The following is a 144,179-nucleotide window of genomic DNA, read 5'->3' on the forward strand; positions in this document are numbered from 1 at the left end:
CAGGCATGACTACTCGCTACACCCCAACGGCTCCCGCCTGCATTACAATGCACTGTCAGCAAATGCCTGGGAAGGAAGAAGCCAGCTTGTCCCCACACCCATCACCTGCAGCACAGCAGTAGTCACTGCCACGTGCCCCAGAAGTGTCACCCAGTACAGGCAGGCCGGGTGCCTGCCAGGTGACACATTGTGCTTCCTGTTGGGAGGGCTTCCTGTTTTCTCCCTGCATGGACAATTTTCTTCCTCTTTTAACAAAATAGCACAATTTATCTTTCTAACTTAGGGAGATAAAAGAATACTGGCTGTTCAATGAAAAGACATCAGGGAAGAAATGTGAAGGAAAAAGGGCCAGGCAGACAAAAGTAGTCCTGGGATTTAAAGTTTAGTGAAAGACAAACTGTATGCTTACCTTTTGGCTCTGCTGAAGTTAGAATGGGAAAAACAAAGCGAGAAGTCCTTAAGACTAACAGACAGATGCTAATCAACTGCACAACCTCTAGCAGGTAGATTCATTGCTTTTTGGCTTTTTCCTCTCCCATCCTTCAGCTGCATGTTTATTAGTGCAGATTAAAAGATCGGGGAGAAGAGGGATTCCCCTGCTTTTGGATTTACAGAGTACCTAGTAAATGGGACTATGAAGTTTCTTGGATGCATGTAGATACTGCAACTGAAATTACATTCCACAATGATTCCTAACAGGTTTCCAGTGACCACAAGTGTGCTTCTTAAATGCTCTGTTACTCTGAGAGGGATGTGAGGGGTGGGAACCAGAACTATGGCGCCACATCTAAAAATGCATGCTGATGTTTCTAGGTATCTACTTCCAGTATCACTTTATTGAGAAAAGCTATCAGGTTGCACTGAGAAGTAGCTTTGGGGTCTCCTGGAGAAGGTGAGAACCATAGATGAATAAAACAAAGAAGCTGCGTATTAGAAATAAGCCAGTGTGGTTTTTATATAAATGTCTGTCATCTTGGTTTCCTTGGACCTTGACTCACTAAAATTAATAGCAACTCTTCAACAGGCATGTGTGTGGTAAAAATAAGTAGTACTGCAGAAATCAATTTTCAAGATCACTGGGAAACGAATATTTATCCAAATTAGCATGACAAGAAAAGAAATAAAGCACAGTCAAGTTCCCTGCAAACACAAGTGAAGATTCATCTTCTGAGGCCCCTAAAATAACAAAATTAACCCATCCATGGATCTTTAGCAAATGGACAAACCTCATCCTCCTCAAAGTTCACAGTCTGTATGCAGAGAAACCTTACCAAACATCACCAAGGTTCATTTTTCTGAATGGGATTTTTCTGGAAGGAATATTGTGTCTGATCGTATCCTTCCTTCCACGTGCTCTAGGTATCCCTGCACTCACCTGAAATGTCAATAATGATTTCAAGATTCAGCAGTGTGGAATGAAAGCTATTATTTTGTCATGGCAGTCCTTAAATACATTCTGAAATTTTCTTTCCTGCATAGTTTTCGTAGGAGGATAGTAGGGTTATTTAACAGCACTGTAAATATTCAGAAACTGATTAAACATCTGCAGTGAAGAAAACCAACACACATTAAAGTAAATAAAGTTCAGTTTTGTTTAACATTCACAGATAGGATAAGAAAATGACTACTGTTTCAGAGAAAAGGAATACATTCTTTCACAATGGTGAAATCAATTTCTCATTGAAATTCAAATGACCGCTTCGTGTACAAAAGGAATAATTTCATTTCATGGCTTTCCTTGCCTTACAAATACTTCTGTTTAGAATCCTATAACCATCCACAAAGAAAGCTTTCCACAAAGAAATCCATTCACCAGACAAACTGGAGACATTTTTATTTTGAGACCTCTGGGACAAACCTGATCAAAGAAGCACCAGCACGCAGAAACCCAGTGCAAAATCTGTTTTCTTCCCAAATTTAATTAAAACAGTTCATTTTCATGATGAAGATGAAGGCAAGCAATGATGGCAGTTTAATCATTGTACAGAACATCTATCATGCATGTAGCATAGTACTCAAATCATGTATTTAGACATGCATGATATAAGACTCCATTAGCAGCACCAGTAGCTCCAGTGCAGACAGGACCTAAACAGGATAGTCCAGTCAGGACATTTTAATGGTAAGGAGTGCACTAGGATCTTTTAAAGTAATACACTTTGTGGAAAAATGCAACTCTGGTTATCAACAGAAGTATTAATCCAAAGAAAGTCTTCAAAAATTTTGGAAGCAAATATGTAGGAACATAGACATCAAGAGCTTTAATAGCCCATAACTTTTCTGGACATACCTCAGGAGCTTTGTGTGTGCATACGTAACATGCCCGCTTTGCCTTTAGAAAGGAAAAACTCTATAGAGATACACCACTTTCCCCAACAGCAAACTTTGTAATAATACTTCTACAGTAAACAATACAATTCTTCAGAAAATAAGGCAAACACAGTGGAATCAGGAAAACAGATTTGAAACAATTCTTGAAGTGCAACAGGTTTAAATTTCTACCACTGGGCTTACATGCAACTGACACAAATTTTATCGTTTACAGTATTGTGTAAAGAAATGTAGGCTGAGGCTTTTACTTAAGATGTCTGTGTAAATACCCAGTTATCTGCATGACTTATTTTACCCTGTCAGCTTCATGATAATTCCATTCAAACTGGAGGATGTTCAGCCAGAAGTAAGCAAGGTTTAGTGCATACAAATAGCTGGCTTATCATGTTTTTATTTTTATTTTTTAAGCCATAGGCTGATGCCTCTTTTGTGAACTACATTACCATTTATGCATATACGGCTTCAGAAAGTTATCTCCTCTTCCTTTCCTTTCTGTACATAAACAATATCTTGTTTTCCCAGCAGCTTTTAGTAACCTTGGCTCTTACAGTCAAATACCTTTCATCTTCTTTGGCAGCTGAAGTACTAGCAGGCTTTGTGTTGAGCTCACACTGCACTTGATATTCTATCTTATCTGAAGAAAGGCAGAAAATTAGTAATACCTTATGTCCAGCACTGAAGTGTTGAGAGAGACAGGTTTTTGTCCACTCCCAGTTCTAGGGATGCAAGAATGAAAATCAGCTAATGCATATGGAGCTTAGGAAGTCAGTTTCCTGGCATCCTGAATATAGACCACTGATAATTGACATTTTCTTCCAAGCGTAAACCTTATGGGTACCACCATTTGCTCTCCTTCCCCTTTGTTTCCTACGTAACTTCCACCAAGCAGTGTGGATGCTCTCCATAACAGGTTTAACAAGTCCACATAATAGCTCAATCCCAAACAGCGCTTCTGGGCTGTAGCTTATTAAGTAGCCACTGAGGGAGGCTCTTCCATTAGAAAAAAAATGTTTGCAAGGACATTCAGGTTGAAAGAATTCATCTGTAAATAGCACATGGACACACAGCTGAAGAGCAATGAAGTTTTAGTTATTCTGTATTTCTGAATTCAGCTTTTCTTGTCCCTCCCCTCCAAGAAATGCTTAGGAACTGCTACCTTAAAACTTCCTCGACAATAAGGAAATTCTGCTTCCACAACTTTAAGTGTCCCCTTGTTTATAAGCAGGAGAAGCTAACTAGGGTCTAATTAGTTTTTACAGGAAGCATCCATTCCCCCCAGCCCCCTCCTTATTTCCCTAACTAGAGCTGTGGCAGAAAGGAACAAGCTTTCTCACTGAATGTTTGCTTTGGATCTTCTTGTTTTACCCTCTTCTTGTTTTTCACAATCACAAGGAAACCAAGGCTCTGAAATAAGCTCATATGAGGTAGTATGAGGAAAGACTGGGGTTAGAAACATGGTATTCTGGATAAGAAATAAACAGGCTGAACACAGCATAAAAATACTTAGTCTTTGTTATAAAGTATTAAGAGCCATAATATTGCCCCTGGGTCACAGGGCAACAACAACATTTCATAATGATATTCCAGATTACCAAAGAATTCAAAGAATGAGCATCTACTTCAGTCACTTCTGCTTTTTCCAGTGAAGGCATTTTTCTTCCTTCCATTAATACTCCAGTTTATAAAAGCTGTTCCTCATCCTCAAGCACAGCTACATTTATGTAATTGATAAGACAGATTTTCATTAGCAGTACTATGCCGGATGCCTAAATGATGAGCTCCAAGTGGAAAGAGAGACCAAAAGCCAGTCATCTTACACACTAAATTAAGTGTTTATTTAAAAAGTAAACCTTTGAGCACATTTCTATTTTTTTTTTAAAGGAAAAAAAAATACATAGGAGAACCTATTAGATTAAGCAGCTAAAAGCCAGCAATATTACAAGCTGTTTACATACCAACATTCACATTAAATTAAAATAAGTGGCATGTCACCAACATGTAAAACAGAGTTCAAGAGATTTAAAAAAAAAATAAAAATCAAGTTGACTTTTGAAGAATACAGGTCTACCAGCTGTGTGAACGTGTTTGGTCATTCAGTTTATTATCCCCTTTTGCGCTGAAATGTTCAGTCTCCAAATTATACAAGTGGATAACTAGCAGCTGTTGCTATTCCACAGTGGTTCTTCCTGTCTTTGGCCATGTAGATATATCCTTTGTCACCCCACTTTTCACCCCAGCTGCAATCAGAAATAAAAGGTTTATTTTCATATTCCAGTAGGTTTCTTCACTATTCCTCCATGAAGCGTTTAAACTGAGAACTACCTTCCATATTCACAGGAAATTGTAAACAGATGTATGTAACAGAAGGACAAAAAAAACAAAACAACTAGTGCAGCTGTACACGGAGGTACACAAGAGGACAATTTTGGACTACTGGTACTGGAGCTCAGACAATGCTCCCAGCCAGTTTTAAGGGAGGACCCAAGACTGCAGGGAGCAAGAGGGTGGTGTCCTGCTAATGTTGATAGCAGGAGACTAACTCATGTGATATGCCCTTTGGCATTAAATTGCTTTGTTGTTCTTTTTGTTTGTTTGTTTTTCCCCCTTCCAGCCCAGGAGGGTAACTACATCCTGAAAATTCAAATGTTACCCTCTTTTACACAAGTGAGTAGCCCCACTACTTCTGAAAATTCATGGTCCCCTACTGCCATAACCTGTTCTTCCTCCTGCTCTCCTATGCATTACCACTTCAGTGCATCTACTCCCTGCATGGGCTAATCTTTCACCAAGCTCCCTTGATCCCTTAAATTAGCTGAAAATGCAGAGGAATGCAGTTGCTGCTAACAGCCTATTTACTAGCAAGTCAGCAGCCAAAGCTGGCTTTTAACTTTCATCATGCAATACCCCAAGAACAGACTCCAGATTTTCCATATGTAGATTTCTTTTGCCTCCTCATACCCCCTAGGCCAAAAGGCAAATCACCCTCCTTCCTCCCACAGAGTACAATGCACATAGAAAAAAGTCTTACCTGTTCTTAACAATCCAGTATTTCTTTCCATCTACATCTTCACCTTCAAAACCATAACCTACAACCAGTACACCATGGTCTAAGTCTTCGCTACTGCAGTCTGGTTCATAGTAGATACCTGAGGAAACAGAAGATCACATATGAACAAACTCCCTTGTGTTCAAAATTGTGTTGATTAGCTCAAGCCGTGCTGAGAGGGGAGCACTAAGTGAAATGTATCATTGGGAGAAAGTAAGCAGCAAGCATAAGCATATACAAGAGAAGCACAGAGTGTGGAAACCTGGGCTAGGATTAAAAGGACTCATATGTCTTACTTCATAAACTCAGATTTTTTTGCACTTATTAAACTGAAGAGCAAGTGATTACTGAGTACTCAAGTTCTCTTCATGCAAGTTACTAACAAATCCCCACCTGACTGATAAAACTGGAATGAAGAGTGGCCTGCATCAATAGCAACAGACACTGGACCCACAGCTGCTACTGCTTTCATGAGAGCTCTTTCATGTCCTTGAGGGATGTCAACAAAGCCAGTATCATTAGCAGCATTGTACTCTGCCTTGTAGCGACAGTCTTCATCATCCTGAATTAAAATAAATTAAGAAAAAACAACTAGTTACTACATAGTTCTCTACTTTACACACAGGTGAGCATAAGAACTACCAGACATACCACAAGTTCACTGCACTGAAAGCAAGAATTAGAAGGACCTAGTTAGTTGCTTCTGGTCTTCTTTCAAAGTGTTCCCAACAAAGGAAACTGCTTTAGAGTTATTCAGATATGCAGAAAAAGGAGGAAAAAAACAAAACGCATAGAGCTGAAAAGCCTAAAATGAAAGGCTTACTGGGATGCAGAAGACCTTCACATCTAGGAAAACTGCTTTCTCTAATAAGGAAGACAAATTTCTTTTCTAAGAAAACAATGTCTGGAATGCATTAATAGGCAAAGAAAGAGAGCCAAGTATTCATTAATTTCAAAGCAGTCCAGAAGCTGCTAACTGAGCAATCACTTAAATCCACAGTCTGTCAGTCTTAAAAACCAATAAGAATGACTTGGAAATCACTCATTTTTAATGTATGTGCTTACAGTATTCCTGTATTTTTGTGCTTCTTTACTTTTTTCTTCACACGCCCGAACTGTGCAGGCATTTATTTCAGGAAAGGGGTCAAGTCAGGGCATCTGGCAATTTGATATTAAAAAAAAAATCAAGTGTGCATGTTCCTGCTTCATCTGTGTGATGAAACTAGAACATAAGTTGGCCCATGTTCTTCTATTTGGAAGACATGTGCCTCAGTTGCTTACTTCTCACACTCAGCAAGTTAGCACTTCCTATAAACAACCAGAATTGCTGAAAGAGCCAAGTTTAAAAAAGAACAACAACAACAACAAAAAGCAGGATACAGGCAGATAAGAATCCAAATCCTCCAGTGTTATTCACAGTGAATGCCACTGTTACTGCACATCCAGTCAACAGAAGACAAACTGCAAGGAAAGTCCCTAGTGAGCAGCAGAACTCAAAGTAGTCAAAACCCAAACATTACAACTTACGCGACACCATTATTTATCACTGTCTTTTTGTCCTCCCATGCCTGCTAAGCTTTTGGTAAATCATTAAAGGTATTTTAGAAATCTGCTCATTACCTGAATTTATGCAGTTTTAGTTCAAAGGCAGAATATAAGACATAGTCAAATCTGAGAAAATCCACACCTGCTGCAAGAATTACTTGGTCCATAGGAAACAGCTTAGTTATGAGAAGCAGAATTGAATCCCTAGGACTAAGCGGTTTTGACAAGAACCAAGTCTTAGTTTGGGGTGTCATCAAAGATAAGGCATCTGACAGGAGGGAAGCGATAACAAGATTTGTTCTAGTTTTTCCAACTGGTCTGGTAAGATTTGATGATCTTTAAGGTCTTTTCTAACCTGAGCAATTCTGATTCTACAATTTTGACTCCCAAAGATCAGTGCAGTATGTGACTGCCACAGAACCTGGGGCAAACAGCCATCTTAGATTTCTTTAGAAGGATGCAAGAGGAAAAGCAGATGTACTGATGGCTATTTAGCCTTTATCCTTCCCAGTTACGAGTTTCCTAACACTTATAGTTCACACAAAAGATGCTGTATCTGCAGTACGTTCAGCTACAACATTTACCTTTGCAGTGTATGGGTAGGATTCCTCTGAATCAATTCCCCCGTTATCTTGTACATACTGGAAAGCCTGGTCCATGAGACCACCGTTGCAGCCTTGATTTCCTTCTGGGCGGGAGCAGTCCACCAGATTCTGTTCACTCAGTGAAACAAGTTTTCCAGTTTTTCTGAAGTGCTGGCCTTCAAGAGCTCCTGTTGTGCTGAAAGCCCAGCAAGAGCCACATTGACCCTGAAGGAAAGATGCAAAATCACAAGTCGCTATGTTGGATATATTATGCAATTACAGTTCCCATGCCATTTATCTAAGCATTAGAAAAGCTAAAGCCTGAAGACCAACTTCAGTTTCATGATTCTACTATGCTCAAGTAGAGACACTGTTTTAGTTTTATGAGATTTAGCACAGAATGACTCCTTAATAGCTCTAATGAGGTACAGAATTTTACTAAAATGGAACTTCATTCAGCACGCTTGCACTCAGGTTCATCAAACAACAGCATCTCTCCTCTATGAACATGGAGGCAGCATTCAGGAAAACTAGACAAAAGTCCACCACCATAGAATACCTGGTCTTTAACTGGAGTTACATATCCCTTCTCTCTCCAGTCTACAGATCGCGGTGCTTCAAGGAAGCTGGGCTCAAGAAACTGGGATCCTCTGTACTTCCTTTCTGACTTCTTGTGTATATAGCCATTCATCAGCTGTCTGAACTCCTCTGTTGTCTACAGAAAATTCAAGACATGAAGTCATCACCTACTATACTATACACTTCTGTTTAGAACTGCATGTTTCATGCTTATGTACATACCATGTCACCAAACTGATTCATCCCCAACTTATAACTATGTTTTCCTAATGAGTGATCCAGGTTATGGAGTTCAATCATTTTCAGATTCTTCTCCCACACCACTCTCCTCCAGCTTTCCTCTCTCTGAGAAGCCAGAAAAAAAAATTTCGATGAGAAAGTTCAAAATTTCACTCAAGTGATAGCATGCTTTGTCACAGCTTGTATACTCAGGCAAACAAACTCCTCTAGAGAGCTAGAACACTTCCAGAAACAGATGCTTTGCCACGCTCATATGAAAAGCAGTACAGCACAACTGAGCTGTTATACAAACAAAGCAAAAGGACCTAGGAAGAGAGACTTAATTCCACAAATGCAAATCACGACCAGCATTAAAACAAAGCAGCCGTGACTCAGCTGATGGGGCCCAGCCGAGAGCGCTCTGCATTTGCTGAGCTGAACACACGTCTCAGGGGCCACCCAACAGGCACTCACCTCATGATAATCTTTACTGTGCCAGGACTTCCACAGCTGCCAGTGGCTGTCCAAATCGGGATCTAGTCTCGGTGCAGCAAAGGCCAGCCCCAAGCACAGGGACAGGATGGTCAGACACACGTACATGTTGACAGATCTGCCGGAAATTGAGCAACGCCCATCGGACAAAACAATATGCACACAAGTCCTGTTGCCTCACAGCCTCTAAAGCTGAAATACCCGGCTTGAAACAAATCCGTTCAAAGCAGAAGACTCGGTCTCCCCTCTTACTTTGCAAGAAGAAATTAACAAGATGGACGTAGATCTCGAAGAGAGCTCTCTTTGGACAGGAGAAGAAAGCACACCGCTCCTCCCCCAACCCCCTACTCCAGCTCTGGAACCCGACCCTCACCACCCCGGCCCCCCCCGGGCCGGGCGGGCTGCCAGGCTGAAGACTCCGTGGCGCACCCCTAGGGTCGGTCCTCGAGGCCATCTTGCACCTCCGTACCACCTCGCTGGGCCTCGGAGCCCTCCGCAGCGGCCGTAAACAAGGTCGGGCGGAGCGGCCCAAAACCAGGGCCGGCGGCGGGGCAGCTCAGCGGGAGCCTCCCTAGGAATGGCGGCCTCATTCCTACGTGCCCGCGCCTGCAGAGGCCGGGAGGGCCCGCCGGGACCCACCATCGAGGGCGCCTGCAACCTCTCCGCCTAGCTCACCTTGATAGACGCCGGAACAAACACCTCACGCCCAGCACAGCAACGCTTACCCGCCGGTAGTACCACCGACCCCTTCTTTTATAGCCACCGCAGCCGTGCCCGCCCCACCGCGCCGATTGGCGGCAGCGCCGGCACTCGCCCCGCCCGGCCGTTCGGAACGGGGCCGCGGCCGAGGTCGATGTTCGCGTTGGGGGCCCTCTGAGCGCCGTCGTCGGCTGCGGTCAGGCAGGGTCGGGCCGCGGGGCTGTGCGCGGAGCTAGTTGAAGCGGCCTGTCCGCCGCCCCGAGCAGTGAAGCGAGGCTGCCTGTCTCTGTGGGAGCTGCCCGCCCTGGGGGTCCCCGAATGCACCGGCTGTTGCTTTAGGCAGCTGTGGAGATGCTGTCCAGTAAGAGAGAGCGGTGGAGTATTAAGCTGTTAGGAGTTCAGAGTAAAACTCGTAACTGGCAGAGCATAAGGCAACAAATCTGGAAGGAAAGGAAGAAAGGCCTGTTGTTTGAAACCGCAGAAACACAAGTGCAGCCCCACTGATCCCTCCTGACTACATCAAGCCGATGAGCATCCCGGGAGCCGTGCATGTTGTCCCTTTGAAGTTTGTGCCTGCCGGGGCACAAACTAGGGCGTATGACTTCACTGGCTTTTCCCTTCTGCTTTGTTTTTCTCCGGACAGGTGCCTGCCTTGCTGTGGCCAGTTCCAGACTGGGAACACTGCTGCTGCTTGCTGGAGGTTTCTGTATTGCTACAGTGCACGGTTTTGTTCCTGAAAGTCGTTCCCCCCACCCAATTTAATTTGTGAAAACTGTTTTTTTTCTTGCCTCTGGTCCTGACGTAGTAAGAATCAGGTATTTCACCTTATCGTTGTAGAGAAAGCACCTAGTAGTGTCTCCTGAAAAGGGGTTTGTGACACTGAGAGTTGTGGCACAAGTGAAATATTAAACCATTTGTGTGTGGACTCAGTGTGGGAGCAGACAGGCTTTGTTTTTTAACAGGGTGTTTGCCTCAATATATAGAATAACTGTAGGAGCTATGCGAGGCTCTTCTGTAAATTCTTGTAAAGACAGCACTTCTGATTGCTTTCCCTTACAAACATGGAGTAAAATGCAGGGCTGTGAACTGTTGCACAACAGAGAAAAGGCAGAAATCACATGATAGGTATTTCTCCCTTCTTTGATGTCTTAAGACACAAAATGTGTCACAACATGCAGGGACAAACAAAACATGTTTCCTTGACCAGATTATCATGGGGACAGTGTTTGGCCCTGGGAGGCCCCTCAGAGCCAAATACACGTTTAGAAGCTGAAGAGGTTGTCAAAGCAGCCATTACACACAGAGAGAGAGAGAGAAAGGGAGGGAGAGAGTCGTGAAGTGTAAATACACCAACAATAATGAACTTACCTTGCAAAACCTGTGAGAAAACAAGACATTTAAAAACGGAGCTGCTTACTTAAGTCAAAGGCTGCATACAAACACTCAGGGCTGACAGGATGGTTGTATGCAGGCAGATATATCGCTTTGAGTAGGAAAACATGAGGTCTTTGTAGAAGAAACTTTGAAAGGATTTCCTCAGAGTTGGAATGCAGCAAAAGCATACTGGAGGCATCATGATTTTTTAGTAATTACTTGCTCATCATTTTTAATAGTTGCTTTGCAAAGATGTGTTATCAAATTTCAAGAGGTCTCTATGACTAAGGGTTCTGAAAGTTTATGTTTGGCTCTAAATTTCTGTGGTTTGTTACTGCTAGTAGCAAGCCGACCATATAGCCACCATATAAACAATATTTTTGAAGGAAGAAAAATATATGACATAATCTGCAACAGTGTGCATCTGGACAAGATCTGTGTACGAACATTTGAAAACCTTAATATCCATGTGCTTTCTATTCAGCTAAATATTTAAAATCTGTATTTTTAATTGCCAAACAATGGTTGTTATTGCTATCAAAGTCTGGCCTTTCCTAAGGAAAATGTTCTATTCCTTGTTTGTAAGGAGAATTTAAAAGATACGCGCTGAATAAGAATATACATTTGTACTTTTCCAACTTGAAACTTTGCTCCATAACTAACTTACATGCAAATGATTCATGATAGTGAGATGACTTCATAGTTTGTGTAACTAACGGTGTTTTGTGGGGTCTGGGGGATGGGAGGATGTTTCTACTTCGCAGCTCTTGGCTGATATGCCCTGAGCAGAGAGAAATTTTCAGTCCTGTGTTTTTGTCTCTGCAACTGTATCAGACACCAACTGAGCACTGAAAGGCTACATTTAAGTTTCCAGTGAACTGTGGACAAGGGCTGCTTTTTTTAGAAGGGCAGGATGTTTAGCTGGCACGACAGGAGGTAAGTCAGCATTACAGTCTTGCGCCATGAATCACGTGTGTGCTGTGATGCACGCTGGGATACACCAAGGCAAACCAAAGCTTATCCAGATAACACTGTGTCCTGCCTCAGGGAGGTTACCATGTCACCAGCCAGTATGGGATCACACAGAGTGTATCTACTGTGCTGCCTCTTTCTGCGAGTCCTCTTATGAAGCTCAGCTCACATTACAGGTTTCTTTAACTGCCTTATAGAGCAAATAACACCAGAGAATTTCTGGAAATTCTTGAAGCACATTAAATTTCAGCTTGCTCTGAATTATTACTGCTATGTGGACATATCAGTTTACCAGGTATTTCCATAGGTTGTTCAACTACTTTCTCCATTTTTTCCCCCTTCAAAAGCTAGATTCCTTTCTGCTCCTTCCAACTCTGCCCTTAATTACATTGCTGCACATATTTCCTCCACATATCCCCTCACCATTTGCTATTTAAATTATTTGAAGTCAGAATTTCTAAAATTTGTTTTTCTCTTTGACATCCACTTTTGTCTTCATTACCTTGGTGCAAATGGTAAGGAATGGGCTTACCTGTATTTGCTGGAAAAAGACCCAGAAATCAAAAAAGCAGAGCTCTTCTGCAAAGGTAGCTGACCTGCAAAGCTGCAGCAGGTTGACAGTGTATCAGAAACATCCGTTCAATGTGAACAAAATAAGCTGTGTCATACTCATCTGTGGCAAGGATATGCACTAAAGAAAATCCATGGACCAGCTATCTCAAGGTAAGTTGTGTGCCAGCCTCCTTACTGAAGTGAAGATGAGTGGTATGTCTGAATACCATTTCTTCCAACAGGATAGAAAGGGCCCCTCTTTTACCCAAACACAGATTTATTTATTTTATTTTATTTTAATTTTTTTATTTTGTGTGTGTTAATATATAGACCAAGTTTAGCACTGTACTAATTTTAGATGACAGTGCCTTGCTTTAGTGTAAAATATGCCAGAGACGCATTTGTCCATAGGAAAAGAGAACATTAAAAACATGGGTAAAGTTTCCTTTCAGCAATGTAACCAAACTGTACTTATATTTTACAGTAATGATTCTTACAGAAAACAAGTGCAGTAAGTTTTCAAAGTGGCTGTATCAGAGAGTTAGGAGGATGTGAAAAAACTGTCATGGAACAGATGTATCTATGTTACCTTAAGAAATACTGCTTACTTTAATACATATTTTTAAAGCTAGCTTCCGTAATGTTTTAGAAACTGTAGGTATTTTTTAATATCTCTTAATTTGAACATGACAAATAAAGAACACCAAAAAGCCTAAATAGTTTTCATTCTTGCAGCTCCATAAAAAATTCCTTTCTCCCTAAGACAGGGCATTCCTCACCGAAGACCTCAGGTGACTTTGGAGTTTATAATGATCCTTCAACACTAAAAACATTTGTAAGTACCCACTTAATCTCTGCTTAGGTTTCTCCTTATTATGAAATCAGATTCAAAGGGTGCTTCATCTGGAGTACCCATAGTGAAGTCAGTTGCATTGTTAGTAGGTTAGAAAAGAAGCAGAATCTGCTTCAAGGGAACATAGACAGGGTTCTGCTGGCTGTCTGACCACCTTGGAGATGGCGGGGGAACAGCAACACAGCCCTTCTGAAGCAACTTTTTGTTTTTAGTGGTCTTGTGATCTCGGAAGAGATGAAAAGCAACAGATAAAACTGCATTCCAGTTTCCCTGATGGCCCACAAGGCAAAGGTGGCTTCAATTTACATCTCAATATCTCACCTGGACACAGGAACTGGGGAATGATGAAAGGGACTGCTTGCTTTGCAGGAAGGAAGGAGGGGGGAGATTTGTTATGACTGGAGTGTTGATTAGCTAGATTCCTTAGTCTTCGCTCAGTGTCTCTTGATTTCTAGTGGATAGTCATTTCTGAGCTCTGGAAAGTCTGCGATTCTAAAAGTTAACTTGGGGAAAAAGGAGGAGGAGATGGGGAAGTATCATATTAACTTGATAATATTGAAGTTTGCAGATGTAGAAACATTTTCACAGTGCACTGATATTTCTCTAATACTTACAGAACTTTGATGACTTTTCTCCCTTGCGTTAGAAATGTTTCTCTGCAAGTTTCACACACAAGAAGTTACTGTTTCCTTGCTTTCTTAAAGTTTTTATTCTAACAGGCTGGAAATTGCAAATCCTGTCTGTGTTGTAAAGTTCCTCTCACTAAGACTGATATTTTACTATGCATCCTTACTCCAGAGGTTACAGTGAAGGCATTCTAAGAGAATTCCAAGAGGGCCTGGGGGAGTACTTCATATCCATTTGAATTTAAAGAAATAAAGGCCAAAGTTTCTGTTTTGAAAAGGAAGTAGTAATAAAGTTCAGAGAGGTATAAACCTTTAAGTCCCTGAGTGCAATGTTTGTGCTTCAGCAAGAAGCTGCAAACAGTTGCAGAGGATGAAAGAAAATCTGTTTGTCTGTCTCCTGCTGTTCTCAGAGCAGGGCTGTCTAAAGGGCAAGTTGTCGTGCTGGAAAGCATTTCCCATGATAAGGTTAGAGACTGTGAGTGATGTGAGGAATTATTTTTAAACTTAAAAGTTACGGGCTGGACTTCATTAATAGATCATATGAGGGAAGGTTAAATAAAAGCTACTTACAGAAAAGGGGAGAGGCAAATGAAACAATCAAATACTGATTTAAACTTCATTTTCCTTACAGGAAAAAAAATAAAAAATAGTTCACATGCTTTTTGGGTAAGAGCAAAGGTGATTCACAATTGCTTCTATTCCCCCTTGTCAACAGGGGAGATTGAGGGGGAAAACAAAGTAGTGTTGCTGGCAGTGAAGTAATATGAATGACCCACAGATTTTTCACTCAAGGCTCTTCACAGAGGCATGGGAAATAATAACGTGTTCCTTTTTCTCACTCTTAGACTAATAAAAACGCATGCAAATTTTAGCTCATTTTGGGTTTGCAGACAGATGCAGTATAAATGAGTGCAATATGCACTACCATGCCTGTTTCTGAGGTCCTGCTGAAGCAAGCTCAGTGCGTTGTACACCAGGATGCTGGTAATTGCTGCCAAATTGATGTAATTGTTTCAAGTATTTTAATCACCATTTTTATAATCATTCTTTAATGTGCCCCCAACACACTACACTGTGTCTTTTGCAGGACCTTTATGGTCACCAAAGATCTGCTTGACTGGAATCTCCTCAATATCTGTGGAGTAGAATCTCCTCTGTCCTCTACATCTTTGATGCACCCTCTGCCAGTGGTGCACACTAAATGTACACCCTGAAAATACAGGACAGCACAGCTGTAGGAAAGGGAAGTCTATACTGGTTCCTACAGAGGCTCTGGAAGTGAGTGTGTGTGAAGGGACATTCATCTGGAAGTGGGATGAAGCTGAAAATGTTGTAAAATATTAATAAATTTAAAATACTAAATTAGTTAGTGAACAGCATTAAACATGTAATGTCCTGATGACTCCATAACAAGGCAATGGCACAGCCTTCACAGCGCAGAGAACTGAGTTGCTGTTCCTCCAGCTTGTCTCATGAGCAGCTATTAGTTAGTGCAGTTTCCTTTTGCTCTTTATGGAAACAAACACAGGGAGTTTTCTAGACACTACCCCTAGGCTTGCAGAGAACAGTGAGTAGCTGACACAGTATTCATACAGTCAAATCTCATGCCCACCAGCAGTCTTCCTTTTGTCTTAAAGAAAGCAATCTCCTGATGCTTAGTGGTTCAGGGCTAGGAGAGGGGGATAGCATAGGGTTAATGCTGTGGTACCCATGGTTCCACACAGCTGTGCTGGACTGTTGCCCAGCTGTCTAAAATTTGAGCTTGCTCAAACATGCATTTCACCATTCATGTGCCAGTGTCTTTTAGTAGTAAATCTCCCCCTCCCCAGGCAGCACTTCTGGAAGCCATGGCCTCAAGTATCAGCCAAGTAGGTTGCTTTACACGCTGACTTGCAATAGATTACGTACAATAGCCTTGATTTGATGCAGAAATCCAATCTTTGCCCATCACTGGTAAAAGGATTTTCCCAATACCATGTGCCTGAGGTGGCTCCTGCCCCCCTGACAGAGCCCCAAACACTTCCTATTAGCATGCCGGGCAGACAGCTGAGCACACAGTGTAATCCAAACACAGTGCTGGCCCCTCCCTCTTTAGCTTTTGTTAAGGATTTTGGATTTGATTCAACAGACAACTGTTCAAAACATGAGAGTGTTTGTGAGTGTGAGTGAAACCAGCCTGGGCTACTCCAATTGACAAAGCCATGCTGTGGGGTCCCAGAAGTGGAGTGGGGAAGTGTGGCCTCTCAGAACCACAGATATCAATTTGCCTGGCTACTCCAGACACGACCTCCCTGCTCAGGGGCTTCCTCAGGGGTTTCCTCTGCTGCAGGCACTGGCACTTAGCCCTGGCACTCAGATCTGTGTGCATGCGCAGCCTGACTACAAAAGGTTAGTCCTCAAGCTCTTAGATGAGAGAGTCAGGAAGGAAAGAGCTAACAAACAATCAAACAAGATAGAAATCCAGTTGAGAAATCCAGAGGCTGTGGAAGACATTGAGTCCATGCCCTCACACAGAACAGCAAAGATACATTCATACAAACCCATGTGCAGTGTGCTGTATTGTTTTGTTTTGTTTTGTTTTTTCCTGATAAGACTGCAGATAGACAGACTTGGTTGGATCTTAATAGGTGAGACTTTTTTTACCTGGTAAGGTTTTTCCCTCAAGTCCCTGGACAACCTTCTCCTCATCCTCAGTTTTGTACTTGCAATTGTTTTCACACGTATCTTGTTTGCCTGTTCTTTGCTGATTTCTGTGCTTTAATTGCTCATCCCTCTCTCTGGTTCTGGGAACAGCCAGTGTTACCTCACCTTACCCAAAGAGTTTTGAAGTAACTAGCACAAGTGTTTTTCTCACTGAGTTGAAGGAGTGTGTACCACAAAGCAAGGACTTTTTTTTATGAATGAAAAATACAAGCAGAAATTCAGCACAGCTAGCTTTTTCCATTTTCCTGTTTTGGAAGGACAGGAAAATACTCAGTTTCACGTGAATCACAGCAAAACACACAGCTTTTTGCATCCCTATATAAGCTTGATATAGGCTGGTTTGTTTAGCAATAGGGATCAGTATATTATTTTAAAGGCCAATATATTAGTGTAACAAAAGGAATAAATGAGTGTTAGTTCTAAAACTTTCCACTTCAGCTTTGCTTGGTTTATGAACAGCCTCATGTTTTCTCAATGATTCTGCCTCACAAGAAGCACTGTAGTCATAATAGATTACTTTTATATTTTGCCTCCACATGTGCAAGGACGTTTTCCCTGGATTTCACATATACTGCTTTGGAAATTGCTCATTGTGGCCTAATAAGCAATGGAAGCTTGCCAAATTGGGGAAGAACAGCTATAATTCAGCCAAAAGTCTCTGTGATAAAGCTGATAATGGAAAAATGGGAAGAAAGGAAGTGGTCACAGGACCACCTTAGATGCAACTATGCATGCCCAGAGGGACACTACCATATACTAATGCAATGTTGGAAATAATGAATATACATGCCAGTGTGCTGCTTGTGCATGTCTTAACTATTTAAATGTAGAACTTGAATTCTGAGAGCAAACTGCTTGTTTTGTCAAGTTGCCCAGTACCTATCATGAGGAATAAAGGAATGCCACTTCCTAACACTGCATTGGAGTTAGAGTTTTCTTCCTGGATTTTGGATGACAGACTGAGCTCAAAGAGCATCAGCATGAGTTTGATAGGTAGCCAGTGCAAAATAAGTGGTGAGGTTCATGCTTGCCTTGCTTATGCTCCCTTTAATCAGATCACCAACACTGTTTGTTGTTCTTAATCTTGTTCTCCTAAGAATAAGATACCTAGCAGCTGACATCATCTGTGTGCCTATGTCCCTCCTCCTGCTGTTGAGCAGATTGGCCAGGGGAAGAGATCTCCAGCTTGCCCTGAAGGTGAGAATAAACCAAGAGAGAGTCTTCTCTGAGTGGAAGCCAGACAGACACAAAACAACAATGCAATGCATTGTTGCAGATGCAATAACTCACCATCCCAGCATGTACAACATGTCGCAGCTCCCAGTTGTCCAGTGTGGATGGGAAGACTTATAGGAAACAAAGGATTATGATATCCTAGGGAGAAACAGAGACAAAAGAGAGGTCCAAAGATAACGAGAACTTCTCAGATCTGCCCTGCCATCTCTCATTATACAAAATTGTGTTCTTCCTTCATCCATGTTGTCCAGCAGTCTCCATAGCTGGCTTTCTCAATTACTTGAACAAGATTCTGTCTATGGCTACATTTTACCACTACTGCAGACAGGTTTTTGAAACAATGTAGCTAGGAAGAACAAGAAACACAAACTGCTGCTGGAACATCTTTTATAAGGAAACTGGACTGTGTTGGCTAAGAAGAACAATCCTTACCCGTGCAAGCGGGCAGTCTGTGGGGAGGCAAAAGCAGCCTAAGTTATGCTTTTGTGTTTGTCTGGTTTTGACTATTTGAAGTCTTCTGGGGCATGTGAAATCACTGTAAAGACTGAGAATCCTGTGACTGCCAGGTATGACGCAACAATTACTTCCCATCAGTAGCAGAAACCTATCAAGATAATGATATCAGTTGCTTAAAAGAAATCAAACACCTTAGAGAAGTAGTTAGGCTGAAATGATCAACACAAAAGTGCAACATACTGGATGAGTAATCCCTTATTTAATATAGGTTTTAAAAAGAGGGCACTTTCTGTAGATGCCACTTCTAAAACATTTGACAAGAACTACCAGCCATTCCAGCTCTGTAGGCAGCGAGAAACCATGACCTGTAGGGTTATCCACAGAGGTAGTTTCCTGTAATTCTGCAAACTCACTCAAATCAATAAACCATATGTATATATATATTTAAATGTTTGCAAGGTCAAGAACCTTACACCTAACATACCTGCTTCAGAGGGGTCACAGAGCTAGTCCTTTTTGTTTAGGAAATAGCTGATAAAGCTAAGTCTTTTATCCACTCTTAATATGGTATCTCAAATTTTTTCAACTTTTCAGCTCTGTAACACTAAATTTTTTGAAGACTACAAAATGAAACATGTTCGGTTATGGGCATGTGCCTGTAGTCTTACTGGAGAAATTATGTTTTGAACAGTGTAAGACAGTATTTTCCAGAGGACTAAATGGAGGGTAACTTGACATTTCTGTTATGCATGCCCTGAACTTGAGACATTAGCAATTTTATAAGGTTTTGTAAGCAACATTGTATGCTCTGGAGGCCCAATGAGACTGCTGAGAAGAACTGCTCCTTTTGCCCCAGTGCTGCCATTAAGCCCATGCAGCAGTTTTTGCAGGTGATATGCTTTCTGCAGAGTGTAAGGATCATTATGTTTTGTACTGACCTGCACAGGTGTTGCAGCAATATTTCATAGTTTTGTGCAACCACTGTCCAAAAGGTCCAAATTGAGGGCTTAGGTGGTGCTGCTGCTCATGCAGCATGGCACAAGACTCCATACACTTTCTAAATTGTCATTGAGCCTTTCCTTATGTACTTTCTTCTACAGCATCTCTGGAGTTTTCTGTTGTCACCTGAAGAACTTCATTTTTTTCACAGCTTCCTGAGACTGGAATAAAGAGCTTTTTTCCCCCCTTCATTGATTAAATAAAGCATTCCCAGTGGTAAGTGTTGGCAACATTCCTGAAAATTCTTGCTGCTCTTCTCAAGTTGATTCTCCTGTCAAAAATGCTCAGCTATCTGTCTGTATGGAGAAGGTAACTCAAAGGACAGTACAAGCCACAGAACAGTGGGATTGAATAGAAGTGGATGAATTCACACCTACTGGCATGGATAGTTGCAGGAGTCAGAGTTCTCCTTGAAAGACGAAGAGCTTTTAGACACATTCCTGTTAAGCCAAGCATTTACAGAGATGTGCAGGCATGTTGAGTAGGGGCCTTGTGAGTGTGGTAGCACATGACATATTTGGCTTGCAGCTAAGGTGATTAAACAAACTTTGCCAGTTAATGGGTTCCTATTAAGTAGTTCACAGCATGGTTTTTTGATTTGTACTTCTGTTTACCAGATTCTTACTCTGGTTGACAGATAACCTGAAGGCACAAAGGGGCTGTGAAGAGATATAGGACCCTCCTGCTGAGGCACAGAGTTTGTGCTGCAGTGCCCTCCATGCTGCAACATAAGGGGAGGGAGAGGGGCTGAGGCATGCTGCACTCTGCATTTCAGCAGCTGCAGAAACATGTTCCAGGGCAGAGGCAGCAGCCCATGTAGCAGTGCATTTGCTGCCTCTGGCCTTCTCCCCCTGTGCCACCAGGGCACACCATGCACCAGCCATGCAGGAAACAGGATGTGATAGGTATGTGGTTGTGTTGCAAAGTCTCACCTTGTGAAATCACTACATTTGTTTGTCCTATGAAATGGCCAGATGAGAGGTCCCTCTCTTCTTTCCATAGGTGAAATGAACAGACTGTGCCTCCAGGGTGGCAGGTACAAACCCAGACAGTCCCTCTTTCCTTCCAGAGTCAAATGCACTCAATGTAGTCGAGGAAGGGCTGGCTGTAGAGCAGCCAAAGAACGAGTGTTGCAAGAGGCATTTTGAAATAAACCTGTTTGTGACAAGCAGTGACTGTGGTGATATTTATGTGCTGATTCATACTAAAGTGCAGCACCTGCAGTTTTAGCCTGGATGGCTCTTAGGACAGAAGCTGTAGCAAATACTCTTCTAACAATCGGGAATGAGAAAACAAGCATTGGTGGCTCTAGGACTGCTATGAACTTAGTGTGGGAGGCGGCAGAAGCACCCTTGCCCACAGGGCACAGCTGCTCATGACTGATGGAGAAGGGTCCACACTGCTTCTATACCTCTCACTATCTCATCTTCTTGCAGCATCTCCTCTCTTTTATGTGGCAATGGCAATTAAAAGAACTTCTGACTGGTATGCATTGCACCACACGAAGGCTACTGGATGCCCTCAGAAAACCCCTTGCAGCATCTCCTGCTTCTCCTGGGTGACCAACAGGGCTGGACATTCTTATCTGTGTCTACTGGGCTACGGGTTATAGCGTCTGCCACTGCCTGTGAGCTGTGGGTGTCCATCAGCAGCCTCTCCACATCAACAAATGCTGGAAAGCACATGTTGTTTCCCCCCACACTGCTGATAAGCAAACTGATGCAGCTGAGAGAGGACAGGGCTGCTGCCAGGTCAGTGCTGCCTGGGGAGAGCTTGGGTGTCTGCTCCCAGGGGGACATCAGCCTCTGGTGGGCAGCCAGGGGGGCTGAGAGTGGAAAACCTCTGGGGCAGACAGAACACTGCAGACATCTCTGCAGTATCTTTGCAGAGGTTTACAGAAACACAGCCTGGAGCCCTCAGGCCAGAGGAGCTGCAGAGCTGCAGCGTCCCTCACTCCCCATCCTGCACTAAGGCCACCACTGAATATCTTAGTGGTGAAAATGTCTGGTGAAAATGAGATCGAGATAGGAAGCATCTACAGACTACTTCCTCCAGGAAGAAAAAATATTAACATAAGCATTTCTGCATTCAGTCTTCAAGAGAATTAAGGTTTTTTCCTACAAGTGTTTAAAACCCTTCAAAGTACAGTGAGAAATCTTCACACACCCTTGTTGAGTGACTCCTCAGCTTAGCCCTACATGTGCTCTTTTGTTGTTTTTTTCCTGCACTTGGCCACAGGCGCTAGTTTTAGAACAGTTTAAACAAAACACCTTTAAACACTTAATTGAAAAAAAAAAAGAAGAGAGAAAAAACATAGTTTGATCACACAGAGAATTGCCTGTCCAAACATTTGAGAACTGTTTGCTGAGGGAAACCTACTTGCCAGCATTTTTCCCTTCTCACCTGAAATTCCTCTTGTAGAAATTGTTGTTTCTTTTTCATTTCCATATCGGATAAGGAAGATGACCTTCTGTCTTCCAACACAAAATGTCTCAGATTCAGCCAGTGGTTTGTTACTCTTTTTTTTTTTTTTTTTTTTTTTTTTTTTTAACCACTGGAAATGTAAAGATTGTACCTCAACACTTTAGAAATGGGTGTGAAAGTCTGTGTTATACACACTGACACAATAAAATTTCCCATATCTGTACCAAACTCAAGGACTTTTCATAGAATCATAGATGATAAAGATTGGAAAACATCTCTAAGACCATCTTGTCCAACTGCTGAACCATCAGGACCATGCCTGCTAACCATGTCTGTCCATGTCACATCCACACATTTCTTGGACAACTCCAGGGACGGTTACTCCACAGCCTCCCTGGGCAGCCTATTCCAATGCCTCGCCACACTTTCTGTGAAGGAATTTTTCCTAACATCCAATCTGAACCTCCTCTAGCACAATTTGAGGCCATTCTCTCTCGTTCCATTGCTGTTATCTGGGAGAAGAAGCTGACTCTCACCTCATTACAACTTCCTTTCTGGGAGTTGTAGAAAGCAATAAGGTCTCCCCTGAGCTTTCTGTTTTTCAGAGTGGACAGTTCTAGTTCTTTCAGCCACTCCCCACTAAGATTTGTGCTTCAGACCCCTCACAGCTTTGCTGTCCTTCTCTGGACACACTCCAGGGCCTTGATATCTTTCTTGTAGTGAGGGGCATAATAGTAAAGGTGTGGCCTCACCAGCGCTTAGTACAGGGAGATGGTCACCTCCCTAATCCTGCTGAGTACATTATTTCTGATACAAGCTTGGCTGCCATTGGCCTTCTTGGCCACCTGGGCACAGTGCTGGCTTATGTTCAGTCAGCTGTCAACTAATACTCTCAGATCTTTTTCCTCTGTGCAGCTTTCCAGCCACTCTATTCCAAGCTTGTAGTGTTGCACAGGGTTGTTGTGACTGAAGTGAAGGATCTGACACTCAGTCTTCTTAAAATTCATACTATTAGCCACAGCCCATAAATCCAGCCTATCTGGATCCCTCCGAAGAGCCTTTCCGTCTTCAGGAAGTTCAACAATTACTCCAACTTGGTCTCATCTGCAAACTTACTGGTGGTGCACTCAATCCTCTCATCCAAATCATCAAGAGACATTAAACAGGACTGGTCCCAGTACTGACCCGTAAGGAATACCACTAGTGATCAGTTGCCAGCTGGACTGAACACTCTGGGCCTGGCCATCCAGCAAAGAGTATACACCTGTCCAAGCCACAGACTACAACTTGTTGGGAGAACACTGTGGGAGACAGCTTTATGAAAGTCTAGGTAGACTGTGTCCATAACCTTTCCTTCATCCATAGAAAGGTCTGCCATCATTAAAGAAGATTAGGTCAGTCAAGCAGGACCTGCTTTTCATGAGCCCACACCGATTAGGCCTGGTCCCACAGTTGTGATGCACATGCTGTGTGATCACACTCAATATGATCTGCTCCATGACCTTCCCCAAAACTGAGTTCAGGCTGATAGGTAAGGAGATCCTCCTGACTCCAGATTCTCTTGACACTTCTTGTAGACGGGCATACACTGACAATTCTTCAGTTGGCTGACAAATGGTGGAAAGCAGGTCAGGAATCACTTTTGCCAGCACCCTTGGTATTAAGAGAATCCTATCTGGCTTCATGGACTTATGACAGCCCGGGTGGAATAGAAGGTTACTAACCGTTTTCTCCTGAAATGTGAGGCGTTGATTCTGCTCCCCATCACTGCCTTCCAGTTCAGGGGGTTGAGTACCCAACATTTTCTTCATCCCACAACACAGCCCAGTGCTTCTCATTTATTTATTTTGATGTTATATTTGCTTTAGAAGGGAAGAGGAATGTATTTTGCTAATACAGACTCCAAAAGCTATACTATGGCAATATACCAAAAGCTATACTGTTTTGTTTTCCATACAGCAAAGCAAATAAAAGATAAAACCTATGGATGAATAGAACTGTAGTCATTTCTGTGTACTCCTCGTTAATATACATACTGATTATCTAGAGACAAAGAGACACCAGAAGTGGTACTCCAGAAGTAGTACTCCAGAAGTAGTATGTCACCTCTCCTCCACATACAGCGTGACTGCCTCAGTATGAAGAGTACAACCAGTGCCTCTTCAGAGAGTGTCATGCCTCAAACCTATTGCTGTCAGCAAAAGGAAAGGTACTGCAACCTCCTCAGGGAGTCAATGTCGGCCACTCAGAGAGAAGCTCTCCCTTGCCTGTGGTACTCTGACACTGTCTGGAATTCCATAAGCAGCTAGAAGATGGGGAAAAACCCACCCTGACTCGTGTTACAAAGTACGTAGCACTGAGCACCAAGGTATCTTTTGCTCTGGCTCTTTGGGTTGCTCTTCTGGAGAAGGAAAATGCTGGGACAGCCTGTGCTGTCTATCAGTCACTGTAGGGCAGTCTGGACATCCTCTGTAAAGAACAGGGACTTTAAATGAACACCTGACCTCAAAAGCAGGAACAGAGAGCATCCTTTAAATTCACTGGTGTTTATCAAAATACTGGACAAATAGCTTTCTAATTCACATACATGTTTTTATTTAAAATTAATGCAGTTCCAGAGTAATCTAGACTTAGGTGAGAAACCTAGTGGTGATATTTGGTAAGAAAAGGAAAACTGAGGCTCACTGTCTAGAAATACTTTGATTTTTAATCAAGTTTGCTCATCATGTGTGTTTAATAAGCAGTGTTTGAATGGCTGCTGCATATCAAATCATTTATTTTTCTTCTTTTCTTACTGAAAGGAAAGCAACTAATCCAGATGAGAACAGACTAAATATGGATGCTGGGTATAACAAAAGAGACAGAGGTCAGGTGATTTGCAGACTAGTTCTATACAGAAATGTCTGTGAGAAAGTAGCATCATATTTCTTCTTTGCCTTATCTGTCTCCAGTTGTGCCACCAGTTATCCCCCTCCTCATACCTGTGATACAGCATTTGAAGTCCAGCCTTTTGAGCAAGGATATTTTTATACCATGCCTATATGGCCATAATATTGCTGTAGGACTGAAGTGTGCCCTGAGATGATCCTACAAGGAAGCAGAAAATTGCTCTGGGTGATGGTGAGGTTTCTTATGCACCTTCTCTGCCAAGGGCCACTGACATCTGACCTCATGGCCTGTGAAAATCATCCTACCTAAAACAAATATTGAAGACTAATCCTTATGGGTCTTGTTCCAGTTTTGACGATGATGTGGATAAAATTTTAGTTTGAGGCAAAATGGAAACTGCTTATGGGTGTTTTCACACAGAGCTCAGGTTAATTTGGGCCAGCATTACTGCTGAAAAGAGGCCACTTGGCCCTGTCCTTGCTAGCAGCCCCTTGGCTTCTAGCCACAGCAGTGAGCAAACCAGACCACAGGCCAGGCCTGAAGGGCCAGCAGTGGGCTGGGATGCCTGGACACATGGAGCCTGGTGCAAGCTTAATGGATGGGGCTGCAGTGGATGATGTATTGGACAGGACCTCACCCTCCGCACAAAGCAGCTTTTGCCTTGCTTAGGGGACTCGGGCAAAATCACTCAGAAACCTTACAGTGCTGAGATGGGAACGCTGGCCTGAGCTATGCAAGAACTTGGTCAACATCTCCTCCATGCCAGACCATGCAGGAGTTCAGACAGCCTGTCTGTAATTTCACTTATTTGCATACACACTTTGTTTATGTCTCCCCATTGCTGCAAAAGTATCCAGAATGAGAATAAAAGTAAAAAGAATTAAAAACAAATTGGAAACAAAGGTGTTCCTGCAATAGGACACATAACCCCCATTGGCTGTCCTTAGTATGGTTACTAACACAAACACACACACATGTGCATAAACTGTCCAGCAAACATGAGGCACTGGCCTTGGACAAACTGCTGGTCGGTTGCCAGCAGTCTCCTGACTGGAAAGCATGGATTGTGGATTGAAACTGTGGCAGTGACCCAGCAGAGCACCTGCTCTTTTCTCTCTGCCCCAAACACATGCTGCAGAAACACTTGGTGTTGTTTACTGCTTTCCACCAACCTCTGCAGTGTGTCTACAGGAAAGCTCAGGTGACGTGGAGCAGGATGCCTAGAAGGCCAGCAGAACAGGATGACCCATGCAGTTGGCATAGCTGGCTCTGCCAGCACGGGATGTACGGGGCTGTCCAGGAACTTGCACAAGCCCTGTTGTACTTAGAGAGGCTGCCCTACCATACTTCTGTGGTCCTGTCATGGTTTTGCAATGTTGTAATTTTGCTATCAGTATTCCACATCATAACATCATGTTAAGCATAGATAATTTTGACGAATGTGCTGCTCACAGAAGAAGACTGAATGTCCCAGAGAACATCACGGTCAGTCATATGACCAGGACTATATAATCTCACTTCAGTGCTGGACTCGCTCTCTTGGATCCTGCCAGCCAGGGGGGAGCTGTGTGGGAGCGTTCCAGCCGTTTCGCCTAGAGTTACAGTAGGCCTCTCGGTTTCGGGACTCACTCTCTCCTATTTTACTTGATTCATTAACCTTAATTCCAATTATATTGTATCATATTGTGTTATTCTGTATTCCGATATAGTGTTTAGTAAATAAGTGTGCCTCCTTAGATTGTTGCCGCTGTATTTATTTTTCTTTTCCCTTTTTTCCCTATTCTTTCTGGGCCAGCGGCCTGCAGGCCGACTGCCCCTGTCATGGGTGCAGGTAGATTTTAGGTTAACCCATGACAGGTTCATACAGTGTTTGTTGGGTGCTTGGCCACTCTGAGCCCCACCTATGTCACAGTCTCAAGGTGGGTAACCACAGACTCAAAGAGTCCTTAGAGTTGGAAGGGACCTCTGAGGGCCATGTCGTCCAGCTCCCTTGGAATGGGCAGGGACTCCACAGGTAGCTCAGGTTGCCCAGGACCTTACTCAGCCTCACCCTGAAAGTCTCCAGGGACAGGAAATGAACGACAACACTAGGTAACTTGTTCCAGAGCCTCACCACCCTCACTGTAAAAGATTTTTCCTTATATCTTACCTAAATATACCCTACCTGAGCGTGAAGACATTTCCCCTTGTTCTATCATCACAGACCCTGCTAAAGAGCCTGTCCCCTTCTTTCCTGTAACTGAAAGAGTACAATCTGGTCACCTTGCAGCCTTCTCCCAGCTGAACAGCCCCAGCTCGATCAGCCTGTCCTCTTAGGAGTGGTGTTCCATTCTGTGGATCATTTTCATGGCCCACCTCTGGATGCACTCCAACAGGTCTACATCTCTTGGTCTCTTGTACTGAGGACCCCACATCTGGATGCAGTACTCCAGGTGAGGCAGAACAGAGGGGCAGGAACTCTCAACCTGCTGGTCACACTTCTTTTGATGCAGCCCAGGATATGCTTGGCTTTCAGGATTGCGAGTGCACATTGCTGGCTCATGTCCAGCTTATGTCCACCACCAGTACCCCTAGGTCTTTTTTTGGCCAAAAAATAATGCAGAATGGGAAGAAGAGCAGTTTGTCTCTGCTTCCCAGTGACACCTAAAACTACCTCTCCTCCGTACAGAAGGCAGTATAAATGTCTCACAAAGGTGAGCTCCATCAGCATGCTTTCTAGTCTGGCTATTTCAACACTTAACTATTATTGCATTCCTGCTGTCCAGCAGGTTATATTTGCTTGTCTCCAGTCATCACAGAGAAGCCTCAGGCAGCAGAGGTTAGGAGGAGCATTATCTGGCTTCTTGAATCTGACATAGTTCCTGAAGTTTGGTGCCCTGATGGACTAAGCTGGAAGGAAAGACTGCAGGTATTTGTGACACAGGTAAAGCCTGTGAAATCTGTTCTTCTTTCAAGAACACCGACCTTTTTGTGGCCTTAGCCTCTAATTTCAGTCCTTAGCATCTGAACACTGCACCTTTGATCAAAAATTTCAAGCACTTTACCATCTGGAAGATGGAGAAGCCACTAATTTTGCATATTTCCTATATTTTTTTTTTTAACTTCCTATTCTACTTCCATCACTACTCCTCTTTCAAATAAGAGAAATAACCTGGGTGACAGGGTGCTCCTTTGCAGGTAGCTTACACCACAGCTCTTGCATCTCCACAGTATGTTCAGGACAGTCCCGTGGCCAGGCAGGGGTGAGAGGAAGCTGCTGCAGGCTACTGCTGAGGAGTGGAAGGAGTGGACTTGTCCAGCCCAAGCCTGGCTCCACTCCACTGTGGCTTCAAGCCATTTTCACTGCCCAATCTTTAAAGTCATTTTTTGTTGTATAATCCCACCTGTAAATTTTCTAGGCCTTGTTACATTCCTTAGGTCTGAAGAGGCAAATGACTTGACCCTGCAGGTTTTTTGAAACTGAAATTTGCAGAAAGAGAATGAAAACACCTTGTTGTTGAAAATGAAGGACCTCACCTGCAACCAGTCTCACCGCTTTTCAGAACTGTCATCAGTACTGTTTGTATTCTTCACTCTTAGAAGCTTGGCTCAGCTGGATTAACACATGGAGTTACAGTCAGATAAAAGGTAGGCTACATAGAGTAATGTAAACTCTTAGATAGGACAGACATTGGGCCTGTGGATCAGTTCTCCTAAGCTAGAAATTGAAATCTTTAAGCAAGCAGCAGCTTTTGGCCTGGTGGATTCTAGCAGCAGGGCTGAAATGGTATAGGCACCCTTTGCTGGCCTGCTCAGGTGTAGGAATAACCTCTTGCTTCAATTAAACTGAGCACATGCAGGTTGATAGGTCTCGCAGTGCCTCCTAGGGCAGGTAGTCTTCATCCATTTCTACCCCTAACAGTGGCACACAGGAGCTGTAGCTGCTGTGCAGTTCCTATTACAAAGATGCATTGCAAGGACTAGTGACTCCAGATTGATGGTGGATTAAAGGAGGTACTTATATCAGGTTATGAAAAAAACAATTTGCATATTACCTCACTTACCACTCAAAGTGTTGGCTGGAGGCAGTCTCTGTGAGTAGTTTCTATGAGTAGAAAACTCTTTTCTGCAACTGGTGAGGTCTGTCTTGAGGGCTGAGGCCCACAGCACTCACTGTGCCGGGCAGCTAGTGGTGTCAGCAGCACCACTCTGTCCACCTCATGCTGCGGGATGAATGTCTCAGCATCCATGCAGCATCACTCCATATCTTCAAGCAGTGTCCAGTAGGGCAGCTATGAAATCACCACACTTGCACAAATATATGAAGACTGGCATTTTAAGTAACTGGATATCCCTAGTGCAGCTCGATGCATTAAAATAAATAAATAAATAAATAAATAAATAAATAAATAAAAGAACAACAGAATTTCTTATTGTCACTTATGCCTTTCTTTAGTGGCTACAGGAGCTTCTGCAGCCACCATTGTCAGAAACAAGATAATCTAAGCTGCATACCACAGAATCATGACTGGGCAAGTGGTTTTTGTTCTAGCCCTCCTTGACTTTCCGCTCTTCTTGAAAAGTTGCTCTGCTGTTAAGAACAAAAGAACACTGATAACTGGTGAGCAAATGGAGTGGTAACTCTGTGTCTTTCTGTGGCTAAGCATGGTACATACACCTGCCCCATACATCCAAACCACAGCCAGTACGGTCATCTTCCTGTTTTCTCTCTCAGGCAAAAACCATTGCCTTAGCTAGGTTGTACAGCCTGGGATAAGAAGGTTGTATTCTGCATCTAGAAAGCCATCTCACCCCAGCAGCACTTCTAAGCTCTGGGTCTTGATCTGTTCTTGGAGCATGCACTAAAACTGCATTAATCCATGAATTTAAGTGCCCACATGGCTCCCTTCAGAACCTCTGTAAGCAGCCTGCTGCTGCATGTCCCTGCCTCAAGCTTCCTCTGTAATCCTTACTGCTACTTGACTCCCAGGTCTAAAAGCTGCAAGCAGCACTTCCTTCTGCCTGTGAGCATCCAAGGAAATTAATCCCATCCTAATACAGGGCTAATTTGGTTGCAGTGACTCATCCTCTTCCACGATTTCCAGCCTAATTGTTACACCACTCTCCAACTACCAAGAGTCCCCAGAATTCTGTAGAAATGTTTGACTCAAAACACTTTAGTGCTAGAGGGTGGGGGTTTACCTCAATAATCAAATAATCTAGTCCTAGCTATCAAATGGGTAGAAATGCCTTAAGCAACCTCTTTCTTGCATACTCTGAAGATATGCACCTTAGCGATAATGAAATCATCCACACAATAGGCTTAGAAAAGAAGCAGCTAGTTCTGGAGCTCACCTGGGTTTGTCTCCAGCTTTCATGTGCACAGACACTGCCTTTACCACAGCATTCAAGACCTACTGACCTCTGTTTTCCAGAGGAATGAAAGCTTTAGCTTCAGCAGTAGCTGACAGTGCTCAGTACTTCACAGAGTAACTATTCTGTGCATTTAAATCAATAAAATGTCAGAATTAAAAAACAGAGATATAGATGCCAATGCTATACAGCTGTAGGACTTTGCAGGCAAACATAGGATTTACAGGATTTATTGATATCCCTTACTTCCCAGCAAGTGATCTTTCTCCTTGCACTCACTTTACTTATCTGATCCACTCTGCTACAGACACATGGACACGTAATCTGACCTGCAGAGGGAATGCCCCTGTGAGACTCATTTATCTTTAGGAGACAACAGACTACAACAATGAAAGTATTCTTTGTGGCTGTGCTAAACCAGCAGATTTTGCAATGGAAGGGGCAGCTGAAAAGTGAGACACATGGTGACTCAGAGTCACTCACAATCCTCTAACAGCATCAGTATGGGCTGACACCCTGACATGAAGCCTGCCCTTCTTTCCCATGCTTTCTTCAGCAGTTTTAAGAGTAAGTGCAACTTCTTGCTCCCTGCTGCATACCACATGCTGGTGTCTCATGTCAGCTCTTACTCATTCATGCAAGTAGCACTGAAATGCAGTAAGAGCACCTCCGCTCTCCTCCAGCACAGACATCCTGAGCTGTCTGGGCTGGCAAGGCCCAGCTGTGGCAGTGTGCAGGGAAGGCACCTCTCAGCTTTGCTGTGCGAGACCCATGCTGAAAGGATTGAGCACATATTCCTGAGCCCAGACGTAGAGTTGCCATAAGTGCCCCAGCACTTACAAGAAATGTCACAGTTCTGTGGGAGAAGACAGCATGGCTCTGGCTGCCAACCTCTCTGCCAGCAAGCTGCAGAAGACTAGGCATTTTTTCTTATTCAGCACCCTTTGCCAGCCCCAAAGGACTGCCTTCAGTCTTCTTTTCTGCATAGAGATGTGAATGTGTTTGATGCATGGTGTCCTGAGATGGTGAGAGCAGGACTCAAGAGAGCAGGCAGGGCATCCTCAGTGCAGGGTGTCTGTTTTCTAGGTATACCCAGCTGTATCAGCAACATGGCTGCATTTTCAAGAATGATCACTGAATAGGCATAGTTTGGATTTGAACCTCACCTCAGGGCAATCTGGGTGCTTCAGAAATGCTGTCCATTTGGTTATTGCAAACCAGGGCACAGGGACACTCTTTCAGCTTGGAGGCAGCATTGCCCACTGGCCTGTTGTTTCAGTGAAGCTCGTTAGGGCGAACTGCTGCTATGCATCCTTCTGTCTACATCTCCCCTCCCTGCTGGAGACCCAGTGTCACAAAGGTGAAGTTTGTGCAGCTTTAGAAAACTCACGCGTTTTTTTGGCCTTCTACCTTGCCTTCCAAGTCAGAGAAAGACTGAGAATACGAAGAAATGAACCTGTGGTTTCATGTACTGATTTTGTGTATTATAACAAGCTAGTTAAAGCAGAAACATTTTAATTCTGTTCATAGTACATTCAGGCCACCTTCAAAGGTGCTGCACTGCTCTGTCTGCTGAAAACCTAGAGAGGTCTCAGCTCACAGCACACTTCATTTACTGCCTTTGGAGTTACAATTTGTGCATCCCTCATCAATTTCATTTGCAAAACTGAAACAGTGACATGGTTCAAATCAAGGAATCTTTTTTAAACAACGCTGCAACACAGCCTCTTTGGAAAACAAAAGATGTAATATACCAACAAATAACTTTGGCTAGGGTTGGGGAATGCAGCCAGTGCAAGAGAAGTTTCACCAGTGCTTTAGAAAGATATGAATGCTTAGAAAGCAAGTGTCTGGCTCCCTTTTGAGCCTCCTGTCTCTTAATCCCTTACGCTTTAAGGTTGCTAAATCCCTGTAGTTTCATAACTCTTTCTCAATCATTTGAATCATGAGATTCTTGAAACCTGTGGCTGTCTCTGGTTTACATTCTCTTAAGGTGAAAACAGTAATTTATACCCATCTCCACCCCCAGTCACCTCTAGATGCCCTTCTTTGCCCCACCCTCAGAAATTTGCATAGAGCTGCTGATCTTACATCTTTCCAGTCTCACCAGCTGGGTCTACAGCAAAACTCCCATGAGAAACAAAATCAGCCCCTAATACAGCAACACAAAGTGCTCCCCTATCCCATGCATAGCGCTGCACATCTAGGAGAAGATACTCTGTGTGGAAAAATGATTTTTCAGAATTTAAGTTCAGACTTCAGTAACAAATTTATGAACTGCAGGACCATCTATCATGTGTCTTGGTCTTCAGCACTGCATCTTTGAGTTTGTCTGTCTTACTGATGGACACCGGGACTAACCTCTATATCATCAAATCATGCATCTGCGAAGAGGAGTCTTCTAATGGACAGTATCCGACTTTACTTGTTTCAGTATCGGGAGCTGAGTTTATGTAGTCTGTTCATGGCACAAACAAGTAAAATTTACAGCCAAACTTTTATATCTTCTTAAGATGCCACCACCCACGTTTCTAGAGTGAGTCAGGGCCTTTCCAACACATCCATAAAAAACGAGGAATGAAGCTCAGCTTTTTGTTGCATTAAGACAAAATAGCAAATCAGTAAAATTGAAACCACTGAAGAGAGCTAAGAATGGTCACTTGTATCACTTTTTCTGTTGGAATCATAATTTACAACAACTGTGATTTTTTTCCTGAAATCTCAGTAATATGGCACATGACTTACAGGAATGCAATCCAAAGCAACCCTATGACAGTGATTCACTTTCCTGAACCTGTCACCATAAAAACTGGAAATGATGCAATAAGCATTTTCTGCCATTCAAAGATCTATCACAGCATTCACTACTCCCAGGGCTACGTTTTACAGTAGAATTGACAAGAATATACTGTTGGGAAGGGTGGAAAACCATAATAATAATAATAAAATCATAACAGCCCCAGGTTTTTAAGTTAAACATAGATCTTCAATATCCTTGAAGCATTTGGGGAGGTAAGCATGTGAAGAGCTACCTGCTATCTCCAGTCTCTCCTATCCACTACAGCAGACACTACTGGCAGACCTGAACACCAAAGGCACCACACAGCGTCCTGCACTCTCGCACAGTTTATTTAGCCAGTCCCAGTCCTTTGCAGACATACAGTTTCAGCAAAGCTAACTCAGAGGTTGGACTCACCTTCAGGTCTGAGGCTGAACAAACGAGCTACAAAACCTGGAGGTATTACAAAACAAGCAAGACCCATCTGCATATCAGAACGTGACAGAACTGTTCCAGCTGTACACAGGTAGGAGGCAGAGTGTGGTGGTGGTTAAGCAGTAATGCAGGCAAAGCTGCCTGAAGTGGCCTACAGAAAACAGGACTCTTCAGTGAGCAACTCACAGCAGAGGTGGGGGGAGGAAGAACCTGAGCTCACTTTGTCTGTGGCAGAAATGCACAGAGGTACCTGAAGGTTGGACTGCTCATTAAGTATGGTTCTTAGTGCAGACTGGGCATTTCAAAAAAATAAAAAATAAAAATTAAAAAATTAACAAAGGAGCTCAGTGATGTCAGGGGAAGGATGTAATATAGACAGGATAAAGTACATACAAAAAGCAGTGGGAAACAGCAATTACCTTTTTAAGGAAACTCAGTGTAAGATGCAGTGCAGTGCTGCAGTATACACAGAGAGGTGGCATCGTGCACAGCTGTGTGCATGGAGTGCAGCCAGTGGCCATGCAGCTGTCAGTGTATGAAGACGAGAATTCATGTAACAGCAAAACCAACCCTTACAATGATGAGCAGATTGTTATTCTAAGAGCCACCACCATGCATAGGCTCTGACACAGTAAGAACGACACTTACAACACACATTGCTTCCCAATGACAGACTTGCATCCGGTGTTATGGTTTTCACTGTTGAATTAAAGAAAAAGTGATGAGTGAACTGTTCTGGCTTGCTGTTTGTCAAAATGTAACCATAGCTACTCCACAGCAGAGGGGCCACCTGATAAAATACAAATACTTCCACAGTGTACTGAGAAAGCAAAATACAAATACTTCCACAGTGTACTGATGTGACACAGGAGGTGGTCACAACTTCAGAAGTCAGGCACTGCCTCTGCAGGACTGTGGTTGTAAGGAAAAGAGGAGGTTTGGTCCACTTGAGGTACAGAATGCAAATAAAAGCGATGCAACAAGCAACAATTTATTTGTAGAAAAATCCTTTAAAATTTTACTACATGGTAAGATTAAGGAAAAAAATAGTATTAATATATATACATACAATATATACACACAAACACATTGCACCATTAAAATTACATGCTTTTTAGAACAGAATGCGCCATATCCCCTCATATCATTTTTAAAGTCCTCACTGCAAGAAATCTTGTGTCCTTTTGTTTTTATCCCCATTAAAATCTTCAAGTACAAGAAGTAACTTAGGATCTAATAGTAAAAAACCATTTGGTATACACAAATGACAACTGACAGCTATACAGCATTATTCTGCAGTATCTAACACACGTACATCCTTTTTGAACTCCATAATGAAACAAACTTTTACCTGAGGTAAATGGAAATAAAGAAGCGTGGTAATTGGCAAGGTTAAGAGGTTTTCACATTATGATTTGACTATAATTGAAGTTGATTAGGTATCACACATCCATACCCACAGTATTGGCACATGAATGCTCTAAATGAGTCATTTTCAATGTCTTAGAAATAAGGGAAAAATTAAAAGGCAAGCACCACTTGCAGTGATAAGCATGCAGACAGTTTCAGTGAAACAGAGGTAGCATGTTCTTGTAACTCCAGCAGGGTCATTCAAACCAATGGAACCTCCCTCTTCTGCAAAAGGCACTCGCTTTTTCAGCTAAAAACAATGTGGTCTTATATTCAGGCAGACTGATTACAAGCGTAGGTGGATTTCCCTCCTTACAAATACATTAAAAAAATGCTAAACAGAGGACAGCATTTAAATAATAATAATAAAAAAGGATGTAAGAAATACATGTTTCATGTAATATGTGCTATTCTTCTCCCCTTTCCTTTTACAGGGAGAATTACTTTATAAAACAGTTGTGGTACACCCAGCATTGAAAGACTTCCAGTTAAAACATCAGTACTAAGCAGCACGTTATGTATCTGTAATAACTTTTAACACATTAGAAGTACACCAGCCTTTAAGAGATCAAATAAAAAGCAACAATTCAGCCAGAAGTAGAAAGTTTAAGCATAAAAAGGTGGTGCTGAAGAAGGATAAAGACCCTTTGATGTAAAACCTCATAATAGAGAAGGTACAGAAACTCTTGTACTTTCACGTTTTCAAATTGCAAAAAGGATATCTATGCAAAACACCTGTTTCTTACCGTGACACTACAGAGCTAATTGAATTATAAGATGTGCCACTGTTGCAACTTGAAGCATAAGCCTCTTGACCATTGGCATCTAAATTTATTTTGAATACAGAAGATGCCTTGAGTAAAAAGTCTGCTGCATCTCTGCGACCTAATTCCCTCAGCTTAGACATTAGGATTCCTACAGTGCTCTCAGGAGCATTACTCCACTCCCGCAGCAGGGCATGGACTGGGCTTGACAGAAAGTCACTCTGTGTTCCATTATTTGTATTGTACTTCGCAACAAGATCAGGGAGGCCCAGGTTCATGGCAAGAAGGCACCAATCTTTGCCCATGGGATCAGGTGGATCCAGAAGTCGGCTTAGTTTTCTCCTGGTAAGCAGATTCAGATCTGAAACATGAATATCCATTCCTAGGCTTCCTTGGGAGTAGACATCAAGACACCCAAAGCACAGTATGCTACTAAAGCTCTCTTTGTATCCCCCCATGGTGTTAGTTAGTGACGTCTCCTTTTGACTCTGTGCACGGAAGAAGTCTCGAGGCTGATAGACCATTACTGGTTCATGACGCTCCCTCAGCTGCTGAGGACTAAGGTAGTATTTTACCGTCAAAAGGCCTGGTAAGGTTGTGGCTATTAAGTTATCAATAATGCTACATACAGAATCCAAAAGTAAGCAGCACTTGATCTTCTCTGTTTCCAGTCCTCTAACTTGAACCTCTATACCCTGACCATGGTTGACAAGCAGAACTAAAAGCTCGGCGCCACGATTCATAATCTTTGATCCATTTACCCACAGACGTATATCAGCATCTCCCTCGGTGCTTTGTTGATGAATCCACCTGCAGAGATTCACCTGAACTTTATGAAAAATTCCACAAGGAAATGGGGTAAGATGTTCCACAGGAACAATTCTAACACCACCGTAAATCAGCACCTCATCCTCCTCCTCTGTCCAAGACCTGTGGAGATTGTCAGTCTTGATGAGAGCAGGAATATCCACCATTGCCCCACTGCTAAGGTCTCTTGCACAAATATCCATGGCATCCAAAATCTGTATCAGCTCTTCCACATCACTATCTGTTACCAGACGCTGTATGTCCTCTATAGTGTATCGACCTCTATAGTGATGGAGAGCTTTCGGGTTCTCTACTGACAGGATTTTCCCAAGGACATTTGAACAGAGCCAGCGAGGATCCAGAAGTACAACGTCTTGAACTGTTTCACTCTGCATAATGTTAATCTGTTTATAAACAGGAAAGCTATTATTGGTATTTTATGAAGAACAAGAAGATGGTCCATACTCTGTCCTTCATAACCTATTGACCAAATCATTTAAATAACACAGCTGACAGAACCCAAACTGCATTCTGATTTCTTGCAAATACTCAGAACTAAGAACTTGTTCTTGTCTTCCATTAATAAAGCCACCAGAGCCCAACAGCACTAAAGCCTAGCCAATGCTCTGAAAGCTATTTATGCAAAGGTGTTTTCCTACAATTCAATTTCTAACAGACAAACAAATTTCTCACCTCAAGTGAACATGCTAAGCACTACCCATTTCAAGATACCAGTAGTAGCATATCCTATGTATTTCATGTTGCTACAATTACAGCAATGAACTGCAGTTCTGTCTCACAGAAATAATGTTGAATAGAGCACATACCCCAAAACAATAATGATAACAAGGAGCACTATTAACAAGTCACTAGTACAATGTCTTAAAAGGAAGAGTGGAAGGAATTAAATACGGGTATTTACTTACACTCCATTAAAAAATAGTCGGCCAGAAAGTACCTTGATAACAAGAATGCATAGTTTAGATAAAAAGCACTTACTTCTCCTATGCTATGCAACTGCTGTGCAATATGCCGTAGGTCATCTTCATTTGCTAGGGGATTAAGCTGTTCCTGTACATCATATACAAACTGCTGCAAGGACATCAGCTGGTTGGGTCCATTCATTTTTCTCCACGAAGGCAGCACAGAGATTATTTTTTCACACAGAAGAGTCATAGGTGGGCAAGTCTTACAAAAAGCACAGAAAACAGCTTGTGACTGTACTCTGCTAACTCTGAGGTCTAGTACATACATGATCTATATACATGTCTAAAAAGTCCCCTTAAGGTGGACTGTTACTCTTCTACCTGGTATGAACTTGTGAGATCATCTACTTTTTCTTAATGAAATACATTCTAGAAACAGCTAGGCATTTAACTGAAGTCTGTGCTCATCACTTTCTGTTCAGGACTAATTTATTTCAATAAGCGACACTGCAGAATATCAGGGAATATGTACAGACAGCATATTCATCTATTGACTGTTTTAGTCACTACTGATGACTATTTCTTGCAATCTCCAGCCACAGCACCCAATCTGCATGCAACAAAGTCCCCTCAAATTTCATCTAATGGAAACTGCTACAAGAAAAAAAAAAAAAACAGAAAAAAAACCAAAAAACCAACAAAATCAAGTTCTGTCAAAGAAAAAAAAAATTAATCAGGCTACATTGTATCCCATTAAAATACCTTCCTTGAATCCACAGAGTGAACTCAGCAACCCATTAACTGTTATTTCATTATTCCTTTCATACCTAACAGAAGCAGCTGCAGAACGTTTTATTGGCATGTCATCAGTTAAGAAGGTCTTTAATATGAAGAATTTAAATGACAGACTATGAAATGACTTGGTCACCCTCAGTACTGAAGTTTGTGTAGATTCATGGCAATTACATGCAGTTAAGGGCAACTTTACCCTTAGTTTCATACGTATATATACATACACAACTATGAAAAATCCAACTGCATAGCTTTTCAGTACAATAATCTACATATTATCTATCTATATGGGCAGTGTTCAACCCAAGCCCTTTTTAGTGAAAAACATTTGCATCAAATACATTCAGTTTTTCTATAAGACGGTATAAAACAAACAAGCGCACAAGGACTGGAGTCCAATCTGTCTACTCAAAATACAAGAACATAGCTTTAAACTGATAATCACAATAATTTCTTTTAAAGAGAGTCTATTGTTGGCACCTGCACAATATGCCAGCAATTTTGGAACCGCTGACAGAATCTTTCATGTCAATAATTTGTTGCTTCATTTCTAATTTCTGAAATTAAATAATTTTACAGAAAAAAATTTCTCATCCTAAGTTTTCACATTTTGGCTGGCACAAACTAGACCATTAATATTACTTACAGAAATTATCTGGCTTCTTATTTCTTGTAAGTGATTTCTGAGAAGCTTCATATCTTTCGATCCAGATGCTCCAGCATCCAACACAAATAACTTCTCTGAAATCTGAAGATCATTTCCAAATCTTAAAGAGAAAGAGGGACAGCACTGTTTATTCAATCCCTTATCTATTTTCTTAATTCAGTGGCATTTCAGCTTTAAATTGCACAATACTCGATTTCCTTTGAAGAATAATGTATAAGTGCAGTACTAATCATGGTAGGATATTTTATAAGGAAAGACAGAATAGTTGCTCTCCAATCTTTTTGATTGTAAGCAGATATATGGGCAGTAAATTATTATCTTTCCAATGGAAGAAGGCTGAAGAGTCCTAAATGAAGTATAACTGCATCCCAGCACTTACCCAGCACTTGTAATAACAAACATATTTTACTAGATAGTGGGTAGCAGGTATTACTATTATTTTTTTTTAAGGTCTTGAAATTTGTTGTTTAGTTTCTACTCAAAATAGCTTAGTTTTCATCAACACAAACACTAGCTCTATTTCTTACTTTTGTTTAACTTTTCAATCACACATACTTGTTTTCTTAGCTCTGGAATGATCTGCATTTAAAAGGGTGTAAGCTTTGGTGCTGTCGGACAGATATGTTGTGGTAGTTCATCTCGACTGATTGAGATACCACATTACCTATTTTGCGGGTAATGCAAATATGTGAATACCTTATATAATACTTCTTAGTTTGTGAAAGTTCTCCGTTGCATGTCACTGATAATCAGCGTGCTCTCCAGACATGTGCTCAAGAAGCTCAGAAGCTTTTCTGACTACTAAATACCTTTTGGCTAATCTTCATGTATGTGACTCCGCCATGTCCAGTTCCTCAGAAACTGTGTATAAGTAGTACCTCCAGATTTTGCTTAGTTGTTTTCCTACCAGTCCTACCTAACTCAATTCACATTAAAAGGTGGCTGCCCTGTGAAGCTTCCTCTTTTGCTCCTGCAGGTTGCAGCTCAGAACTGCCCACTTTTCTGAGACTGTTGACACGAGGCCATCAGACAGACTGTTGACACTGGCCATTGGATCTAACCCAAATTCAGGGTGAGAATTCTGAGCCTCAGTCATGTTATGCACTACTTGCTCAGGTACGCTCACTTAGGCCAGCTCACTCGTTGATAATGCAGTAATTGGCAACTGTTCCTTCCCCACACAGAGTAAGCTTCCTGAATACTTCCCATTAAAAAAAAAAAAAAAATCCTCAAAATAAGACACATCCTTTTCTGTAAACATCACATTGCTACAGCCAAATAAAAACTTTTTACATATTCTTATGCATTATAGCATACTTTCTTTGAAATTCACACATGCACCAGTACTGACATCCTCTCCTTACCTGTTCCTGATCTCTTTCAAGAATGACATATCCTTATCATACCAAAACTCTCCTCCAGCAGGCCGAGGAAGATTGACTATATCAGCATGTGTGGCAACCAGAACAACATGCAGTGGAGTTTTCAGCTTTCCGCCAAATGCTAAAAATGGAAGCAAGAACATTTCCTTACTACAAGACATGTCCAGGAAGATGGTTTCCTCAGTCAGCCAGGGAAGGAGAAGTACATTATTTTGTTCTTGATAGCAATTACTTCTGCAATCACTTCTGCAGTGGATTCATGAACTTTTAAGCACAGCTACATCTGTTTCTACATAATGAAACTATTGCTTTTCAGGCTGTTAGCCACCTATAAAATTAACTACATAATATCCAATTTTAATAGCTCTAATCCTTGGATAGTATCAGAAATACTGGCATTATGTGCCCTTACTGCTTTAACAAAAACATTAATTAAGAACACTACCCATATATCTATTAACTACAGTCTACAACAATGTAAGGAAAAATAATTAAGAAAAGTAAAAGCTTATTGAAAGGGTTTCTCATTACTTCAACACTACAGGTAAAGCCTGGGGAAATGTAGGTAGAACACAAAATGTCTACAACATTTATACGTTGGTATGAATGCTATTTTACAGTACTTACACAAACAGTGACCTCTCACTTAAGAGAGAGTTAAGTAGGAAAGCCTGGCAGATACCATGAAAAAGAATGAAAAAGAAAGAAAGATACAAATGGCATGAATGAGGTGACAGCATGGAACACAGAATTTTCAATCTCTTCTCAGACTGATCTTCCACAAACGAGGAGACATAATTAGACAATTATTTCAGAAGAATGATGGTACATCCAATTCTGCAGTTTTTGTCTGACAAAAACATTACAAGTCAGAAACACATTTTCATCAATTAAGCTACAGAACTTGTATTCATTCTTAAAAATAGTCACATTTCCCATCTTTGTAGCATTTTGAGTTAGGTTTTCTCCAGATGTAGATTTTTTGTTGTTGTTGTTGTTGGTTTTTTTCAGCTCAATAATTTAGGAGCTGAAAGTAAAACCAAAAGTTATCCAACTAATGTCAAATACTACAAAAATACTCCAAATGGAGCTTATCAGTATAAATACTGATTTAAGCAAAGAGCCTAAGTAATGGTATTAGCTCAGTCAAACTAAGTTTCCTTACTAGACTAAGACACAAAAAGCTTTCAAACAGTGCAAATTAATTGCATTTTTAGCTTTAATATGTTTCTGCACATTTCTGAGCTTTTAATTCCAGAATCACAAGTCAATGATATCCAAATGGTTATACTTATAATGTTGTATCGTGACCTAAAATGGAATATGAAAGACAGGCAGGTGTCTGAGGTGAAAACTGAAGGTCAGACCTTTAGCTCATCATTATCGCTGGTCATGCTGAGACCATACATACAGAACAGAGCAGTAAACAAAATGAGAGGGGCAATACTCTGCACTATGTAAGCATTCAGTATTCTTGTCTGGTGAGTCCCTAGCAATTTTTATAAACATCCATCAGTGATGAGTTAGATCCTTTGGCAGGGATAACATTTTGATCAGTCAAACCAGTTCTTCCATAAAACTATAGACCAGTGCTTAGCTAAAAACATGACCGAACATTATAGTATCTATATCTAGACCTACAGACCTTTTAAAGAAAAGAATCCAAGTAATTTAATCAGTTTGCCTGTCATATAATTAAACTGGTTAGAGCGGCATGTGCTGAAAGGTAACGCCAGTCTGCAACAACATTCTTGTTGGAGCAGGTACAGAGAAGGGTCATGAAGATGATCAGAGGGCTGAAGCACCACCTCTGCATAGACAGGCTGAGGAGAGGTAGGGCTGTTCAGCCTAGAGGAGGAGAAGACCTTCTAGCAGCTTTCCAGTACCTGAAGGAGCCCTACATGAAAATCGGGGAGGGATTTTTAATAAGCACAGGTAGCAACAGGACAGGGCAAAATGGTTTTAAAATGGAAGAGGCCAGATTTACACTAGATATTATGAAGAAATTCTTTACTGTGAGGGTAGTAAGACACTGGAACAGCTTCCTCAGTGAGGCTGTGAATGCCCTTTCCCTGGAAGCATTCAAGGCCAGGCTGGATGGGGCTTCATGCAATGTAGTCTAGAGGGAGGTGTCCCTGCCTATAGCAGAGGACTGAAACTAGATGGTCCCTTCCCTAACCATTCTATGATGCTGCCCTGTTCACATTTGCAAAACTAATTTAACCAGCAAAAACATTTAAATGGAGTTAGATTTAACTCTATTTTAATCCGCATGTCCTGTACTTGCCTTAAATGGTTTCAACATTCCTAAACATGTTTTCAGAACGCTTATCTGACATAAAACTTCATTTGCCACAAGAGCTTTGTGCTGTACCTCGTGACCTTTCTCAATTGGCTAACTAGTGCATGAAATTCTTCAGGCTTGTCCGACAAATAAAACTGTCTACTACTGAGAAACAATGATTCAGTTTTGCTTAAATAAAAGAGGATGAAAATGTTTAACAGCAGCCAACAGAGAGGATTTACAGAGTTGCAGGAAAACACTTATATTCCTACGATATTTCATTAACAAGCAAAATAACATACCTATTGGCTCTTCAACAGGGACTAATGATTTCAGGAAACTAAGCCAGAAGGTCACTTGGTTTATCTGGATTTCATAAGGCTCCTCAAGACTAAAAAGCACTATGTGAATTGTGGTGGGATCATTTGCAGCAAAATAATCATAACAGCAAAAATACACAGGATTCCCAGAGAATTCCCAGATGCTGAAATCACCAACTCCTAAAAAACAGACAAACACACGTAAGTAAGCGTGAAGACCTACTCATCATGGAAAGACAAACAGAAGGCAAAACTGTAAATGCAATCATGAACAAAAGGAATGGTGAAGTCTCAGACCGTCTCGGAATTGGAGAAGTTGGGTCCTCACAATTTGTTCTTCTCTCACATTCACTTCTCTAAGTCATACAGCTGGATGTCATAAGGAAACACCTGCATTTTACATGCAATGCAGCCTTGCACATTAAACTGGCTTTTGTCTTGCATAGGAGAGATTCCTTGCAAAATATAACTTTTTTTTTTTTTTTTTTTTTTTTTTTTGCTAATTCCAAAAAGCATTTTAATTCTATTTATTTATGTTTAAGTGTGATTGCTGGTATTAAAAGCAACCCAAGGATATTCTCAAATAACCCACTTTGCTTCACAGAATTATGTTACTCAAATCATGTTTGTAAGACAGGACTGAAGAATCACTATATTAGGGACTGAAGCAGCACACCGCTTCTTTCTGTGATCTGCTTTACTTAGCTTTAGGTGAGGAAACTATTAGCATGTTGTTCTACACAGCACTTCCCAGACTCACTACCAGGTTAGTGTGAAATCAGATACAACTATACTACCTTTACTTAAATAAATGCTGATTGAGATGCACCTCAAACTTCTGGGAGAAAAAAAAATGCCAGATACCTAAAATTTACTGTTATGAATACAGCTATTCAGAGTTCACTAACGTACACACTTTCCTTCAATATCAAGGTAGTATAGAGAAAGAAAAAAATTGGACAGTTTGTGGCACAACTCTGTTTCACTGCAGAATTTGACCTGATTTCAAATTACACTGAAAGAAGAAATCTGCCCATACAAAGAACAAGCTTTAGTTACACACCAAACTCTTCAGCATCTAGGACAAATGTTTTGTCACAGAATGTGTCAGTGTACATATGCTGAATTTCTAAGTAGGTTTCTCTCTCCAAATTAAAAACTTAAACTCAGCATCAGAACTGTAATCTGCTAAAGCATGCAAAACATGCTACTGGATGAAGAGAAAGGACTACATTAGTCTTTTGCTTGAACAGCTCACTGTTGTTTTAACACATCTTCTAAGACTGTCCCCTCTTCCTGCTAACTGGTTCCAATTGCAGGACAGTTAACTTGCTTTCCAAGAAAAACTAAACTTAAAGTTCCACTCCAGTGCTCACCAGATGTGTTCCAGCCCCCTTGTGGGGTGAGAATGGTTAGATCCTTCAAGCAGATGGGAAGAACACTTGGGCCTACAGGACTGTATTAAATCTGACAGAATCTCTAATCCACATGTAGGTACCTTTACACTAGTAGATAGTGTCCTAACCTATTCCTATTACAACAAACTCCTTCCTCCCACCCCACTAACTCATCTCAAAAGTACTTCTTTGTAATGCTATAAATTCAGCATGTGCACATGGACACAAATGATTACTACATGTCTCACAAGTAATGAATTCCACACAGATAATTTCTTCTTTAACACCCTTCACCCCCCAGTGTTGAATTCTAAACCACAGTCACTACCATACCAAGTCATATATTTTATTTTTTACTTCTAAAAACAAACTACAAGGCATTACTTTTTCCACAGAAGTGAGGCATGCCAGCTCAGAACTCAACTTACCATTCAGGTAGGCATTCTGAATGTCAATGGCCTTCGTGGACTGATCATCAGCAGAGAAATGAGAGTGATGAGCAGGTGAAACGAAAGCTTCTAATACCCCTTTCGTCAGGCCTGGCTCAAACATCATACTTCGGCTTCTCACACTGACATTCTCACAACCAGGATAAAGATTTGTAATGCTTACTGAAACTAAGTCAGAGAAAAAGAAAATAAGATTAGAAATCATAAGAAAATTACAATCATATCACTTAAAAATAAGTATGCTAGACAAAAAGAAAAAGCTGATTAAAAAAACCCCAAATTTTCTTCAAAGAAAGATGAATAGCAAGCTGCGAGTACGCACAGCTGCATCTTTAATCTGAATGCTGGAAAGGAAAATACTAGAATGATCTCATTTGGTCCTTAGTGCACTACAGTATGTATACTGCTGGGAAGAAAGATCAGAAAAGAATAATTTGGAAGTAAAAGACTTCAAGAGTTAAAGCTCTTCTATCACAAAGATATACTGTTTTATATAAATAAGGGTTGTAGTTTCATAGCATGAACTATTTTTATTGGCATAGAAATGCTACACATTTGAACAGTTAAATTCTGTAAATAAGGATAAAAATACCACAGAATCACCAAGCTTGGAAAAGACCTACAAGATCATCCAGTACAACCATCCATTTATCACCAACAGTTCTCACTAAGCCATGTCCCTCAACATAATATCTAAGCACTCCTTGAACACCCCCAGGGAGGGTGACTCCACCACCTCCCTGGACAGCCCATTCCAGCTCTTGACCACACTTACAGAAAAGTGGCCCAGCCTGAATCTTCCCTGGTGCAACTTGAGACCAGTTCCTCTACTCCTATCACTAGTTACATGAGGGAAGAGGCCAACACCCAGATCACTACAACCTCCTTTCAGGCAGCTAAAGAGACCAGTAAGGTCTCCCCTGAGCACATCTCTCCTTTCCCCCACCTCTTCTTCAAACTGAAGAATTCCCAGCTCCCCCAGCTGCTCCTCATAAGGTCTATGCTCCAGACCTCTCATCAGCTTAGTTGCCCTTCTCCAAACATGCTCCAGGACCTCAATGTCTCTTTTGTAGTAAGGGGCCCTAAACTGAACACAGCACTTAAGAAGTGGCCTCACCAGTGCTGAGTACGGAGGGATGATCACTTTCCTGCTCCTACTGACAATGTCACGAATTTATGAGTTTTGGTTACTGGTACTCCACGTCATAACATTACGTAGTGCACTGGGAGTTGAAAGTGTTAATGTTGACACAACACCATTTCTGATACAAGCCAGCATGCCACTGGCTGCCTTGGCCACCTGGGCACACTGCTGTCTCATGTTCAGCCAAGCACTGACCAAAATCTCCTGGTCTGTTTCTTCTACACAGTGTTTCAGACACACTGTATAATAACTCTTTCTGAGGAGGTGTGGGAGAAAAGCAGGCCCTTAAGTGAAATTATTTTACTTGTAAGCAATTTAGTTTGTGCTCACTGCAGATTCTGTAAAGGAGAAAGGGCTTTTCAGTTCACTTCCACCATCTAGTGGAGAAAGTAAATATTCATTTCCTCTATTAGAAGCTGAATTCTAAGAAACTATGTATCAGTAGTACAATAAAAACTTTAATGTTTGATCTTTTGGTAGATCGTTTAAATCTTTAGGCTCACATGAACTAAATACAGTGAATTCACACTTACAAATTTTCAAAAACATAAACATGTTGTCAAGTATCCTCCAAACTGGACTGCTTTAAATATCTCAGATTCTAACGCTCCATTCAGAACATTATCCATGAGTTACATAGTGATCTCCATCCAAAATGACCAGCTATCGAAACAAAGTGATGTTGCATAGCAGATTCACTTGAACAGCACTGCTCAATTTTCAAGTGTAATGTTCTACATAAACTATTTTCAAATGAATGCTCCTTTTATGGTGATTTTTCAAGCAGGATGACTGACAGTTTAAGTGACTTTCAATTTATGATGGTATGACAGCATTAGATTACTCTCTGGTTCTGGCACCAAGTGATATTAGAAGTGTCTTCAGTCAAAACCTTCACTGAATCTTTGAATGGATTGGTTTGGAAGGAACCTCAAAGGTCATCCAGTTCTAATGCCTATGCTGCAGGCAGGGTTGTCAACCACAAAATCAAGCACAAGATCAGATTGCCAAGGGCTCCATCCAGCCTGGCCTCAAACACCCCCAGGGATGGGACAGCCACAGGGCAGACCGTTCCAGTGTCTAGGCACCCCTTTCTTCTGTCATACTAACTGCACCACTCAGCTTAGTGTCAACTTCTAGCACTGCCTCCATGAACTGATATTTGTTGTGTAGTTAGCCTCCCCTTGTACAGCACAGTGAATTATGTTAAATAATGCAAGAACGTCTGCTTGATTTATTTAATTCATTTATATATTCTGTCACCACCACAGATATTAATGCCTTCTGATAAAAGAACAGCAAACATAGTAACAATCTATGTTGGATATCTTGATAAGTCGTAATAATTACCTTAGAGTTTCCAAAGATAACAGGAAAGGAAGTGGAGAAGAAATCTATTGCAAGCACTTGCTCTAACATTATTTAGAATAATGCTAAAACTGCAAGCAATACCCAAAGGTTTCTAAAGAAAAAGACAACACCGACCCAATCTGAAACTTAGATAATAAGATTATTTCTGAACAGCAATATAAATTCAAGCCCTTCAAATTGCTTGATTAGCTTGTAGACCTTGCACAGCATTTCAGTGTTACAACAAACAGTCCTCTCTTTCTGGTTTGCTACCACAACTATGGGCTCTTCCAGAATGAGGTACATGTTGATGTATAAATCTGAATAGTTTCTCCACATCCTGCAGCTCTTTTCACATTACACAGGTCAACATGCACTTCATGAGCAAGGTGTCCTTACCATTTGTGTACTTCATTTTAGAATAGCTTCTTTTTCATTTTGATTAGAGACAATTTTAGAAACCACTTGGCTGATCTAAGTGCCTTATGAAAATCCTTCTCTATGTATCCATGGTTATATTTAATGATCATCTAAGGATGCAGCAACTGTTAGTTCTACACTGAATTTGCACTTAAACAAAAAATGGCGATTAAACTTAAGTCCAAAACCATGATGGCAGAATCCCATTATGAAACTGATATTTGCAGCTTAAGACTTCTTTGTAAAAAAGAGTCCTCTGCTTAAGCTCACGTACACACCACAATAGTACAGAGAAGCTGAACCACTCTTCATTCTGCACAACCACTGCTCCTCTTATCTCTTATTTTTGGCATGAGTTTGCATGCAGAGAAGTCAATACCATCTGTGCTTTGCTTTAATTCCTTACACAGATAGGCTGTTCTGTCTTTTACAGCACTGTTAACAAATGTTTGTTTGGACTTCTGTAGATGAAAAATGAGTTACTATTTAAATGGTATAATGTTAAAGTCATACCTGAAGGTTTAGAAGACAAAGGAGATGGGGGGAATCTGGTTGAATTTGTGGAAGAGAGTCTAGGCCTACGCCTTCGGAAAAAGCTTCGTATTAGGCCACATTTGAGTGACTCCACAAGAGTTGTTTTCCCAGAGCCAGAGTGTCCAAACAACTTCAGTTTAATCCGAGGCTGTGGGTTCTGTGTGTGCCGCAGTTGCTGGATAAAAAGCGCCCTGTGCGTATCCTAAAAATGAGTATAAAGAAGAAATCAGAGCGTGCAGCAGGAAACTTCTGCCTCCCAGCAAATGCAAAACCTAGGATTTAAGTAAAACTTTTAGGCCATGCTAGTGTTCATCTGGATCAGTTCTCCCATCTGCTCCATCATGCAAGTGATCAATCACTGCCAGAGGAGGAGGGATACTTAACCAAAACACAGCTTAAATGCTGCTGTCCAGAATGATCTTTAATTGTCATGAAAATCATGCATAGTTTCAGAATCAACATCAGTGAATGGGATCATTCTGAAACATGATAGAGGACAAATGAGAAAAGAATAGTTTCTTTCAGTTCCCTGTTTCCTTACCTGTGATTCTCAGTAGCATAAATCAGTATGTTTAAGCTTATATAGCATATACGCAGGCCTGAATTATTTTGCAATGACAGCAATCATCTGAGCAATCTGAAAACTCGTCATGCATCTTCCCTTTTTCTTTGTTATCTTCTCCTATAATTCTCATATTTAGGAGAATTATCTTATTCTCTCCACCAAAAGCCTGTTTATTTTCACTTCACTTTTTTTTGCAACCAAAATACTACCTTACCCAGATCAATCTTACATGTCAATTCCCACAGAGTTTTTTCCCATTAAAGACCTCTTCCAACCTTCTAAATTTCTACCCCCCCTACTGCAAGCTCAAATCCTCTAGACTTGTTTTCCTTTTAACTCCCAGGCCTCAATAAATCTTCTTCCCTACTTAATTGTAGTTTCACTGCTTGCCCTCTTGATGCTTTCATTAGCTCTTCCAAAGCTGCAGTCTCCTCCGCATATTCAGGTGTTTTCTCCAAATCTAAAGTTGAAGAGCTTTTCACTTTAAGCTTACCCATCACCACTGTTTTGCAACAAGAATAACCACACAGAACAAACAAATCTCATCTTGCTCTCTTCCACCAGCAAGAAGCAATTAGACATAGATACTCTACTCATGGGAGCTGAGTAATGAGGTTTTTAGAGTAACTTTTGTGAATGATCTTATGATTTCCCATATTCAAACTGCTTCTACTATCTTAAAAACATGAAGAGCTCTGTTAAAATTTACACATTCCCAACCTTTTTAAGTCTTGCAAGCAGACTAGCTACATGTTCATGCTGCTCTGCTCTGGCAAGATCTTCTGCTGTTTTCCCATCCTGTTGAAAGATAAATCATTAGCTGCAGTTTCTTCCTCTCTTACCCACAATAAAAAGCTATGTGCAACACAGATCAACTCTGGTTAAGGCAACAATAGAATAATTACTGTCAGACAGAGATGAGTCAGGGAGAAGAGGTAGAAAAATAATAAATGAAGCTGTACTGACTACACCGTCGATACCCACTGGAATTCCTGTTTCCTTAAGTGGTGCAAAGATACACGCAGTGAAACCCACCACAGTATTTCTTTTACAGATTAGCATCTGGATGGTACTGTATCAAGATACTTCGAATTCAGATTCTTACAGCAATGCCAGTACCCTCTCTCTGTATCCCTTCTTTTCTCACCAATTATTAGATTATAGTAATTTCTAGATACTATATTCTAAATAGGTTTCAAAGTTAAGACAGTTCACAAATACACATTAGTGTATTCACTTGAATGAATAGCAGGTGAATTTTCCTTGCTAGTGGATAAAGAATGATGATAGCATATAAGTCAGTGGAGGTTTAGAAAAAGCATGAAAATTATAAGGATGTGGTTTAAACTGCATCAGCGAATTCAAAAAGAGAAGCTACCTTCAGCATCCTACTCTTGACATTTAATTACCCAGCAGCATAAAACAATGCAATTCTTCTAAAAATAAATCATGATGGGTGGGCAGGTAAAGGTGCATCCAATGCCTTGGATGCATGGAAAGCATATAAAGTGTTTTGGAAGAAAGATATTTAGTAGATATGCCAGTAAGAACATTGCTGCTAAGACAGAAAAACATCTTGAGTGTTGTGAATTGCAAGTAATAATACTGACATAGTAATAGTCATATAGTAATAATAGTATAAAGTAATAATACTGACATTTGTTTCTACGAAGATACCTGCACTGTAGTTCAACTCTTCCATGCATCCACACATTTATGATATGAAAACAAAGCTTTTAAACTTCTCCAAAAAACCCCAAAACCCAACAGGATACATATTGAACATCTGTACTGCCACTGTGCATGGAATGAGATTACGTATCTTAACAACAGTGGCCTATTATAGTATTATGTTATCTGTATACCTAACTAATTTTTAAATCAATAAACTCCACAGATGAAGTGGTAGCTTCACTGTACCTAGTTTCAAATTCAGCTGTAAAAAGGGAACAAGTAGTCAACAATTATTTTCAAGTTGTAGATGTACTACTCCCTACTATTATTTCAAAATGTAATTGTATTTAATCACTGCTCTCCCTTGAGATTAACTTATTTCCTACCACTGTATACAAAACATGCATGAAATATCGTCTTAATACTTACTGAGGTTAAAGCTTCCACATTGGCACCAGTAAGACAAAGGAACCTGACAACTTCAAGAATGCCATTGTTTGCAGCAAGATGTAAAGGTGTTCTTCCATACTATAATGGAGAAAATAAAGGATCATATTAGACAAACAATACCATTCCAATGTTTATGATTAATAATCATATTACATGTTTTATTATTAAGTACTGATACACTGCAAAGGTAGTGTGAAAATTTTAAGAAAAAGTCTCTAGTCTTTAAAGCTCTGGATTCAGTTTATTTCAAACCAAGCATTACTGAAGATAACATGTCCGTAGTGTTCTCCTAGCAAGGAATAATACATGAACATAAGGAGTGTGCATGAAGGGATCTATGATTATAGTGACAAAAGGAAAGTGATGAAAGTATTTGGGGAAAAAAAGCAAAAAAAGGGTTAGGAATATTTCTGCTGACAACAGATATGAAAATATTAATCACTTCTGGTCTTTTACATTCATAGCTAACATCATAAATAACTCCACTGTATACTGTAAATCCTTGCATTACTTGAAAATCCTCTCATCATCTCCTTTTATTACTTCATATTTTCAATACAGTTCTCCCTGTTTGAACCCTACATTCCAAACCAAATTCATTTGCTTACTTCAAAAAAAGTATCTGAAAGCAAAGCTAAGTTTATGCCAGCTACAAACTGAAAAGATGCTTACTCCTCAAGCTCAAATAAATGTTTATGATGTTCTACTGCACATGGACTTTGAAAGAAACAAGCAGCGCCCTCAACTGGTATTGGATATGCACAAGACAATGCCAGATTTGAGGACCAAGGACAGATGGTCCTTAGTTTATTTACTCATATCACGGGTCTCACTGCTGAAAAAGCACAAGTAGAAATAAATGTTTTTATTTCATAAGACCTTTACTCATTTTTTCAAATAAAGCGTGTTCTTAAAAACCACTCCAGTATACTTGACTCCTAAAAGACTAGCAGAACATAATTGCAGTTCCTGTGCCATGATCCCATATCTACTGACCACTTGAAGGCTGTTTATTTCCCTATGGTATGCCTGGGGACAGGCTACTGAAACCAGCTGAGTATTCTCAGTTACGAAAAGAAGTACTAATCCAGCCTTTTGCTGAATTATCTCACTTTCCCAAAATGTGTTCTCGGCAATTAAATTCAGATTCTCTGCTTAGTCGATCACATTTAAGCTCAGAGGGAAGATCAGAGAGCTCATTACTGTAAGTTTCTTGACTTTGCAGCTGATTATTTTAATTATTAAAGCCAAGAGATTTCACTGGACAACCTTCAAGCGAGAAGACCTACAACTTTAATTTGCAGGCTTACTTAGAGAATGTCAGTTTTCATAATAAGTGGAAGTATTTGTAGAATGTTCTGTTGGAATATGCATATTTTCAGAAAAAGTGAATTACAATATCAAACAATTAACAGATATAAATTAAAAAAAAAAAAAAAGCACTTTTAAATTTCAGAGCACAAAAGAAGAAAAAGCAGAGAAGACTTCAAAACTAAATATCAATACAGCATGTCAGCAGTCGATTGGCAGACTTTAAACTTATTCAAACCATCTTAAGGAAAAATTTCTCAAACAGCTTACTTATTTTTCACCTAAAGATACATAGGAGGAAAGCAAGAATGTTAAACCTGCATAGCACCTCATTTAGTTATCCCATACCCTGCAGCAATAGCACAAGAAAAGAAGCCAAGAAAGCAATAGCACTATCTCCAAATTTAGAGATAGGCAATTACACTTTCTCTTTGCAAAGTGCCCATTACTACAGTCAGTTGGCATTTCACATATTTACCTGGCAGTAATCCATCAAGAGGATGGATCACATTCAACATCTTTTAAGGTTTATTACTTCCATAATTGTCACTCGTAAGTGAAAGAATAACCAATAGGACAATTTCCCAAAAGCTCCTCCCTCGGTCATCTAACTACAATTTTTGAAAATGGTTTTACTTTTAACATTTTAATTCTGAGAATTCAAGTACAATTGTTTTGTCATTATTTATTTTAATATTTTAATAAATGAACTAAAGAAAAACATAAACCAGCAAATATAACATGCATTTTTATAACCAGCAGTAGAATCCACACTTTATTTCCATCATTTGTTCAGATGACAGTGCAGACCTGTACTGAATTTAAAGATTTTTAATAAAAATGTATCAGTCTCTTAATTTTGCAAGCAATTTGATGCTATTAAAGTACATCAAACAGATGTCCATTCAGGCTAGGGAAGATGGCTGGCACAGATTTCAGTGCTAGAGCTGAGTAGCAGAGTACACTGCGGTAATTAATTCACTTGGGCTCCTACTTCATGGATCTTTAATCCCTGAACTAAACTGAAAAAGATAAGTTTGCAGCATGAGTCATTTAATGCTTTGCATTTGGCCACTTTAAAATATAAAAATGAAAGAAAAATAATTTTCTGACTAGCAAAGTAGAGAAGATCATCTAATGCAATACGTGACCTCTTAAAGCAGTTCAGTGCAATATGCCATTTACCTTATTAGCAACATCCAAGTTACAACCTGCTTCACAAAGTGCCATTACAATAGGGACATTTCCATCTTTGCAGGCCACATGCAGGGGAGTGTTGCCATGTCTGTCTTGGAAATCTACAAAACATCCTTGATTGATGAGGGTTTTAACTACTTCAATCTGACATCTTCTTACAGCAAGGTGCAGGGCTATATGACCATCCTGAAAACACAATAGAGCCAAGATGTGAGGGAAAAATAAAAAGTATTTTTCAAAGTCACAATCATTTTCCAGTAATTTTATGCATTTCCTTGCCTCCAGAATTAAAAAAATATATATTTTGGGGGGGGGGTGGGGGGTGGGCAAATGGGAAGGGCAGGGCTGGAAGCAGGGTGATGCACAATATCTGTCAGAACAGATCAACAAGCAGAAAGCAAATTTTTATTAAGCCAGCAGGCTTTGCAGTGGAATGAATGAAATGTAAATACACATTCTCTAGTGAAGACTTCCCCGAAAAGCGGGAGCGTGACTAACTGAAAAAACAAGCTCAGCACTGTAAATCACACTAGTATCTACTAACAGAGGTTAGGGATGAAAAAGTCAAGCAATCTGTTTAGTGATCTGTAACTTTAGAGACAGAGCTTTCTTGTTCAGTGGAATAACTTACAGGCAACCTCGCTGAAAAACAATAATAATAAAAAAAAAATCGGTTTACTTGTTTACTTCTTTTTGGGGAAAAAACAAAAATATTGCATTGAACACGCTTCAGTAACAAGTTTGTAACTACCACCAATAAAGCTAGTTATGAGGACAAGCATAGCAGAAATATAAGCTAAGAAATTGAAAGTTTACTTTTTTGGATCACATTGTGAGAGACAAAACACAATTTTGGATCAAATGGAGCTGAATTTTTAAATAGTTTGATTTTAGTGTATTGGGAACAAATGTGATTTATTCAACACACAGGAATCACAGGGAAACATTGAATTCATCGTTTTTCTTTAAGTAAATGGCCTATTAACAATTACAGTGCTTCCATGTTCCTCAATAGTATTAAGAAGGCAATGACTGATAAAGGTGATAATGCATATTCAAAATAATAATAATTAAAGTAACAGTAATCAGCTAGCAACTTTCAAGACTAGTATAGCCGTCCGTATTCTCTGTAGAAACTGCTCAGAAATCCTAAATCACAAAAACAATGCTAGCGTGCAGCATTCAAAAAGGTCAATTCAGAGGTGTGGCTCTGTGACACCTGTGAACTCTCGAAACAATTCCTGCTAAAAGCAAATCACTCACCCATAACTTACCTTATCTGTTGCATCAAGGTCAGCTCCATGTTCTGACAAGCATTCCACAATATCATGGTACCCCCTAGCAGATGCTGTCAAGAGTGGAGTTTCTCCTTCTCTGTTCTTGATGTTCACATTACAGCCTGCTTCACAAAGTGCTTTGGCAACAGAGTAGTAACCATGCCAAGAAGCACAATGCAATGGGGTTTCTTCTTCCTAGCAACACAGAATAAAAACAACCCACAATGAAAAAAACAGAAACAAATGCTACAAGAAGCAATTCACCTCCTTAACTTAGAGGGAAAGCAAGATGGCAAAGACAAAATAAATAAATAAATAAATAAATACAGTCTACTATATAAGCCAAATAGGGGATAATTTCAAATGCTGATGTTCTCAAGTAGTTCCTGCTGACATACTAAGGGATTACAATGAAGCACTAGATCTGCATCATCACCTAGATTCTGGAAATCCATATTTCTCGCTATAAGGTCATCTGTTGACAACACTCTGTGAGTAATACTAGTCTGGACATTTCCATGACGTTCTGGCTGTCATGGTCCTCCTATCTGAAAAGTGGTTTTCATTCATGAACACCTTCTACATCCATACCTTGCATGCCAAGGGGCTAAAACAGATAAATCTCACAAGACTTTCAGCTTGAGGTTTTTTGTTTGTCTGAACCAAGGAAGACTCAAAACTTCATTTCCACCGTCTCTGTATTTTATAACAATTAAGTGGAATATCATTAAGAAATTCAAATGTTTTATAAAAATATGTTACTGAAACTGGTTGGTTTTTTTTCATCCCACTACAAAACAAGAATTGTAGCAAAGAGATTAAAAAAATGCTAAGAAAAGGCGTATCCTTTCCGTATTTGATTAATAACAATGGACAATTAGTGCTGATAGCAGAAGACCTGGGCTGTATTCAAGGTTTCTGTAAAAATTTAAGGAAGTAAAAGTTGATTCTGCTTAAACAATAGAAATATAGACCCTACAAGATGCCAGATTTTAGTTCCACAAGTCAACAACCATGAACAACAGAATTTCAGTGAATTTTGGGTTGGATGTATGTTTTTTTTTTTTCCCCTCACTTAAGACTTTTATTTCCTGACTTTTTACAAGACTTGACAGTTCAGAGCTAACAGGAAAAAAAAAAAAAAAAAAAAAAGGATCTTTAAAGGATCACTTTTGAACTCTCCTGTTTTCAAATATGAGTGTTTGACACTTCTGAAATCTCTCATGCCTCATAAAAAAAAATGCTGAAATCCAAGCAACAAGTAATAAAAAGTGTTGGCTGAATTCATAGGGCACGCACCACTAGCTGGATCTTCATGATATGAAGTTTCTTCATCTTTCAACTTCCACTTCTAAGCTAATTTATGCTTTCTGAGTACAGCAGTTTTTGAGTACCTATTTATTAAGACTTCCATAGTTTGAATTTTTTGTCTTTTCCAAATTCAAAGAATCATGGAACAATGCAGAACCTTTAAAGACTATCTAGTCCAACTCCACTGTGACAAACAGGGATACCTACAGCTATATCAGGGCGCTCAGAGCCAGGTCCTGAACATCTCCCGTGACAGGAGATCCATCACCACTCTGGGCAGCCTGTTCTAGTGCCTCACCACTCACTGTAAAAAAAAAAACTTCTTCCTTATACCCAATCTAAACCTCCCATCTTTTAGTTTGAAACCCCTCATGCTGTCACAACAGACCCTGCTGAAGAGTCTGTCCCCTTTCTTCTTACAGCCCTCCTTAAGACACTGAAAGGAAATTCAAAAGTATCAGAGGCTGCAAGGAAAGGCTTAGAGGTTTGACCGCATCCACTAAAGCTGTGTTTCTGTAGGAAAAGCAGAAAGTACTTCACCTTATCTTGGAAGTTTGGATTGGATCCAACACTACAGAGAAACTGAACCACATCCACATGCCCATATCGAGCTGCAACATGAAGAGCTGTTTCCCCAGACTGCAATTACAAAAGAACATAACAGTGTAATTTCGTATGTTGTCCCAAATTTACACCACTATGTACAGCTTGATTGTCTATACTCCTTGGGACACTCCTTTCTTCCTGTACTCTAATAGCTACAGCTGCAGTTAGCTGAGGTCTCCAGTTTTGCAAACTGCAGTTGTATGTGACAATTACAATACCACCAGACAAAAGGTATTTCCACCCCACTAGTCATGGAACTGGGCAGGACCAGCCTGTAAACTGTTGACATAAAGGCATTCCTTTTCCAGAACTTACTTTCATATTTAATTTGCTGAAGATCACAGCCATAATGGAATTTCTGAGTAATGTGAGGGGACTGATGTGTTCATAACTGTCTCCAAAACCAGGTATTTCTACCCCTCCCAACTTTACACCCATACATGTAAGGAGTTGGCCTAACATTTCATTATATCCTTTTGTACGTATATTTTGGTTATTGCATGAAATAATTTGCAAACTTTTGTCATAATTACAATACATAGAGACAGTACTTCTACTAACAGTGTAACTCCTCTTACAGTATTTCTATCAGGAATGGAATACTGATTTTACTAGCATGCCTTTCCTTTTGCTAGTTCCACGATCAAAGCACATTTCACAGAATTGAAAACTGCCTCTGTATTGGAGCTTTGGCTAGTGTGGAAACATTGCTGTGGTATAAGCCTCTAACAGCAAATAGTTTCTCAGGGAAACGTTGCTGAAGTAACTGCAAGATACAGGCTAATAGCTCATCAACTCTAAGTTCTTAACCTTCTTTATATTCAACTTCATAAAGTCAAATCTATTCGTCAGACTAAAGTGATTTTCAATCAAAAGGAACAGAAAACAGAATCACGATTTTACCCTGAGTTCCAACATGAAATCCAGTGTTCATGTGAAAATTAATTTAGGTTTGTTCTTTTCCACCTACCTACCATGTACTCACCACATTTATATGCATGCTTGGTTAACATCCATCAGAAGAATAATCAGTACATTCAGCTATTTAAAAGCCATGTTATTACAGCCCTATATGTCAGCTTGTAAAACCAAACTAAAAAATTTAGTCACTCTGTAATATTATAATGTGATGGAAAACATGGCAGTGACAGCAGGATAGCAGAGTCCCAGGCTGCAGCAAGTGAGGAAAAGCCCCAGTGCAGCAGCCAATAATGCAGAAACAAAAGAAAAAATCCGCTTACCTCAGGTAGGCAGGAATCTCATGCAGGATACACTTGCCGCCACTGCCAACCCTTAAATGAGTTCTGGGAGGGGGTGAGCTCTGGCTCCAACCATTATGGTCACTCAGGTGCATTGCATGCACCTGAGCTCCTTTGAGTTGGCTCAACCAGCTGTTTCAGGCTGTGACTTAGCATTTTCGCTACACACATTCCTTAGATTACAGCACAGCTCAAAATCATTTCAATTCAAAGACCTCTCTCTTTGCGAAGATAAAGCATTATGAAAACAAAAAAAAAAACAAAAACAAGCAAACTTCCATGAAATACAGAAGATATTTTGTTCTTACCTTATCCTTAACATCCAGAGGACATTTATTCTCATTCAGAAATTTCAGTGTTTCTATATGACCATGTCGAGAAGCCCAATAGATCGCATTAGATCCAGCCTGCCCAAAATGTTTGATTATAGGTGTCAGCAGTCACTTTAGAATTTTGATTTTAAACACTTACTAAGGTAAAAATGCACATATGTGTTTACTGATACTCTCAGCAAATCAGACTCATCACAGTAAAATTGAGCTCATCACTTATATCAGTGTTTTTATACATATACTCTTTTTTTTCTTCAAGTTGGTTTAACAACTGAACATATCAATAAAAAAAAGCCACCACACTCTGTACAAGGATAATTAATAGGATGACTAACACTATGCAAGGGATAATCCTCTTCACCCTTGCAAAGGAGATTATGGAGAAGTCATAGGATAAAAACTTCTGCTGTGCTTATTATTCAGTTTATTAGGTAGCAGGCAGTGCTTCAAGTTCACTTTAAATGAGACCCAGATCATTCAAAGATATTTTGAAGAAACACTATTTGCAAAGAGTACCTGAATCTAAGTTGTGACATTCCCCATTGCTGAAATGTGTGCTTATCATTTCATACTAAACTAAGTTCACTATTTTGATTTAGGGCAATCACTAATTTGAACTTAGTCAACTTAAATAAGAAAGAGCTACATTTTAAGATTAGTACATTCAAATTACCTTTTTTCTTTTTGCTACAGAGACTAGTGAATAATTTACAAGACAAGCTCTACAATGAACACTTTTTCATTTCCAGTATAATTTTGTCTGAACTGCAAGTCGTCTGATAGCCGCACTGAAAGCCAAAATCTTATATAGAAACAGTGACCAATCAGAACTCTTACCTTATCTTGGACATCAATACGGGATCCACGCTTTAGAAGCAACTGAAGCATCTGAATGTTTCCACAGCCAGCAGCAATGAGTAGTGGAGGTGTTCCATGCTAATAACGAAAAATACAAGCAAAAATAATGTATTTGCATTTTGAAGTATTAAGAACAGAGACTGGAATAGAAGAAAGACAGTTAATGGCCTCCCTGGGTGTCCAATTTTAAATAAGTCTTCGGGGAATACTGTACAGTAAATAATTCATCCCTCTGTCCAACTATTTTTATAACATATCAATTTTCCACATTTTTTTGGGATGAAGTCACATTGGCTAAATGACACAAATATTAAAGGCACACTTTTCAAATTAGGAATAATAATGTTCTCACTAGCCCAGATTTCAAAAGATTATCCCTTTCACAATTTTGTTATAGCTACATTTCATATAGCTTAGGAAAAAAGAATGTAAAAAGAATATCTAAACTTTTGGCCACAATACCTCAAAGACACAACCCACTAACAACCTAATAGAAAGTTAAATGGTACTGCATCATTTGAGCAAAAATGCCTATTTGAAAGTTTCAGGACTCCTTCACAGCAAAATAATGCATTTTTCACTACTCTTCAAGAATACTTCTTAAAGTGTGTTATAACAAACATTATAATAATAAAAGAAAAAACTGAAAATCAAAGCTGAAATGATTTATCCAAGGTTTAAAGCAGAGCCAGCAATGGAACCTCAGTCTCCTAGGCTCAGTTAAAATACTCCCACTCAAGCAGCTGCATGATACTAAAATTCTTCATCTAGCAAATCATTTTGTTTTAGAAAATGAATGGCACAGTCTAACACTGTGTTTCTGCTGTACGGAACTTTTGTTTCTGAGAGCGCTTTGCTAAGCTAGCTTGTCAGTCTGGTTATTTGTATCTGTTCAGCCACATTTGCGTGCTCTAAGGAACAGTTGCAAACTACAGCAATGGCTAATCTCTACCATAACAAAGCTCTTTTAAACAGATTTGATTAGTAGTTTTTCAAAGGTGTACTTTTTCAAAAGCGTATTTCAGGCTCCATTTTCAGGTCGCCTGAGAAGACTGCAGGCAGAACTTATTAAAATTTTCCCTAAAGAAAGGCAGAATAATTCCCCATCCACTTGACATTTCTTTTTCATTTCACATGTTACATTTCTATTACTGATATATTCAACAGGGTTGGAGCTAGTCTGCCGCCCACCTCATCAAAGACCCACACTCTACCTTGTTGGGTTGATTGACATCATAATTTGTCAGAGATCCCAGAAGGTGCTGTAATCCAGGAACATTGTCATCATTGATGGCATGAATAATAGCTTTCATCACAAAAGAATCTTCCTCATCCTTGTAATTAAAGACAAAAAAGAAAAACTGTTAGCTTCAAGAAAAACAACCCCTCTCCAACTCAACAGTTGACATGACACTGAAAATTTTTTAAAAGTGAAATTTTAAAGTCTTCTGCTGAAAGTAATCCTTTGTGAAGCATACAGATAAAATGCACATTGTTCAAAAATTCACACAAGAAAGCCTCACACCTCTTCTAGTGCTGTAACACTTAATCTATAAACTCATTATTCAGTGAGATTCCAGACAAGGAACTAATTCCAGCAGAACTAATTACATACATGTATCCAAAGGGAAATGGTCAGAAGCCTACTATGCCACTTGAATGCACAAATCTCTATGGCTGGATAGGATCTACTCAAGGGTGTTGATGGAGTGGCTGAAGTGCTAGACAAGCCAGTTTGAAAAATTTACCTGCAGTCTTGGCTAACTGGGGAGCTTCCATTTGACTAGATATTAGCAAATGTGATGCCCACCTGCAGGAAGTGCAGGAAGGAGGAACAGGGGAATTACAGGCCCATCAGTCTGACCTTGGTGCCAGGGAAGGTCACTGAGCAGATCACCCTGAGTGCTGTCAAATGGCACATACAGGATAATCATGTGATCAGACCTTGTCAGCGTGGACTTATAAAAGGCAGGTTCTGCCTGACTAATCTGGTCTTCTTCCACAACATTACCCACTTAGTGGATGAGGGAAAGGCTGTGGATATTGTTTACTTGAACTTCAGGAAGGCATTCAATTTTGTTTCCCAAAACTCTCTCCTGAAGAAACTTGCCGCCCATGACTTGGGTGGATGTACAGTTCACTGGATAAAAAACTAGTTGGATGGCTGAGTCCAAAGGGTCTTTGTGAATGGAGTTAAATCTGGTTGGTAACTGTTCACAGGTGGTGTTCTCTAGGGGCTCAGTATTTATGTCAGTTTTAATATCTTTATTGATAATATTGATGAGGTTATTGAGTGTTCTCTCAGTATGTTTGTAGATGACGCCACGTTCGGAAGGAGCGTTATCTGCTTCTCTGAGGGTAAGAAAGCTCTGCAGAGGGATCTGGATAGACTACATGGACAGTCTGCATTCAATTGTAAGGCATTCAACAAGACGAGATGCTGGGTGCTGCACTTAAGTCATAAAACCATGTGCAGTGGTATACGTTTCAGGAAAAGTGGTTGAAAAACTTCCTAATAGAAAAGGGGGTGCCGAGCAGTAGCCAGCTGAACATGAGCCTGAAGTGTCCCCAGGTGGCCAAGAATGCCAGTGGTGTCCTGGCCTACATCAGAAATAGGGTGGTCAGGAGAGAACTGATTGTCCCATTATACTTGGTACTAGTTAGACTGCACCTTAAATACTGTGTTCAGTTTTGGACCTGTTACTATAAAAAGAGTACTGACTTGTCTAAGCATGGGAAAAGAACAACAAAGCTAATGAAAGTACTACAAAACATGACACATGAGGGGTGGCTGAGGGAACTGGGGCTATGTAGTCTGAAGAGGCTGAGGGAAGACCTCATTACTCTCTACAGCAACCTGACAGGAGGTTGCAGCAAGGACAGTGTCAACGCTTTTCTAAGGTGACAAGTGATAAAATGTGTAGCAATGGCATGAAGTTGTGCCCTCCCTCCTTTCAAGAATTGGTTTAGACTGGAAATCAGGAAGAATTTCTTCAGAAAATGAGGTGGTAGAATCACTATCCCTAGAGGTATTTAAGAAAAGTGTGTATGTGACATGGAGTAGTGGTACACTTTCCAGTGTCAGGTAGATCACTGGACTCAAGGTTCTAAAAGGTCTTTTCCAACATGCTCAAAACACTAAAAGAAAAGATACACTCAAAAACAAAATGCAGAATCAAGTTTTGTGTTATCCAGGGATATGCTGTAGGAGGGGTACTTTGGATCCACCTTTCATACATTCATATGGACCAGGTAGGAATCTAGAAAATAAATAGTGAACCTAGATATATTTGCAGACATAAATTTATTTTACACCAAGTACTGAAATTCACTGAGCCAAATATGTGAACCACTTATCTCCTTCACTGTAGTTTCTGATTATTTATTTATTTATTTTATAATCTAACGTTAGGATGTGCAGATGATCTCTCCTACTGCAACACAGGTGTGGAATGCTGATGGGGTGTTAAAAGACATAATGACAGCTGATAAGCTGGGGTGGGGGAAGTGGGGAAAGTGGAAAAAGAGAATAAGCAGCATGGAAACAGAAAGATAGGAGAAAATGAAGACAAAGGTATGTGGGGTTACAGAGGAGGGCCACAAAGAAGATAATAAGAACAAAAGAGGCTTTGGGAAAATTTTGAAGTATGATCCTATTAATTAACAGGAAAAATGAAGTTACCCAACTCTAAACACATCATTATTGCTGATCAGATGGGATTTCTGAAGCCTGTATTAAAATGTGGAGAGTAAGATAATTAAGATGCCTTTGGATTTGCAAGAAAGTGTAATTTCATAGCATACAATTGCTACTACTTAAAATCCAGTAGATATACACCACCCCAAAAACTGAATACTGCCAACTCTAAAATTCCATCCTTAAATAATTGTGTACTATCCTCACTTTGACACTACTGTCTAGCATTTGTCATATCTATGGAGGAGGCTCAGTAATTCTGAATGCTCTGTTAAAAATACCCACAATACTATTTTACGTTATACTGTGCCATTAAAAAATAAAAATCAGATGCAAGTTTTCCACATTATAATTGCTACAGTACTAAAATTCCCCCTGAATAAAACTCAGAAACTGAGATAAATGAATGTCAAGCACAAACTGATCAGTCTCATTATGATAACTGATAAATGAAATTTCAAAGTTGGTATCGTGCACAAGATCAGACTATGGATAATTAACCTCTGTAGATTTAAAATCTATTTCTTCATACATCCGAGGATTTATAAATCCTGAACACTTTGTCCAATATTTGTGTTAGAACCATTTCAGAAAACATTGTGTCATATACATTAAGGCTCTCTAATCATGTAATTATACACTTACCAGAGTATCATCACTCCTAGCAACACTCATATTACTTCTGGACAAGAAGGATCTTGATAATCTTTGGCACAAGGATATCAAGCGTACCGATTGCTTTTTTTAAAAAATAAGAGAAAAACTATATTAAAAATCAAAACAATACTTGTGATAGAATGCTATTGCAGAGCTTTTTAAGGAAGACTGTCTATTAGCAACACAAACCAGTTTGATTCCAACCTCTCTCCCATCTCCTTTTAAGTTGCATTTGAATCTTCAACTATAATACTGATAAGCTATTTATTTGCACTAGTAGAACTTTGTAATATTTTTTGATTGGTACTATTTCAAAAAGCCATTCAGATACAGAGGAAAACATGGAAAGTATTTAAATGCAGGGATTTCAAAGCACGTACAACACAGGAAACCTAACTGGGCATGAACTAATCGGCGACAGTCCCTTAAACTGTTACTATAATATGCAGATATATAACTATATAATAAGATACTCCTATACTTACAATTTTCTACTAAGGAAGAAATCAATATTTCAGTTTAAAAATCGCCATAGGTATTTACCAAACAGAAACACTACACTGTGGAAAATAAATAAATAAATAAATAATAATGATAAAAAAAGTACATGTATATCTGGATAGTTTCTGTTTCTGCTCAGTGGCTTAGCAAAATTATTTCCGGCCTCTACTGAAATCAGTAAAACTCTTTTTCTAATATTACAGACTTCTGTTGTGTCATGTTTCACTCTCCTCATATAAACAGCAGTCAGTCCATGCTTAGTATCACTGTGAACTCCCTAGTGTGCAAACATAAGGAAAGAATTGTCATGAAGTGCTCCCTGCATTTATCAACAACTTCAGCTAATACCATCCTCCATTAAGATTAAATGACGTTTTATTGTAAACATACTGGCAGTGTCAGAGCAAAAACCCTCTGCAAAAGAGACTGGTTTTTCCTTCCTATTCTTATGGGTGTTGGCATAACTTGTTCAAAGAATTCTGGGAGGCCTGCTTAAAAAATGTTTGATCTACCTGTATTACTGCCACAAAAACACGTACCTACACCCAGGAGTGCCCTTCCTCTATAAACGTGAGCAAAATAGATGATAACGACAAACAAATAAGCACATAAACATTCCACATACATGAGCACTTCTGTGCAGATCATTAGCAAGAAAGTCTTCTCACTGTACTCATACTCTATTCCAAATGACAAAGGAAAAGCATGTTTTTCTGTAAGAGGTACCACTACTGTATTTATACATTACCAGCACTGGAAAAATTATTGAATGACTTACTTTCCATTTTCGTCGAGCTGCAAACTTCTTGAATTTCTCCATATTCACTGCAGATGCTTTCCTACTAAGTGCTTGCTGACTGTCTTTAGGCTGTGAGCAAAAGTAAAATATAGCTGTGAAATATCCCATAGTTACAGCCAGAACTTTCATTAAGCATCTTCCCTTATAATTACTTTGTTACACTGTGATGATGTTTTTATAATTTAAGCATGCATTTGAATACCCACCATCTAAAGAGGCATGCAGATGGAATTCCTTAAGAATACAGTCTAAGGAAAATCCAAACCTAAGAATATTCAGTGAAATACTAAGTTGGGTTTTTTTTGTTTCTTTTTTTAAACAACAAAAATAAAAAGCCAAAGAACGTTGATTTACTGTTCTGAAGTTTTATTTTTTATGTCCCGCAGTGATGGAGGAATTGTGTATCATTTCCTATACAAAACATGTCTTCTAGGAAATTTTCCTGGCTGAATTTAGTCAAACTTTGTTCCAATCTCAGTGTCATTAGCTAGACACTGCTGTAACAAAAGAATAATTATATCCCACCTACCTATGCAGTAAGCTCAGCCTTTGACATTTCTCATAGGCTAATGTAAAGCAGAAGTCACCAGTGAAACATACCTAGTTTTGCAAAGCATGATCCTGTGCTTAAAATTATTTTTATTGAGAAATATGGGTAAAGGTAGTGATGAGAAGTAAGAGAGGATACGAGCAGTGGAGAAGGCAGGAGGAGAATATCTAGAAAGTCAAGATTATAAAGGAATGTTGCAAGGTACAAAACAGTGGCTCCTGCTGCAAGAGTGGAAAACATGTCTGTGAAACGCAAGCTTAGTGCTTGCTCTACTGTTTTAAAAATCACTTCAATATGACCCCAGTTGTCTTCTTCACACCTGTACTTGTTAAGATTAACACATGAAAAAGTCAGTGGAGAACAGAGAATACTGGTATTTTTTCCAGTCAAATCTGCAGTTTTGCAGCATATTGCTGTGGAAGTATATCTGCCCTAGGGTGCAGAACTGTGAACTGGTTCTCTGGAACATGGGAAGAGGCCACAGTGCAATCCCAAAGCTTGGGAAATCATTGCTACTAGAGACATTTACTATTCGTAATCAGAATTTGATAGGGTAATGAAAAAAATCCATGACAGGTATTAGAGCACACTTTCAGGACAGTGGTAGGTCCACTTTCTCCCTTTCACCCTAGAAACACTACAATAGCTTGTCCTAAAACAATCACTGAAAGACTCAAGGAAATTGAGGACTGACTCACATCAACTGCTGCCTTCAATCTTAAGGGGGAAGAAGGACAGAAGAGAGAGGGCTCTTTTATGCCTGATCTAAATAAGAAGATTAGAAGACAACGAAGGGACTAGATTGAGATTATGCATCTTTGTCAGTACAATCCTGTCTGAACTCCAGCTTCCCTGGTTGAACATGAATTTTATCGCAATGATAAAATGCCCTTCTTGCAAAAATTGCATATGTAAATGAAGGCCACAATTCAAATATACTAGTTTTCATACAGATAGCCTTCAGAAGTGGTAAGATACATTTAACCATTAGACTACTTTTCAATTTGAAGGCTTTGCTAAAGAACTTAGCGAGAGAAAGCGGAATAAGAAATGAAGAACGATTGAAAAACAGAACAGAGAATAAATTACATGCTCACCTTGATCCAAGGATGCAGCAAACTATCTTGAATAGTCATTCTCTTCCTATAACAGGAGGAAAGAGAATTGTCTCAGGTAGTAAAAAATAGAAAATACTATATAGTAAAAAAATTAACATTGCGCAATATTCTGTAATTTGAAATATTAGAGACATTTCAGGCTGCAACAATGTATATGCAAGAGGAACAACTCACTTTGGATCCTTGACTAGAAGTCTTCGTATAAAATCTTTAGCTAGGGCACTGGTGTTACTGAAGAATTCGTCTTCAAATTCGTAATTCACAGCAGACACATTTGCTAATGTTTCCTGCTTGGTTTCTCCAAGAAATGGTGAAGCACCACTTAGACTGCAGAAACACAGAACCCTCCTCACATTACATGTTGAAACACAGCTGTTAACCCTCTTAGCTCAAACAACAGCAGAAAATGAACTTCTTTTCTTGCTTTGAGAAAATAAAATACTATTTTCAGAAAGGCTGGATTTAACAGGGCAAAAGCTTCTCTGCAATTTTAGAGAATATTACCTACAGACCTGAAGACAGCTTCCCATGCAATCTCAAGGCCCACTAATGGCCATTCTAATCAATAATTATAATACTGCTTTTATGATTATTCAACTTGAAACATCTTATGCAATCAAAATTAGTTGATTTGCATAGGCATCACCGAAATGCCAGAGAACAGATTAAAAAAACAGCAATTCTAAGAATCGCCTGTACATTTTCATACTTACAGGATGTAAGTTATTACACCAATGCTCCTGGAACACAAAAAGAAAAAAAAAAGGGGGTTGAGGAGAAGTGGAGAGAAATGGAGAAAGAGAAGGAAAAACACAAGTTTAGAACATATAAACAACCACAACATTTATTTCAAATAAGATCAAATAACTCACCACATATCTGCTTCAAGACCAAGAGGCTCATAATTTACTATTTCAGGAGCTGAAGGAGAAAATAGGTAGATCAGAATATAGCCAATGAGGAAATCTATTTCAACCTGAGATTATATAAGTCAGACACAATAAACTAAGATGCTGACAGACTAAATACCTTTAACATATATTTACAATAGGAATGAATGCTACAAACTGCTCAGTTGAATTTTAAAATATCATAAATTACCAAAAGTTAGTGCCTCCTATTTATTTATGTGGAAACTACAACAGATACAAGGAGTGGAATAACACAGTTTGAGAGAGCAAATTCTCAGCTACAAAACACTATTTTTCAACACATTCACAATCATTTGCTATGCATTTTCACCAGAAATGAACAAAATGCATGCCACATTCATAAAAATCTGCACCAGTGGAGGTGACCCACCATCACTGCTGTCACTGCTGAAGCACACCATCCCTCACTGTGCTCACATCCACTGTTACATCTCCGGTGTTTATTCAGCAAGTGTCAATGACTGTCACTGGGTGCAACTTTTTCCACATGGAGGCATCCAGTTACACACCTCTGCTTCATACACACTTCCATCTCAAACACAGTTTCATCAGAATGCTTCTCTGCCACTGTCTCTTACATGGCAACAAAATGTAATGGAATATTGTCAGGATTACTACACTTCCACTGCCATACCCCCAGTATATGTCTCCGATGTAATGGATCAATATCATAACACTTACTTTTGGAACAGCCACCATGTAAACTCTATTTCAGTCAGACCAAGTTAAATCACATTTATTATTTCACAGGCTGTGAAAGAAGAGTTTTAATAATATCAGGTTTCTCACCAACAAACTCTGGTGTTCCGAAAATATTTTTGAATTCATTTCCAAAATCAATTTTGTGTGCTAAACCGAAGTCAATAATCTTGATTCGAGGCTTTGGTACATTTTTGTCCAACAACATTATGTTTTCAGGCTTTGAAAGGGAGGAAAAAAAGAGAAAAACAAGATTACATATAGGTGCAAAATGTCTGATACATTTCAGTGTTGTTCTGTCTTGAGCAATTCTTGTGTGGTCAGCAGAAAATTCCTGCTTTTTACTGTCAAAATTTAACATGATAAAAAGTAAATATGGCAAACCAGAATTTCATGCTGACTTCTGCAGGCACAAAATTCTTCCCCTTGTGGATTCAACAGTAGCAGTTTTCATTTGGACAGATCCTGGTGAAACATATTCTCTTCAGTAATGATCACAACCCCTGTGATACAATAACTGCAGTTCTGCTAGAAGCTTCCAAGATACAAAAACTATAAATACTAGTACTTGGTCAACATTACACCCTGGAAGAGATTTCTTTCACAGAAAGTAAGGAAACAACAAATCAGGGAAGTATATCTCTCTGCTTTTGGTTCTCCAAGAGAAACTTCAGGAGTAGTCCAGCTCCCAGACTTATTTGAAATCCTTTCATAGATGAATAGCAGGTTCTTGTATTTACCAATTACCTTTTAAAACACAGCAAAGAGTTATTTACAACACTGAATCTCAGAATGGCTTAGGTTGGAGGGGACCTTAAAAATACCTACATCCAACCATCTGACATAAGCAGGCTTGCCAACTACCAGACCAGGCTGCTGGGGACCCCATCCAGCTTGGCCACGAATGCCTCCAGTATGGGGCATCTACAGCTTCTCTTGGGCAGTCTTACCACTCTGTGAGTAAAAAATGTCATCGTAACATCTAACCTAATTTTCCCTCTTTTAGCTTGAAGCCATTCCCCTTTGTCCTATCACTATCTGACTGTGAACATAATTTGCCAAAAGATGGAACAAATAAGAAAAAATGTCAAGACTATCATGGAATCAGAACGGCTTAGTTTTTAAGAGACTTTCAAGATCACTGAGTTCCAACCCCTTAGTGGGCAGTCCCCCTTGTACTTCACTACCACTATCTACCTGAGGAAAAAGTTCCTCAAGCACTGGAAGACCGCAATGAGGTATCCCCAGGGCCTTATCTTCTCCAAGCTAAACAAGCCCAACACCCTCAACTCTAGGAGATGATTCAGCCCTTCTCCAGATTCACTCCAACAGCTCCATATCCTTCTTGTGCTGTGGGCCCCAGAATTGGATGCAGTACTCCAGATGAGTCCTCATGAGAGGGGGACAATCCCCTCCCTCTCCATGCTACTCACTCCTCTTTTAATGTAGCCCAGGGTACTGTTGGCTCTGTGGGCTGCAAGAGCACACTGCAGGCTTGTGTCCAGCTTTTCATCCACCAGGACTTTCAGTCCTTCCCCTCAGAGCTGCTCTCAGTGAGCTTTTCTCCCAGACTGTACATGTATTTAGTATCATCCCCACCCAGATCTAACAATTTGCACTTGGCCTTGCTGAACCTCTTCTGTTTCACACAGGTCCACTTTTCAAGCCTGTCCAGGTCCCTCTGGATGACATCCCTTCTTTCTGTTGTGTCAACTACACAACTCAGCTTGGTGTTACCAGCAAACTTGCTGACAGTACACTCTCTTCCACTGTATGTGCCATGGAATTATGGAGGTCAGTCTTTGGCCTACTTAGAGACCTGGCTGACAAGATTCCTTCAGAAGGTAGGCCTGTGAAGGCTGGGTCTTCTTCAATAAGGATATCTTGAAGATGCAGGAGCAGGCTGTGGCAATGCACTGAAAGCTGAGCCAAGGAAGGAAAGGAGTTTATGAGCTCTGGAAGTAGGGGCAGCCAGTTTAGGATTATACACCTGCAGTCAAGTTGAACAGGAAAAAAATAAGACGATCAAACTCATCTGGAACACAGTTTGTCCAGTGCAGTAAAAGGCAACTAACAGCAAAAGAAGGACTAAGAACTTTCATCCTTTGTTGTATGAGGGGAAATGCAGTGATCAAAGATGAGGATAAGGGTGGGGTACTTCATATTAAAGCCAATTGTTCTTGGAGTATCCAGCCCCCTGAGTCAGAAGAAAGTGACATGGAGCAGAATCATGCTCCTGCAATCCAATGGGAAACTGTAAATGACCTGTTATATCCTTTTAACATTCACAAAGCTGTGGAACTAGGAGGAATTCATCTAACAGTAGTGAAAGCGCTCATCACTCTAAGTGCTCACCAAGCCAAATTCAATAATTTACCAGCAGTCCTGGCTGACTAGGGAGTTCCCTGTTGAACAGATTGTAGCAAATGTGAATTCAGTCTACAAGAAGGGCAGGAAGGAGGAGTCAGGGACCTACAGGCCAGTCACTTGTCCTATGCCAAGGAAAGATATGGAACAGATGTTACTGCACAGCACATATAAGACAACCGACTGATCAGATGCAGCCACAGATTTAAGAGTGGTAGGTCCTGCCTGACTAAACTGATTTTGTGCAGGACAGTATCAAATGGTTTGCACAAGTCCAGGTGACTCAGTCACTGAGCACCTTACTTTCTCTGTATCTTCCATGATCAGGACTCCAGTTTCCTTCTGGAGAAGGCTTACATCTTCCCTGGCCTTCCTTTTATCAGTGATATATCTGTAGAACTTATTCTTGCACCCCTTAATGTCCCTGGCTAGATTTAATTCTGTTTGGGTTTTAGCTTTCCTAACCTGATGCCTGGCTGTTCAGTCAGCTCCTCTGTAGTTCTCCCAGGTAACCTGTTCCTGCTTCCACACCCTACAGACTTCCTTTTTGAGCTTAAGTAAGTCCAGGAGAAACTTGTTGATTCAAGGAAGCCTCCTGGCATACTAGCCTGTCCTCCTTTTTCCAAGGATGCACTGCTTCTGGGCTTAGAGAAGATGGTCCATGAGTACTGATCAGCTTTTTAGGGTCTCTCTTCCCTCCAGGGCTATATCCCACATCACCTTGCCGAGTAGATCCCTGAAGAGTTCCAAGTTTTCTTTCCTGAATTCCAGAGTTGCAAGTTTGCTATACACCCTCTTTCATACACTAAGGACCCTGAAATCCACCATTTTGCGGGCACTGCAGCCAAGGCTGCCCTTGGGCTTCACGTTACTCACCAGCCACTCTTTGTTGGAGAGGACAAGGTCCACATAGAACCTATTCTCATGGATTACTTTAGTACTTGGAAGAGGAAGCTACCATAAACACATTCAAGGAACCTCTTCAATTTCTGGTGCCCCGCTGTGTTGTTCCTCCAACAGATACTGGGGTGGTTGAAGTTCACTACAAGGACCATGTTTTGTGAATGTGAAGCTGCTCCTATGTGATTATAGAGGCCCTCATCCACTCAGTCTTCCTGATCAGGCAGCCTGTAGCAGGCTCCCACTATGATGTCTCCCTTCCCTGCCTTTCCTTTAACCCTAATGCATAAGTTCTCTGTCATCTCCTCATCTATTCCCAGGTGGAGTGCCATGGACTCCGGCTGGTCAACAATGTAGCAGGCAACACCTTCTCCCCTTTTCCCCTGCCCGTCTGTCCTAAAGAGTTTATACCCATCCATTCCACCATGTCACAGTGATGCCAACGACGTAATAGCCCTGTAGGCATGCACACACTTGCAACTCTTCTCACTTGTTCCCCATGCTCCATGCATTAGTGTACAAGCATTTAAGTTGGGCTCCCATAGAGACTGATTTACCAACTGGAGCTCCCTTATCTTTCATCTTAGGCACTGTCTTGCTGGCTTGCAATCCAACTGCAGGCCCAGGGCACCCATTACCATCATCAGACTCAAAGTGGGATGGTTTGAAGATCCTCTCTCTCAGCAACTACAGTTTAAGCCCTCCTGATTAAACTGGAAAACTTGTTGCCAAAAATGATCTTCCCCTTCTCTGAGAAATGAACCAAATGAACCCTATCCTCCCACAGAAGACCAGATTTCTCAAAACTAGTTCCATGACATAAATAGCTAAATGACATAAATCACACCACTAGCTCTGTTCATGACACAAAACTTTAATGGATGTTGCTCACAGTTGTGTGCATTCTTATCTGCTCAACATACCTTTAGATCAAAGTGGGCAATTTGAAGAGAATGGAGATACTGAACACCATTAAGTATTTGCTTGAGAAATTCTGTGGCTTCTTCCTCTGTAAGAGACTCTTTTTCAGCTAAGAAGTCGAAGAGCTCTCCACCTGCAACACTAGGAAAACAGAAGTAGAGTTATTGCCAAGCTTGTTTTAACCTACAGGCTCCTTTTAGCACAGCTATTATCAGACCAACCTCAGAAAGCATCCAAAAGCTTATCAATTGTCAGTGTCAAAGTAAAAGATTGAAAATACTTTATTAAATATCTGAAACAGTAATTACTCCCTACTTCCCCTGAAGAGAAAAGATTACAATAGAAAACATTGTTTGTTTTTTAACAAAAAAAAAAAAAAAAAAAAAGTTGGAACAACTAAACATACATACATTTACAGTTGGTTGTATCTAAATTTACGTGAACTAAAACCCAAATATTCGAAACATACTGAATAGCTATCTGCTCAAAGGGAGTTCTGTTGACTTAACTCCCTGAGGAGCTGGAATTTACCTTCCCTAAAATTCAGTGTTTTGATCTTACTCTTTCTGTCCCACATCCCTCAGAAGTGTGAACTTCATCTTTGCATGAAGTGAACAAGAAACAAGATCCACAGTTTTCTTAAAAAATAATCAAGCTCTCTTCAGTTTAAGGACACATACTCGGTTTGCCACTCTACAACTGTTTTTTCCCCGTTTATAAAAACAGCGCTATTACACAGCAAGGTGTTAGAGACAACAAAGAAAGTCACATTTCCCCTTGCCTTTAGTACAAAACTGATAATTTAAAAAATACCTGTATATATATCAGAAAGCACAACCTAATTTAAACTGTCTTTCTGTAGAGAAAAAATAACCTGTTCATGACTTGAAGTCCTGATTATGAAAAATAATGGGATTAACACATAACAATAGCTAAAGTCCAGGCAAGTTTCTGGAAATACATTTGACTTACTTTATCATGTCTACTTTTCAAGAGACTTAACCTGCATTATTGTAATGCAAACTGCATGAAAAGTGTATTTTAATGAGTTCTTGGAGCCTTCACTGAGCTGCCAAGAAGACAATAAGAGTGTTGTTTTGGGTATTATTTGGGATGTTGCAATATTTTCCTCATGAATGCAATCATTAAAACAAGTGCAAAATGAAATGGCAGAATTACAGACTGGAAGGAAGAGAGGTCACTTTAATAATTTTTTTTGTTTGCTTTAGAAACATTAAAATGAAATTGCTGCAGATTAAATACAGTTCATTATCTTATGCAGGCTGGTCAGAAAGACCCTACAAATGGATGCATGTACATATTCCCTCATTCTTTGCTTCCCTCTGAATTAAAGTAAGAGGCTTCAAAGAGCTCGCAGCTATTGTTTCTTAGGTTCCTTCTAATGCTTATCGGAAGAATGCTTACTCTGTTACCTTCCTGCTGACCTCGGTCAGGTCTGATATTAAACACTGTCACTATCATAGGTGTACAGAAAATCTTTGCATCATATCAAGGTACTTGTTGTTTTAAAACAATTCATAGAGTATTAATGTATGTATGCACCCAACACGCTTTACAAACTAAGTTTTAATTCTGTAGTTTATTTACTGGCTCACAGTTCCCTTGATCAGTGGAATTTACTCTCACAAATTTTATAATTACTTTATATACCTAGATTCACATTGTATGATCTTGAGTGGACTTCCAAATATTACAGATTAAGAAACTGCTTTTAAAAAAGCCAGTATAAGACACTGGCTGTCAAATCTATGTCAGCTCTCACAAATCTACAATGCTGTCATGTTTTCAAGTCTAGTCCTGAGCTTCAGCTAGGATTATGTGTTCCCATACTAAACAAACACAGTGTAATCTGTTATCCTATGTTTAACTTCAGAGGTGAAACTGCAAGCCGTAAGTGTAACAAAAGAAAACCCTACTGTACCAAAATACCTGCTGCATGGCAGCAGTTTGAATCTACAGAAGAGGCAGACCATTCAACCCCTAAGACTGACCTTTTAAAACTTCAGCCTCTCCCAAGAAGAACACTGGTTCCACTGCCATTACAGTGACCCAGCATTGTTTCTCATGTACCGAAAACAAGTTAGGTTTGAGTCTGCTGGTGAACAAACACCCTGTGTAAAACTAGCTGAAAGTAGATCACTAGACAAACTCCTCTGCTGCTGCCAGAACCCTGCAACCTGGCTTCCAGCTTGCCTTTTAGACACTACATAGGGATCCACATTAACTGACTGCTCTCAACAGACTGGGAGAGAATTGCTTTCCTCAGGATGCAGAGGCAATGAGTTCACTGAGTATGAGGACCTCCTCTGGCAAAGCACTTCAGAATAACTATGGAAGTCCACAGCTTTTCTGTGTGCACTTTCTGACTGTTAGCAAGAGTTACAGACAGCTTTCTGAGCAATTCACCTGTTAATGGCAGACTTTATTATTTACTGTGCTACAACACAGAAAGCTGTAAGGACTAAGAAAATCTGTTTTCATTGCCATAACAGCACTTCATGTTGTTTTCAAGCAGCAGAGCACACGTTTTTAGAAACAGCAACAGCTCTGAACTTGAAAACATTTTGTACAATCATTTTTACTAAGAGTAACAACAGTATCACTGCATCCCCAGCACAACTAGGCAGCAATTCTAGTTTTCCTGAACTGGAGTTAAGTGGAACAAAAAGTTGGGTCTGCCACATTTATGTAAACAGTATTAGTGGTAAGCACAATTCCCTGCTTTTCCAAAGGAAGGCTGACAAGGTGTTTTTGCAGATCAGATATTTCCCTCTGGGAACAGGAATAGATCACACCTGCAGAAAAAGGACTTCTAGATAGTGTTATTTCAAGTTGTCAGTTCTCCTCAACTAGGAAACATCACTAACCAACAGACCTTGGAGGAAGTCATTACAGGAACTGACACAGGGAACTCAGAACCAATTAACCTTCAAAGTCAGTGCAGCCACCTCATAATGACTCAGTCACATGCTGGGCTGATCACATTGCTTATATGATAATATTGCCTAAATGATAATTAATGATTATCTAATGATTTTTCATGAAGTTAAAGAAAACAAAACATAAAACGCTAAGCCCTTGTTTCAAGCAACTTAACCCATATTTAAGCTTAAAAGATTTAATCAATCTCAGATTTCAAAATAATGTAAAGTAGAAAAGCTAAAATTCCAGAATAATTCATTTCAATTTTTAAAGCAGATTTAATATGGGAAGTTATATGAATTATTTTCTACTACAGGAATCAGTGCTCTTTCCTAATCCAAAAATCAGTCATCAACTTGCAGAAGAAATTCTATCTTCTATGGAGACTGTGGTTTCCTGTGGACAACTGCCTCTCCTTTGATTCCTTGAATTTTTTCAAAATACAAGTTTTCTGTCCAAGACTGAAGTATTGCTACTGCCACTTTATTTAAGGGTTTTAGTACCCATTTATCAGCTTTTATGAACTATATAGTTGCCAAGTCACTCCTCTGAAGTAAAAAGTGTGACAAATATTTTGAAAGGGCAGTTCAAGGATGCTGCTTTTTTTTTTTTCTTCTTCTTTTTTTTTTTTTTTTTGTATTCTATCCCCTCAATTCAGCATTGCAAGGACATGAGACAATTAAGTGAGAATTTCTACAGTCAACTGCTCCTTAGAAACAGTTGATGAATGATGCTAAAATATGTTTAAAAGGCTGCATGAAATCCTGCAAATCCTCTGCTGAACTGGGAGATGAAAATCAATAGTAAACAGGTAGCAGATACCATCTTGAGACTTCTGTGCTAACACCTACTGACAGTCACTAAAAAGGACAGCTGCAATGGCATGTCTTTTATGGACCGCAGGTGCCATACAGGACAGAAACCAGAGATTCTTCTCCTCACTGCACATGTTATTATACTTGCTTATTAATAATAAACCAGTGTTTATTCTGGATTTTTGCCCTGTTATGAGCTTTTTGTAGCTGAACACTGAGTTTTAGTTTCTCTCTAATTTTAAGAGTAAATTACTCTGTTTACTTATGATACGCTCTCTCATCTTGAAGTCATACAAGGAAATATTTCCTAGGGGAAAAAATATGCATTATTTGAAGAATTTAGTTTAAGAAAGAAATACAGAAAATTCAGTACAGAAAATTGTCACTATCCTGGGTTCTCAGAGGTTATTTAATAAAATTTCTGCTTGATTTCTGATTTGCTTGAAATTGCTCTGTAAGAACAAAGAATGTCAGAGGAGTAGTTCCCTAGACAAAATATGAGTATTAGAACAGCAGAAAAAAAATGGATTAAATACTTAAATATTTTTCTGCATTTTCAATGACTTCACATAATACCACAGTGATTTAAAGATGGTAAAACTCACCTCTACAGCAATTACAGCAATTCAGTTTACAAAGGGACGGCTAGTGCATCATCTTTTCCTTTCTGACCCTTTATTCTACCTTTGGATATCAAAAATAGCACTTCTTCAGATTAATATTCATGTAACAGTTTTGAGAAGCGGAGAAAAATCTGATGCTACATTGGGATTATTAACTTGGTAATATGATTAGATAAATAGCTACACAAATAGTCTGCTGTGCTTCACATTATCAATTTTATGAAACACTGAGTCCTGCGGGATGCAGTAACTGTTTCCATTCAATAAAAGTCAGCAGGTATGCAAAGACACACAAGGCAACCTTGCCACCAAAGGAGCTTTTATTCCACGTGGAAAAAAAAAAATAAAAAAATAATAAAGAGAGGAACAGCTCCATTCCTCCTATGACTATCTGTGGCTACTGAGTTTTCTTCATAGCTTAAGTACTGGACACTGGACTTCCATGTGGACAGACTACAGAATAGAAAGTAAGCAGTGCAGAAGAAGCAATATGATAACAGTAAGGCTATATATACAAAGAATGTGAGAACAAGGGGAGGGAAATAGTGCTATTTTTTTTTTCTTTTTTTAAAATACTCATTACACTCTTCTTTAAAAAAAAGAGTTTTGAGCATTAGTAGTAGATCTTCTGACAGAAACTATGAAGTTCTTACTTTTTACAAGTTGATCATTTTGTTTTTTAAAAAGAATTCGCATCTACACAAACTCAAACTAATGCAAATGTATAAGTCCGAAGCTACAGAAGCCAGCATCCAGATGATAGCAAGTATTACAATAAACAATTACATGCTGGACTAAAAGAAGAATAAAAACGTTTTCATGTATTACAGATGAATTTATCATAGCTAATAAATGGAACATAACTCCAGCGGGTAATTTGCAGTTCATTTCTTAAATCTCTATTGTAAATCTATGTGTACACAACTGAAAACATGTCACACTGAAGTGTGTCTTCATAAGTCTTTATAAGGCATGTGGAATTATCAGTTACGAAAGTTAGTAAACAGGAAGACAACGTACAAGAAAGAAAAAAAGTCACACGAACAGCAAAGGAAAAGAGAAGCGTTGCCCAAGACTCTCACAACAAATCAGATGTATTTGCATGAAACACACATACTGAAATGTTTAAATGGTATGGAACAAATATGGAAATAATACAGCCTGCGTTAGGCATCCAAACAACTTAAGGACATGCATGTCCCACAAGCAGACACTGACAAGCTGTGAAGGGTAAGTACTGGTTAACTTGAGAACTTGCAGCCTTTGAGGAACCTGAGGTCAGACTTGAAGCAATGGCAAAGTGTTCTCTGCTAACATGTTTACCTCAGTCAGTCAGCAAATAACCAGATTAAAAAATGGGAACTAAAACAAGGATATGAAAGTTCTGTTTACATTTCAACAGGAAAGAACTGTGAGAATTCTATTCTCAGTTATGTGGACAAAAAAATAAATAAATTCAGCAATGCTGCTTTACACCAAAATTTGCTAAGCTAACCTCCATTCAGAATCTGTACTTTCCTCTGCTCTAATCTTGAAATCACTCATTCATCTCTACACTGCTCTGGATTTAGAACAGTAATGATGATTAAAATAATAAGCAGGAAAAAAAAATCTTAAGTATAATGTACTTACTTAACCATTGTAGCACATTTAGAGTGAAAAACAGATGTATAAATCAAGAAGCAACAACTCCAAAGTAAAGAGAAAGAACCCCCAGGCTATTATCAGTCACCTTTGGGGTGGTAAGAAAGACTCATTAAATCATGATTCTTAAAGTATCTTAATTTCTTTACAATAATAACCCCAGAAATCTGTCATTCTTCCCCAAATCTCTACAGTCACTTACAGTTCCAGAATAAGAATGACATCTGTTTTGTTCTCATAAACATCATGCAGGGTGATCACGTTGGGGTGTCGGATCTCTTTGAGAATGCTGACTTCTCGCTCAATATCTTCCCGGCCCACGCCACGCCGGCTAGATTTTGTTCTCCGTTTCTTGATGAATTTTGCTGCAAACTGCTGACCAGTGCTTTTCTCACGGCATTTTTTCACTACTGCAAACTGCCCACTGAAACAAAGAACAGAAAGGTGCATACCTGGTTCAAGAATGTTTAGAACTGGGAGTAGTTTCTATTTGCTACTACAGGGAGAAACAGCTGTAACTCCAACTTACCAGCTCCACTGAAATGTGACTGATTTTTGTGAAAACTACAGTATTACCTGAAAAAAAGCCAAACTGGAATTCTACAGACACATGGCATGCGCACATACCCATGTTTCAGCATATGTAACTAAAAAACTACTGCCTTTGTAGACCATTAGATTTTCGACACACGTGTGCACTGGGAATTAGTGGGGGAAGTTTCTGCATTTCTCCATCTTCACTCATGCTGAGGGATTTTTTTTTCCCCAAGAGCTGAGCTACTGCCAATCTATCAATGCTCATTTTACTCTATACTCAAAAGTGTTTTTAGCTTATTTAGTTTCTAAAAAGATACTGTCTTTTCAGGATGCTGCTTTGTGGTTTATTCATTGTACTATAAAGAACTACATTTATTATATCAATACCTTAAGGACACATTTGAACATGAAACCAGGCCTGAACTCATCACGTTACAAACCAAGTAAGGTGCTGATGGCACATAAAAAACACTGCAGCTAGGTGTACACAGCAAGTCAGAACAGAAAACTCTAAGAATCAAACGCAAGAACAGGATTTCTGATACTATTAAATTTTCCTCTTGTTTTCTCAAGCTCTAGCAATTCTGTTGTTATTGTATTTTGTTTTGTTTTGTTTTTTTTTTCATTGTACAAAAAACTACTGAATATCAATGAGAAAGTTTTCAGAAGTTTTTCAATTTCTAAATTTCTAAAGATAAGCCAGTAAGTCCCTTGAAGTAGATTTATTGCAAATATTAAACCAAAGACAAGCTTAGCAGGCTTGGATATCTGCACAGAGGTGTAACATATAGGCATGCACAACTCCCATCAGTACCTGAAAGATGAGCTAACTTGTACTGGTAGTTGATTAATTACAAATGACAGAGATCTGCAAAATGATGCATCACCTGCTGAAGGGGCATCACTTAAGTGATGCCACGTGGGAATTTTTCATAAATGAACACAATCCATTACACCATTTACATCACAGAATCTGCTCAGGCAAGATGCACTGATGAAATAAGTAAACAATTAAGCAGCATATGACAGACTGAAAATAGCCAATAACTGATAAAAGCAGTATTACACGATAACTAGCTAACTTCCATGGTAGGTGGCTTGGACTAGATGATCTTTAAGTCCCCTTCCAACACAAATCATCCAACAGTTCCAAAAATCAACATAAGAGAAAAATCACACAAATGATTTATAAACCTGAAGGTCTGGATCAGCTGGAGAGTATTTCACATTGCTGGGTTTCCACTATCACCACACATAAACCTGAGTGACAAAGTGTCTTGAGCTGGGACACGCCATTGGGCCACACTGAGTGGCTTCCTTGCAGAAGACAGGGCAGAGACACCAACCTTCACCTTCTAGAAAGGCTCTGCAGTAGCTAGCACTTACAGGGGAGTCCTTGAACTCTGCCACGGAAAGACAGAGAAGTAAACACTGAGAGAAACATTCAGTCTAAGTTTCAAGGTTTGGTTTTACATCAATCACACTATCAACATGTTCAACATTTTATGAAGTCAATTAATTTGTAAGAAATTTTCCCTTGAGAAAAAAGTATTTAAGGCAAGGATTTTTAAAAAATTCTGCTGCGTATTTCATTATTCCCCTGCATATATCTGTTCTAAAGATAGAACTGTACTGCTCACAGCTCAAAGCTGTCAAAGGCCAGATTTGCCTAACAGGGTCCAACAAATGTTCGAATCACAGAATCTCAGAATCATAGGGGTTGGAAGGGACCTCTAGAGATCATCGAGTCCAACCCCCCTGCCAAAGCAGGCTCCCTTCACCACGCCACACAGGTAGGCTGTCCAGGCAGGTCTCGAATATCTCCAAAGAAGGAGACTCCACAACCCCCCTGGGCAGCCTGTTCCAGTGCTCCGTCACCCTCACTGTAAAGAAGTTCTTGTGCACATTCATGTGGAACCTCCTATGCTCCAGTTTCTGGCTTTTCCCCCCTTGTCCTGTCTCTACACACTGCTGAAAACAGTCTGGCCTCACCATTTTGCCCCCCACACCTCAGATATTTATAGACGTGGATCAAGTCCTCTCTCAGTCTTCTTTTCTCCAGGCTAAACAGAGCCAGTTCACTTAGCGTTTCTTCATAGGGGAGATGCTCCAGGCCCTTCACCATCTCTGTGGCCCTCCACTGGACTCTAAGAGATCCCTATCTTTTTTTGTACTGGGGAGCCCAGAACTGGACACAGTTCTCCAGATGAGGTCTTAAAAGGGCAGAGTAGATGGGGGAGGATCACCTCCCTTGACCTGCTGGCTGTGCTCTTTTCAATGCACCCCAGAATGCCATTGGTCTTTTTGGCCAAGAGGGCATACTGCTGGCTCATGGCCAACCTGTTGTAAACCAGGACACCCAGGACCCTCTCTGCAGAGCTCCTCTCCAGCAGGTCATCCCCCAAACCATACTGGCACATGCAATCATTCCTCCCTAGGAATTACTGTTCATTGCTCACTTGCTTTTGTTAAACCTCATCCGGTTTCTTACCGCCCAGCTCTCCAGCCTGTGCAGGTCTTGCTGAATGGCAGCACAGCCTTCAGGTGTGTCAGCTAATCCTCCCAACTTCATATCATCAGCAAACTTGCTGAGGGTGGCCACTATCCCCTTGTCAAGGTCACTGATGAAGATGTTGAACAAGACCAAACCCAGCACCGACCCCTGGGGAACACCGCTAGTTACAGGTCTCCAACCAGACTCTGCACGGTCAATGATGACCCTCTGTGCTCTGCCAGTCAGCCAGTTCTCAACCCACCTCACTGTCCACTCATCTACCCCACACTTCTTCAGCTTTGTTATAAGGATGTCATGGGAGACAGTATGAAATGCCTTGCTGAAATCAGGGCAGAACTATATCCACCATCCTCCCCCCATCCACCCAGTCAGTGACAACATCATAGAAGACTACCATGTTGGCCGAGCATGACTTTCCCCTGGTGAACCCATGCTGACTACTCCTGATAACCTCCTTTTCTTCCAGTTGTCTGGAGATGGCATCCAGCACAAGATGTTCCATCACCTTTCCAGGGGCATTTTGTCCCCTTCCCCTTCGTAACTAGTTTAAAGACCTTTCAATAAGTTCTGCCAATTCCTGTTAGGATCCTCTTTACCCTATGGAGACAGGCTACTCCTATCTGCAGCCATCATGCCAGGTGCCAAGTAAATTGTCCCGTGGTCAAAAAAAGCCAAAATTCCTGTGTTTGCAGCAAGTCCTAAGCCATTTATTTATGAGGTGGGTTTTTTGGATTCTTTCAGTATCCTTCCCTGCCACTGAAGGTATAGAAGAAAAAAACACCTGCACACCTGCTCCTCCAACTATCTGCCCCAGTCCCCTGAAGTCTTCCTTTACAGTCCTCAGGCTTTTCTCAGCAACTTCATCACTGCCAGCTTGATCTATCAATAAAGGGTAATTATCAGAAGGGCGAATCAGTCCAGGAAGTCTCCTAGAAATGCCTCTGACCCGTGACTCTGACCAGCACACCTCCCTGTGTGTAGGGTCAGGCCGACATACAGGGCCATACTCAGCAGGGAGTTGCCTATGACAACCACCCTTCTGTCCTTTTGGGTGGAGGCAGTCTTGAGGAATGGGATCGACTGCTCCACCTGAGGCAACCTCATGGGTAGACCTCCCTCCACACCCCCACTCACCACTCAAACCTATTTTCCAGGGCCTCAAACCTATTTTGAGAGGCACCTGGGGAGCCAAGGATGGTTGGGATGGGGGATGCCCACTTCACCAAGCTGGTATCCGTTTCCACTCCTCCTTCTCTCTCAAACTGCCTTGCCCTGCTCAGCAACAACAGGGCAGGGTGTTCACCACTCTGTGGTGAATATCACTTTGCCCTTCTGGGAGAAAGTTACAGTGTTTTTGCCACTGCCCCACACCCGCCAGTTCTTCATTAGTATAACTAGTTGTAGAAGAGGACAGGGGGCTCACTGCAGCAGGAACACAGTCTGCCTGCCCATTGCAGTGGACAGACCTGTTCTTTGGGCTGTGCCAGCTGTGTCCTCCTTCTGATTAGGTATAAGATGGAAGACATACGTTATTAGCCTGCACTTAGCTATTGAGAGTCATCTGAGATGATCTTGGAAACTCCTACAGGACCAGGAGACAAGGCACAGGACCTCCAGAAGATCTGTGATGTCCTAGAACAGCAGCAGAGGGTTAGAAAAGACACTCTAGGGTACCTCAGTCCTCTATATTTGGTTCAGTTCAACCCCACAACAGCTCTCCAATCAACACAGATTTTGGATTTGGTCTCCAGGATCTGCACAGTTTTACACTACAGGGCAGCAATTCAGGGCAGTGTACGCACTTAATAATTTGCCCTGCTGTGGTGAAGTGCTCATGCAGTGCCCTAGGCTGTTGTTTATAGAAAGGAAAAGCTGTAATTCTCTCACTCTCTCACACAATATGTACACCTCCACAGATACAGAGGCATTTAGTATTATTGAAAAAGCAATTCACATTTCAGAGAGTTCAAAGCTCCAGAGCAATTGCAAAGTTAGGTAGCAGATACAGGCATTTCTACAACTCAATCCAGCTCAAAGGTCAGAAGGAAGTAAAAAGTTCTTCTTCGTATTTTGGTAAACTGGCTTTCTGCCTGTAAGTCTAAACTGCACAATAGAAGAAGCAAAATATTTCTGCTTATGATTTACCCACAGGGTTGAATGCTATACAGATATCTGGGGAGCTGATCATGGGATAAAAATGCTGCACACCACATGATGTGTATACACAACATTAAACGATTCCGTAAAGAAAGACTGCCAGCAGCAACCAGTAAGGGTAAGTAATTTTTAGCTTAATACCAACGTGCACAGAATTCCTGTTACACTTCCCACTCTTTTTTTTTTTTTCCTCTCCTGGGCTCTACTACATACTAAGAAGTTATATCCATAAAGCAAAACAGAAAATCAGACAAATTCTGGGAACTGTGTCCTTGTCATAATAGTTCACCCTCTGATGGAGGGCTTATTAAAAACATCCTCAATCCTCATCTCTCCATACCATGGGGAGGAAAATACTGGGGCTAGACAAAAGCGTTCTCTGCCCAGTAGCAAAAAATGGCTTTTTTTTCCATGTTTGAAAAGAATGTCAATCTTTGCAGAAGTGAGACAGCCCACAACCTAATTTTAAGCTATTACCATTTTTCCCCCACAGATTTGCAGTTGTGAGTGCACTCAAACAGCACATAAATAATGATCTTGCAGCTAAGTGATTCGCAGCTCCAAGAAGCTTACAATTTACTCTGTGTGTGCACACGTAACACCTATTCTCTTTCAACAGCACATACCCACTGCAAAAAGGAAAAAAAATAAAAAATAAAAAATCCACATTATTCTCAAAACAATAGTCATTAGTCAGAGTAAGGAAATATATAAGACCTTTTCAGTCATAGAAATATTAAGGTTAACCACTTTCTTATCAACACTCTCCTCAGAAGTTTTACAACAGTTACTGCTTTATTATATTAATAAAAAAGTAAAAATCAGAATCACTACTAATGTCAGGTTTAAGAAAGGCCAGGGCTAAAATGTAACACTGAAATATGCAGATACACAATACATTTTGGTATCCAAGAAGATTTAATAAAATTGAAAAATTAACTGGGATTTAGAGTTATGTACATAGGTTGCCTCTGAAGTATTAACTTCTAGTTATTTCCATGGAAGCTACTACAGATAATAAAGAACACAATAACACTACTTCAAAGTTAACTCTCAGCTACAAAACACTACTTTTCAGCATAGTCACCACCATTAGCAACACATTTTTACCGGAGATGAGCAAGCCTGCACGCCACACCTGTAACAATTCACATGGCTGTCCAGAACAAGGGGACATTGCTACCACTGTTTAGTCTACATGAACGTTCAGCAAGCATCAATGAATGTCCACAGGTGTCATTTTTTCCACATGGAGGTACTCAGTGACACCCCTTTGCTTCATACACATATCCACTTTGTCAGAGTGCCCTTCTGTTGCCATCTGTCACACAGAAACAACACTGAACAGAATACTGGCGGGCAGGTTCAACCACTACTGCCATGCCACAAACATTCACCTCTGATACCATGGACCAGTACAATAAAACAGGAGGAACTATTTTTGGAGAAGTTCTTCTTGCTGAAAAAGCTTATGCTGCTAGTGTTTAAAGAATTTTGATACCTGAGTTTCTGATATTTTAGTCCATGACATAATTTTCCTTTTAATTTCTTCACAGAAGATAGTAATGCATTTTGGACTTCTTTCTAAATAGAAAACATTCCACACATGATTTCATGATTTTAAACAGGCAGCAGTTATAGATCTGTAAGCTAAAGAAAGATGATTTCTTCGTGGTGTCAGTAGATCTTCAGTATCTCCATTCCACAAAGACACATAGTGTCTATGATGCCTTTAAGGTTAAGAGTTCTTTGATCTGATGTTGGCAATGAGTCAACTATCATATTACAGTGTGAGACTGAAGCACTGAAACAAAGGAGACCAGCTAAGGCAAGTAGATCTTCTCTCTTCTGAGCCATGTAGCACTTTCAATCTTTTTTTCCCCTCAAGCTGTAACTGTTTCAAGGATACTATATCACAGTATAACAAAGTGTTACAAGATAGCAGATATATTGCTTAAAATCAAATGACTTCGTAGATTGCTCTCATCTACAGTTTATTGGAACGTGGGGTTCCAGGAATCTTTGCCACTGCTCAAGAGTACAAGAAAGTTATCAACTAACACGTATCTAGATTAAGTGCCAGTTATTCAACAACCTTCTTATTGCTATTCAGCACATAACACCACAATTAGTTGTTTGTTATTAAATGCTGTACTCGCAGATCACTTTTAATCTGCAATCAAAGGGGCTATTTCACTCCAGAGTTCTCTAAGCTCTGCTGTTTTACAGCTCCCTCTAAACTTCTGCTTTAAAAGCAAAGGAGAGGTGTAAATCAAAGGGTATTTACTGGACTTTAGCCTGTAGAACTGCAGCAACAGAGCTGGTTTAAGTCAGCCCTATATAGGCTAACATATTACACATTCTCCTACTGATCTTTTATTTCAGAACCAGTATTTATTCATTTAGCTTCTTCAAGGACAGAAAAAAAAAACACTTGAGTTTTTGAGTTTCTCTTGTTTTTGCAGGTTTGATTTGAAGTGGCCAGGTCACAAAAACCACTGTTAAGTACAGGAGAGAATTACATTAAAGAAACATAAGCCCTCATTTAAAAAAAAAAAAAAAAAAAAAAAAAAAAAGTGTCTGACATTTTTTTTTTCCTCATGGCAAAAGCAGGTTCAACAGTGAAGATGACAGCCTGACATGAGAACAAATACATCTGCTAATAACAGTAATTTGTTTCATGATTTTGTAATTCTTACTCAACCAGTAGCTAATTGCTAGCCTGAATCCACTCTTTTCAGAATACTTGGCATGAAGCTTCCACATCCAGTGAATTTTCTGACTTGCTTTGGAACAAGTACTTATCCTACTGGCCTATTAATCATGACATTTCTCCGTTGTTTTTATATTACAAAGACAACATGTGCTGCCCTTCATAAAACATATAGATAAATGCAAAAATTATGGAAAGAAATGACAAAATCCTCAATAAAGCATGCACACCACACTCTTTATTGATCCTGGATTAGTGAAATCACAGAATAACCACTAGTATGAATTATGAAATTAAGACAGAGATGTTTTAGAATCTACCCTCCTAACACTGAGGAAGCTCAGTGTTATGAAGTGCCTTCCCTTTCAGAGGGCTGATCATAGTGATTAGGGGTGGCAGTCTCATAGAATCATAAAATCACCAAGGTTGGAAAAGATCATCCAGTCCAACTGTTCACCTATTACTACTAGCTCCCATTAAACCATGTCCCTCAACACAACATCCAGAGTCTTTCCTTAAACACCCCCAGGGTCGGTGACTCTACCACCTCCCTGGGCAGTCCATTCCAGTGCCACACCACCGTTTCTGAGAAGCAATACTTCCTAATGTCCAGCTTGAATCTCCCCTACTGTAGCTTGAAACCATTCCCTCTGGTCCTATCACTAATGACGCAAGAGAAGAGGCCGACCCCCAGCTCACTACAACCTCCCTTCAGGAAGTTATAGAGAGCAATGAGGTCTCCCCATGCCTCCTCTTCTCCAGGCTGAACAATCCCAGCTCTTGCAGCCTCTCCTCATACGGCCTGTGCTCCAGACCCCTCACCAGTTTTGTTGCGCTCATTTGAACACGTTGCAGGGCCTCAGTGTCTTTCTTGCAGTGAGGGGCCCAAAACTGGACACAGAACTCAAGGTGCGGCCTCACCAGTGCTGAGTACAGGGGAATGATCACCTCTCTGCTCCTGCTGGCAACACTTTTTCTGATGCAAGCCAGGATGCCATTGGCCTTCTTGGCCACCCGGGCACACTGTCGGCTCATGTTCAGCCGAGCATCAAGCAATGCCCTCAGGTCCATTTCCTCCACACAGTCTTCCAGCCACTGCGCCCCAAACCTGTAGCGTCGCCCAGGGTTGTTGTAGCCAAAGTGTAGGACCCAGCATTTGGTCTTGTTGAACCTCATTTCATTGGCTTCAGCCCAGCTCTCCAGCCTGTCCAGATCCCTCTGTAGGGCCTCGCTACTCACAGGCAGATCCATACTCCCAGCCAATTTGGTGTCATCTGTGAACTTACTGAGGGTGCACTCAGTGCCCTCATCCAGGTCATTAACAAAGATACTGAAGAGGACAGGCCCCAGCACCTGGGGAACCCCTGGGGAACACCACTCATGGCCAGTCACCAGCTGGATTTAACTCCATTCACCACCACTCTCTGAGCCCAGCCCTCCAGCCAGCTCCTTACCCAGTCAAGATTGTACTCATCCAAGCTATGGGCTGCCAGCTTCTGCAGGAGAATATTGCACTCCCAACCAGCCCCAGCCTCAGGACTAGGTTTACCAGATTAACTGCTTTTGTAATCATAAAAATTCTTGCAACAAGAACCTTCCAAAGGAGGTGAAAATTAAGCAAGAAGGTAGAAAGCCCCAGGGAACAGTTTCTAAAATCTATTGTCACAGATGTGCAAGTATCATCATAGTATCATAGTATCATAGTATCGTGCGAGTTGGAAGGGACCTTAGAGATCATCGAGTCCAACTCCCGGGTTTCGAGCCCTCTGTGTAGCGAAGTGGCACTTCTACCCCTGCGCCACAGGGGGGATTCGAACCCGGGCCCTCCAGTGCCGCAGGCAGCAGCTTAAACCACTGCGCCACTGGGGGCACACAACACAACAAGTGTAGGGGAATTACTCATGCACCTTTCTGAGATGGACTGCATTAATGGAAGCAGAGAACGTGAATAAAGAAGGGACATTACACTGATACAACAGTGTATCAGTAACAAGATATCTTGGTGCATTTCTAATATTTAGTGCATTTTATTAAAAAAAAAAATAAATCAAAAACTTGGTATTCATTACACAGCTCTGACAATGGGATGTATTAAGACAGAGATATTACTGCTTTTACTATTTGACTCTTCTCCTTTAAAAATTGTTCTTGCCCAATGGAAAGACACTCAATGCTATCAGATCACAAGTCAATCAGCTACTTGCTTCCCCCCAAGAACAGCCTCTAGCAGACTACAAACACCCTCACACTTCCCTCTCATTTCTGAACTCTCCTCAAAGTGGAAAAGCAAACATCTTCCCCCCAGTTTTGATGATGTTCTGTTCCTGGAAAGCTAACACACTACTTGTGCTGAAGTAGTAATCCACAAATCCAAAAAACACAACTGGCAATCTGTCTCAGAGCACTGCAGCAGGGAAGGCCAGTTGAGCAGGTAATTGGTTTTTAACCCCTCATCTTCAATCCTAAGAACTGAAGATAATCTGAACAACTGAGAAGTCTCCTCTGAAGGGATCAGTGGATCTGCTCATGTTGCTTCAGTGAAAGAACACTGTAGCAGCATTAAGCAGGTACCTCAGACAAAGCAAGTGTCTTGGTAGTATATACCTTTCATTAGAAACTGCTTCCTCCTCTTGCAGGTACTTAAGTAAAACCACTTCAGCACTTAAGTAAAGATGTAAAAAATCATCTTCACAGGACTTAAATCAAGAGATGTTGCACATTATGTTTTTCATGTGATAACTGCATTTCTGTGGATTTTCACTGCTGTGACTGAAATAATTACCTGCCCGTATCTCCTTCTGTCATTTGAGACTTTTTGTGATGTGGAAACACTTGTTCAATTTTGAGAATTCTGCCAAATAGTTTTGCAATACGCTGTCCCCTGTGGAAGAAGTATCTGTACTGAGAAGACACAGGCTTTAAAAATATTATATTGTAGACCTGTGAAAAAAGAGAGTTTACCGCTTTGTTACAGATTGAAATGAAAGCAGTTACATAATGCAAACCTAGCAGAATGACCTGGGACACTGCCTCCTAAACCAGAGAGATTTATTCCATATTTTCAACTTCCAACTATCTGCCAAGATTCTTCATGTTTTATAACCCATGCAGACTTCATATGCCTCCAGTTTGTTTCTTTTTCTTTTTTTCTTTCTTTTTCTTTTTTAAAGAGAACTTTTAAAAAGCATATTTTTGTAACTGTCTTTTCTCTAATGGCTTAATATTCTCCGAAGCTTCTATTGAAAGAAACTGCATGGAAAATGATAGGACACTAAGGGGAGAATGCACAGTTGAGCAAGGGAACTCATCCCTCACTTTCTCTTGATAACAACAGCCACCTCCGCATCTTCCTCAGCTCCATCCATCAGTCAGCACAACCACTCATGTGTGGTCATGGTAGAGGACATCTGAGTTTTGCCTGCTAAATGGGTTAATTCTCACCAAACTCTCAGGAAGGTATCAGCACCTAAGTGAGATTTTTTCAAAGGAAAAAGACTGTTCCTCTAGAAAAAGGGTTACAGATGCATAGGTTCTTCTCCATCTTCTAAAACTTGCGAATAATGTTTATGTTTTCAGCTCTGCTACAATGCCAAATTGGAATCCAACTGGATCCCTCCCCATCACCACTTCTTTTCGGTCTTGCACAACAGGGCAAACATTAAGAGCTAACTGAAAGCTTGTCTTGCATGTGTGCCAGTGACCCTTATGTACTAAGTGTTAGACTTACCCAACTGAAGAGATAAGCAACATTAACAAGGGCAACAACATAATCAACATTAACAGGGGCAACAACATAATCAACATTAACAGGGCAAGGTAAGTCACTGGCTCAAGGGAGCACTCCTGGATACAGCAAAGTGGTGGTGACAATCTGCATTCACCATGCTCAAAGACAGCTATGCCCACTGCCAGCATTACGCCTCAAGGCACAATCTTCACTCATCTTGATGGATGAAGAAACTGAGATACATGTGCACGGACACATGGAGGGCAGTGCAGAGGGGAAAAAGAGCACGATTCCCCTGCATTATCTTAAAATCACATTTTTAATTTTGCAGCCACACAGGGAATTAATGCAGGACAGGCTAATTTGCTCATACTGCACTTGCTTAAGCTCTGAAAGGTGGATGTGCTTATACAGTGCTCAAAATGTTTGTGTTCCTTCCCTTGCTCTGCAAAGTTTAACTCACTGGTAGGGAAATAGAAAACATCAATAGCAATTAGTCTCCCAAATACCAGAGCTTTGAACAGAGATGGCAAACAAAGCAAAGAAGAAAGCACTGCAGGATATCTGTATCTGAAGGATGCTGAATAAATGATTAAGCCTCTTTTTTAAAAAAAAAAAAAAAAGAAAAAAACTTTCTATGAAAAACAAAAAAAAATCGAAACAGCTCTGGCTCAACAGTCTTCAGTGAAAGTAACAAGATTACACTTTAAGTACTTACAGACACAAACCTATCTCTGACAGCACAATTGTCCACTGTGCATCTCTGGCTGAGAAAAGTATTTTTACAGACTGCTCTGAGCCTAAGCCAGCAATTCTCTTAAGTATTTGGCTACCTCCTAATATGAAAGAGCAGCACCCAATCACCACAAGCATATTCCTGCTGCACACATAAACTTGTTCTGAAAAAGGGTGCAATGATCACAGCACAAAGACAGAAGTAAATTCAGGAGACACGTGGAAAAGAAGCACATCAGAGAAGAGCCAGAAGAAGAGCTGAACATTCTATAGCATTTCTTAGCACCAAGCTGAAGAGAAAATAATGCTCAAATGCTACATGAATGCACAAGGAGAATGAGGTTACTGAAACCTGGTGGTTCACACAGCCCTTTCCAGCTACAAAATACAGATAAGCACAAACAAGGATCTAAATAAATTTGATCATAAAAACAGGGAAGTACAAAGAAAGGCAGGAGAATAACTTTATGTGATCTTGTTGTGCTAACTTTTCTGACACTTAAAGAGTTTAATTTACATTGTAACTTTTACTCATCAGTAAAACAGAAGCTGATAAGCTTTTCTTAGAAATATTCTAGAAAACAGCAAAGCTAACAAAAAAAAAAAAAAAAAAAAAAGAGCAAGAAATAAGGAAAGGGAATTGCAATCATTGTTATAGTGAAATAAATATTCTGACATGATCTATTCCTAACTTTCAAGTCCCTTGTCAGACACATAGATGTGTTTATGTACTTATTAACTCAAGAAAAATCTCTTAGTTCTCCTGGATTTCTGACTTTGAACGTCTTTTAGCATCAAATTACTGAGTTTTGGAAGAAGCCTGCTCACAATACAGTAACATGTATGTATGTGACAATGAAAGTTTGATTATTTTCCAACAGCAACACAGATACTTCAGTTAAAGTGATTACACCAAAACAAATGTTTCCTTCATATAACATGCTAAGCAAAATAAATAAATAAATAAATAAATAAAATCGAAGTAACAAGCACACTTTCAAAATAATCTGTGTTATTACTCTATGAATACTTCCAGACAAAGAAAAAATACCTTGCCAGATATAATTTAGTATATAAAAGTCACCTGTAAATTTTCTGCCTAGATCAATGGAACCCTCTGCAGTACTACCTATTCAAATTCAAACTGAACAGTGTAACTGTAAGCTATTGGTGATATCAATGGAGAGAGAAGTAGCCTAGCAGTATCTATGACAGATGGCAGTTCAGATGAAACAACCATAAATTGATGTTTCAGATGCTGTAAAAAGCAGGCAGACTAGACTTCAAGTGTACACGTTTTAAATTTAAAATTGTACTTTTAAAATTATACATTTTAAGCATATCCATTGGCTAATCTACCTAACAGAAATTTGTAATTTACCCTGAAATTAGATTGCACTGGAGTCCGTTATTGTTTTCCACCTTTCTACAGTTTTGTTAGGCTGATATCAGACTTTTCTAGATGTTTACAATGCTTAAAGAAAAGTGATTTTTCAGTCTTCTAATTGTCTACTTAGAAACCTGAAGAGCCTCTAGTCCTAAGGAAGGACATAACAACATAAAAGCATGAAAGAGCACTTCAGTATCCATGACAGAGCAGAAGACAGATATAATATTTCTTACTGTTTCCTATACTTCACTTATGCCCTTCGTTCTACCTGACTAGTGTATGAAAAATTCTAGATGAATAATTACAAGAGCTTGGACTAAAATAGAGAGAAAGAAATGGAAAGAAGGGCACTTATTTTTGATCCATGTACACGTATGCAAAAGCAGTCAGTTTTAAGAGTTATGCTACTAAATGCCTTCGCGATACCAGATTATCATAGAATTACAGAACTTCATGGGCCTCATAAAAAATACAAACAATAAAATGTGTGTCTGGTATTGCCAGGATTCACTACAGAAGTGCTATGTAAGCACAACTTCTGGTAAGACCACATCTCACCCAACAGAGCACTCCAGAATAACAGCTGCTGTTAAGCAGAAGTTAATTCATCAGATGGGTCTGACTGGAGGTGTATCAGAATTGTTTGAACTGAGGGGAACCTTTAAAGGTCACCTAGCCCAACTCATCAGCAGTGAACAGGGGCCTTACTGAGGTCCAGCTAGATGACATCAGTGGGTACTCCCTCATCTACTGATGCAGTTACATTGCCTCAGAAAGCCCCTAGGCTTCTCAGGCAGGACCTGTCCTTAGTGAAGCCTTGCTGGTTTTATCACACCACCTCTCACTCTTCCATGTGCCTCAGCATAGTGTCCAAGAGGATCTGTTCTTTGATCTTCCTCAGCACAGAGGTAAGACTGACAGGTCAGCAGGACCCCAGGTCATGCTGCCTACTCTTCTTAAAGTGGGTGTGACATTCCTTTTTTTTCCTGTCACCAAGGACTTCACCTGATTGTCATGAAGACAAAAGCTAAATTTGGAGTATTTCCAATATATTTTTCACATATATTTCACCCATATGTTGAAAGTAAAAACAATGCACCTTCCTTGGGCCCAACAACACCACTTAAAAAGGAAGAAACTGATCTGCTTAGGATATTCTCCTTCTATTCACAGAACAATGATACCATTTTGCCAACACAGCTAATGAAAAACAAGTTAAAACCTGTTTAGGCATGCATGCACACACCTGTGCATACAATTACAGCACCAAAAGCACTGATTAACTAGTACAGGCCATCAGACAGAGAGGGAGAAGTTAATTCTAAGTATCAGCAGCTTGACAGTAAAATTCAATTGTAGATGTTGCTGACTTCTGAAAATAAGGAGTTTAACATAAAGATATAGTCTTGTGATGACTAGGCTTAATTCTGTGGAGTGGAACAGAGGACAAATTAAACACAAATTTGAAAAAAAAACAACAAAAAAACAACCTTCCCTCCCTCCCTGTGTTCCTCCAGCACATGTAAACATTTTCACTTACTCTTTATGCAGAAGTAAATGTGCCAGAATCTCAGTAAAATACAACAAAAGCATTGTAGAAACAATGACAGTTTATCCTACTACACTGTGGAGCGAATATCTAGATATTTTGAATCCTCCCTCTAGGTAGAAACTGGGTTACTGACCTTGGAAGGGTTTTAACTAGAAATGCAGAATATCTAGGGGCGGGGGTAGGGAAAGTAAAAAAACCTGTAATATTTGCTTCCTGTTGATGCACTTAGCTTAAAGGCTGATGCACAGACCATGCCAAGTGCAGTTGCTACTAAATTAAAGCATAGTCCTCTCTTTCATCTGAGAACCCCAGCATTTTCTCCCTTTATGCAAGGTGTTGTTTCCAATCAGAGCTCTAAACTGAACAGTGCAGCGCACAGAACATGCTTTGAATAACACCAGACCTCCCTGTGAAGTTGCAAATTCTCCTGCTCAAAGCGATTCCTGAGCGCTGGCACGTCACTTCATATTGGGGAGTGTGGAGGGAATCACGAAACTCAAAGCTGTAGATACCCTACTGTGCAGTTCAATGTGAAAGCAGCTATGGAAAAACATGAAAGAATAGCAGCATGTGTACTGCTTGGAACAGAGGCTATTTACATCTTCTTTATGCAGACCATCTCCTTGACATATAATTAGATGTTACTGAACTACACTTTATTAAAGAAATATTTACATATTTTATTAACTTCTCATATAGCAGAGAATAGGCAAATATAAACTGTTCAAGAACATTACCCAAAATACAGGCAGATATTAAATTATAAGTACATCTTAAATCAGAAATAAAAATAGCAAATTTTAAAATTACATGAAGAATACCACATCTGAGTACTTTCTCTGCACTGAACACAAATTCGATTACTGAAAGATAACACTTGTCTTCATTCAAAAAACAAGTAGTAGAGGAATTACAGTACAGAAAGGAAAGCTCAGACAAACCAAATACTGCGTACATACAAGATTCTTACTTCAGTAAATATTTTATTTATACAGTATATCACTGTAAGCCACAGTCAAGGGCATTTCATCACAGCTTGAAAATATTAAATATTGAAATTTACACAGGACTTTAAATAAGTTAGCACTCAAACTCAAATTGGCAGATTTGACAGCTCATTAGCTAAGCCCTTCGGAAGTCACTGCTTAGAAAAAAATGTTTTGAAAGATGCATCTTAAAACTTCTGCACAGCTCCTAGCCAGTTTCTGAGTTTAAGCTTAAAGTCCTGCTTTTCATATGATCTAATACCTACTCTTAAATTCAGCTGAATATCTTGACAAAATTCCTTTAAGTCTATTTCCCTCAATTTAGGTAACTGCAAAAATGAACTTAATTTCTGCTTTTTTCCAGACAGACTTAAGATTGACCAAATGGTGGGTGCAGTACATACAAAACACCACCTGCTGGTCTTTCGCTTTTGTTGAAACAAAGAACAAGTGGCACAGGTTCAAAGGCTTTCTGTTCATCTCCAGTATTCAACAACTTCACCTTCTGCCCAGTCCCACTGCTGTGCTCCTGTAACACAACTTGAAAGGCCTTCTCTTCACTCTTCTGACAGCTGTCAGCCTGCTGTATTTCTTTTCCTCACTAAGTTCTCTTAACTCAATACTTCTGTAATCTCTACCCTCCCCTCCAGCCTCAAGGTCCACCCCTCTTATTCCTGTCTGGATCTAGGCAGACACTATAGCTATAGTGTCCAAAACATGGAAATGTGACAAGCTCCTCCTCAGTCTTTCTGGCCCTCACTCCTCTCCTCCTCCCTGTGCTCCCTGGCACACCCACTACCAGCAGGATGTCCAGGTACTAACATCCCCTCCCCAGTCATAGCTAAAGTCATGAACTGGAACTGTGCACCTTGTAGGGGAGAGATCTTTTCCACAACTCTTTTCTTGCTGTGCACACAATGTTGTGTCCTCAGCACTGCTTGGTTACCTTCCAAAACTCGCCTAACTTGCCTTCTTAATAAAACTGCATGGCACATCAAAGAAACATACTTCAAGAAATACCAGGCAAAGCCAAACAATTCTGCCTTATTTCTGGATTAAACCGAGTGCTGTCACCAGAGTTTCTCATTTCCCTTTGTTTAAGTACAGAACTGCACCCCAAATGTAGTCTTTGCACTTACCCAGGACCTTGAACTTGTTACACAGGGAAAAACTTGTGTATATGTTACACAGAGAAAAACAATGAGACTGGACCTATTACTTTCTCAAATGTAACCTACTGAACAGATTCAGTTTAGTGCATGCAAGTTAAAACACGGTTTTAAACAAATAATTTACTGTAACCTAAATAAAAGAATTGAAAGTAAATTGTAGATAAAGGACTTAAAAGGTTCTACATACCTCATTTAAAAAATAAATTCTTACTTTCTGAAGTTATTTCCTCTCTTATTTGATAGCTGAATAACACTTGTAACAAGTGTCTTAAAAGACAAATGAAAAACATCCATGGGCAACATCTAAATGTAACATACCAGCTAGGTAGCAGATGGCACATCATGTGGTTACCCATCAATCTGCAGCACTGGCAAAAACATTAATCTAAATATCCCTGTTGCTGCTGATTAAACAGCAGGATAGTATCTGCCTTTTTTTTCCCCTCCCTTGCCATGTTCTCCCCACATCCCAATCTCACATACACAAAAAATGTTGTTTATTAGGCAATGGTATTTCAGTAGGAAATTCTTGGATGTTTACCCACCCAACCACTTGGTCAGGCCCAAGGCCAGACCATTTTTAAGCGCAACCCCATTTAAAGCACAACCATCTGAAACTCCTACACTTGCCAAGATGCTTTCACTTCTGGGAATTCTGCTACATACAAAGTTTCACATCTTTTCTAATTCCAACAGTCTATTCTTCCAAGACTCTAAACATAATTTCTCCTTCCATTTCTTTCCCACCCCCACTATAAGAATCTGGATCAACAGTCTCCCAGTAACAGAACTAAATGGGACAGCTTAACCTAAAACAGCACATTCATCTTCCTTGGGCTTACTCCCTAGAAGCCCTAACTTACTGCAACTATATCATTTTGTAAAAGTCTTTGCAAAGACAGAAAGGGCTGAGACATTCACACTTTCTCCAATTTAAATGCATGGAACAGATTCGATCACTAGGATACCAAAGGCAGGATAACTGATAACCTTTAAAAACAAACAAACAAACAAACAAAAAAGCAACACAGAACACCGTAATGCAACTCTCTAACCTCACTCCTTCCAGGAAGAACAGACTACAAACTAACAATTCAGTTTATATATTTTTATGTTCAAACATGCAGTGATGAAACATGCTGAACTAAAGATCACTGCTTCATGTAACTTCAACAGTGGTTTTGTTTAGCACTCAGATTATTTTAGAATATAAGAACAACAGTCACAGTATGCTTGCAAAAGCAACAGATTAAAAAAATAAACACTTGTGCCAAAACTAGCCCTTTCATTTAGAACACTGTTCTTATCCTCTGGTAGGATCTGGCAGGAAAGTATTGTTGTGAAGAACTAAAGAGACAGCAAATTTGGAGTACAACTACTGAATAATTACACAGGCCTAGGTTAAATATACATTTTTCTTGTGTGAGTGCTCCTTGTAGGACAAGGATGAGAATTAGAATTCCAGCTGTAATTAGATAAAAGGGGAGAATGCCATTTCTTCACAGGGCTGACTGTTTAGCTCTTCCATAATAATAAAATAATAATAATAAAAATTAAAAAAGGATAAATAACAGTACATCACTGAAAACTGAAAAAGCTTCAGTGTGATTAAGAAGAGAGATAGGTGCATCATCACTTTATTCATCCACTGGCTCAATTTAGTTGACTGAAATAAAATAACAACCCTCCCACCATCCTTAGGGGCTCAATCCATTTGTGTTCCAGGCTTCTGATGGTATCCACATCCTCTGCAAAACCATCTTGTTTTTCTTGTATGGTTTTTAACACACATGCTTTTTGCCTATAAGTGCTTGCTTTAACCTGTGATCAAAAAGCCAGCAACATCCATTTAGATAATAAAAGAATGTTAAAAGCTTCAATTCTCAGCATTAGTGCTGCTATCCAGAAAATTACATTTTTTCTTCACTTGCAGGCACTCCAGTTAATCTTATTTTGAGGCTTAAGCCATCTATACTGAAGTTATCATATTCTAATTTCATACTGCAGATAAACCAAATCATCATTAAAAACAAATATCTTCGCAAATGCTTTAAACCAGTATTTTACTTACTGTACATAAGTAGAGAAATTACCATACCTCAAGAAAGGTAAGTAAAGACACGGTAACCCAGATTCAAGGTGATGTGAAAGAAAAGGACCTCCATAAACACTACCAATCTAAAACATCCAGAACTCACCTGAATCTCTTAAGTCTGAACTGGAACTCAGACTTTTATACTTCCAGTATTAATCTAGAGTACTTAAGGGTAAAGTTCCATGGTGATAAACTGTTGCTTGCTTTCCAGAAAACTAGTGTAAGCTGTATTGAGATGAAAAGATGATTGTGCTACATAGCTCTTAATGAAACTTCAGCAAGCCAGAGGCAGTCGCTTGCTTACGCACAGCAGGACTGGGGCTACACTGCAAGGCAGCATGTGCACTGACAGCCGGCTGTCTGGAGCCACAGCTGTCTCACAATATTTCCATTGGTAATGAATGCATCCTCTGAACCTCAGCTCCACTCCATCTGTGTTTCCGCAAGAACACACAGTGCACAGAAACTACCTTCAGACAGCTTTGACCTAGCAACACTGATAGTATTACAAAGCAATCCAAAATCCACATGCATACTTTGATGACATTTTTGAATATTTTTTTAATAACAGTATATGTAAATATATGAAGGAAAAATTGGGGATCAGTGTGCAACATACAGATACTTTCATTAATTCATGCACATTTTATGTTCAATGATTAACAGCGAGAACAAACAGAAGTCAAAAAACTCTCAAATTCACATCAACTTTGCTAAAAAGAATTGTTTCCTAAAATTCAGATTCTGTGCCAAAAAAGAAAGTGTTTTTTCTAAGTTTGGTTTTGAGTATTAGGATGCCAGGAGATCTGTCATTCAAAACGGTTGCATATTTATGATCAATAACACTGCAGAGCAGAAGTTTCACTTTCTACAGTAATTCAGCCAGCCTACAAAGGACTCACACACATCAGCCCCAGCTTTCATCAATGCAGCTTTTTCTACTCAGATTAAGAGTTAAACCTCGGAACAAAAAGGTAGTCATAGAGACATCAGCATAACAACTATTTCAAGCTGCAAGCAGGATCCTTTCCTCCCTCCATTGCAAGGAATGAGCAAAAGAGTGCATAAACTACAGAATTCATTTCAGAAACATTTGTCTTCATCACAGGGTATGTTCGCAGATTTTTCCACTGTAGAATTATTATTCATAACAGTCTTGTTTCACTCCATCCTCCCTACCCCCCTCAACTTCCAACATGCAAGTTGCTCCAAAAGTAACGTCTTCTAGTTATTCCCATGGAAACTCTATCAGATACAAGGAGCATAATGACATTATTTGATAAAGCAAGTTCTCAACTACAAAACACTATTCTTCAATAGTTACCACCATTAGCTATGCATTTTTGCCAGCGATGAACAAGAACCTGCATGCCACGCTCATAAAAACCTGCATCAGTGGAGGTGACTCACTGTGTCACAGATTCAAGGACGACACAGCTGTTAGGAAAATGTTGCCCAAACAGTCCAGCTATCACTGTGCTCACATCCATTGTTTGATCTCCGTAAATGTTCAGCAAGTATCAATGAATGTCAGTGGGTGCCACCTTTCCACATGGAGGAATTCAATGACACACTTTTGCTTTGTACACACTTTCATGTAAGACACTATTCTGTCAGAATGTCCCCCTGAAGCCATCTGTCTCAGGGCAACAATGCGTAATGTAATACTGATGGAAAGGTTAAACCTTTACTGCGACATCACCAACATCTGCCTCTGATGTTAAGGGCTACCACAGTAACATAGGAGGTGTTACTTCCATAGCAGCCCATATATTGTAGACATGCTATATTATAGCTGACAGAGAACAAGTGGGTTGACTTAGGCCACTAGGTTAAGGGAGAATGTGTGTTTCATCACAGCTCCAAATTAAACCAATAGTTTTTTGAATTCACAAATGATTCTGTAATCTGAGCTTTATCGGAAATATTTTTTCCAGCAAGTTGGCATTCTCTAGTTATACTTCGTAAACACTGCATCCCTATAGAGAGCATCTGAAACCACTTCTGCTGCAAACAGATGAGTGCAGGCAAGCTGGGGATTCAGGCCTCTTCCCCATTGCCACCATCACCTTCCTTCTACTTAGAATGAGTATTTCAGATGAGAACAACAACAACAAAAAAAGCAGAAGCAGCTCACCCATAGCTAACTCCTCAGCATTTTCAGTAAACTTTCTCTGTTCACCAGTTCCCCCCCCTCATGAGAGATACTACTCTGCCTTCTTTCCTGTCATGGAGTCTCAAAAAACTTTAAGATGTCACTTGCTAAATGCATTTACTCTTTCAGTCATTAGTCTTAGAGATTAATTTTTCAGATATTTCTGAAAGTTAGGGAGTACTCCTCTTGACACGCTGCAAGGGTACAAGGGGCATCTGGTTAATTTTAACTATTCATAGAAGCACTATTCTGAAGTTTTGGCAAGATGTTTCTGTAAATGATAGTAACAATTAAATAGCTGAACACAAACGACAGTCTTCTTTATCAAAAATATATTTGTTCGAGCTTCTACTTATTTTAACATGCAGAAGTATATCACAAACAACCCCAAATTATTTCACTTTGGAAAACATAGCTAGCTTTAATATTTGATTTTCTACATAAAGATTTCTCATGTAAATACCATAAATATTAAACAGTGCTGCCTGCTTAAAAATAATATGATATTCCCATACAGAATACAAAAGGGAGCGGACAGAACTGACTCAAGCTCTCATACTGCAAGCAAAGTTGCAACTAATTATCCTTACATTTTTGTTACAAAAGCAGTTTACCAAGACACTTCTTTTTAGCTTCAAGAATACAAATTCATTTATGCATTTCCTTCCCTTTCCTAACATAAAGAATCATTCCGTTATGAGTTATGTGAAACCCAGCCTGAAGCAAGTCTCCTCTTAAGGTCTGCTACAGTGTCCTTCATAGAAGCAATAAACTCAAAGAAACACTGTTACATGAAACTACCACATGCTTCTCAGCATGAACCACTTGTAGAAAAGCAGTAGCAAGTACCCTGCCTTTCCTAAGGCCAGCCACAGCTTTTCAGTTCCAGCACAAATGGTCTCAAGGAGACCAACGCAATGACCTCTCACCTTAGTGTCATGCTTCCTTTTTCACTTTAAAGTGTCAGATTAAGAAAAGTCATTGTGACTGGAGGTTTCTCCCTGATCACTTCAAATGGACGAGAAAATGCCAGTGGGGAAATACAAGAAAGCAGAGATCAGTATGTTAGTGCATTTGTTACGTTTCACACTACAAAAGAGCTGGACTAAAAATAATTTGTAATTGCCCTATTTAATTTTGAGAAACAGATCCTTTACGGACTTAGGACTGCCAGAGAACACGCCGTGTCAGGGGCGGGGTCTGGACAGAAGCAGGCCCTCATTCTGCCTCACACAAGGGTCCTGCATCCCATCAGACCATGCAGCCACTGCCACTCCTCATGACATAAGTACTCAGGAGTAGCTTTGTGCATAGTGATGCCTGCTCTGCATTGCCTCCAGAAGCCCAGGAACAAGTGCACACTGCATGGCTAATGAGAGCCCCTGTCCAGCCTGTACCACAACCTATATGGGCTCATCTCACAGCAGACCTTTTGCCTGTGTCTGTCACCCAAGACAGTGGTATTCAACATGAGAGCAGAGGACAGCACCGGACGTATTTCACAAAATGTGGGTATGCTCACATATATAGTACAGGGATAAAAAATAAACTTGACCTGCCCCAAAGGAAAGCCTACATTTCCAGAAGCATCTCTTGTTCCTCCTCTGATCCACATACTTTGCCCTGGGCATGAACCTCCACCACAGTCCACACAACCACTACAAAGAATAGATGAGGAAGCAGCTGAGGTCCCTGGGTCTGCACATCCCAGAGCACAGCAGGCTGAAGGGAGGCCTCAAGGTGGCTGCATTCCTACCAAGAGTGGAGGGGCAGCACTCAGCTCTGCTCTCTGTGACAGCAACAGGGCCTGAGGGAACAGCATGGAGCGGTGACAGGGGAAGGGCAGCTGGGCTTTAGGGACAGGTTAGGGCCCCAGGCTGCCAGTGTTCAAGAAGCCTTTGGGCAATGCTTTCAGATACAGGGTTTGGATTTTGGGTGGCTCCTTTGTGGAGCCGGAGGTTGGATTCAATAATATTCTTGGGATATTCTATGACTGACTGCTTTCTGCTCCCACTCACAGAGCAGAGGCAGCTCACGTAATCTGCTGCTCTGCCAAGAACATCAGTCCTTGCTCTTCTATTGTCTGGGGACTTGACTGGATGATTACAGCAACTGACCTGGAACATAAGGGACTAGCACAACTTTAGAACAGCAAGTATTTGCACATGAACAACCTTCTGGATATGTAGCTTCTCACTTCATGAATACAGTTTTGTTATGGAAACCTGTATGATGCACCCAGTGTTATCAGCCAGGAGCAACCGTATGCATTACAGCCTACAGCAGTGACAAGATGAAATAACAGAAGTTGCTTATGGTCTTGGCAGACTTGGCAGAAAACATGGTGGCAGGCAAGTTTAACTCTGCAGAGTGGCAGCCATGTGTCAGGGTTCCCTTTCCCTCCCAGAACCGAGTATTTCTCTCATACAATAAGAACTGCTACAGCCTCATATCTTCAGCATGGCTGAAGGGTGGCTGCTTGCTGAAAGGAACAGAAGATCTGTAACAGAATTAAAAGAAGTAGAAAAATATGAGTTCATCAAATGAAGACATCTCTTAAAGTGACACCAGCAAAATTCCCCTCACAACTAATGAGTTTGCAAAACTGCTACTCCAAGTGAAACCTTCAGACTGCCTATCTGGCAGAAACATAGCTGAAGTGATAGCTTGTTGGTGATGACAGAGGAAAGAACAGAGATCAGCTGCCATAATGCATAACAGCTCCTGCAGATTTGGCAGTAAAAAAAAAAAAAAAAAAAAAAAAAAAACAGCTTGAAAATATGATGCAGACATCTGTGAAATAGAATACAAAACCCCCCAGTACCTTCAAGTTTAAAATCATACAGTCACAGCTTCAAGTCAGAAAAGTTTCTGAGTTACTTTTCATTACACTGGCAACAGTAATTACCAAAATAAAGACATCAGCAATCCTAAGCTGTTTGGGAGCACTTGTTAGGCTTGAACTCACTGTCATTCTCAAGACACTCACTACACAGTTTAAGATATTTGCTGCTTGTTTCCGAAAGCTTTCTCAAGAAAAAGAAATGGAAAAAGAACCTCCATCAAAAAAGAGAAGTCCATCTCAAACTCTACTGTAAAGAACATTTTGAGTAAACAAGTTGAAACTGGTAGGTGTGTGGGTTCAGACTTCCACCAAACAGTGAACTAGCACTGCTTTAAGCAATCAGACATAACTGCACTAGGGGCAGAGAAATAAACAGATCTCCACAGCACATACAAACTCCTTCCAGAAAAGTTCTTTAAAGACCTTGCCCAGCAGTGACACAAAGCAAGCCCCATCACACAAGGCAACAGAGAGAAGCAGGCAAAATATCATATAAGGATTTATACAAATATATTTCTAAACTTAGGCCTAGGATGACATAAAACCAGGTGCAGGAACAAATAATTTAATTGGCAGCTTATATTCAAGCTGCAAGGGAAAAAAAAAAAAAAAAAAAAAAAGTTACTCTGCAACTGTAAACAAGCTTGCACAAAACCATTTCAGAGATTGATAGAAGGTGGTTTTATTGGAGACAGGAAAATGGCTGCAAGATGAAACTAAATGACAGAATGGCTTAAAGTGTCACCCACATGAAAGGTAATACTATCTCTGCTGAGCAGGCTGTAGATAATATGACTAACAGTACCTGAACATAAGCATTGTTTTTTTTGTAGTAGAAGTAGAGGAGGTATCAGAGTTAGTAAGCACACAGGACAATACCCACTGCCAAAGACACTATGGGAAAACCACTATCATGGAGAAACAGCACCGACACCTAGAAATAATTACACTTTTCTAGTCTTACATAATTTTTCAATCTGTGATGCTGAAACTTTTCCCCAGATGCCACACTACTAGTAAATGCAATAAACCTGTCAGAGTGAAATGAAAAACATCAGTGCTGAAACTCATAAAATGAAGGCAGGGAAGGTAGTACCTTTTGAATCCCAAAGCTCTTCTCTGAAGTTAGAGCCTGCACAGGCCACATATTAAGAAACACAAAGTAAACTGGGATAGAACATAAGACTAATTTAAAAATTGATACTATGATGTAGAGTAGCAGATTCGTTTATGCAATTTATTAAGAATTCGTAATTTTTCCTCCAAACAGTTTTCCACAAATATATATATATTTATAATTCATTAGTGTTAAAAATCAGTTTAAAATATCATATGCTTTACACACAGGTTTGTTGTGCTGGATAGTTAGCAGAGTTGCAGTTCCGTAGAGTACAGAATCTCCTCTAAAACACCTCCTCTGCCTCAGCAAAGGATTGACAACATCTATGCACACACTTACCCACATCCCTGCACCCTCAACCACTTGGTTCCTGCTGTCACATTTCACCTCCAACTGACCTCATAAAAATCAAAATTTATTTCTAGCTATTAGCATTCTAACATTCATTCTAAAAACAAAGTATTCACATAAGTGACCGAGGAGAAAAGCTACCATACATCTTAGAATTGAATGGTAACAGACTGAAGTTTTTCCAAGGCTACATTGTCCCTTACATATTCAGAAAGACAGAACCCTTAAACAGGCAAAAGAGACTACAGATAAGTAGGCAAACTAGAATATATCTGATATCACTTTCAACTTTATTTGTACTACTGTTCTTTAAGCAAGAAATGTTTTCCAACACTTACAGCATTTTTATTTTCTGCTCCTTCAGATTTCATTCATGACACCAGAACCTCTGCCTTAATTTAAGTCTTCCACTTTACAAGACACACACTATTAATTAATGTTAGCCAGAGAAATCCAAGAGGAAATACATTTTGGGGGTGTCAGATAAGAACCTGTTTTTTTTTGTCATTGTTTGTTTTTGACTTCTCAGCAACAAGTAATTATTCACTGCAACTTTCTGAAATTTGAATTCCTTTAAGTTGGTCTATTGAAAACAAAGGTGAATCTATTAGTCATGCAACATGATGTTACCAAGGAGCAATTTAATACCACTTTTGATCAGTCAAGAACTCCAGTACTTTTACATGGTACACAAGCTTTTCTCAACTACAGAAAGTCAGTTAACGTCAAGTTAAGAAACCAACCTGAATTGAATTCTAGGAAGTTCACTACATTTAGGATATTATTCCAGAAGCATCAAATTTGATTTTACATAGTGCAATTATAGATGGATTACCTAACATGAAACGTAAGTTCACTGTTTTGAAACAATACAGACAAAACAAAAAAAGATGGCAGGTCAGAAAATATTCCCTGTACATTATTTCCTCCCTGAAATATGAAGTAGAAAGAACAAAATTCAAAATATTTTGATACTTTCATTTGCCAGCAGTAGCATCAGATCACCTATGCTGAAAAAACACAAAGGTAATACCAAACACTTAACTGCTTACCAACAACATTCAAAACCTAATACAAACAAAAGGGGTACATTGTAATGGTTGCCATTTCAAGTAAGCAGAATGGTAAAAAACCATTGCTGTCCCTGTAATCTGAAATGCAATACAAAAGAATAACATTTATTGCCCATACACTCTTTACCACTTAGTGTTCCCATCCCAGAGAAGAACTAATTGGCTTGGCCACTTGGAAATTTCAGCTAGAAATCTGTATTGACAGTGAAGTTAGGTTGTACACAGGATTGAACCTGGTGCCTCCAAAGAAAAATAAAACGTGATTAATCAACCGAGTTCATTGGAGATTTCTGGAACAATGTGAAAGCAGTCATGAAACCATAAATAAATAAATAAATAGAAACTTCTGCTGATTCACAAAGTATCAAAGTGAGCTTGTTATCACAGAAGACAACTTTATGATGTACATGTTACAGTCAGGATGTTGAACAAAGTCTAAGAGTGCATTACACAGAGAAAATAGACTATTTTAAACTAGGTCTTAAGACATTTCCATCCTTTCATAACTGTGAACATTCTGAAAAACTTCAACCGCTGGTCCGGTTTGGGTATTAAGAACAGGCCAGTGCATTCTGACACACTGAAGTCTAAGAAAAAAAATCCAGTAGGCATCAGGAAGCAAGTACTCAGTTGAGGCTGAATAGCAGGTAAAGTGCAAAGGACAAATGTGAACAAAGATAAACACCCAAGACAAAGCAGCACACAGTGATGTGTTGTTTTTGTTGAGATATAGAAGCAACTGAACTTTGATACAGTGATGAAGAAAGAGACAGGAGAATACAGAGTAGATAAGCAATCTGAACAAAACTGCACGCAAACAAGCTATATATATTTCCAATATACTCTGCAAACTGGCCCATGCTTTGCAGAGATTAAGCAGACTGTGAAGTGGAGAAGCTGCCTAAGAGGATGAGGAGAGTTACAGCAGACTCAGGCAGCAATTCCTCACTAGAGCTGCAGCAGTGACCCACCTCAGGACCACGTGGCTCCTAAGGCCAGGCTAGGCAGAGCCCACCTGCCACTGTCCCAGCACAAGACTGCCTTGGATTAACAAATGCCCTCTACCGGCTGTCTCAAGGCGCTACCACTTGCACACACACTGCAAACACTGATACAAAGATATTAATTGAACACACCCCAAAGGCTCATCCTTTTCCCCAAAGAATTGATTCAATTTTTACTTCAAAAACAATTGTGTTACAAACTTAGATTGTTCAAGTGAGTTTTTCAACACTTGCTGTATGAAAGAAACAGTATCAAAAAGATGCCCCTTTTTTTCCAGATCAGTACACGCTGTCATCCGCACTAAAAGTCACTAATACCCAAACACTACTAAAAATATAACATTTGACAGGATTAAAAAAGGAGCGTTTAAATGAAGCTGTTTGAAATGTGTTTAAACTTCTTAATCCCCCAAAAAGTGAACACCAAAATTGGGTGCAGGAAAAAAAAATATATATATATTACTGGATCATTATATGCAGCTGACTAAACACAGGACCTCTCAAAACACACCAAGACAACACAGTTGACGTGTGAGGTAAAAATGAAGTAAAAAAACATGCACGGAAAACCAAATACCATACATCCTGTACATCCACACAGACAAATAGTCTCTTTCCACTCCTCCCCCACCCTTGTTTTTAAGATAAAAGCCATTAAGCTCCCTCACTTCACTTTGACATTACTGGTTGGCTAAACTTGCTTGGACATCACAGAAGAAAAGGTATCAGTAAAACATTAAGAGGCTTAAGTGTACTTAAGGATGCAGATGCAAGTTTTAGGAACAAATTTTGGATTCTGCTAGGAGAGCACCCAGGCTAAAAATGAACAAACACTCCTGCAGCAAACCTAAGCCAACAGTTTTGGGCACACTTCAGGTACTCGCTTCACACTCTCACCAGCGTTCTGGCAAGATGTAAAGATCTAAGTCCTGTGAGGGCTACAAAGACAAAAATAAAACAAAACAAACACACACACACACACACACAAAATACAAACCAACAACACTATTTCATCTGAGTAGCCGCCTCCTCACTCAAGCACTAACAGCTCTCTGTTTCACAGATGAACATAAAAAGCTAATGCACTGCTTAGTACAAGGATGAGGATGGGCTGCACCTCTCCTCACAAACCTTACCATATGGAACCTTTTCTTTTTCCCCCCACATTTTTCAGAGAGAGTGAGCCCCGACAGCTTCTATTATATCTACCAGCAAAACAATACATCAGTAACATTTACAGGTGTACGGTTGACAACCCTGGAGCTCAGGACTGTACCACATAGCCTACAGATTGATGGAAGTGCACAGACAGAATGACACTGATTTATTATTTAGTTATTAATTTGCAATCACAAGGTATGCAATACACATGACAGACAGAAGGGCAAGCAGTCACGCAGTTTTCTGAACTTGGTGTTACAACACAGAAGAATCAAATTATACTTAAGAGGGACAAGTAATACTGGACATAACACAAAAAGTACCATTTATGGAAAATGGTTTCTCTCTCCACTGAAGGAGCATGGTGATGGCACTGAGGCCTACCCAGTTCTCCAGAAGTGGAGTAAGGGCTAGCAGATACCACGCAAGGTCACAAGTCAAAATTAGCTCTCAGAGACAGTTTAAAACTAGTATCACACAATTAGTTTACCTAAGGAATCCAGACACAGCTAGGAAATGCATGCTTTTACTTGCACCATACTTTTCAAACCATTAGTTTCAGCAACAACTAGTTTCTTTTCACTAAGTCATTCTGTGAATCAGAAAACCACCTGCATCCCCACTTAATCTGACTTGATTTATCATAAACCTAACTCCCAACCTGCCTGCGCTTAGCTACTGGCCCCACATTGGAGCCCGGGAAAGCAATTCTCCATTCGGCACTCACAGTGTGTCAACGGCTGTGACAGGCCTGGTAGCCAGCACCCACAGCCTGAGGGCCACAGACAGCCTTGCTGGAGGGCTATGGGAATGAGGGGGCTAACAGCAGTTATCTTTTAATTGCATGTGTTGAAATGCATGGCGCGCTCACACCTAAACTGAGTTAAGTCTTCAAGGGAAGTTCACACAAGAAGTCACACCCGCATATTTGTCATTTGGGTAGAAAAGTAAAGCAGAGATTCACATTGAGCTGGACAGCAATTTTCTGTCTCGTTTTTAAGTGCCTTGAAGAATGAAGGATAAGTGGTTTTCAAGCAGAAAAGGTGGCACTGTCAATGGTGCTTCAAACGATGAAGAAAAGTGATTTAGCAGCTGCTAAATCCTGCACAGACAGCACCAGCACACAGCCCTCCCATCCATGCATTCTTTCAAAAGAGCACATGATTTTAAAGAAATCGTGACTGCAGTGTTAGCAGACAATATATGAGATTTCTCCATGATCATACTCTGTTAAGCAATTAGGTCAAGCTGTGCCCTTTAAAATTAGTTTAACACAGCTGAAGGTCAAGGGAAGAAAGCACCAAAGAGGAAGTAAAACAGGAGCAAAAAGATTTATTTTAACTCTCAAGCATTTACAAAGCCCTTGCCAGAAAGAGAAGTTGCACTGTTGCTAGAACTTTTTAGTGGATAAAAGGAACATTTTTGGCACAGGAAAACTAGCATCTGTGTACAAATAGCAAAAGTGTTTTCCAAGGTCTAAGCTACACAAAAGAAGAAAAACTCCTTTAGATCAACCTGGTTACTACCAATGGGTTGAGAATTCTAAATCATATTTTTATCAGTGGATTAATCTGGCTTAGTAGGCAGGTAAATAAGTCAATTTGTGCTGTTGCTGATAATCAGAACAAAGAGATACTGCATGCTGATATGGAGTTCTGTGATGTTTCTTAAAACAGATACCCCTGCTTGAGCAGGAATTCTGATATCAGATATCTGCTTTTTTCCTATTCACATTTGAATTCTGGAATGCAAATGGGACTGAACAGAAGAGCCCTGGATCTGTGCTGACAGCAGCTATTTGGAAGAGAAGGTGCACTGAAAAAAAACAAAAAAACATCACTGAAGGCCTGATGGTTCTGTCCTGCTGGAAGCCCTTAAGCTACTGCAGATTCAAAACAAAGAGCTACAAATAAAACTTCAGTGACCATCTTACAGAAATCAATAAACAATTTAAGTCCTAAAGTAATCAATTAAAGATTAAATTCTTTTTGGCATCGTTAGAATTGTTAGAATAGGTGGTTGTGAGGCATACACAAAACCTGCCTCATTTCATGAACACACACAAACAATTCAGTTTCATATTATCTATGTAGCACTCACTTATGCATTCTGTATAACACTAGACATGCACATTTGTTGCTGTGCCAATAGACAAGGTAAGAAATGCAAGTTATCAACACCAAAGAAAATTTATACAAGAGGCTGCGCAATACCAAGACACTTTTTTTCCTGACCAAATTATTGCCTAGGCATGAATAACAATTGCAGCATTACTGCGTGTGTGTTTGGAATAACAAATTGATGGATATCCCCTTGTAAGCATAAGCAAACATACAATTCTTTACATGCTTATCACTCTTGTGTAGCTTGAAGATGGTAGAAACAGCAGAAGATGCCTTGTCTGTATGACGAGTCCCTTAACATTAGCACTTTACTTAGCAATTAAACTCCAGAACAGAAAGAACTACGTATGATTTCAGTTGCCCAAGTAAAGGTTTAAAAAAATGCTTCAGACAGAAGTCTAGATACAGTGGTTTAAAATAACAATGAGAATCCATGCCTAGACACAGCACATCTACTATACAAGCAAAGGGAATACGTGTGGAGTAAAACTTCCAAGCCAGCTGGATACCAGCCATTTTGTAATAATGACGCCTGCACTGGAGCTTGCTGGAACTCATTTGGTCTGGATATATGTACATCTGTTAAAGCCCTTTCAGAAACAATCTTATCATATGAAAAACAGGGTACTCACACTTGTGAACAGTTCACATAACAGCTACATCTCTGATGGAAATGAAAAAGCTAGAAATAAAGTGAGGTGATACAGAGAAATGCACTTTTTTTTTTTTTTAAAGCGCTATGCTAGCCATTATTTACAATAATAAAAGGAGCTTGCACATACAAGTACTTACAGAATCAATGCCCAAATAAATAGCCATATAAATAAGGAACATAATTTACTGTGCCAGTTCCTAATGCCTCAATTTGAACCTTAATACTTGTATTGCTCTTTAGAACTTTATTTTTCCTTTTGACTTTTCATGAAATTTGTAAACCAGACCAGAATTTAACATTACTTCTTAAGTTAGCCTCCTCAGTGTTGGAAGGATTAATACAGTTTTTAATTCTAAGTTAGATGTACAATAGACCAACCCTAAGTTCCTTAGAAATAAGGATCCTGTTGTGAGTATTAAAGTATATGATCAGAAGAAATATTTGATTTTGATGATATTAAGCAAGGAATATTGCTGTTGCAGTTTTGTAAACAGAAAAGGGTAAGCTTCCTGCTTTGCTTCCCCTTTATAGCAAAAGATTCTGAAGCTTTTTTGATACACATGCTTGTCTGGCAGCTTGGGAAAGAAGAATCTAATGATAATGCTTATTATATTTCAGTTATGCCAACCGCTCTTTTGTTATAATGAACAACTTCCCTCTACTTCACCTTTCAGAACCTCCATTTTATGACAGACAACCTATGATCTTAATGAACAATGGTAATGTTCATCTAGAAAACATTCCTATGCTCCAGCTCCAGGGGCTTTCTACACTGCAGTCACAAACCCCAAAATTCAAATGCACGGCACTCAGAGCAGAGAAATATATATATTTATATATTTATATTATATATGTGTGTGTGTGTGTATATATATATATAGGTATTAATAATCACTGTAAAATCCACATGTTTTACTAACATTCCAGTACCAGAACACAAAGAAACACATAAAACCACAAGCTTATACTTGTTTTTTTTTAGTTTTCCCCTTTCAGTGATCAATTTGACATTAGCTACATACACAAGAAGTGCACCAAGCAATAAAATCCATAAGCACATCACTCATTGATGCTTTTCAAGAAAATCTGCATTGGTGAATGTGATGCCTCTCTGTGACTGAAGTTTTTTTTTGTTGGTTTTTTTTTTGTTTGTTTTTTTTGTTTTTTTTTTAGGAGGACACCAAAACCTGTTACTAAAAGAACTGCAAACAAAGCACAGTTTCTACCACATACTCAAACTTCATACCAAAAGCCTTAGTAACTGACTGTATAAGTTATGGTTTTATGAGCTGCTATTTACAGCGAAGTAATTGTCTGCTTCCCTTGTTCTTTAGTCTTTATTTACATCTGCTCACACTCACAGATGAGCTGGAGCACTTAGGAATTCAGAACATCTAAAAAAATATATTGCAAATTGCCCCCTCTGACCTCCATGAAAAGGACGGCCTGCCTGCCTGCCCTACAGCCCCTGCAATGAGAAAGCATGCTCAGACCATGTAGTAACTGCCCTTGTAACATAGGTTTAATCAGCAGCCAGGCTTCCCCCCATGTGCAGAGCTGCATTTCCACAAAGTGCCATGGAGGTCTACATGCTCCTCTGCCACTCATCATGACAATGGAAGGTTCTGGTGTTTGCAAGGGCAGCGTGGCAGGTGAGGACAAAGACCTTTGGTGGTCTCTCCTAGGAACAGGTTTGGCCACACCCTAAGGCACCTGGGCAGACTAAGAGGGAGGCACTGCAGCACCCACCAGGAGCTACCTGATGGCAACATACTCATCCACAGAGGAAACCATGATGGAAAGCCTTTCTGCAGGAACAAGAGAAACCAGAAATGGAACAGCTTTGTAAGATGTAGTCTGGGACTATCTGTTCCTCAATCAATGTTGTAACTAGTAATAAAAGCAGAAAAAGCAATGCTTCTTTTAGGCAGAAATGTGAAGTAAATAGTATCAGAAGACCCCTTCAAATAGAAAGCAATGAGAATAACAAAGACACAGTATACTAAGCTGTTCCCTGTCATGCCTTCCTTTCCTGGGGAACAGACAGCAAATCTATGCAGACGACCCAACTCAGGCAGTGTAGGCAGCTCCAAAAGTAATGCCTCCTAGTTATTTTCATGGAAACTGCAGCAGTTACAAACAGCACTATGACACTATTTGATAGAGCAAGTTCTCAGCTAGAAACCCAATAGTTACCACCATCAGCTATATATTTTCACCAGCTATGAACAAATGCCTGCATGCCATGCTCATAAAAATCTGCACCAATGGAGTTAACCCAATGTTTCACAGATGCTATGACCAAGACTGCCATGTCTGTGATTTTCTTAGGAAGTAATAGGCTGCCAGATGGAGCTACTGGAAGTGATGGGATCTTGGCCAAGAACTTGTTAGACCCAAGTAAAATATTCAGCAATATTATTTCCCTGTCTGGACAACGAGAAACAAATTCCATACCACTAAATCTCCAGTGAACTTGGCAAAATAATTTAGTTGCTAGTAGTGCCAGAAGAGAATACAATTCAATCAAGTAACATAAGAGTTACCTGTGTCTAGTGATACCTACATAACTAAGCACAGTAAACACCAATCTGCACTCAAGAGAGCACAGGATCTTGGTGTTTTAATTTTTTATCAATGGTTTTCTTCTTCTCATTTAGAAAAGCAAGACCACAAGGCACAATTTCAAAAACAAAAACAGCCCTCTTAAGCTGCAGATAACCTGGAATACAAACTGAGACTAAAAATTTCAGCTGAGACCAAAGAGACGAAAGGCACCACCCCACTTCTCTGTAATCATGTCTTGAACGTTACCACAGACTCCTGAAAATGAACACCTTTCCTTTTTTCTTCTGTAAGGTTAGTAACTTCAAAACACTGTAGCTCCTGATCATGGCCTTCCTGATCCCTGGCCCCACAGGCATGCTCGCAAGCAAGGCACTCAGCAAAAACTTTCAGAGGCACATACCATCCTGCACCTGAAGCCTTACAGCAAGTCTGAGATGGCCTTTGAGATAAAGCTGAGAAAAGGGACAAGAGCCCAGAAGCCAACTGATATACAAGACAGAAAGCAGGACCTCAAGTAACTAGCAAAAATTTATAACACTGATAGCTCACTAACAAAGATACAGTAGAAATCAAACGTTAATAGTACATTACTTCAGTTAAAGGCAATCCTACCACTGAGCTGAGGCAAGAAATGCACAAGCAGTAGGGCACTGCATACAGTAATGCGTTTTTTCCTTTTCAACAGCTCATTCCCCTGAACAGCTCAGCAATGAATCCAATAAAACTAAACCTGTCAATCAGGCTGTAAGTGTGGTTATAATTTACACTGACTCCAAACTCTCCAAAGGTGTTGATATACCCTCATACACTTGCTGTCACCTGGTAAGAGCTAATTTTCTTTTAGAAAAGTACAGACAGCATGCTCTAAACACATGCAGCATCTTAAATGAGCAGGCAGGCTATTCAGGAAGAGACTCGCTCCTTTAAAAACATGGCATAACACTGCTCTGTAAGCTCCATGCTGCTGGTGGAGAATGCACACACATGGTCTGGGCAGCCACACAGTGATGCTCCTTCCTCAGCATTACCGTATTATTGAACCTGCTTTGGCAGGGAGGTTGGACTTGATGATCTCTAGAGGTCCCTTCCAATCCCTACAATTCTGTGATTCTGTATGTTCAAGCAGAAGTTGTCATGTGTCACATCTGTTTATGTAACCAATAGAGAATAAGGGGCAAGGGATAAAATATTAAAACAAAAAATGTAAGGTTGCAGACCACCAAATGGATTACTCAGTGCAGTGTTTCACAACAATGCTAAACTGTGTGATCTGCTCTGGATCTAGGTGAAAAGCACCTGCTGGGAGACATTCATCACAATATCAATGCACGTAATAACCACGAAAAAAATTAATACCCTTCATAAAGAAGGAAACATCCTCAAGGACTATAATGTGCTTGGGTAGAAGAGAGATTTAAAGCTCATCTAAGAGACCTACAAAGTATAAATCCTTATCAGCTTCTTCCTTCCCCACAGCAGCGTCAAGCTAAACTCCCCATTAATTTATCAAGCTCGGCCTTAAAAAAATTTCAGTTCCCTGTTCAAACTGTGGCCTTGTTTCAAAGGGAAATCCTGAAGTTCTCTTTTCTGGAGGCCAGCAGCATTTCAGTTTCCAGCCTGTTCACTTACCTGTGAACATTAAAGTGTAAATCTAATTTAGACCTTTCAAGTTCAAAGTTCCTTCATTTCCTTAAACATTTTCATTCTTTCAGAGTACTTAGAAGAATAGCAACCCTCTGCACTGTGACAGGAATGTTACCCAGCAACTGACCAAGACAGGCAGGCTCCACTCTTGCTATATCAGCCCCAGGTTATGAGAACTGACTACAGCAAAATTACCTACGCTGCTCCACTAACTTTCACACCATTTACATTACTCTATACATACTGCATAATGAAAATATGCAAGGAAGTACTTTCAGTTCCAGGACCCTGAGAGGTAAACTTTCGTTGCCCACCTCAGTTTCTGCCATAAGCTAGTGTTGTTCAAGTAAGATCTACTGTGCTGGTGATTAAGGCTCTTCAGGTTTGCTGGATGGTACTCTTTTGGGTCACCCATCTTCAAGCAATGGGGTCAAAACACAGTTTGAGAGAAGTCTTAGTTGAGACAAGACTAATATGCATGGCACTATCACTCAGGAAACAGAAGCTACTAAACCACTGTTTTAACAGACATTGTTTCCTCCATAACATGTAATTATGCCAACAAGTTGCATACATTTGCTGCAAGACTAACAAAATCTGGCAAAAACAGGACACCTGGTTATAAGGACCAGCTGTGGCTCTCACAGGAAATACGTAATTTCCTCCAAAAACCGATGGGTCTCTTAATGTATTATCAACTTTAACAACTGCCTGGCAAGGTTACCCTGCAACCTCAGTACTTTCCATCATTCTCATTATTTTCAAGTTTATTTCCTGGTTTACAGCCTATGTTCTTTTGCCTTCATACCACAGTTCTTTACCTCCGTCCCTCCCATGCGTTTAACTTGAAGCAGATCTGCAGAGGCTTCCTTGCAAGTTGAAACACGGTGTGAACTGTGGCTATAAATTAGATGTAAGTTGTTTCTTCTCTTTGACAGCATCTCTGCATCAAAGAACTGGGTAGAAACATTCAGCAGGGGAAAGTGATACTACTCCTGTCAGCTACCATCAGCCTGGACTGGGCCTGGCATACAGCCCTCATGAAAATGGGAGCCTCAGCCTCCTCCTAAGCCAAATATGCCAAATTCTGTTCAGAACACATAGTTCTAATAGGGGAAGAAATGTATCTGAATATCTGTAGAGGTAAATAGCAGAGATGAAAAAAAAAAAAAAAGAACGTTATACACTCACAAAAAACAGAAAAGCAAAGCTGGAAAGATCAAATCAAAGTTTAAGCTCATGCTCAGCACATCAGTTCAGGAGCTGACTGTACTTCACAGAGCCTATCTAGAAGAGAAATCAAAGACAAACATACAAACATTTTTATCTACTTCCTGATGAGTTCAGATTTACAAATATTTCTGCATCTAGATGACTGAATAATAATCAGCAAGCTGTAGATTTAATTACATTCAGTTTTAGCAGTCTTATAAATCAGACACTGAACAGAGACATAAGCTAAGAAAGAAGCCGTTACACCAAAAAGCAGCTGCACTTCTTGTGGTTTTCCTTCAGCAACACCTCTCAACAGATTTTAAAATGCAGCAGTTGACAGTTGTCAGTGTGCTGCATGCAACCTGCATGATCTGCAGCTTGCAGTTTATTATGCATCTCAAGTAGAGCCATTTTGAGGCTTGAACTTGAGGTAAAGTAAGATGAGATCCAGAAGAGTAACACTTAACACCACTCTTACAGATAAAGGATTATTTTTTCAGCCCCCATGCAACCACCAGGGCCAGGACTTGTTCTACTCGGTGTTATCAATGCAAGCATTAAATATTCAGATTCTCAAAGCTTACAATACTGATACAACACATACACAGCTCAGAGACAGCACTGAAATATCTCTTTGCTGCAAGCTAGGCTTCATCAGCCACTCAGGCGTCTTACACAAGAACTGGGGCCAACAGTTTCAGCCCATTCAATTTACTGCAATTCACCGTCACATATTACTGAAATTTGCATACATGTAGTCAGAAAAGTACTGAATTCTATCCTTGATTAGCTTACACAAGTAACTCAGGAAACTGCTCCAGGGGTTTGCTTGTTACCCATATCTAGCAGTTTTGTCACTGTACAAAAATGAAGGTTAGCATGTCTTCCAAGGGAGCAACCAAGTTGTGATTTGGTAGGATTACCCAATGAAGCAGAAATTGGAAATTTCCACGGGCACAGTTTAAAATCTTAGACAAATGTAATTAAAAAAAAAAATAAAAAAAATAGCTCTACCAGACCATCCTTCAAACTGTTCCTTCCCTCATCCATCCCTTATCATGTCTTTCTAATAGAATAAGTAACAGGAAAAAAACATCACCCCATGACACTATTAAAAAGACAGTTTGCATGGTTCTCAGCTTGGCCATTCTGAGAGGGAACATCATCTTGAAGGAATTTCACATGCTGTGTATCTCATAATGGAACTTGACAATACATGCACAATTTCTGCACATCAGCTCATTAGTATGAGTTGTTTAGGTTGTAAAGGCTGAAAAGAACCACAAAGGTCATGCTATAGTTGTCACCCAAGCATTTTTTGTCCACCATTTTCTCTTTCCTCTCAACACCAGAGAGCCGTGTAATTACTGTTCCAGTGTATGGACAGGTCAAGGACACAGCCTCTGCAGTCCTAAAAATGAGCACTTCTGAAAACTGAAGTATGAATAATCAGGATATATATACATATACATTCTGCCTACGTACTCACTGCTTACTACTGAAATCATATCCCACGTGGTCTAGAAAAGATTTATCTTCTAACTGAATGCTCCAAAGAACATTTTTCAGATCAAAAATACACGCTTTCCACAACTGCCTATTCTCTCTTATCAGCATCTTCATCACATTATCCTATGCATTTTCCTCTCTGGACTGATAAAAGTGATTAGATACCTTAGATAACAGCAGAAAGCAGTAAGCTAACCCTGGGAGCTCCTCTTCTTGGTAGCTCACTAAGCTGAAGCATGAGGGTTTCCAGAAATGCTGAGATCCATTGTTCTGTTCAACCGTGGTTGAAAAGTGTTTCACTTGTTTGGAACTTTTGAATTCACAAGTTAAAATCTGTCTGATACCCTGATCTCTCATCCTACTTTTTGAAACAACAGGGCTGTCCTAGTAAGTGGCAAACCACCGTGCCACACAAGTGCCATTTTTCAATTCCGAAACATTATTTCAGAAATCTGCACCTCTTTTAGGAAACACTGAGAAGTTTAATGATAAAAATAAATAAATAAATAAGGTAGAAGAAGTTTAGTATTTAAGACCATGAACTAAGTCACTTCATTCCATATAAACAAACACGATGTATGTAATGTAGCTTTGCTTGGACAGTACTCCCAGTCATTCCCTGAGCAATGCATCATTTCTCACAGCAACCATTTCCAGGCAGAGTCCATCACAGAAGAGTAAAAAAACAAAAATGTATTAGTCTGATCTAGTTTCAAGGTCTTTCCTCGTGTTCTTCCCCAATAAGGTTATTAATACTGATGAACTTTAATTCCCATCTTTTGGGCAAACTGAAGCAGTGGCAGTGCAGCAGGGTATTTAGTCAGACTGCACAGTCAGATTGCTCGCAACTGCAGGCAGAATTAAAATGAATAAACCCAGTTTAGTAAATTTGTTACCCTTTCAAGATAATCTCTAATGCAGCATGATCAGAATCTCCAACACTCTTTGAAATGTCAGGGATAGATGGTTATTTAACACAATAACTTACACCTGCCTAACACATTGATACATACCACTAAATCTGTAAGATCAAGAAAGCATACCATAGGACAATGTGTACAATGGTCAAGAGCATAGTCCCCACATATGATGTTCTGTCCTTGGGACAGCATTTGCTTGACAAGTCTTGGGACACTCAAAAGCTTAACATGACAAAAGAAATAAATCCACTTCAGCGATCACAAAGCTATGTGCACAATTCACGTATGGGCAAGATGAAAAAAAAGTGAATGACATTCATAATTCTGAACTCTTTTTCCTCTTATTTTCCTATAGTGACAAATCAAAACCAAAGAATGGAATAAAACTTCTAACATGTTGGCAAGAGAATGACTGTTCATTACTTTTGCGATGGCACTGAGAAATAACATAAAACTGAGAAGTGCATGTTTTCAGCCAAGGCACGCCATTATCTCTTCCCCTTGTTTTAGCTATCTGCAGGTTTTGTGCAAGCAATATTTAAAACCTTCTTTACTAGCTCTGACCATTAATTTCACTTACACAATCCACATATTTTCTTTGAGAGACCTTTGCTAGAACAACAAATCTACTTTTTATTCTAGTTACTGCCAGCAGTATTGCAAGGCAATAGAGACAGCAAAATATTTCCGAAGAAAAAAAAATAGTGAAAACATAAAAATGTCAAAGTATTTGCATTGTCACAAAGCCTTCTCAAAAGGCAGGTGGCCCTAGGAGTTTCAGGATCCATACATGCAAATACCCCTTAGTGGAAAAAAAAGAAAACCAACAATCAACCAACAATTAAAATATATATATATATATAAACAAAACAATGCAAGAATAATCTGTTTGCTTACCTACTCCTTTTGTTTCACTGCTGCTGCTAAGTGGAAACAAATGAATTCACCTCTTTACAAGGGAAAAAAAAAAAAGGCTGATTTAGCCAAAACAAAACAAAGCAGAAAAAACAACAACAACCCCTTTAATCAGTGCTTAGCCAAATCTCAGATCATGACTCAGGTTCTCATATAAATACAAAAAAATAAAAATAAAAAAATAAAAAAAAATAAAAAAATTAAAGTCACAGGTGCTTTTAATAGTCACTTGATTCTTTAGTTTTAAGCCACACTCAGGGTTGATATGTTTGCATATAAACATACTTGCAAATAAAGTAATAAGCCTAAGGGGGAACGAAGCACGGGAGAGAAATGGGATTTACAAGAGTATTTTAAGCAATCCTAGAAGCTTAAGTTCAAAAACAAGTTAAAAGCATCCACAAACTAAACTGCCCAACAACTATGCTGAGATTTCTTTACCCCTACTGTTTTATGACAGCACTTAGTCATAGAATGATGGGCATTTCTCAAAGTGATACTGAGGTGAACTCTTCAGGGGTTTCTTTTACAGAAAAACCTACACATCAGGCTAAGCATATCAGCATATTCTCACAACAGTTACTAAAAAAGCAGCAAGGTTCTTTGTTCCGTTCAATTTCTTTAAGGAAAAACAAATAGTGTAACTAATTATTTTAAATTCTTAAATGTTACAGGTTTAAACTGCATGCCAAGGTTATAAATCACTAAAACGAGAAAAGCAAACAACCCTGATACTGTAACACCTTGTTTCTAACTCATCACATTAACACAACAATTTCTGTTCTTTTGTTTTTGTTTTGTTTTTTTTACTAAATTTTATTACAATATATACAGCCAATTTAAAAAAAAAATAAATCTCCACTTGATTTTTTTTTTTTAAATGCTGTACAACATCATTCAGTATTTGCAATTCCCCATGATTTAAAAGCGAAATTCCCCATCTTCAGTGCTACATTCTTGAGCTAACATGAGACTTCTGAAGCATGCTTGCATGGGAAAACCCTCATATTTTTACATGCTGCCTATGAGTGTCCTTATTGAACCTCTTCAGTATGCGAGCACTGTTATGGAACCAGCCCTTTTTCACAAACAGGTGTTGGGGATCAAGGTTTGCATTGACACCTTCCCTCTAAAATGAATACATGAGGGGTTATTTCCTGAACTAGCAGGATGGAACTGTTTTCCTCTGTAAAGAATTCTAAGAACACGCAACAGATAATTTCTGATTCTGTCTTTACTTTCTTCTGTGAGATAAATCATGTACCAGCATCTGTAAGCACAAGCACGGTGACAGTTCCAGTAATCCAGAAACTGAAAACCGAAGTTTAGAACACTTCACGTGTTCTTATCAAAATCTTCTTGTCCAAATAAAGTATTTGGACCACACACCTGAAATACATGGTTCAGTATACCACATACCAATCCAATAAATCGGTACAAGACTGTCCAACAGACACCTGGGATGTAAGAAAAGGTTCTGCATGAGCCTGCACGCGTACGTTTCTGTTGCTTTAAACGCCCCTGATAACATGCCGCTCCTTTCTATCCGCAGTCCCACAGCTCAGAGCCCCGCTACGCCGCAAAGCCAGGCCGACGCTGCCTGATCGCCACCTCCGGGGGCAGTCAGGGCATCCCCTGCCCTCGGCACAGCCCTGCAGTAATGTGACACCGTCCAAGCTTTGCAATCACTGACATCACCGCAGGACACAGATTCGGCCCTGTGCTGTCCCGAAATGCCGCAGCCCTCTCTAACAGAAGCGGAGAGGATGACGAACCCCAGCCGGCCGAACCGAGAGTGGCCGAGCCGGAGGCCGAAGGAACAGCTCTGCCCGTCGCCCACCGCGCCCCAGCACCGCTGCCGGCCCCGCTGCCGGCCCCGCTCCCGCCGCTCCCCGAGGCTCCGGAACGGCACAATGAGAACTTGTGTCCCCGCCGCCGCCCCGCACCCACCTGCCGAGGTCCTCGCCGGTCTCATAGTGCTCCTCCAGGTTCTCCTGCCGGAACACCGTCATGGTCACGTCGCGCCACACCGCTGACCGCCTCCTTTAGCCCCTGCTCGACGCCCTCATCACCGCCACGCCGGGGCCGCCCCACGCCCTGCAGAGGAGCGCGGATGTGAACGCCCAGCCTCGGCCGCACCACCCCCGCCTCCCGCGACCCCCGCCCCTTCGCGTAGCACCGCCCGCCCGCCGCATTCCACCGCGGTTCCGCTACCCAGCAGGGGTTGGGCGCTCCCCGGTCTCCCCGCACCTGACCCCGGCGAGGCGAAGCAGGAAGGGGTTTCCCCGCTCGCTGTCGCGCTGGGAACTGCCCGGCGGCAGCGGTCCGTCCCCCGTGACCGGTCGGTCGGAGCTTGATCGTTCGATCCCCCCTACTCCCCTGCCTCCTCGTCCTCTGTCGCACGGCTCCCTGAGCCCTATACGGCCGCTCCCGGCCGGCTCAGGCACAGCATAAGGCCGCCTCCGCTCCGCCAATGGGAAGGTGCCACCGCCCCGCCCCCGGCCCCACCGAGGAGAGCGGGCGGCAGCCGCGGCTCTGCCCGGCCCTAGGAGATGGCGGTGGCGCCGCCCTGGGTCGGCCGCGGGCACGCGCGGCAGCCATTGTGCGGGGGGATGGAGGCGGCGGGGCGTCGGTACCCCGCTGTCCCGAGAGGGGCAGCTGTCTCTACGCCGGGCGTCTGGCCGTTCGCTGGAGGGGTGTACCCGGCGTGGAGCGGTGTGTCTCTGGGCCACGTGAAACCCAACGCTTTATTGCTGCCATGCTGCATGGTTGCCACCCGTTGTCCTTCCCTGGCTTCCTGCGGTCTGTGGCTGCGTGGTTTTGGCCTGCCCTTTTCTGTAGCATGTGGCCCAGTGCTGGGTTGGAACTTAGCTGCATACATTTCTTTATAGCTGCTGTGTTCCTTTCATCTGCACTGTTCAGCCCTGAGGGAATGTATGACGTCAGGTCACCGAGCAGCTTTCAGCTCCCATTTGAGCTTTATGATTCTCACGAAGAGGATTGCTCATCAGAGGTGAAGAGTTCAGCACAGCCGTGCGTCGTCATGCTCACTCCATTTAGCATTTGAGAGAGCCCAGCCTTCTCTAAGCTCAGCACCAGGTGGGCAAAGGCCTGAAATCTCCCAAGAGAGTCATGGTGTGGCCTTGGATGAGTGTCAAAATTTTCTGTGGCCCAAACGATGTGCGTGAAATGGAGGTACAGGCAGAGGGGTTGTGAGGTGCAGTTCCATCATGCTGCCTCCAAGGAGCGCACCACAGGCACCACAGGACAGTCATGAGGGCAGTCAGAGCAGCAATAGTTGCATTGTTTGTACAGCCCAAGACTTTTGACAAGCATTGGGTAAAAGTTAAGAAGTTCCTTTTGGCTTTGGAGATGTCTTCTTCAGTAGATGCAAAGACAATTGCTGCAGCCAGCCAAAATGTTTTTTGGTGAATAATTTTCACACTTTTTCTTGTTGTTTTTGTGATCACACCTGTTGTCACAGGTATTTTGCACTGCTCACGTATGCTTCAGTATGCTGCATACTTTGCAGTATGCTGCAAAACAGCCCTGCACCAAGTGAAGCAATTGGAAACTCAGTGTTGGTTCAGACAAGTACACAGTGAAATCAGTGCACTGTTTCTGAGAAAATTACCTAGATGCATAGCATCAGCAGAAGAAATGCATTGCTTACCGTGCATATCTCATTTATTTAATAGCTGTGTGGAAGGCGAGGCCTGGGTTTTGTTCACACTCAGGCCCTTCACTTGCAGAAGAAGCTGTTTCTGAACACTGTTACAGCAGCAGCACACCAGCTGTGCTCTGTGTGGTGCATGTGGCCCTAGTGGCAGGGCTGTGCCAGAGCACGCGCTTGTGCAAGGGAGACATTTGCCACTCAGAGCACCATCTCTGCTACTTTATGGAGATACTCAACAGTTGGCACTTCATGCTGGCCATTTCAGAGGGTGTACATACTATGATCTTTGCAGGACTCCTGCAGTCCTTGGTCTAGGTAGAAGCAGCCCAATAGCTGCACCTTCAACATTTTTCTTGACTTCTGGAGACAGGTGATGAATTCCATGTGTGATGAATGGGAAAAATAATGTAAAATTGCTGACGAATGTAGTTAAGCAATTTTGATTGCAGTAAATGCTTTCAGGTTTTACACTGCATTGGAATGAAATGTGGCTGACATACCAGAAGGCTGTGCTGCCATTCAGCAGGACCTAGACAGGTTGGAGAACTAGGCAGTAAGAAATCAGATGAGGTTTAACAGAAGCAACAGAAGCAACTGGTGCAACGTGATGTAGGGAGCCTGCTTTGGCAGGGGGTTGGACTTGATCTCTGGAGGTCCCTTCAAACAACTACAATTCTGTGATTCTCTGAAATGCTGTCTGTCTTGGCTTTAGCAAAGCCTGTGACTCTGTCTCCCCCAGTATTCTCCTGGAAAAGCTGTCAGCTTGTGGCTTGAGCAGATACACTCTTTGCTGGATAAAGAACTGGCTGGAGGGCCAGACCCAGAGAATTACAACCAGCTGTGACCAGTCACTATTGGTGTTCCCCAGGGGTCAGCACTGGGGCCTGTCCTGTTCATTATCTTTACTGATGACCTGGACGAGGGATTGAGTGCACCAGGTCAGCAGGTTTGCAGATGACACCAAGTTGGGAGGGAGTATCGATCTGCCAGGGGGTACGAAGGCCCTTCAGAGGGATCTGGACTGGCTGGATAACTGGGCTGAGGCCAATGGGATGAAGTTTAACATGACCAAGTGCTGCGTTTTACACTTTGGTCACAACATCCACATACAGTGATACAGGACTGGGAAAAAGCAGCTAGAATGCTGCATAGAGGAAAAGGATCTGGGTGTGTCAGCTGACAGCAAGATGAATGTAAGCCAGCACCGTGCCGAGATTGCCAAGAAAGCCAGTGGCATCCTGGCTTGTGTCGGAAGCAGTGTAGTCAGCAGGATCATGGAGGTGATCATCCCCTTGTACTGGGCACTGTTGAGGCCACACCTTGTTAACAGAACTAATAAAGTGAAAGTAACTCCTTGCTTATGTTGCTGTAAATCAGGAGCGGTGCTGACTCTAGTAAGATTACCTTTAAATGAAAGAGGATCAGGTACAAAGATTAACAAAAAGTGTATTTGGAAAGGGCTGGACTGTGCCTGCCAGCTTACTGTGTTGACCGGTGTGCATATATTTTGCTATATGTATGTATATGCATATGATAAGCATTCTTTTTCTCAATAAATACTACAAACAATTCAAATTTGTAGGGAGCCCTTGTATCTCCAAGCACTGTTTAGTGAAAAGAAAGCTACAATATTTCTATAAACCTCATGATTCACAGCACTCCTCAGCCACTTTTCCACTCCATCTAGGCACCCTTTTCTACACTCAAACAAACAAGCAGAAACAAGTACAACAGACAAACAAACAAACAAACCACCACAAACAACAACAGATGGGGAGGTATGTTAAGCACACTGCTGTACAATAAATATTTTCAAGAATACTGTCTGGTCTGTTTCCATTGTCCAGGCAAGATGCCTCTTCTAATAATGTATGATAAAACAACAGTGAAAAATGTGAGTTACTTAGAAGGGCTACTGTTTCTTTTGCAAATAGTTTTCTTTTTAAGAGATCAGTTTGCTTCTGACATGACTATAAAAGCAATTTCCCTAGTAATGCATGATGTTCCCTGTGCTGATTTGCAGGTTTTCCCTACCTATTTTCACTTCTTACAAAGTGCACTATGTCAGCCTCAGGAAGTTACTATTCTGTATGTGCTATTGCTATATAACTGAGAAACTCAATTTGGGTAAACCCAAAGCACTGCTACTGCAAAAGGAGCAAAATACTCCTTTTACAGATGTCACAGAATTGGGGGGGTGGGGGGGGGGGGGGGAGGGGGGAAGAAAAAGAAAAGAAAAAAAAAAAAAAAAAAAAAGCAAGTAGCTGACAAAGAAAATGGATTCACCAGGATTCAGCACTGTTACCACACTCATGTCAGTGGCACAGGGTAAACTGGACAGGCTGCAGTAATAACTCCTAGGTGAATTGGTCAGCAAAATACCATTTTGTTAAAATTTGTCTCATTGCTGTTTTGAAAACCACAAAGATGGCAACATAATGAGAATGCTGGGCTTTGCTCCTCCAGAAGCGCTCCAGAAAGATTAATGCCTCCTGTAATTTCTAGATATTTATGTCAGTTCCTTGTACAAAGAAATGAGCTCCATCTATCTCTCCAGAGAGTTGCAGCTAATCTAGGATCTGCTAATTCATTTGTTTATTCATAAGGGGTTGTATCACGTACATCCCCACAAAGCAGCTCCTTGACAAGACGATTAATTGAATGCCTGACTTGAGCTGCAAGTAGCAGATTAGCTGAGCTACTTGAGGGGTTTAAATGCTCATGTCAGCATCTCCCTGTGCCAAAGCCCAGACCCACAGTACTGCCAGAGTGCTCTGGGGTTCTGGTTGTCCAAAAGCTGAATGCCTTCCCTCTGTTATTACGGCCTTGACAACAGCTCTTTTCCAGTGGAAAAATTGAGCTGCTAATGGAAAAAGGAAGGCTTGTATCCATGGTAGTTGTGTCTTTTCATGATGCTGAATTAAGACTACTAAAGCCCCTTACAAATGACCCAAGTATAACCACTAACTGCAATTAGAACTAACCAGAAATTACAACTCTTTGGCTTAGCTTCTTTGCAACTATTCTTCCACATAAATTTGTGCTATTGTGTATTTATTTAATAGAAAATCCACAAATGATCAATTTTATTTTTGCCAGAACTATGTCTTTATGAAAAGGTTTACTCAAAACATTTTGACACAGATTCCTTAACAAGCAATTTCAGCAAGGTAAAATGTGTAATTTGTAGTTGCATTTAGTTAAAGTAGTGCTCTTAATAACATAACTCTGTGTTGCATATAGGATTAGATACTCTGTGAGACAAAATATTTGTCTCAAGGTATCATGAGGATGTCCTCTGGATTTTTGGCTTCAGGCTCAAAGAGGTTACTTCCCTACGAGAACAAAACCCATCAATTATATGACAGTATTTATTAAATTTTATTGTAAATTTTTCTCTGTTAGAGAAGAGTAAACCTGCATTAGAAAGAAGAAATCAAGGAAGCCTACTCTGCAAGTCCTTGGCAATGCTCAACCTACTTCATGAACTCTACAGAGAAACTGAAGATCCAGTTTGTACAGCACACTGTGTAGTAAAACTTGAGTTTGGATGACATCTTGATATCTAGATGCACATGCTTAAAATTAAAAATAATCAGTGCTGCTGTTGTAAAATGATAGGCTTTATATTGATTTGTTGCACAATATGCACAAGGCAGCATGTGATGTTCTGCTTTCACATCTGTTTCCTCCTTTTCCTTTTCTAAGAAGAGCTCTACTATCTCAATCATGAACCAAATGAAAAATTCAGAGCACCTACACATAAAGGAAAAAACATTAGTATGGATAATGAAATATCTCTAAAAGCTTTCACTCAATGACCCCAAATGCTTTACAAGTATCTGTTGCTTTGGTTGTCCTTCACTACACCTCTGTAATGGTGATGGCTGTTAAAAAGTCACATCTGTACATGCTGCTTGACAGCAGCTGGGACCAGAGCCATGCCAGGGCTGGAGGTGCCAGCAGTGGGGCATGATGTCACATCCCAGCACAGGAATGGGATATTTCCCTCTCTGATCAGGACTTATCTCAGGTGGAGTGACTGTTGTCTCTGATGGCACATCACTATGATATGTCACTAGGTCTTCTGAAGCTCTTCTTTCAATTATGACAAAGGCAGACTACTCCTCTGGCTGAGGGGCAACTCAGTGTGCCACTGTCGGCGCTTGGGCCACCCCTGTCTTAGGAAGGTGGGTCAGATCTTTCAACCACTCCTGAATTTACAAGGTCATTTTAACTACAATTTCAGCTGTTTGGTTTATTGGCTCCAATGCCTGTAATGAAATGTAGTCAGCCAATAACTGTTTTTCAGTCATACTGTACCCTCTGCTCCATGCCAAACCTGAGACCAGAACCCAGCTGGGGTTCAAACGGAATTCTGGTGCTGCCATAGGCCCCAGCCAAACATTTCCTGAGTTACATGGACATCTAGTTCAGCTGGAAGGGTGGGATCAAATATACCTGGCACCTGGGCCAGTTTAACAGCTAGTTTTGCTTTCTGGAAGGCATCTTGTTTTGTTCTTTCCTGGTCCCATTTTTGGCCTTTCTTTGTGAGTCACTTATAAAGGCCTCAGCACCTGCACTAACTGGGGTCTGACAGCACTCCAGTATTCCACTATACCACCGAATTTTTGCAGATGTCTTAGAATCATAGAATCACAGAATCACAAGGTTGGAAGGGACCTACAAGATCATCTAGTCCCACCGTCCTCCCTCTACCATACCTACAGAAAACCACTAAACCATATCTCCTAGTTCCTTATCCAGACACCTCTTGAACACTGCCAGGGATGGCGACTCCATCACGTCCCTGGGCAGGCCATTCCAGTGCCTGACCACTCTCTGAGAGAAAAAGTTCCTTCTTATGTCTGGTCTAAACCTCATCTGATAAAACTTGCAGCCATTTCCTCGGGTCCTGTTTGTTGCCTGGGAGAAGGTCCCTTCAGGACACTGTATAGTGAAATGAGGTCTCCCCAGAGCCTCCTCTTCTCCAGGCTAAACAATTTCAGCTCCCTGTGCCCTTCCTCATAAAACTTGTGCTCCAGACCCCTCGCAAGTTTTGTTGCCCTTCCCTGGGCACATTCCAGGGCTTTGATATCTCTCTTGTAGTGAGGAGCCCAAAACTGAACACAGTATTCTTGGTATGGAAGGGAATGCCTGAGCCTTGTCTTTTACCACACTGGACAGTACTTGGGTCTTTCCTGACCAAACTACATCCAGAAATTTTGCTGATAGGCCTGGTCCTTGCAGCTTCTGTGGGTTTATAGCCCACCCTTTCTCTTGTGGATAGGTAGTCAGTGGGTCTACTGCCTTTCCTAATGCCTCCAGTGAGTCAGACATCAATATGAGGTCATCAGTATAATGGTACAGTTTGACATTATTGGGATTATTCCAGTCTGCTAGGTCATTCACTGCTAAGTATGACAATACGGAGGTGAGCAGACATACCCTTGTGGCAGGACCTGAAAGGTTCACTGCCTGCCTCCTCAAGTAAATGCAAACTGATCTTATGACTCTTCATGGATGGAATACTGAAGAATGCACACAATGTAGGACACAATGGTAGGTTTCTAGCTTCCTACTCAAAGCATCCATCAGGGAGGCAGTATTGAGTATGGCTGCATGAATGAGTGGTGTGACTTTATTCAATTCTCTGTAATTCACTGTCATTCTCCATGCACTGTCTAACTTTCATGTTGGCCATATGGAAGTACTATACAGGCTGTGTACATATCTATGTCCAGTACATGCTCCAGGACTGGGACAATAGATAACCTTGCGTATAAACGCTCCTGGGGTGGGAGATGCCCAACTCCCAACTTCAACCATGTCTGGGTTACAGGGATGGTTTGTCCCCCAAACCCACCAATCATCATCCTAGCTCCATGGTATTTAGCTGGATCACCATAAATAATCAAGGTTTCTGCACCTGTGTCTACTAATGCCATCATTTGCTCTGCATTCTTCTGGGACCAAAACTAGTTAATTCAACATAGGGCCTCAGTTCCCATCTGGGGTCTCTAGATACAGGGGAGCTGGCATCCCCCATCATGCAAATAACTATGCAATAGCCAGTTCTTTTTCCTCATGTGGCTTGGGCACAGTGGCCTAGGTCACTTGAGGAGTCTTTCCTTTTGCAAGGAACTACAAAATAAATCTTCCAAGATCTATGTTCTTGTTGGTACTTGTTCAATAATTCCTACCCCTGCTTTTTTGGGGGTGTTTTGAAACCTTTTATTTTCTTCCAGCTGCCTCCATAGCTGGAGGACTTGATTGGGCTGGTGATCAATCAATCTTTGCAAATTGAATACCAGCCTGGATTAAGTCATTAAATATATGTTTTTGGGATACATGTATGGGTCCTGATTGAGAAGTCTGTAGGGTGGGTCTCCTAGTTTTACTTATAGGGAAGATCACTTCCTCTTCTGCTTTCTGGACATAGTGCCTAGTCTGAAGGTGCTCTGTTTCTCCTAGATCAGCCACCAATTTAGTAACTTTTGGACAATGGCCTCTGAGGCTACCAAAGGGTTTAGTATGGACACTAGCATGTCATACTGCTGGGGAAGTGCTTGTTGTAAGATGAGGTGCCTCATCCGTGCCAAGAACTTAACCAGGTCTGGACTCTCAAGAGCACTATCATAAATTGCCTCCTTCATTCCCAGTTCTCTGTTATAATTTGAAGGTCCTCCAGCAAAGTTCATAGACCAGTACTTATTGGGACATCATTTTTATTTGGCCACGTGATTCTACATGCAGCCATTATCTTTTGAATTAGAGAATTACTTTCCTCATTATGCATTACAGTCACATATAGTCTGTGTCTGAGAGCCAGATGTGTGGTGATAGATGCAAGCTTAGAAATGTCTGGTCCACTAATAACCACACTTTCAGTCCCCATGCCCCATAATCTGAAGAGCCAAGCTTGTTCTTTCTCATGTTCTGTTTAAATTGTAACAAATTCATGAGTTTGGCGGCTGTGTATGGGAACACTGTCATATTAATATCGTGTGGGCAGGGGTCACTGCTCAGGTGACAACCCCACCAGTCTATCTTGGACTTTATTTGGTTTTATGAGCAATTACTGGTCTTATTTCTAGAGGATCTGAGTTTCTCAGATCTTCCTGTTATGTTTCAGTCTGCTTGATTTTCTTTTTATATTTAGATTCAACCAGGATCCAAGGATCCTGTTGATCCAAGTCCTTTTTCCCTTATGATGGTATAGTCCTTAATTTTAGAAGGCAATTGCCATTCAAAGTAGAGGCAGTTTTGCCCACCAGTAGTGTAATTTTGTTTTCCGATTGTCTGATACAGTCTTTTAAAAGCTCTATTTCATCTCTCAGTCTTTCCATAGCGGAATGATATGGGTTCATAGTTAGGAGCAGCAGCCATGCTACAGCAGATGCTGCTACTACTCTTTCCTCTGTTGTAAGAAAAGTTTGTTCTAATTTATTCAAAAATTCTGCCATTTTGGAAGGGGATTTAATGATAGACCATTATCCCTTATAGGACCCCATTCTTCAATAATCCATGCAGCAGTCTGAGACAAAGAATGCAGGTTTTCTCCTGGGAGTTCCTCCTTTCAGGTAGTAGGGGCTGCAATGACCAGCCAGTGCACCATGTTCTTGAGAAAATTTGCTCAAATGCAAAAGCTGTGGATATAGAAATAAAGGGGAAAAGCCACTTATCTTCAAAAAGCTTCAAGTGGGAAGGGATATCCAGCAAGATACCCTTGTCTCTACTACCATCCCTTTAATGAGGTATGGGAAGGGGTGGAACCTAGTTCCACCTGTTCTGGTCACTCAGGAGCGCTGCATGCACTTGAGCTCCCCTAAGTTGTCCCTGGCTTTCTAACAGGTGCTCAATTACTGTTTCACCTCTGTGTGAAAAACTGCTTCCTAATATCTAACGCAGTTGGCCTTCAGGGCTGTAAGGGCACACTGCTGGCTCATGTCCAGCTTCTCATCCACCCTTCTCTGCAGGGCCGCTCTAGTGGAACAGATTGCCCAAAGATGTTGTGGATGCTCAGTCCCTGGAGGCATTCAAGGCCAGGCTGGTCTGGTGGTTGGTGTCCCTAGGCACATAGCAGGGGGGCTGAATCTAGGTGATTGTGTGCCTCCGGTGGCGCAGCGGTAGAATTCCCGTTTGCAACACCAGGGGGCCCGGGTTCGAATCCCCCGCTGTGGAGCAGGGGGTAGAAGTGCCGCTCTGCTACACAGAGGGCTCGAATCCCGGGAGTTGGACTCGATGATCTCTAAGGTCCCTTCCAACTCGCACAATACTATGATACTATGATACTATGATACTATGATACTATGATACTATGATATGATATGATCACTGTGGACCCTTTCAGCCCTGACCATTCTATGATTTGATGATTCTATGATTTGCATTACATGTAGTCATTGCTTTATACTTAGAAATAATGCTGAGTAGTATTTAGCATAATCTGTTTACAGATGATGCATGGAAATGCAGGCTGGATGTGGGGCATAACACCGAATGTGTGTATTTGTATTTAATTGCTGGATGTTTTTGTTTGGGTGTTTTTTTTTTTATTGTTTTGTTTGCTTGTTTGTTTTTCAACTAGACACAGTTGTGCATGTACTGCACAACATGCAGAATGTCTGTAGCAGCAGTCTCCCAGTGTCACACCTGAGATTAGTGACGATAACTGTACAGAAACACTACCCTGAAGCTTAGTTTCCTTTCCCTGATGGTCACAGAAACAGCCTCTGTCAGCTTCCATGAGTCCAGACAGCTATGTGGGAGTGTTTCCTGTGAGGATTTGCTGTAAAAATCTGGCTACAAAGTCATTAATGCTTTCAATGTCTCCCCCAGATTTCACATTTCCATGGGGCTGGCATGGCGAACACAATGCTGGGGAGTCCATGTTAAATTCTCAGCTGCTACAGCATCATTGTCTTTATTGTGAAGCAACATTTGCCACCTGAGCTTCAAAATCTGTACACTGTTGATCAGGGTCTGTGTTTTCACACTGATGCCATTATGTGGCTATCACCCCTTTTGTTGTGGATTAACTTTTGTTGTGGTGCTGAGCCAGAACAGGTGAAGCAGGTGTTATTTCATGGTACAGCTGTGTGAGACTCCTTTTGTTGGATCACATATGACGCAGCAGTTTTGAGGTGTTGAGGAGCCATAGGCAGTGGTCTGGAACGCATGGAATGGAGTGAGTTTACCTACTGCCTGGCACCTTGTCCTGCAATGGAAGTGTGTGGGGTAGAGTACACTCCGGCGTTTAGTGAAATGCTCATGTACAAAATCATTAGCATAGGAAGAAATGCCTGTCTGATGGTTTTGCAGCATTTGCTTTGCATATTTGCAGCCGTAAGCAAAATATCCCTAAACACAAATTCCTAACAGATATGTCTGCATGAAGTTTTCATCAAAATGTTTGGAAGATGGAGTGATCACATTTGACTTGTTTCATGCCTATGCACTCCATCTGCCTGTCTTGCCTATTTTTACAGAAGGGGATGAAACATTTGTGCTGCAATTTCTGCAGAGAGAAACGAAGTTTGCACTCCATCTTTTTGTGTGCAGTTCCTTTGTCCAAGGACTGACAAAAACAAACTGGAATCCTCCAGTGGATTTGTGTACATGCCCTGATGATAGTAAGGCTGGAGCATTACTAAACATTTGTGAGCAGTTGACTCCACCAGGCAAAGGGGACTAGAAAAAAGTGCAAGAGGCTTCTGTTGTGCAAGTGTTATTTGATCTTGGTGGGTCGATTAAAAGATAGTGTATATTGTTCAGGTACTCTAATCAGGTCAGTTGAAGTTCCCTGTGGTACAGGAAAAGCCTGCTGTCCCACTGAAACACCAGCTTCTGGGACTGGAATCTAGCAGCACCTGGGAGATGAGCAGTAGGAGACAGCGATGCTTAGTGTTGCCTGGCCTGCTTTTTCCTCTTTATTGCTCTGACTTCATTATTAGCTTGAGATCACGCAGCCTAAGCATGTTCCATCTCACTGGGGGTGGCTGCTAAGGACTAACTGGTTGCATCAGTTTCCATGACAGCACCTCTGTGCTGGGAGTAAACTCTGAGCCAAAACAATAATCTCCAAAGCATGTTAGGGTGTAGTGGTGGTGTGAGGCCAGCAGCACCTCCCTTGCTAAGGGGTGCAGAATGTGCTAATAGGAGCAAGGACCTGTTTTTCCCTACTGAGGGAATCCCTGTCAGCATGCACTTAATTGATTTATTATTTCAGTCTTTTAATTTATTTCTTACTGTATTAGATAAATCTCAGTGGGCTCCATTGTGAATTCAGTGTCTGGGATGGGTAAGTTAGTTGTTTGATGTTTCGGTGATGATTTTTCTTGCACAACTTTCAGAGGAGAGGCAGCTGCTACATGCCCATAAACCCAATTGTCTTATTAGGCTTTTACATCCGTACTCTTGTAGGGACTTTCCCATTGCTAATATCCTGGAGGCTCCTCAGCTGCAATAGAACATGTGTGACAAGCAGTGTTCTTACTGTCAGTGCTGAAAATAATATATATTTGTTTTCTCATTGACCATCACAATTGCCCATGGTGGTAGAAAGTCATCGTGGGAATCTGCAGGTTCTACAAAGCAGGCCCAGAGGACTGGCTGCCTAACTGAACACTGAATCTGTCACAGCAAGTCTGGTGCTCTTCTGGATAAGGGCTGGCAAGCTTGTAACCTTGCTCCTGGGTGAGCAGTGCAGTGCCTCGGGGGATGAAGCCCTTATATTCTCGTTAACTGCCAACATAAACGGGTTCCTGTTCAAATGCAGATTCTTCTGGGTTTAAGACATAAGGAGGAGCTTGGTTTTGTCCATTGTTAGAATGCAGATTGAAATTTTGGTTTTCCCAGCATAAAAGTAGCATCATGCCTTGGTTATAATTATAATAAGCATACATTATTTACATGCATATTGCTTGAATAGTTACTGTTGTGTCCATAAGGAATTACTAAATGGTCAGTGAACTGTCAAACCATCTTGTTCTTGGATTAATAAAGGTGGTGCCTGTTTGTCCTCCTGTAAATCCACAGCAGCACTAGGCCCTTTTTCAAACGATTTGGTGGTATTTAGTGGTAAAGTATCATGTAGGAATTCACGCTTATGAAAATACTCATGTGGCTAAACTCAGTTGGGTGCTGAAATGGTGACTGGAGATAGTTTCAAAATAATCATGACCCCCAGACAGTGCCATGAGCTCTGTGTACCTCACTGGCCCTGCGAACTGCTGCAGAGGAGCCAGTTTGGAAGCTCTGTGATATGAAGACATGGTGGCATGCTGGATTAATTAATGCAGTAATGCTTACCTTAGGAAATCAAGCTTCTGTTACAGACACAAGATTGCTCTGACAGTGCCAGCCTCGTGCTGCGGCCCGCTCCCAGCCTTCTCAGCACTCCCAGTTATCTGTGGGCAGTGAGCACAGGTGCAAGCCTAGGGTTGCAACTGGAGGGGCACCCCACAAGTGGAGGGACCTGAGCAGGGGATGTGGTATTAGTAAGCCTTGCACATCTGCAGCATGCTCAGAGCGTGCTTGGCTTTGCCAGCATGACAACTGCCATGTCTTGTGCCCTGAAATGTGTGGGGCATGGGGGTGGGAAGGGAGGGCTTTCTGATTATCGATGGCTAGGAAAGTGGGTGGTGATTGCATACTGCAGAAGGCTAAGAGAAAGGCAGGTATGATATAATTTCACCCTGGGAATCTATTGCTATGGCAACAAAGAATAGATATATATATATATATTTAATAGAATTCAATACAAAGGTGTCATAAAACCAGAGGTAATTTTGAATGAAATTCTCTTCTTTGCTTGTTTTATTCATTTGTATTATTGCTGAAGTGTTAATAAACATAAAAAATAAGTGCTTGTGACCCACAACATTTCCTCTAAATTAAACAGAGTATTGTCACTTCAGTTTTGTTTTATTGATTTGCATCCACACTAAAATGTTTGCATTGTGCTTGATTTTCAGCTACAGACTTTAACAGTTTATGTTCCATTTCCAGCATTTGAACTGTTGCTCCAGTATTAAAGAGATGCAGCTGAGATTAGGGCTCAGCACGCATCATTTTTTGTTTCATAGACATAGAAGATTCAGGGAGACAATCACTTTTCCTCACGGCCTCTGCAGCAGCACTTGGTAGTCACACCAGGTTGTGCTGCTAGCTGCATTTCCCTCCCATTAGTGCTTCAGTGATGTGATCAGGTTGAGTTGGCTAGAAAGAACATCTGCAGAGATTTCACCTCATCTATGAGAGAAGTGAAGCTTTGAAGTGACTCAAGTACAGCAACAGAGCTAACCACATATCTACATGAGGCAGCTGGGCCTTCCGTCAGAGGACAAGGAGGATGCCCAGGAACCAGATGCATGCTATGGGGCACCTTGTCAGTGACTGAGCTCTGACAGAGGGAACAGAGGGAAGTCGTCAGTGTAGCTTCTTTCCCTCCATAGGTTTTCAGTGAGAAGTTGGAGCTGCTTGCTTGATGAACCAAGGATTAGCCCCTACCCATGCTCTGCTCTTCTGATTCCCCACAAGACAACGCCTTCATTTCATCCTTTCAGGCTTCATCCTACCCTGTTTTCTTGAGGCTTGTGCTACACTAATTGCATTTGCTATTTCTCTGCTCAGACATGATGCCTATCTGAATTACACTCGTGTTTACACTATTTTAGTGCTACAACAGAAGTGACAATGTTTTTCTTTACATCAATCATGTGTTTTACAGTATTTGCAGGTTATTCCTGTAATTGTTTAATGCATATATATATATATTAATAATGTTTAATGTAATGTTTAATGCATATATATATATATGTATATATTTTAACATCTTTTTATTTTTTCTAAATAGAACATGGCCAAGAGATTTATGCTGCCATGGAATGCCATGAGCTCCATGACCAGAATCTTCCAGGAGTGTCAGTCACAGCAACAGTCACATCAGAACTTTGGTAAAGAAAGGCAGCACATCTACAGCAAGAGGAATCAATTCAAGCAAAGCAGCTGTGACCATTTTGCACAACAAAAGCATAAACAAATGAAACTCAAAAGTAAAACAAGAAACAGAGAAGAAACTAAAGAGGACTGCAGGCTGATTTCGGTAGAATTCAATGGTAAACACAGAGATAGGATTATACAGGAAACTAAGGGGTCTTTCCTCTAACATGCAGATGGGAAGAGACAAGGATGCTATTCTATTTAAAATTCACTTCAGAAGCCACATAAATTCATCTGTTAGCTGCTTAAATGCTTATGTCTCTACTTTCACTACATTTAGCATACACTTATAGAAAATTACACTTATAGAAAATTAAAAATTGATGGGTTCTTCTTCACCTTTGGACCACTTTTGGAAGTTGCTTGAGGACCTATATTGCATGTGTCAGTCTGAGGTTGGCCCTGACCTTACACAGGCAGCTCAGTGGCACCCAGTTCCTCATCGCTGCTGCCAAACAGGGCTTCAAACAGGTCTCAGCTTGTGTTGGGTGTCCTAATATGAGAAGATACAAAAAAGAGGTAGGTCTTCCTAGGACATATTGAGATGCATTATTCTGATTGGCAGAGCAGCCTGAGAGTTGTTGTTATGCTGAAAAGCCTTCTGAGACCAGCTCTTACTTCTCTCTTGAAGTGTCTTGCCCATAAATGACAAATATTCAACCAAAGAACTGCAGAGAAAACTTCTACTTTGTAATTACTACTCACATGAACTGTTGTGCTTGTGTCTGGATGGCAAGTGACTTAATTACGTTTTCATTACACTGAAGTGCAAATTGGTCTCATAAAGGTCAGGAATGCTCTCATGCACCTTTCTTGTCTGGTATGTGCTCTTCATACTTGCTATTCTTGTTTTCACAACATACCCACTTCTCCTGCTGTCAGGAGACCTGAACTGGAGCCTTGGCACTGCCACCAGCAGCAACTTGGTGCTGTCAGCTTCTTCTCTCTTTCCAGTCGCTAATGGAGCATAAGATGAACACAACGTTCCTATGTGTTTAGGCAGTAACTTCACAATGACCGATTTTTTATAATATATTTTTTTTTAACATTAATCAGTAGGAGCTAAATTCATCTTTACTGTTGCTGTACTGCAAGCAGTAACCTTGTGGCAGGCATAAATCTACCCTCTGTGCCCTTCAAATGCTGATATTTATTGGATAGTCCTCTGTGAATATTGCAGTATTTTTATTTCGCTGTTAATTCAACCTAACTTAAAATATTTTTTAGAAAAAGCTGTGTTTAGCATGAATTGATTTTTGTTGAGTATCACAAGCTTGGAAGTTATGAAGCAGTGACTTCTCATTTGTATGTAACAGAACAGAAAAGTAGCAATTTTACCTCCTTTCAAACAATGCTGGTTTAATTTGTCTTGTATCTGTGTAGGCTGCAATATAAGTTCAGTTGTTCTATAGGAAAGCATTATTGAGTTGAAGAGGGAAGAAATTATTAAGATTCAGTAGAAATTCAGCAGCTAATAGGTTTGCATGAAGAATTATAACTCTGATGTAGCACTTTTTGGATTGTTCTAAGCATTCTACAGAAAGCTCATCACCCACCTATTAATCTCCATAGAAATTTTCCATAAATAATGTTTTTTAATATATTGGGGCTGGAAGAAGTAGACTTCAGGGTTAAGGAGCACAATCCATTTTCTGGACTACAAAAAGATGCCATTTATTTTTCCTTATGCCCCATTTGTCCCTCTGGGACAAGAGTGTAATCTAAAACCTGAGTGACATTAAAGCGGCACAGTTAGTCAGCATTGCCATTGTACTGAGGGGTATTCATTGCAGCATTGCCCTGACAGAAAAGAAGTGAAATGGGATCCTCATTCTTACTTTTTCCTCCAGATTAAGGTATGTAGTGATATGATCCACACAATATGGCAAAGCAACACTGCTGCAGTGCTGGGCACCATTCAGAGGACAGAAAATTAGATAGCTGGGTTTTTCTGCTCTCCGTAGTGTAAGTGCTGGAATTGTTCCTGCCTGAGAGCTTCAGGAAATCCTATTGTACATTCAGGGATTGCACTCCTGTGAATGACACTGAGCTGGTGCGATTCAGGTATCATAGCAACCTCTATGAATCACCATCTTTGTTTATCTGTGACTTGATTTTATAAAAAAAAACACAGCTGGCTTTGTGCCCGGCCTTCCACTTTGCACTGAAGCGAACAGAAGGGCTGCAGGAGTTGTCCCACCAGCTTCAACATGAGTCACAGTGGAAGAATCAGCTCCTTTTGTACTGACTTCTCTGCAGCAGGAGCTGTTTCACGGTGTATGTCTGCATAGGGATTACCACCCACTGAGCTTATAACAATTATTAATTTTTAATAATTAAAAGGCTATTTTTTGCAATTACACAGGGAGTAAGGAAATATCACTTGAAACAATCCTTCCCAAATATGTTAGTCTACAATAAATAAATAAATAAACAAAGGAAGTAATTTATGGAGTTATTCTGCTTGCATAGAGTAATTCTGGCCTTCCTCTTTGTGCTCACTGGGATGTGGTGTGCTTAGCATGAAGAAAGAGGTGACTAAAGATGAAGTTAAATACCTTCAGTGACTGACAGTAAGTCACTTGCTTTGCTCTTGTTCACTGTCATTTTCTTTGGTGGGCAAAGGAAGGGCATCTCTGATTTACACACTTCTCTCTGAGCTTCACACTTTTTCCCTCCCTGCCATTTGCAGTAGACTAAGGGAGTGAAGACTTGGCTCCAAGTCAGGCCCAATAAGCAAGCAAGCAAGTAAAGAAGTAACACTGATATCCTGAGGCCTCCTTGCCCTCTGCCTTGCCTGGTAAACACAAAGAATGTGGTGCTGGGATTTGCCCCTGTGTAGGAATACAGCAAGACAATGCCATGTAGAAAAATAACTGCAGCGCATGTGCCTAGGCTTGTAACTTCTGCATGAGCTATTTTATCCATGACATAGATACTCTACCCCAGTGTCAAGCATTAAACAGAAAGGGGACAAAGCAGAAAAACAATGAACCATCGCTATGACCAAACAGAACAAGGCTGGCTAAACATAAACTTCTACTCATTTTCTCTGCTGTCTCTCTGTATTAATTCATGCATTTGTTGAAAAATATAACCAGTTCTTAAAGCCACTGCAGTCAGACAGTAATGGCCTAAAAAATCAGATCATCCATTAAACTTTTGAAGTCCTGTGTAGAGCAGAAAAAACACATTGACTTTTGTAAAACAGAGTGGATAGGATGATTATCTTTATTATTACATTAAATATCTTATACAATTTCATAAGGCAGTAAAACAGTTTTAAGCTTAAATTACAGATTCTGATAAAAGGCAACATAGATACTATGGCTAAGATAAAAATACTAATGACTTGAAAGTTCAAAATCTTATCAAGCCATAAGTATGGTAGTTATCAAAAAGCCTCAGAGTTATTTGTACTTCATGCCCCAGATGAAGAACATCTTGTGGCTGCTGGGAACTTGAATATTTGCAGTCTTGAGTCAAAATGCAGCTTTTTGACAATAACTTACCTTCAGTATTGAAAACAGAAGAGCTTGACTACAGGAGTTCAAATGAACTGTAATGTTTAAGATCAGACAGATCACAACTCTAAATGAAAGCAAATATTTCAGATCAGAACCTGAAAAGATATGTAAATATTCTTCCCAGCTCTATAAGAAAGATTCTGCTTGTGCATAGGTGGCCTCTCCAAGTATGCATGCATTAACCTTAGTTCCAGGATTTCGGTCTGGTTGGCTTCTGGGAAGACAAATATTAGTCTTGGCATTGTGCAGAGTGCAAAGCACCTCCACAGTTCGCACTTATATTTGTGGTGCTCATAGAGAGGCCAAAGATATGAGTAACGCAGTGGCTGATCTGAACAGAAAGTGTTTTATTTCCAGGGAAAAACAAATGTACTTCACTGGCTGAGCACTCTGGTGTGGTCACAGCTCTGTTTTGTTGTCGTCATCGTTGTTTTCTGCTGAAGTATAAAAGCACTTGCTTTGTTTTCTTTCTTTCTCTCTCATGTTAATCCAAAGTGATAAAGGAACCATTTTGCTCACACAGATTTGTATACAACTGAGTGTCTGTTATGTCTGCAGCATCAGTTCATTTATTAAATATTGCAGACTGATTTAGCTATGGCTGGTAAGCTGTGGCTGCTTACAGTCTAAACTACATCTCTTGTTTCTCAGTAAGGCAGGGATGTGCTCAGAGCTCTTCCATGGCGGACCACATGCCTACCCCAACTCCACTGGGACTTCTTCACTCTGGAATTACAGCTTCATTACTGAGAGAGGCCTAATGCTGTGCAATTCCTGTTCATTTTTAACTTTGTCCTTTTATGTCTGCATCTGGTAATAAATAAATAAAACAGCTCACTCTCTTAGGCTCTATCCTTTTTCTCTTTCAATCCTATCAATAAGAAGGAAGACTGAGAACGTCTGGCTGACTCTTCCAAAATTCTGGTGCAAAGTGTACTGTGCCTTTTCCTATTTCAATTCTGCCATTTTAGTCATTCTTTCCAGAAGACAGTGATGAATTCCTGATCTTTGATTTCCTCTGTCAGAAGTGCTCATTAGAGTGACCTTGCAGAGCCTGGTATACCAGATACCTGGGCTTTCCTTTTCCTGATATTTAATAGTCACTTTAAAGCAATAATCTTTTTACAGCTTTTGAAAACCTGTTTGCCTCTTTGGAAGCCAGTGTCCTTGACCCCAAATAGAGGGCACATTCTATCATCTGGTTCTTTATGATTCCAAAGGGAAACAAAGAAACAACAGTACTGCCAGATAAATGGAAGTCAGGCAGATGCACAAAATGGTGATATTCAATAAAGTGGGACCATAGAAAAGTGTCATGAGACATGTAGGTGATTTCCAGGAAGCTAGCAATAACAACAAATCCATCAAATGAGGCAGGGTTCTGTAGCAATTATGTTTATTTTGAAAGCAAAATAGTTTTGCAGGAATTTCTTGCCTTGGATGTAATTGGAAAAGATGGAAATATACATCTTGGTTCAGGATTCACAGATTAATCGGAACACGGAGCCTCATATTTTCATTTGATCATTTATGTAAGAATGACGTTGTAGCCTTCAGCTTAAGAAAAGATCAACAACTCATAGAGTATTCTTGACAAAACAGATTATTTCTGGTGCATATATTACGTGGACCCAGCTTGCAGCACAATGCTCTGGGTATGTTCATGTATGAGTTGCTGTAGGAACAGAAGCATATCTGTATTCCCTGGAGCACAGTACAGATCATAAGAGAGACAGTGACTTCCCATATAGATTTTGGATAAATGACATGGGAATAGAGGTAACAACTATGGTACTGATAGACACATCTTTCAACTCAGGGCTCCTTTAGTTATCATAATCCTCAGCAGAGCCTCCTCCTTAAGACACATGCGCATATGTCTTAAAAGCCCCACTGACCTTCTGTAAGTAAAAGGGTATGGTACTCTCCACCTCTCGTTCTTTCTAATTCAGATAATTTGCCTTTCTTGATTGCTGTAAGGAGCTGCTCGTGTAAGCAGCAGTTAATGGCTGTGATAACAGAAATAATTTATCTTGTTTCAAAGCCCTGCCCCAATGAAACAGGTATCTACTTTGATCTGTTATGTAGGATGAGGATGGGAAAAGGATGGAACTGAACAATATTTCATTTTTATTATTTTATTTTATTTTATTCTATCTCATTTTAATTTATTTTTTATTTTTATTTTTATTTTTTTTCCAGGATGAGACAGTAGTTTTTGCTTGCCTCTAGACCTAACACTCCATAAAAGCCTTTTAGTCTGCAGGAGGAGGTGTGCTGGTAACAGACCCCTGCTGTCTGTTCACAGGGCTCTTGGGACAGAGCTCCTCTCTTTGCAGTTCCTCTGTCAGAAAAGTTTTTGAATCAGAGTACTGAGGAGCCAGAAGGAACTGTCACTGTGAACAGATCAGCTCAGAGCTCAGGATCTTCAGCTCATCACACACCTCCTGTCTCCTTTCAGCTAGTCTACATTTTTTACATTGTGTTTTCTTCTACAGTCTGTACAGTCCATACTGTGAGACAGAGTTTTACTTCCAAATGAGCTGAAGTATGTTAGGCTGTATCCTTCTCTCCCAGCAGGAGAGAACTTCACTTGCCGAGGAAGCTGCATTTCAGGGCTGCTAAAGTTGCCCTTGATTAGGACCTTTGCCGTTCATCAGTGAGTCACTCTGTTCTTTCCTCCCGTGAAAGCTAATCTTGGTTGTTGTTTAGGGACAAATACTTTACAACTGCAGAGTTATTCACTAGCAGTGAACTCAGTGCATTTCTATTTATAGCAAACTTCCCACATTCTGTTGTCTTGTGATAGATCTGAACTTCACAAAATCACAGGGGATGGCACTGTACCCTTCTGTGCTGAAAATGGCTTGAGAAAAAAAATTGTGATACAAGAAGCAGATGAGTGGAAAAGGGCGATGGAACACAGAAATGCTTCATAGTAAAGCTCCATAGAAATGCTTCATAGTAATGCTCCATAGAAATGCTCAGAGGTATGTTTTTGTTTCCGAGGAGATGGGAAGAAAACTGAAGAATTAAGAAGAAATGGAGCTAGCCTCTTGCTATCCAAACTCAAGAAGTCCTATGTCCATGGTTAAGATCTCTTAACACACAGCTCAATATCCCCCCCACTGAAGAGGGATATCTATGTAAGAAAGGCAGTCGTCTGAAAGACATGCTGTTGTAGTCAGTAGTAAAATTGTATGACTGCATAAATACAGACAACCTCTGTATATCACAAAAGTTTTGCATCCTGTTAGGAAAATTAGCAATGACTGAGGAACATCTGCAGTGTGAAATGAGACTGGCTTCAATAAGTGCAGTGGAAAATAAGATAGGATCATAAAACACAATTGGCTGTTGAGGCTCTAAATTACATTAGGATATATCAACTTCATTTAAAGTTTTGTTCAAACCCCTGTTTGTGTCTGGGCTTTGTTCTATGGTTAATTTACTTACATATTCCTCCAGCTCCAGTGAAGCAATACGGCAATGCTGTCTGAAGAACTAATAGCAGGAGGAGAAGAGATTACCATGTGGCATCAGCCTCCAGGCTAACAAAGGTTACTAAGTGCTAGTTTGAGGAATATGACTCCCCTCTTGCCTATGGGACTATCATGATCTGTAGGTGATTTGAATTCCAAGAAAGTGTACTCCAGATGTTAACTCCAGATGAGATTGTGCAACATTGGCACATTGTGGCAGTTTCCCTAAATGCTAGATTTTCCTCCTCCCACATAATCCTTCCAATTCAACTGCAGGATTGCACCATCAAATTTGTTACTCAGTTTGGGACAACAGTCTATTAAGGAAATTATTTGGCACATTCTGTCACTGTTAGCTATTGACACAAGATGCAAACCTGAAGTTGCTTTACCTTTTAATAGACAAATGGTAGTTATGCAGAAAGGCGACAGCAGTAATTACTCGGAAACATGTTTGGAAATAATGGAACACTTATAGCAGCTTTTAATTCATTGTGGTGAGTAAGAAGTAAGGAGACAGACTATCCCCATGAATGCAGCCTTATCTCCAATGACCATCATAATATATATATTCCTAGAGGGAATGGGTGGCACATGGATAAATATCGCCTATTATGGCTTCTTCCTTTTTTTCTGTCTTTAATTTTTTCCCCTTTCACTTTTCCATCCAGGATCATTTTATCATTTACTCCTCACTAGAGCTACCTGGCTCCATTGGCTTCCAGATTCACATTTCATAACTGAAATCAGGTGGGAGGTAGAAACCTAAAATCTTTTGAATATTGGGCCTAATAGTTACACATATATCCTCAATAGTTACGTGAATATATATATCCCCAATTATAAGTCTTTCCAGAAAACAGAATCAAGAGAAAATAACGTTTGAAATGCAGAATTTTTCCTTTTGTCTCTCCTTTCCCTTTCCTTTCCCTCCTCCTTCCCTTTCCCCTTCCCCTTCCTTCTTGTTCTGTTTTGGTTTTCGTTTTGTTTTTGTTTGTTTTGTTTTGTTTTTAATGCTACAGTCATTTCTACAGCAGTGCACGCACAGTATCTGTAGCTTCTGGATGGCCAGAATCCTAATTCTATAACTGCCCAGCACACGATGAATTAAGACAAAGCACTGATCCTCTCAAGAGCAAATTGTTAACAAAATTGTATTAGTGTCCAGATGCAGAAAGAACACATTGTCGTGTTTGCATTAGTTACGTGCAATCAGGCAGAATGTGGAAGAAAAGTCTACAATTTTGGTCATGCAAAACAATTTGCAGTATGTCTCATGGGGACAGATTGTTCAGATTTTTTTGCTGATTAAAAAACACAATCAATATGAATCTGGTTTTCACTAGTGAAGGGCTTACATTTGAAGGTACAGAACAAGAAATTACTTTATGCATTTCCAACAAAGTACTTACACCCTCCCCATGAGCCTACACTCCCTTTCCCTGAACATTTCACTTCACCTGAGTCCCACCTTTGATAAACTCCTTTTTCTGGCATTTGGTCCCTTCAACAGAAGCAGCAAATCATGATGATTTGCAATGGCTATGTGATGTATGCAAAAGAGGAAAAATAGGATCAGAGCCCCATGCTTATGTTTGCCCAGCGAAAGATTTGAACTCAAATTTGCAGGGAAGAAAAGAACTTATATTTTTGTTGGTACAATTTGCAATAGGTTTCAGAAATTGTCGTGGCCTAAAGCTCACAGCTTAAAAGCTGGTATTGAATCTGTACTCTCTTTGGTAAGAAAAAATCCCCACTGTGCTTGTACAGGTCTGAAAGAATGTAAAGTGTAGCAATGAATGCAGTTCTTTTACGTAGGCTGGCAGAAATAAACTGCTCACTAACTGTTTTCTAA

General features: G+C 40.5%; 2 protein-coding genes across 5 annotated transcripts; both read right to left on the reverse strand.

Moving 5' to 3' along the window:
- Positions 1 to 4,142: 4,142 nt before the first annotated feature.
- On the reverse strand, positions 4,143 to 9,671 carry CTSL (cathepsin L). 2 transcript variants are annotated; one of them, XM_072360184.1, is made up of 8 exons: positions 9,522 to 9,671; positions 8,779 to 8,914; positions 8,308 to 8,430; positions 8,066 to 8,221; positions 7,507 to 7,731; positions 5,771 to 5,939; positions 5,360 to 5,477; positions 4,143 to 4,568 (listed from the first exon to the last, which is right to left on the reverse strand). In XM_072360184.1, exons 2-8 carry the CDS (start codon positions 8,902 to 8,904, stop codon positions 4,469 to 4,471), a joined length of 1,017 nt encoding a protein of 338 aa, XP_072216285.1. In that variant the 5' UTR covers positions 8,905 to 8,914; positions 9,522 to 9,671; the 3' UTR covers positions 4,143 to 4,468. The 2 variants fall into 2 exon arrangements, with proteins under 2 accessions (XP_072216285.1, XP_072216284.1); XM_072360183.1 differs by having other exon boundaries at positions 9,472 to 9,600.
- Positions 9,672 to 34,115: 24,444 nt separating this feature from the next.
- Positions 34,116 to 121,086, reverse strand: DAPK1 (death associated protein kinase 1). 3 transcript variants are annotated; one of them, XM_072359907.1, is made up of 26 exons: positions 120,885 to 121,086; positions 120,585 to 120,731; positions 78,000 to 78,221; positions 71,775 to 71,913; positions 67,675 to 67,804; positions 66,826 to 66,874; positions 66,667 to 66,693; positions 66,128 to 66,280; positions 65,933 to 65,978; positions 64,265 to 64,354; positions 62,974 to 63,066; positions 59,846 to 59,965; positions 58,611 to 58,709; positions 57,750 to 57,848; positions 56,117 to 56,215; positions 54,263 to 54,460; positions 52,977 to 53,174; positions 50,460 to 50,558; positions 49,077 to 49,154; positions 47,771 to 47,993; positions 44,323 to 44,511; positions 42,480 to 42,677; positions 39,876 to 40,014; positions 38,491 to 38,611; positions 37,126 to 37,314; positions 34,116 to 36,530 (listed from the first exon to the last, which is right to left on the reverse strand). In XM_072359907.1, the coding sequence occupies exons 2-26, from the start codon at positions 120,644 to 120,646 to the stop codon at positions 35,298 to 35,300; spliced, it is 4,293 nt and encodes a 1,430-aa protein (XP_072216008.1). In that variant the 5' UTR covers positions 120,647 to 120,731; positions 120,885 to 121,086; the 3' UTR covers positions 34,116 to 35,297. The 3 variants fall into 3 exon arrangements, with proteins under 3 accessions (XP_072216008.1, XP_072216010.1, XP_072216009.1); XM_072359909.1 differs by lacking the exon at positions 120,885 to 121,086 and having other exon boundaries at positions 71,775 to 71,905; positions 120,585 to 120,774; XM_072359908.1 differs by lacking the exon at positions 120,885 to 121,086 and having other exon boundaries at positions 120,585 to 120,774.
- Between the last annotated feature and the right edge of the window lie 23,093 nt (positions 121,087 to 144,179).

Source organism: Excalfactoria chinensis, chromosome Z, assembly GCF_039878825.1.
Source record: "Excalfactoria chinensis isolate bCotChi1 chromosome Z, bCotChi1.hap2, whole genome shotgun sequence".
Taxonomy (NCBI): Eukaryota; Metazoa; Chordata; class Aves; order Galliformes; family Phasianidae; genus Excalfactoria; species Excalfactoria chinensis.

Bases quoted from the DNA above. Each gene is read 5' to 3' on its own strand.
- DAPK1 (XM_072359907.1), bottom strand. From the start codon at position 120,646: ATGACGGTGTTCCGGCAGGAGAACCTGGAGGAGCACTATGAGACCGGC. The intron at 64,355-65,932 runs GTGAGCATGTAA...TTTTGCTCACAG, and splicing joins TGCTGCATCCTTGGATCAAG to CCTAAAGACAGTCAGCAAGC. The intron at 58,710-59,845 runs GTAGAGTGTGGG...TTTCGTTATTAG, and splicing joins ATGTCAATCAACCCAACAAG to CATGGAACACCTCCACTACT.
- CTSL (XM_072360184.1), bottom strand. From the start codon at position 8,904: ATGTACGTGTGTCTGACCATCCTGTCCCTGTGCTTGGGGCTGGCCTTT. The intron at 5,478-5,770 runs GTGGGGATTTGT...CTGTTTCCTCAG, and splicing joins ATTCCAGTTTTATCAGTCAG to GTATCTACTATGAACCAGAC. The intron at 4,569-5,359 runs GTAAGACTTTTT...TTCTGATTGCAG, and splicing joins TACTGGATTGTTAAGAACAG to CTGGGGTGAAAAGTGGGGTG.